Here is a 108,202-nt window from a genome sequence, read left to right as displayed (position 1 = left end):
TTTGGTACGTCGGTTAGAACCTTGATGGATCGAGTGGCGGAGTGTGTTTACATCCATCAGCACCAGGTGGTGAGGGCTCAACACCTCATAGTATGAGGCACAGATATAATTAGCTCAGGAACACTGGTACACCACCGCCCCTAACAATGACTTCCCTCATTATGATCCCCACACACGACCCCCCCCCCACACCACGACCCCCCCTCCACACCACGACCCCCCTCCACACCACGACCCCCTCCACACACACACTACGACCCCCACACACACACCACGACCCCCCACACACACACTACGACCCCCACACACACACCACGACCCCCCCCCCACACACACCACGACCCCCCCCCTCCACACCACGATCCCCCCTCCACACCACGACCACCCCCCCACACACACATACACCCACATGCTGGTGTAGGCTGGTGAAGATGGCACTCATTTACGAGGTCTGGGGCCCGGATGTCCACACCTCTTGTGCCCCTTTGCTCCAGACCCTTGCCCCCCCCCCCACGCCCACGGCCAGCCCATGATGACGTCTCTCGTGGGCGGCGAGGGACGGGGGAGAAGAGGCGGTTGTGAGGGCGGGGGGGGGAGAGAGAGAGAAAGAGGGAGAGAATGTGAGGGAGAGAGAGACACGGGGGGCCAAACATGCTCATCTCACCTCCCATGTCCCGGCCTCCCACACTAATTACCCTTCCGTAATTGTTCCTCCGCCCCATGCCACCCATTATTCCCCCCCCCCCCCCACACACGCCACCATGAGGAGATGATGAGGACATGAGAATAGCTTGAGGCACCTCATCACTCTGAATACCTCAATAAACTTATTTCAATTTCAATTCAATTCAAGGCGCTCGGTAGGTGGTGAGTGTGTCCCTGTCTGTGACTGATGGGTGAGAGAGAGAGAGAGAGAGAGAGAGAGAGAGAGAGAGAGAGAGAGAGAGAGAGAGAGAGAGAGAGAGAGAGAGAGAGAGAGAGAGAGAGAGAGAGAGAGAGAAATGCCAAAATTCGAGTTTCAACATCTGACGCTGTGTACATTATACGAACACCGGGCCATTTGACCTATTGACCTATTGACAGAGGCTGATAGGCCTATTGAGGTCTCCCTAGCCATGGGTAAAGCTGTTAGCCATGCAGCTATACACAGCCCAAACACCTATGGTACCCAACAAGAGTGACGCACTCATCCCAGAAAATGTGTCTTTGCTACAAAAAAATAAAAGTCTACGGGGCCTGACGGCTGAGTGGACAGCGCTCGGTATTCGTAATACTAAGCTTCCGGGTTCTAGCCCCGGTGGAGCTGAAAACAAATGGGCAAAGTTTCTTTTTAACCTGATGCGCCTGTTCACCTAGCAGTAAATAGGTACCTGGGAGTTAGACAGCTGCTACGGGCTGCTTCCTGGGGTATGTGTAACAGAAAGAAGGCCCTGGTCGAGGACCCGGCCGCGGGGACGCTAAGCCCCGAAATCATCTCAAGATAACCTCAAAATGCTACCCAGTTATGATAACCACACACACGTATGATAGCCAACTACGCCAAGAACATGTAAATTACACCAACTCCTTCTACTGATCACATGCAAATTACCCCGAATTTGGGCAAACAACTCGAGGCAAATAACTACTGGTCTTCCCAACCACCCAATTACCCAAGGGTAATCACTGCGGATATAAAGGGCACACAGGGGTGGCCATTAGGGCTTCAAACTACACAGCCATCTGCCCCGGAGGTAATATCAACTACCTAAGGGTAATATCTGGCCAATACCGGCTATTTCCCCCTCGAATGAGTGAAGCTAATTCGCCCCCATGACGACATATTATTCGCGAGATGAATAATTATCATAAGAAAAGCAGAGTTGCTAGAAAAGGCGTCTTGTGGACTGTCTACGATGACTTGGGGGGGAGGGTGTGGGCAGTGCCTTGAAGGAAGTGAAACATGTTGTGCCCATTTGTTTCTGCCTCGGAAGGGAATTGAACCCGGGCCCTTTTGACTACGGCTCCCGGGTGTGTGTGTGTGTGTGTGTGTGTGTGTGTGTGTGTGTGTGTGTGTGTGTGTGTGTGTGTGTGTGTGCGTGTGTGTGTGTGTGTGTGTGTGTGTGTGTGTGTGTGTGTGTGTGTGTGTGTGTGTGTGTGTGTGCGTGCGTGTGTGTGTGTGTGTGTGTGTGTGTGTGTGCGTGTGTGTGTGTGTGTGTGTGTGTGTGTGTGTGTGTGTGTGTGTGTGTGTGTGCGTGCGTGCGTGTGTGTGTGTGTGTGTGTGTGTGTGTGTGTGTGTGTGTGTGTGTGCGTGCGTGTGTGTGTGTGTGTGTGTGTGTGTGTGTGTGTGTGTGTGTGTGGGAAGGGGAAGCACATTTGTATTAAATGTCTTCCAAGATTAATTTATCAGTTTTGTGAACTGTGAGTAAGAAGTCGACAATCCACTTGAGGAGCAAGGAGACCGACTCCTTGAAAGAGAAGAATGTCGTCTACGACTTCTCATGCCCACCTGGGGATTCTCATCCCCAATGATATCAATGTATAGACAAGACAACAACATCTCTTTCAAGGTGCCAGACAATGCACAAACAACAAGGCACCATATAAACATATAATCACCACCAGAGATACCCCCTAACAACATCGAAATTGTCAACATTGGTAAAGAAAATAGAATACTGCTGATTAGACATCAGCAAAGCGCTACATATCAAACACTCTGACTCATCTCATCTCCAGGCACAGTCTACTATCTCCAAGACCATCTTATCTTGAGGTTATCTTGAGATGATTTCGGGGCTTTTTTAGTATCCCCGTGGCCCGATCCTCGACCAGGCCTCCACCCCCAGGAAACAGCCCGTGACAGCTGACTAACACCCAGGTACCTACTTTACTGCTAGGTAACAGGGGCATAGGGTGAAAGAAACTCTGCCCATTGTTTCTCGCCGGCGCCTGGGATCGAACCTAGGACCACAGGATCACAAAAGTCCCGCGTGCTGTCCGCTCGGCCGACCGGCTCCCATGGCAGAATTTCCGCCACACAATTCCTCCACCCACAAAAGAACATAAGAAGATAACAGAAAGCCTACTGGCCATTATAATGTTGTTATATATAATGTTGCCATCGTATATTACGGGCTCGCCATAGCCCGTGCTACTGGAACTTCTTGTTCTGAGTAGCTGAATCTAAAACAACAACAATAGCAATGTAAAATGAATTTTGGAGAGTTCATTTTTGAACTTCCTACTCAAGTGAAGAAGAAATATAGAGAAGATTCGTGCTAGGACCATTGTTCTCACCCTTTGTGTCATATGAACTTTGAGTGTGTTAGCCCACCAGCATGAAAATAAACACACACGTGCTTTCTTCAAGTGTGTGTGTGTGTGTGTGTGTGTGTGTGTGTGTGTGTGTGTGTGTGTGTGTGTGTGTGTGTGTGTGTGTGTGTGTGTGTGTATTCACCTAGTTGTGTTTGCGGGGGTTGAGCTTTGCTCTTTCGGCCCGCCTCTCAACTGTCAATTAACTGTTTGCTAACTACTTTTTTTTCCACACCACACACACACATACCCCAGGAAGCAGCCCGTGACAGCTGACTAACTCCCAGGTACCTATTTACTGCTAGGTAACAGGGGAATTCAGGGTGAAAGAAACTTTGTCCATTTGTTTCTGCCGGGTGCGGGAATCGAACCCGCGCCACAGAATTATGAGTCCTGCGCGCTATCCACCAGGCTACCTGGCCCCCTGTGTGTGGGTGTGTGTGTGTGTGTGTGTGTGTGTGTGTGTGTGTGTGTGTGTGTGTGTGTGTGTGTGTGTGTGTGTGTGTTCATGTTTGTCTATCAATTTATCTGTCTATCCGAGCCTATCTCTGTCTAGCAATAGGCATCGGAGCCTATCGAAGCTCCCTCCCAACCCCCCTCTTCCTGACGGCCAATCATCACATATAATGCCAGCTTGTCCATAAGCCCAACCACTTGAGCTGGACGGTAGAGCAACGGTCCCGCTTCATGCAGGTCGGCGTTCAATCCCCGACCGTCCACCAAGTGATTGGTCACCATTCCTTCCCCGCGTCCCGTCCCATCCAAATCCTAATCCTGACCCCTTCCCAGTGCAAAATAATCGTAACGGCTTGGCGCTTTCCCCTTCGCCCCTAATCATAACCACCCCTAATCATAACTTATCATAGGAGCGTTATAATACGCCGCGATGCGTAGCTCCAGCCCACGACTCCCAGCTCAAATGTCTCGCAAGTCCCGTTGTTCAAATCAGTAATTTGCCGTTATTACGCGTAAGTGCAACTGATTATTTGAAAAGATTAGGGCTGTGGGGTCTCTTAAGGTATGATTACCTCGGGTGAATTACATTATTGGGTGTGATTCATGGGGGTTATCTGTGACATTATTTCATGGGGGGGGATGAGGAGTGTCTTGAGCGAGCATCTTAGATCCCGGCGGCTCTGGTCCAGATGAAGATGCCACCTTCCCTCTCTGGGTAAACATCTCCTTCTCCAGCTCCCCTTTCTCTTGATATACACAATATAAGCAATATAAGATATACACAATATAAGCTATAAAGAATGTATGAACATACAGCGAGATATATATATATATATGACAGTGTCAGACCACGGAGGAAAATTGAAGCAGGAATTTCCTTAAGTACTTTCGTATATTAATACATCTTCAGAAGGAGTGACTCCTGAAGATTTATTTATATACGAAAGTACTTAAGGAAATTCCTGTTTCAATTTTCCTCCGTGGTCTGACACTGTCATATATATATATATATATATATATATATATATATATATATATATATATATATATATATATATATATATATATATATATATATATATATACCATCAATCCGTTTCCTTTTTTTGCTCCTTCTTTAATTGAATTAAATATTGATATATATAGGTTTCGAATTTAGTACCACAATTTAAACCAAATTAAAGGTTTGCAAATGTCCTCTGGCTGCCAGAGAGCGTTGCAATAAAATAAAAAATATAAAAGCAAAGACAATTAACAACGCATTCCTTCACTGGCCTCCTATGTAACAGGAAGCTGACTGCTCTTGGGTCCCAAATTGCTTCCCTCACCCTAGAACCCAAAATTATTAAAAGTTGCAATGAATATATATATTTTTTTGAGGATAAGGGTAATGACAGGTGAGCTAGTCCCATAAGGTTGTTAATCTTATATAAATATTCCTTGCTGGTTAACCAAGAGGTTGCTGAGGTGGGGAGGGGGGGGGGGTATAATCAAGTACTTTCCTTCCTAGCTCCTTAGCAGTTAAGTAGGAACACGACAATTATTTAAAACAAACTAACGTAATTAAAAAAAATAGTTTAAAATTTAATTAAAACAAATGAATAAATGTAATAAAACTTAATATTTAGTTAATGCAAATGAAGTTAATTTTTAATTACAAAATAAATTCATTTGTTATTTCAATTAAAAATTATGGATAACCAGATATTATTAAAGATATTATTAGGTACCTCACCACCTGGAGTACCTCACCACCCAGAGTACCTCACCACCAGGAGTACCTCACCACCTGGAGTACCTCACCACCCAGAGTACCTCACCACCAGGAGTACCTCACCACCTGGAGTACCTCACCACCCAGAGTACCTCACCACCAGGAGTACCTCACCACCAGGAGTACCTCACCACCTGGAGTACCTCACCACCCAGAGTACCTCACCACCAGGAGTACCTCACCTCCAGGAGTACCTCACCACCAGGAGTACCTCACCACCAGGAGTACCTCACCACCAGGAGTACCTCACCACCAGGAGTACCTCACCACCAGGAGTACCTCACCACCAGGAGTACCTCACCACCAGGAGTACCTCACCACCAGGAGTACCTCACCACCCAGAGTACCTCACCACCCAGAGTACCGGGACCAACATCCCACGGTACCGCTATAAAACACCAATCTTCTAAATTGTAATTAATTTTGTCAATAAAGATGTTAATAATAATAAATCTTCCTTCTCCTGCGGCCCTCCGCAAGGAAATCAATTACACCGGCTAACAAGTATCATAAATTCTGAAATCTCGTTAAATTTCGAAATGAAATTAATTTAGAAATAGGAGCGGAGGCACGAGGCTTGTGCCCTTTGGACACGAGACCTCCCTTTCCTCCCTACCCTATCCCCTATTCTACAAAACCACCCACGACGAGCTATCCCCCCAAATCAACCTACTACTCGTCCTCTATCCCGTCTCTCCTCCACCATACGGCCTAGGGTAAGACAATACGTGCCGCCCACTATATTACAAGCCGCCCATCGCCGCCCACCACAATACGTGCCGCCCACTATATTACAAGCCGCCCATCGCCGCCCACCACAATACGTGCCGCCCACTATGTGCCACCAACGCCAAATTACAAGCGAGTGAAACAAGGCTGTCTATCAGGGCGTTGGATCACGTAGGGGCCGACGCTGACGAAGTTCAAGTATGTTTATTGAGACAAGAAAGAAATACATCTCAAAGGGATAGAGTAGCTTAGGCTATTTCTACCCCCTCTCAAATGCTCTCAGCTCTCGCTTACGGGCTATTCATGCCCGTGCCACCTCTTGGGTGGTTTAATCTTTATCGTCTCAGCCCTCAGGTGATGATCGTAGATGTAGAAAGTAGATGTAGGTGATCTTGTGTTCCGCGTCTTAGGGTAGTGCCTACACCGGCCTCGTCTCGACGCTGTTTATGTCGCCTGAGCCAACTTATCACCCTTGAAACCTTTGGCAATTCCCCCGTAATTCACTTAAAAGTAATTTGGTAGTCAAAATGACATATTGTTAAGGAGCAAAAAGCGATGGTGGTGATGATTATTAGCGGGTCAGAGCGATGCGGTAGGTCGGTCACCTGCCGTTCTAAGGTGAGTACACCCCCCCCACCCCCCCTACCCCCTCTTTCACCTGATCCCTCCCTGCCCCTCCATCCCTCACCCCCACCACACACACACTTTCCACTGTGACCACATACTATCAGGCTGGTATGCTAGACGTGCTTATTAAAGTCTCAGCCTCTACCTGTTCCTCCCTCCCTCTCTCTATCTCTCTCTCCTTCTCGTCCCTCCATCTCCCCCTCCCCCTCCATCTCTCCCTCTCCCTCCATCTCCCCCTCCCTCCATCTCCCCCTCCCACCCTCCACCTCTCTCCACCCCTCCATACCTCTCTCCCCCTCACTAAACACCACAAGCCAACATTCTTAACTGAAAATAAACTAGGTGAGTACATCTAGGTGAGCTCCACTAGGTACTCACCTAGTTGTGCTTGCGGGGGTTGAGCTTTGGCACTTCGGTCCCGCCTCTCAACTGTCAATCAACTGGTGTACAGGTTCCCGAGTACATCTAGGTGGCCACCACTAGGTGAGCACATGTAGGTGAGTACGGTGAGTACAGTAAGCAACTAGGTTCACCCACTCTGGACTAGCCGAAAAAACCTATATGTGAAAGGGTGGTATTGTTTCACTAATGCCCAATAGTTTCCAATAACTTCACCCCATGTAGGCAGGTAGGTGAATAGGCCTTAATAGCCCTCCAGAGGTAGATAGGCCTTATGTACCCGACACCATATTTGCTCACTAACCCCCCCCCCCACCACACACACAAACACACCCACCCACCTACCCACCCACACACACACACACAGGAAGTGATGTGGTGGAGGCTGACTCCATACACAGTTTCAAGTGTAGATATGACAGAGCCCGATAGGCTCAGGAATCTGTACACCTGTTGATTGACGGTTGAGAGGCGGGACCAAAGAGCCAGAGCTCAACCCCCGCAAACACAACTAGGTGAGTACAACTAGGTGAGTACACCTACCCACCCACACACACACACACACACACACACACACACACACACAAACACACCCACCCACACACACTTTCGCAAACAGAGTGGTAGACGGTTGGAACAAGTTAGGTGAGAAGGTGGTGGAGGCCAAGACCGTCAGTAGTTTCAAAGTGTTATATGACAAAGAGTGCTGGGAAGACGGGACACCACGAGCGTAGCTTGAGCACATCCTGTAACTACACTTAGGTAGTTACACTTAGGTAATTACACACACTTCACCTCTGTGTGACTCACCATCATTGTGTTATAGTTTATAGGTACGGATACAAGATAATAAAAAAAAACACATGCCTAGACCCTATAGACCTAAATCCCAGGGGGAAACTCTATGCCTACGCTTTTAACTTCGCTTCTAGGCCCTCAGGGGAGCACCTCCCCCCCCCCGCCCCCTTGTCCTAGGAGAACAATGGAGAGCCCCTTAAGTGGGCGGTAAGATGCAAGTGGATGTTTCAGACTTTTTTTTTTTGAGTTGATGTGGAGTGAATCATGCCCCCCCCCCCCCAATGCCCACTCGTCCTGCCCCACCCCCTTTTTATTTTTTTTTTTTTTTGGGGGGGGGGGTGAGTAAAGAGGATGAAGCGGCATAGATAAAGGGAAGTTTTGAAGCGTGTGATTCATCAATCATCGTGAACACTGACGCTGTGATTCATCAATCATCGTGAACACTGACGCTGTGATTCATCAATCATCGTGAACACTGACGCTGTGATTCATCAATCATCGTGAACACTGACGCTGTGATTCATCAATCATCGTGAACACTGCCGCTGTGATTCATCAATCATCGTGAACTCTGGCGCTGTGATTCATCAATCATCGTGGACACTGACGCTGTGATTCATCAATCATCGTGAACACTGACGCTGTGATTCATCAATCATCGTGAACACTGACGCTGTGATTCATCAATCATCATGACCAATGAGCATCTCCGTCAGACTGTCGTTGTTGTTATAGATTCAGCTACTTGGAACAAAAAAATCCAAGTAGCACGGGCTATGGTGAGCCCGTAGTGGACGTACCTGGCACAGGAGTGGGAAGGGGGGGGGGTGCAACCTCAAACATTGTTGTTGTTGTTTTAGATTTAGATACTCAGAACCAAATGTCCATGTAGCACGGGCTATGGTGAGCCCGTAATTGAGTTCGGTTATTCGCGATAACCTTGTTACTCTGATATTTGGGTCAAAATTTTAAATGGAGGTGGGGTTTCCTCCTTTTTCCCTGTTTCTTTTTCGCTTGCACTACTTACAAGGAATGTTATTACACTACTTACTAGAATGTGAAGCTACTTAAGCCCTGCGCATCAAACTCAACATTAATCCAACGACAGCAGCTGCATTAGAAGCACATTCCCCAGCCACTACAATGATTAGAAAAGCAACATTGAAGAATGGGACTCACTAGTGAACATTCTTCTCCTACATCCACTACCAAGATAATGTTATTAAAACAAGACTAAAACCAGTGCACTGAAACCTCAGACGCGAGACGTATCCTATAACCTTCCCGCCAAACTGTGATGCCAGAAGCCGCAACACCTGACCGCTGGCGGGCGTAGTATACAGCGGGGGAGTTGCTAATTCAGTGTTCAGGGTAAAACACAGGCAATACCTGACAAACTCATCTTCCTAACATTTCTGCACCCCTGCCCCACGCCCCAGCGCGGGTGAAGGTGAACTCGACGGCCAAGCAGCCTCATACGAGCCAAGCCTTCAAGCCTATTTGCATATCAAAAGCCTATGTCCACGGGTGGATGACCACGGAAGCTAGAGTCCAGAGAAAAACTGACGAAATGCAAGATAAAGAACGGCCAACACATGATGCAAGATAAAGAACGGCCAACACATGATGCAAGATAAAGAACGGCCAACACATGATGCAAAGAACGGCCAACACATGATGCAAAGAACGGCCAACACATGATGCAAAGAACGGCCAACACATGATGCAAAGAACGGCCAACACATGATGCAAAGAACGGCCAACACATGATGCAAAGAACGGCCAACACATGATGCAAAGAACGGCCAACACATGATGCAAAGAACGGCCAACACATGATGCAAAGAGCGGCTATAAAAACACAAAGTCTATAAAAATCTAAAGTTGTGGGGTGCCGCGGGAGCTTCTGTCGCGCAAAGCAGTTCACTGCGCAGTTTAAGAATCACTTGCATGGGTCTTATTTACTCCTGCCACAGGATCCTCGGGCATATTTACGAAAAGTTGCTCTCGCAATTTTTTAATTTTCTCTACCGACAAAGGGAAGGCAAAGGGGGTGTTTTCCTCCATCGGTCACACTTGAGAATATCATCAGAATTTTAGAACTTTTGTGACGGTTTCAGAAGCCCCCATTACCTCGACATACTAATATTCAGCTCATGGCAGAACAGAGTATAAAATATAACTGATGGAGATGTAGGCTAACATAAAAAAAAAAATAATAGGCAAACCCGTCTTAAAATTCACAAACGTGTAAAAAAAAAAAGAATCATGAAATCTAGGTAAAAATTACGAACTGGAAAATCTCAAATATAATCAGGAACACCCAAAACGTGAAATTATAGATAACGTGAAAATATTTACATGGCTCGAATAACGAAAACCTACATTTCTCATTATTTTCCAGACGAGATTCCTTGTTTTACTGTCCACACACATTGCACAGTCATCCTCATATATGTTTGAACCCTTTTGTCAGCCTCATGTGTTATGCCAGACCTTCATGTCAAAAACTCATTGAATTTCTGCGCAGATAGGGAGCCGGTCGGCCGAGCGGAAAGCACGCTGGACTTGTGATCCTGTGGTCCCGGGTTCGATCCCAGGCGCCGGCGAGAAACAATGGGCAGAGTTTCTTTCACCCTATGCCCCTGTTACCTAGCAGTAAAATAGGTATCTGGGTGTTAGTCAGCTGTCACGGGCTGCTTCCTGGGGGTGGAGGCCTGGTCGAGGACCGGGCCGCGGGGACACTAAAGCCCCGAAATCATCTCAAGATAACCAGAAGATACGCTTACCTGGAGCTAACTTGAAGTAGATACCGAGAATTTTACTCCACCAAAGCCTGGTGTCCAGATTTCTCTTGTGAGAACTTGATCGACAAAGCTATTACTTGCCGCGGCCGCTAGTTTAAGAAATAATCTCTTTACCTTTAACTAGTAACATAAATAGTCGCACCGCATGTTTAAAATAATTAATACACGAATTTTGGTGTATATCATCCAATCTATTTTAATGACACATGAAAACTGCATTGTTGTTTACCTCAGTTTACCAGGTGTAGCCATAATCGGTTTCCAGAGTTCTCCTGGAAGTCCAATCTGGGACCAGGCTTGTCGGGTGATAAGGGGATTGGTAAGACTTGTGGTTACTAATCTTAGGCTGATTGATCTGGCGCTTCCTGTGAGTCAGGAATATTACCTGTGCTGACTAATGGTGTAAGTACAGTTTATATAATTAGTTGTCTTCAACCAAATTAACATTTGAAGTTTATGCACGTTTCAAAGTGTTTTTTGAGATGTTCTTTGCGGAGAAGGATCAAAATGTAATTAAAATTAGGCTAGGATAGGCTAGGTTAAACTAAGTTAGGTTATTTTAGCTTATGTTCAGTATGGCTAGTTTTGTTCTTCTTAAAAACACTGATAAAATGAATCTCCTTGATGAAACTGCAGTTTTGCTAAAAAAAAAATGTAACTTTGTACTTAATACTAAAAAAATGATAAATGTCTTTAGCAGCCTCACAATTATATAATAGTAACAAATTGAGATTTCGTAAATATATTTCTCAGCGAAACCTGACAGAAAAATAAATTACTTCTTTTATCTTTTATTTAAAAACACAATAATACAGTTTACGAATACTTGCATCAACTACAAAATAATGTCGAAACATTCCCATGAAAATGACCACTAAAGAAGCGGTTTCTAAATAGAGATTTCAGTATAACATAGCTGTTTCCAAGCGTCCAGTCCATTCACCCGTGAGCCGGCCATGGCAGCCATATCCTTCCATGAATAAATTTTCCAGTCATTTCAGACTTAAGAACAATTATATTTTACCTGTCAGCAGTGAACAATGCGAGTCATCCATAATGACAACATGCACATTAGACGGGCTTAAGGTCTAAACCTGTCATTTGTACTCAACACACTACAGTTTGGACGCTATTCAACCCAATGTAAAAAATTGTGGTGACTTAGGGAAAGTAAAAATACGCTTTCTGGGCCTTCAGAAAGGTCCTCTAAACGGCTTCAGCCCGTTCTCGGGAGCGTTCCCAACGTCAAGAAACTAAAGTGCCCTAACCCAACCAACCAGAGGAACGCACGAACGAGAAACGGGACTTTATGTCAATTTCGCGAGCCGTTATCATTTTCTAGTACGACAGTTTTTGGTCGTACGTCAAAATGTAACGTGCTATAAAGAGAACAAATAGAATGACTATCGACTCCTTAATATACTGACAATTTCCTTTCGGTTAAAACTATGTTCAGGCTTGCCTGGTTGATATCTGCTTGATGGGGTTCTGGGAGTTCTTCTACTGCCCCAAGCCCGGCCCGAGGCCAGGCTTGACTTGTGAGAGCTTGGTCCACCAGGCTAATGCATACTTGTGAGAGCTTGGTCCACCAGGCTAATGCATACTTGTGAGAGCTTGGTCCACCAAGCTAATGCATACTTCCTGGCTAATTTACTAAGCCATGATGGTGGCCTTAATAACTCAACAGAGATGTGTACACCAAAAGCAAAAATAAAAAATAAATAAAAATATTGGAACAATGTATTCTGCTCGGAGTTTGGGACCATCAGCATTCACTGGGGACTTGCCTATCACCTGCAAGCTATCATAAACATAGTCGCCAACAGTAACAGTGTAAAAAAAAATTACAAAAAACTTTAATTCATTGTTCTACATCCCCCACCCCCGCCTACAGCTCCTCTGGCGTACGATTGGCTATTATACATAACTAGGCAACCGTGACATCAGTAATTGGCTCTTACAAGCTAAGTATAGGTAGCGACTATTACAATCAGACTATTTTTTAATAGACATTGACCAACAAATTTGATGTAATTGGCATGTGTCTAAGTGGAGAATGTAACAGCTTGCCAAATTTTGCGGTGACGGGAGGGGGGGGGACATGTTGAAGACGTCTTGTGGCCTTGTGGGTGAAGGGTAAGGCTCCCTGGACGAGCCTGCACTCCCTAGCTAGGCTCCCTGGACGAGCCTGCACTCCCTAGCTAGGCTCCCTGGACGAGCCTGCACTCCCTAGCTAGGCTCCCTGGACGAGCCTGCACTCCCTAGCTAGGCTCCCTGGACGAGCCTGCACTCCCTAGCTAGGCTCCCTGGACGAGCCTGCACTCCCTAGCTAGGCTCCCTGGACGAGCCTGCACTCCCTAGCTAGGCTCCCTGGACGAGCCTGCACTCCCTAGCTAGGCTCCCTGGACGAGCCTGCACTCCCTAGCTAGGCTCCCTGGACGAGCCTGCACTCCCTAGCTAGGCTCCCTGGACGAGCCTGCACTCCCTAGCTAGGCTCCCTGGACGAGCCTGCACTCCCTAGCTAGGCTCCCTGGACGAGCCTGCACTCCCTAGCTAGGCTCCCTGGACGAGCCTGCACTCCCTAGCTAGGCTCGCTGGACGAGCCTGCACTCCCTAGCTAGGCTCCCTGGACGAGCCTACACTCCCTCCCACTAGCTAGGCTCGGTGGACGAGGCTGCACTCCCTCCCACTAGCTAGGCTTGGTGGACTAGCCTGCACTCCCTCCCACTAGCTAGGCTTATTAGACAAAGCTACACTCCCTCCCACCAAATAGGCTTATTAGACAAAGCTACACTCCCTCCCAGCAAATAGGCTTGCGAGGCAGGATCAAGTACAACATTTGGTGTTTACAGCTCATGCTCGGTGATGATATGGACAATTGCTTTACTGAGAATTATATAAAATATATATAAATGTGGTACTATTTTCACTTGTAAATATATGTAAATATGATCTTTATATTGTATATTATTTGATAAGGAACAAAAAAATTGGACGAAACTGCCGCCAGACTTTTCTAGTGATTGTCCAGTCTGTGGCCAGTCTTCTCTGGTGATTGTCCAGTCTGTGGCCAGTCTTCTCTGGTGATTGTCCAGTCTGTGGCCAGTCTTCTCTGGTGATTGTCCAGTCTGTGACCAGCCTTGTCTGGTGATTGTCCAGTCTGTGGCCAGTCTTCTCTGGTGATTGTCCAGTCTGTGGCCAGCCTTCTCTGGTGATTGTCCAGTCTGTGGCCAGCCTTCTCTGGTGATTGTCCAGTCTGTGGCCAGCCTTCTCTGGTGATTGTCCAGTCTGTGGCCAGTCTTGTCTGGTGATTGTCCAGTCTGTGGCCAGTCTTGTCTGGTGATTGTCCAGTCTGTGGCCAGTCTTCTCTGGTGAGTGTCCAGTCTGTGGCCAGTCTTGTCTGGTGATTGTCCAGTCTGTGGCCAGTCTTGTCTGGTGATTGTCCAGTCTGTGGCCAGTCTTCTCTGGTGATTGTCCAGTCTGTGGCCAGCCTTCTCTGGTGATTGTCCAGTCTGTGGCCAGTCTTCTCTGGTGATTGTCCAGTCTGTGGCCAGCCTTCTCTGGTGATTGTCCAGTCTGTGGCCAGTCTTCTCTGGTGATTGTCCAGTCTGTGGCCAGTCTTCTCTAGTGATTGTCCAGTCTGTGGCCAGTCTTCTCTGGTGATTGTCCAGTCTGTGGCCAGCCTTCTCTGGTGATTGTCCAGTCTGTGGCCAGTCTTCTCTGGTGATTGTCCAGTCTGTGGCCAGTCTTCTCTAGTGATTGTCCAGTCTGTGGCCAGTCTTCTCTGGTGATTGTCCAGTCTGTGGCCAGTCTTCTCTGGTGATTGTCCAGACTGTGGCCAGTCTTCTCTGGTGATTGTCCAGTCTGTGGCCAGTCTTCTCTAGTGATTTTCCAGTCTGTGGCCAGTCTTCTCTGGTGATTGTCCAGTCTGTGGCCAGTCTTCTCTGGTGATTGTCCAGACTGTGGCCAGTCTTCTCTGGTGATTGTCCAGTCTGTGGCCAGCCTTCTCTGGTGATTGTCCAGTCTGTGGCCAGTCTTCTCTGGTGATTGTCCAGTCTGTGGCCAGTCTTCTCTAGTGATTGTCCAGTCTGTGGCCAGTCTTCTCTGGTGATTGTCCAGTCTGTGGCCAGTCTTCTCTGGTGATATATTTCCCTTCAAGAATTTCTTGGAGGGAAAGAGATGGCGCTATATGGAGATATTGGCTACATATATGAAACTTGTTTAATTGAAGGTATATATATATATATATATATATATATATATATATATATATATATATATATATATATATATATATATATATATATATATATATATATATATATTTGTGACGATAATCTCTTTCAAGAGAGATTGAGCCTGCTCTTCCCTACATCTTTACGTCGTTCAAGTACAAGATACTATATAGAAGATACGTCCACCAGTATCGCCAAACGTTTTGCCCAGGAAGCAAAGCGTGCCATGCACACCCCGACACACCAGCTATAGCCCTCCGTAACCAGCAAACTGCTCATACTCCGCCTGCCTGTTGCTGATTGGCTGGTGTCTCGCCGCACCTGCACTCACGCCACCACCAAGAGTCGATGTCTGGGCAGCAGCACGCCGTACTCCTCAGAATATCTCTGTGCTCCATGGAGTTGACATCTCTCGCTAGTAGACTAAGCCTTGGCTTTCGTGTACTAAGGGAGGTGGCAGCTTGAAGCCAGTATTCCAGCACCTCACTTATTTGATTTATATTGCTATCACTATAACTTGCATTCTTGTCTTAGAGTAACTTTTCATTACCAGTAATTATTTATGTTGTTTTGTTTGTTGACCTGTTCTGAATTTTATGAGATTGTCTTTATTCATGTCTTGTTTTCTAGAGTAATTAAAATTTCATTGTTTATATACCTTGTGTTTTGTGTGTCTTCCCATTACCTTACCACAGACGAAAGGACAAACTTCTTTTTTTTTTTTGTTATGTGACGAGGCCCTGCCCCCAGCTTTTGAAACAGCCGAACACCAACGCTTTACCGTCACAATATACATAAAAACAAACTGAAAAAATAGGCTACATATACAATAATTATCCTAATGTAGGTCAAAATCTATTTCACACAAATATCTGTATAAGAAGTTTGGAACTCAAAAATAGTAAGGAAGATGAGAATTTGCCTTACGATAATTACTCGCCTCAGAACCAGAAATTAGTCTAAGCTACCATTAAGATTTATAACTTCCGGGACGTAGCGAAGCATTTTAATACATACGCACGGGGGGAAGAGAGAGAGAGAGAGAGAGAGAGAGAGAGAGAGAGAGAGAGAGAGAGAGAGAGAGAGAGAGAGAGAGAGAGAGAGAATTTACTACTGAATCTGTAAATACTATTTATGCCTGCAGGATCTACAATCAGCTTTTGGATCCCGACCTTCTAACCGTCGGTTCATTATCATGAAAATAGAGCAGGACAGAGAAGGTGGGGCAGACTGCACATTTCTGGACTGCCAAAAAGCCATTGATACAGTACCCCACAACTACACAAACTCGAAAGGCAGTAAGGAGTAAGCGGAAAAGCATTAACATGGGTAAAGAATTACATAATAAACAGGAATCGGACAGTAACAGTGAGTGCCAAGAAGTTGGACTTTTAACTTTCTATAGGGTAACGAGCGGAGTACCTCAAGGATCGAGGCTGGGACCCATACTATTATTCATATAAATTACCTATCTACATTAGTTGAGTCTTATATATCAACGTATGCTGATGACGCAATGATAAGAGTCGTGACAGATGAGAATTATAAGATTCTCCAAGATGACTTTAACAAGCCTCAGAGTTGGTCCGAGAAATGACAGCTGGAGTTCAACACCAGCAAATGTAAGGTGATGAAAATGGGAACAGGTCTCAGGAGACCACAATGAAGGGAAAATACCTCCATATAAGAACTAGAGTAAATTGAAATTGGTACAACGTTCGAACAAGTTTTAACACCTAAATAGGTATAACAACCAATATAGCAAGTTGTAACAACGTTCTAATACGTCATAAACACGTTAAGTCAAGATGTAACAACTTTATTACAAGTTGTAACAAGCGGAAAATAGAGACAGTTACGGTTTGTGTTTCCAGGGTAAAGACCTGTAAGTGGATATAACATCAAACCTAGCTCTGGAGAACAAATCCACAAGGGCCGTGATGAGGTTTCGAACCTACGTCTGAGAGGATCCCAGTCGCGCCTTAATCGACGTCTAATCCACAGACATAGGCTCGAACCCTCATCACGGCCATTTTGGATTTGCTCATTTGATGCATCACGCTATTGTGATTTCTGAGTGTATAGCTCTAAAGGTTCATAAATAGAATAACGATACAGCATACTCTACACTCGCAAAGATTAGAATATCATTCAGAAACCTAAATAAGGAGGCATTAAGATCACTGTATAGGGCGTACAGTGATCTTAATGCCTCCTTATTTAGGTTTCTGAATGATATTCTAATCTTTATGATATTCTGAATGATATTCTATCCTATGTGAGACCAATTTCAGAGTATGCTACCCCATCATGGAGACCCATCTAAAAACAAAACACCAGGAACATCGAAAAGGGTTAGAAATTTGCAAGAAGGTCCGTCCCAAAATTGCGAGGGATGAGGTATGAAGAAAGACTGAAGGAACTAATCCTGATGACGCTAGAGAAAAGAGTAGAGAGATGGTAGACATGATTGAGATGTAAAAATATTTAGAGGGACTGACAGGGTGGAAAAAAGAGGAAATGTCCACAATACAATAAAAATAGATGGCATGGATGAAAGCTTGAGACTCAGATGAGTTACAGAGATGTTAAAATGTTTTCTTTTATCGTAATAGAGGGAAAATGGGATGAACAAGTTGGGGAAGCAAACTCCACTCATAATTTTAAAAATAGATATGATAGAAGTAGGTAAGGAGTCATTACCTTAAGTCAACCGGCGGCTAGAAAAGCGGGGTCCAGGAGCTAATGTTCGATCCTGCAAGCACAAATAGATGAGTGCGTGTGCACACACACACACACACACATTGATAGGGTAGATAAAGACAGTCTATTTAACACAAGGGGACACAGGTGGAAACTGAGTGCCCAAATGAGCCACAGAGATGTTTGAAAGAACTTTTTTAGTGTCAGAGTGGTTGACAAATGGAATGCATTAGGAAGTGATGTGGTGGAGGCTGACTCCATACACAGTTTCAAGTGTAGATATGATAGAGCCCGATAGGCTCAGGAATCTGTACACCTGTTGATTGACGGTTGAGAGGCGGGACCAAAGAGCCAGAGCTCAACCCCCGCAAACACAACTAGGTGAGTACACACACACAGGAACCTGTTCAGGAACCGGTACACCAGTTGATTGACGGTTGAGAGGCGGGACCAAAGAGCCAGAGCTCAACCCCCGCAAGCACAACTAGGTGAGTACATACACACACACACACACACACACACACACACACACACACACAGACTGTGGGCAGTAGAGAAAACATCGGAGAAACTGCTACTGAGCTCCAAACCAAATAAATACATACCCTATCACCGGAGGCACACATCAACATAATAACACCAGCAACATATGCAAGGCTGGCCAACATGACGGGGGCCTTTACCGACCCTAGCAAGGATTCACCAAGTATTTATGTATTGCCTCACGAAACCTGTATATCATTCCTCCATCATGACGACTGTCTTATGAAACAGTTCCAAGATATCTGAACCACTACGTGGTTGTTTGCAATAATAAGAACATTTAATTTAGAATATTCGAAAGCTGTTTAATAAATGTAAACAAAGCCGCCATGATTGTTAACAGATCTACAGGTTTCGTAGCTGGATACGTAAATTCATTGCTGAATCTTGCCCCAGGAAAATTTGACTTAGAGAGCATTGTACAACCCTTGTATGAATCAAGCCCTAGAGTATGCAGACCCGGCACGGAACCTCTTACCAAAGCACAACCAAAGATTACTAGACACGATAATCATCAGGAGAAAGTGCTAAGCCAGTATGACTATCTAGCACATGGAAGGGATATGATAGGATAAGAACTGAAAGATGAGGAAGGAGAGACGGAATATTCTCAATCCTTTGGATCGTCTGGGATCGAACACCGACCTGCAAGAAGCGAGGTCGCCGCTGTACCGACCAGTCCAAGAGACTTGTGGCTAGAATCATTCGTCTTGACCCCTGTCATTCCTTTCCCTTCCCTGTTCCTGGATAATGATATAATGTTCACCTCTTTCCTTATAGTTAATCCTCCTCGTATCTGGGACCAGTGCCAGGAGTCACAAAGCCTCGACTTACGCCATATACACCTTAGCTCGTTCACGGCAGCAAACTCTGCATTTAATAAGCAGTTTTACGAGGTCTGAAGGGCTAAGAGATCGTCCTCAACCAAAGGTTTTCATTGTTATCATCGAACTCACACAGCCCGTCCTCTCAAGCGTTGTCAACATCACTAAGATTTTATTTATTTATTTACATACTAGAAGGTACATTGGGTTTATGAGGATACATAGCATGGTATTTACAATCTTGTAAAGCCACTATTACGCGCAGCATTTCGAGCAGTCATAAGCAAGTCATTATCAAAAGAAGGCGCCACTATCCAGTCACTAAACTGATGTCCGAACCTATCCTAACTTAACCAAGAACCCAAACAGAAAACGGGATATCGCGTCAATTTTGCGAGTTGCAATGATTTTCAATACATACTTTTTTGACCGTAGGGGATGTCAATATGTGATGTACTATTCCAGAGGACGAGTTGACATAAACCGTTCAGTAAATACCGATAAAGCGGCCATATATATTGGCCAAAATTTTGATATGATTAATGCAAGAGGATCAAGAGTTAATAAGATTACCTTGAATGGATTTTGGGATTTCCTCTACTTCCCAAACCTGGTATCAGGCGTGACCAGTGATCATTAGTAGTTTTATTTACTACCTACCTGTCTACCAGCTGTTGGTTCCGGGGATCAATGTCCCCGTGGCCCGGTCACCACCTGGATTGTGGTCTGGGGCCAGATTCACGAAAGCACTTACGAACCTGTACATCTTTTCTCAATCTTTGGCGGCTTATTTCCAATTACTAAACAGCTAATGAGCTCCGAAGCACCAAAAGGCTGTTTATAACAATAACAACTGTTGATTGGCAAGTTTTCATGCTTGTAAACTGTTTAATAAAAGTAACCAAAGCCGTCAAAGATTGAGAAAAGATGTACACGTACGTAAGTGCTTGCGTAAATTCTTTCATGAATCTAGCCCCTAGTCAACCAGGCTGTTGAACCTAGCTGCTCGCAGCCTGGCATATGAATCACAGCCTGATTACTCAAGTAGCCTTTGGAGGTGTTTATCAAGTTCTCTCTTGAGCACCTTGAGAGATGGGTTCGTTATACACCGTATGTATAGAGGAAGTGTGTTGAAAATTCTTGGGCCCTTCATGTTGATACAATTATCTTTCAGCTTCCCGATTGCACCTCTACTTTTCAACGGAGCAATTTTGCACTTTTTGCCACGACTCTTGGTCTCATGAGGAGTTATTTCCGTGTTCAAATATGGAACAAGTCCCTCTAATAATTTCCAAATTTAAATTATTGTGTATTTCTTGCTTTCCCTCTTGTATATATATATATATATATATATATATATATATATATATATATATATATATATATATATATATATATATATATATGTACATGTATGTATGAGAATGTGTACATGTATATATAACATTAATAATTTTGTGTCAAATTTTTTTTATTTGCTTAGCTAAACGAACTAGAGGGTTTAGTTCCTGAACTGATTATGTGCCTCTGTAATCCTTTACACCACCGCCCACGGGATGGGTATGGGGTGTATAATAAAGAAATTAAATCTCTAGAGAATACAGGTTTCAAATTTTACGCGGTCTCAATAACTTACGACTTTTATTGAGTGGATTCGAGCTGTAGAAGACATTTACATATTCTCCTGGTCAGCAATTTCTCCAGCTTTGAATGGGGTTGTTATCATGCAACACTATCTCACCCCATCTTGAGGTTATCTTGAGATGATTTCGGGGCTCAGCATTCCCGCGGCCCGGTCCTCGATCAGGCCTCCTTTTTCTTACACACCGCCAGGAAGCAGCCCGTAGCAGCTGTCTAACTCTCGGGTACCTGTTTACTGCTAGGTAAATAGGAGCATCAGAGTGAAAGAAACTCTGCCCATTTGTTTCCGCCTCCACCGGGGATCGAACCCGGAACCTCAGGACTACGAATCCGAAGCGCTGTCCACTCAGCTGACAGACCCTTACAGAGCACTTGCTCCTTAAGAGTTATGATTGTTCCGGCACTTCTTGCTGGAAAGTGTCAACTTTTCTCTTGAAAGCTTCATTAAGAAAGGCGGGGCTTAGGAGTCGAACAAGGATCATATATAGCCTATTTACATAAATACAGTTAAGATACGTACCCCCCCCCCCCACACACACACAAACTGTTATGAAGAAGTTCCGTCAAGAACTCCTCATAAAACCAGTCAACGGAGAAGAATTACAACAAGTATAAATATGACACCCATATCGGATGGCAGTCACAAGCCCGTTCTCTCAAGTCGTTACTGTGTAATACAACTACCAAGAAAATTACAAGCCCAAGCAACCCACTTAGCCTATCGAGGCCGAGAAAAACCTCATTACCAAGCTTTACTTTTAGTAATTAGTAATACGTTACATAATTAACGAACAGGTCGATTCCATTAAAAATACGGAATATCACGTGAGAGGAAAGGTTGATTTCGTTAAACAACGACCAAATTCGTTACTCAAAGATCGCTGCGTTGTTGAAGCGTACATAGCTGCGCTGAATGATACAACTGATAACGTAAACACAAAATAAGATTGGAACCTTCAGAGAGAAGCCTAACATGTTTTTAATTGGTTTAGGGTGGTGTGGGAAGGATTAAAATGGTGTGGCTGGGACGTGGATGGTGTAGCTGGGACGTGGATGGTGTAGCTGGGACGTGGATGCTGAGGCAAGGGCTAGGGGAGGTGTGACAGGCAAGCACGTGCAGTACTGTCCAACTGTGGCAAGAAAATAGGTGACTGACAGCAAGGCCACCACTAAGTTTACACTAAGAAAACAGCCCCAAAGGCAACCATAACACAAGACTCGACCCCAATTGAAATTCACCAATTCATCCCCAATCTCATTGGGGTAAAACAATTGGTATTTCGGGTCCTGATCGACATAAGTGACTTCCTTTAAGATATGTAAGATAAGTACAACCAGAACAACCATATATATATATATATATATATATATATATATATATATATATATATATATATATATATATATATATATATATATATATATATATATATATGTATATATATATATGTCGTACCTAGTAGCCAGAACGCACTTCTCAGCCTACTATGCAAGGCCCGATTTGCCTAATAAGCCTAGTTTTTATGAATTAATGTTTTTTCGACTACCTAACCTACCTAACCTAACCTAACCTAACGTTTTCGGCTACCTAACCTAACCTAACCTATAAAGATAGGTTAGGTTAGGTTAGGTAGGGTTGGTTAGGTTTGGTCATATATCTACGTTAATTTTAACTCCAATAAAAAAAATTGACCACATACATAATGAAATGGGTAGCTTTATCATTACATAAGAAAAAAAATAGAGAAAATATATTAATTCAGTAAAACTTGGCTTATTAGGCAAATCGGGCCATGCATAGTAGGCTGAGAAGTGCGTTCTGGCTACTAGGTACGACATATATATATATATATATATATATATATATATATATATATATATATATATATATATATATATATATATATATATATATATATATATAAAGTTTGCCAAGCAAGGAAGTATCAACAACCTAAATTGAAATTGAAATCAGTTTATTGAGGTAAAATACACACACAAAGGGATGAGGTAGCTCAAGCAATTCTCACCCCGTTCAGTACAACGTGTTCATACATATATAGACACACATCACAAACAATAAAAATATTTCCGAACATTCTAAACAACCTAAAGGGAACTTGATAAACAGCATTCAAGGCTACCTGATCAAGCGGGCTGTAATTCTTGCATCAGACTGCAAGCAGCGGCGTCTATAACAGCCTGGTTGACGAATTGGCTGTTGTGGTTTTTAGATTGAGTTACTCTGAACAAAAAGATCCAAGTAGCACGGGCTATGGTGAGCCCGTAGTGGACTCGGATGAGTTGGCATTGTATGTTATAACCCGTTCTCTTGATTTGCCACTTCCTATAAAATCTAACCCTTTACCCTAACCAAAAACGTATGAACCTAAGCAACCCACCTAACCCATCGAATCCGATGGATAGGCTTATCTTGAGGTTATCTTGAACAATATTATAATTGGCGTGAATATTTGTGAGCAGTTACAGTTAATAGGTTGTATTTCAAACGTTGGTTAAGATAACATAAAGTTGAGAGGACGGGTTAAATAATGTTCATCCCATATCTTCGTTATCATACCTGAGTCACGCGCTCTCGACATCGGGAGACAATTGGAGATATCGAGAGATAACAAGCGCGATAAGAGCGTGGGAGTAGGCGTGATGGTCAGAGACACACTGAGGCAAATCAGTTAATTATGTTAGCGACGTTGGAAGCCGGTGATTGGTGGAGTTTTAAAGGTTGGGCCCCCGTGATTGGTGGACTTTTAAAGGTTGGACTCCGTTGATTGGTGATCCCTGCTAGCTCAGGTTCGAATCATGGTCGAATCAAATATATATATATATATATATATATATATATATATATATATATATATATATATATATATATATATATATATATATATATTTGTAACAAAGTTCAAATAAAGTAAATATATATGTGTACATACAAAAGAATGGGGGTGGTAGGAGAAGATAATATTAGTGTTCAGTGAGAAACCACAAGGTCTCCTCTGAATACTTTTTATTTTCTTCTCCGAGGCTATGGGTCCCCACATTGGCACCAGAGGTGGTACCCTCACAAAATATATATATATATATATATATATATATATATATATATATATATATATATATATATATATATATATATGCACTCATACCCATCCAATGGGTGCCGGTGGAAAGTTTACTCTTGTGTACGCATTACCTAAGTAAGCAAACTTAAGATTTTTAGTTCAGATTTACGTAGTACGTAAGGATGAATTCAATTCTTACACATTTCTTGATTATCTGTAATAGAATTCTCTTTGAATTTTGAAATTGTTCTCACATTAAAGTACACAGTGACGTAAGGTATGTGAGTACTCCTGACAGAGTTTACATTTGGTCACATCTACTTGAGCAGGTGATACCAGAAGTGCTTGTAGCCAAGCCTAAACCCTAGTAGTAGTTATGTCTTAAAGTCTGTTGACTTTATCAGATGACTCCATAGATATGCGGTTCTTCCTGCAGTTATGATGCAGGAAGATGGATGGAATTTATGATTCCATCCTGTTTGATGACTGATGGAATAACTAACGTGAAATTCACTTCGTCTGCGGTCTACTACATTTTATTTCAATCCTCGGCACATTACTGCCCTCAGGCCGCTCGAAGGCTATCCAAAATGGTAATCAACTCCTTCTTTAAGGGTACATTTCTTGATAGGTGAATGGATTTAACAGGTGGACTTATGGATGATTTCCAACCGTTATTGTGGTCTTTATATGGCATGTTTATGCTAGTGAGTTTACCTAGTTTAAGTGTAAGTGTTCTCAGAGATTTACTCCCCGTGCCCGGCCAGGAAATAGGCTTGTGTTGGCATAACTTGATCTAAAACGCTGTTGCATCGAACGACCCGGCAAGTCCGTTTATCACTAGGATTGTGGTATTGTTGCAACTGTTTCGGTACGGTCTAAAGTCTGTACCAGTATGTACATTATGACGTCATAGGGACCTTATATACCTTCGTATCATATGTAAAACACTCAGTAGTATCTTTTATTTTCGTTAGATTACTTAGATTTTTTTATCTTTATTAAATAATATACAGTATAAAGATCATTTATACATAAATTTACAAGGGGAATACTAAATTACACATAGTTTAAGTAATTCTCAGTAAATCAATGTTTCATATCATAAAAGAGCATGAGCCTTAAACCCCAAATGTTATACTTGGTTAATCTAGGCTATGATGGGTTAGGCTAGTATAAGCTATGACAGGAGTCAGGCTAGGCAATGATAAATTAGATTAAGTTTGGTTAGGAATCGGATAGGATAGGATAGATTTGGTTTATCTATAGAGTAGCAATGATATAGGGATACATACTTTTTCAGGCCTCAAACATTACTCTCTCTGCCAGCAAACAATGACCCTTACCTATCCTAATCACTCACTATCAAAACACGTGTTCCATTGTCCGCATGCGTCACTATTCTCAAGCCCTTGTGATACCAGAGTGGAAAGAATAATGGGATTTATGTGCTTGCCCAAATGCTGACAGCCTTCATCGTTGAGACGTCTAATACCGTTCCAACAAACATACCAACGCCAATCACACATAAACTAGCCTAACTCAGTCAATCTACTACACTTGGGGATCAGCCCCTATGAGGCAGGCAGAGCCCAGGAGATAGAGCCTCACATGTGATGCATCATGGGGGAAGGATGATAAACTTAAAAAGTTAAAATTTCAAACTTCACATAAATACAAATAATTCAAAACAAGGCTATTTGTATCATATTGCCTGAAGTTACAAATATATAATAATCTTTCACAATAATCCGCTACAGTTAACAGGGTTAAAACCTGCATTTCTTGGACTCACTAGGCACATGCACTTCCTACTCAACTATGATGAGCTGAAAAGTATATGAATAAGAAATACTACCAGACTTACTTGGTGCCTTCCAAACACCAAGTGATTCTGGTAATGCTTTTGGTTGAGATACTCATATATATATATATACATACATATATATATATATATATATATATATATATATATATATATATATATATATATATATATATATATATATATATATATATATATAACTGAAAACTCACACCCCAGAAGTGACTCGAACCCATACTCCCACAACTGGTATGTACAGGGACGCCTTAATCCGCTTGACCATCACGACCGGACAAAAGGAAGTGATAGCCGAGGCTATATGAACCACTTCCCCGCCGGCACTCGGATGGTAATCTTGGGCATAGCATTTTATCAAATCACCTCATTCTTTGGGGCACACGTGAGGAACACAAATGCAAACAAGCCTGAATATTCAGGCTTGTTTGCATTTGTGTTCCTCACGTGTGCCCCAAAGAATGAGGTGATTTGATAAAATGCTATGCCCAAGATTACCATCCGAGTGCCGGCGGGGAAGTGGTTCATATAGCCTCGGCTATCACTTCCTTTTGTCCGGTCGTGATGGTCAAGCGGATTAAGGCGTCCCTGTACATACCAGTTGTGGGAGTATGGGTTCGAGTCACTTCTGGGGTGTGAGTTTTCAGTTGTATATAGTCCTGGGGACCATTCAGGCTTGTTTGCATATATATATATATATATATATATATATATATATATATATATATATATATATATATATATATAAACAAGGAACAGCGTCCGGAACCCAAGCGGTGAAAGTTGAATATGAGGTAGCCTAACCGATCGACATTTGAATATTGGCAAATATTTTCTAAATCATCATTGCTCATGCAAATTATAATTGTGTTAGCTGCATATTCTACTATCCGCAAACTTGAGCCAAATTAGATGCTTAGCATGAATAAATAGTGTGGCTTATGCTCATGTATTACAATGGTTGAGAGGGTCAAGAATTTATCCACCCCAAGCCTGTTAACTCTAATTTATCATGATATTGAAACTGAACATTTGAGTTTATATAGGTAATGTTTAAATAACGCTAAACAGTGTAATGTTTATGATGAAATTACCAGGTAGAAACATGCTTAAACATGTTTTCAATGCTTAAACAACTTAAAGCACAGAAAATATATGCAGCTGAATAAATATACAATTGTAAAGCGAATATTTACCAAAGACACAGGAAGAAATAGAATACAATTAAGTGTTTTTGTATTATTATCAATTAAGTGGTGAAAGGAGTAGAAGGTAGCCGCCATTGTACAATTTTCAGTGGTAGTAGCTGACAACTTAGTTGCAGTAGAATAGATAGTAACAGTCATTAGTAGTTCAGATAACTTATTTCCAAAATGTGCAAGAACGAGCCTAGTATAATTATAATCTAAATGGTTTAAATAAGCAACTTTACATACAAAAATAGGCTACGTATTTATTCTTGATTAATGTTAAAACTAAGAATTTTCTCGATCGTCGCCACTGACATGTTTTACTGAGCTATCAACGCATTCAACATCATTACCAGTGTTGAAGACGATCATTGCAGCGTCAACAGCATTCATCATGAAAGGAGCACCTGCCGGGGGTGAGCCAGCTGGTGACGCCACCACACCTGTTGAATGGTGGACCCATTGACAACACCGAACCTGTGGTGTAGGGCCCATTGACAACACTGTAGGGCCCATTGACAACACCGAACCTGTGGTGTAGAGCCCATTGACAACACTGTAGGGCCCATTGACAACACCGAACCTGTGGTGTAGAGCCCATTGACAACACTGTAGGGCCCATTGACAACACCGAACCTGTGGTGTAGAGCCCATTGAGAACACCGAACCTGTGGTGCAGAGCCCATTGAGAACACCGAACCTGTGGTGTAGAGCCCATTGACAACACCGAACCTGTGGTGTAGAGCCCATTGACAACACTGAACCTGTGGTGTAGAGCCCCTTGACAACACTGAACCTGTGGTGTAGAGCCCATTGACAACACTGAACCTGTGGTGTAGAGCCCATTGACAACACCGAATCTGTGGTGTAGGGCCCATTGACAACACCGAACCTGTGGTGTAGAGCCCATTGACAACACTGAACCTGTGGTGTAGAGCCCATTGACAACACTGAACCTGTGGTGTAGAGCCCATTGACAACACCGAATCTGTGGTGTAGGGCCCATTGACAACACCGAACCTATGGTGTAGGGCCCATTGACAACACCGAACCTGTGGTGTAGGGCCCAATGACAACACCGAACCTGTGGTGTAGGGCCCAATGACAACACCGAACCTGTGGTGTAGGGCCCATTGACAACACCGAACCTGTGGTGTAGGGCCCATTGACAACACCGAACCTGTGGTGTAGGGCCCAATGACAACACCGAACCTGTGGTGTAGGGCCCAATGACAACACCGAACCTGTTGTGTAGGGCCTATTGACAACACCGAACCTGTGGTGTAGGGCCCAATGAAAACACCGAACCTGTGGTGTAGGGCCTATTGACAACACCGAACCTGTGGTGTAGGGCCCAATGAAAACACCGAACCTGTGGTGTAGGGCCCAATGACAACACCAAACCTAATGAATGGTGGACCCATTGTCAGCACCAACCTGATGGATGGTGGGCCCATTAATGGGCCCATACCTGCTGGTTAGTGAGCCCATTAACAACAAACCTGCTGCATGGTGGTCCCGCCGACATCCCCATACCCACCCCTGAGATATTATATTGTATTTTCTTAAATAAAGATAAAAAACTGTGGCCCCATTCGTTAAGACCAAAGTACGTAGCAAATGATCTTCCACTGCCAGCTATGATTAAAGCCCCACGTGTCTCCCAAGGCGGTGTGGAGAGCTGACAAGTGCACCACCTCTAGCGTGGTTCAACACCCCGCCAATGATGCCTGCTGGGAAGACCACTTAGAAGCCACGTAATATCCTCTTAACAGCTTACTGGAAGCTGCAGACCCCAAGCGTCTCCAGTCACTACCTTCCCAAGTTACCCCCAGCGGCCACCACACGCTGTTATATACATTAAGGCTTCTCAATTCTTTGGATTCCGGAGATAAACGCGACCGTGATTGTTATAACATCCATAGTCTGTTGGACCAAGTTCTCACAAGTCAAGCCTGGTCTCAGGCCGGGCTTGGGGAGAAGAACTCCCAGAACCCCATCAAAGTGGCCATCAACTTGCGGAAATGTATTCGTGTATAGTATTCAAAGTCTATATATGTGTTGTTAGATGCCATTGCGAACGCTGTGTGTGTGTGAAACTTAAGCTGTATTTAGTGTATCCGTGCATGCGGGATTGACCTCCAGCTCCCGGGCCCCGCCACACGAACTAATCATCCAGTGTGATCCCCATAGATCCTAACTACTTCGACCCAATGGGGGTTCTAATTACTTCATTCCCTAATCCATGCACAAGAAATTCTCCCTTGACGACTTCAACCACACTATATTTTCCCTTGTATTTATATCAGTGATCATGAGTGAATTTCACATTTTTCCACAGCTCTTGTGATGTAGGACAGAATGAATTAAAATGAGGTGTCACTTACCGTCAATATGTCCACAGGAACAATGTTGAATGAAATGTTGGTGAGAGGTGAGGGAGGGGCGTCCCTGCTCCCTCACAGCTAGGGAGGAGCGCCCCTGTTCCCCTCACATCCAGGGAGGGGCGTCCCTGCTCTCACACAGCCAAGGAGGGGCGTCCCTGCCCCTTCACAGTCAGGCAGGAAGGTCCCTGCCCCTTCTCAGCCAGGCAGGAGCGTCCTTGCCCCTTCGCACCCAGGGAGGGGCGTCCCTGTTCCCCTCACATCCAGGGAGGGGCGTCCCTGCCTCTTCACAGCCCGGGAGGAACGTCCCTTCACCCCTCACAGCCAGGGAGGGGCGTCCCTGCTCTCACACAGCCAGGGAGGGGCGTCCCTGCACACCCTCACAGCCAGGGAGGGGCGTCCCTGCTCTCACGCAGCCAGGGAGGGGCGTCCCTGCACACCCTCACAGCCAGGGAGGGGCGTCCCTGCTCTCACGCAGCCAGGGAGGAGCGTCCCTGCACACCCTCACAGCCAGGGAGGGGCGTCCCTGCACACCCGTCACAGCCAGGGAGGAGCGTCCCTACACACCCAGGGAGGAGCGTCCCTACACACCCAGGGAGGGGCGTCCCTGCACAGCCAGGGAGGATTGTCCCTACACACCCAGGAAGGAGCGTCCCTGCACCTCACAGCCAGGGAGAGGCGTCCCTGCACACCCTCACAGCCAGGGAGGGGCGTCCCTGCACCCTTCACAGCCTCCAGGGACCACCTCCCATACACCAACACTAAACACTCCTCGGGGCGTCCTCCCTCCACACTTTTTGCCACAGTCGGTCTCGATTCAGCACTTCTCAATCGGCGTGCCATGCCATGCTAACGGGACGCGACAGGTAATGGATCAGATTTAATGCATTGGTGATCCGAATGTATTTATTCAGATGTTGGCTACGGGATACTCTTGTTGAAGGAGTCAACCCTCAACACTTTGAATGGTTCATTACCATATTTCCTAGTTGTTTTCCCAAGATGATAAGGGCTACGCAAAGTTCTCGCGACTAATGAGGGGTAAAGCGCGTTGATATTTGGGTTCTGGGGACCCTGATCAATGTGACAGAAGAAATTGTATTCAAGAGTTGGAGCGATAAGAGCAGCGTGCTCCCGCGACGACGGATATTGGTAAACTTCTAACATCACCGAGAAATATTCAGCATGTCTGGTGCTGACAATAGATCGTACAGGTGCCAATGTAAATAAACAACCTGTGCAGGCTGAGGTATGATATAATCATTTTATTATTACTGGCAATGCATACTCGTCAAATCAAAGTTTAAACCGTTGCATTAATATTAAAGCAGCAAACGGTTGAATGAGTTTATGAAGAGAGAGGAGAACGTTGAGTCGTACGCCCGGCAGTGGCATCTTGATAGACCTGGCGGCACCAAGTCTGCGCAAGAAAGATGCGCTCTTCTCACACACTCTTGTGAGACAGGACCCCAGGTCGGAGTTTCTTTATTCACTATCTTATCGATTACAATCTAAATTACATGCTCGTATTCACCATAGAAATCTCTTTCGAACACGAGCGTAGCTAACGTAAATGCTGTGGATAGGCTTGCATTTTCCCAATCCGATAGAGAAATGGTAAACTATTATATGTTAAGGATCATCTTAAAATGTCATTTGGAGGAAGGAAGCGGGGAAAAAAAGGAATGCAGAGATTGTAAACTATCTTGGCCACAGTGAACGTGATCTCAGCTCCCTCTTGTCAATACAAGATGCTTCGCCAAACACATGATAATTTCTGCATTTGATTTGAATAATTATGCCCGAATTTTGAATAATCTGTGTGTAATTATCGTCTTTATAAAGTAGACAAATACTGTACCTAAGTAACCTCTGTAATCTGATTATCTGTATTTTATTACTATTATTATTATTATCATTATTATTATTATTATTATTATTATTATTATTATTATTATTACTGTAGTATTAAGACAATAGGCTGTATGCAGATCAAAGTCCATATTCTCTTCTTTTTTTTTAATTTGAAAAGTTTAATTGAAAAGCTTACACATCGTAGTCATAGCAGTTACACACACACACACACACACACACACACACACACACACACACACACACACACACACACACACACACACACACACACACACACACACACACACACACATGGAGACCTCGCGGCTGAGTGGAGAGCGTTTGGGGGTCATAGTCCAAATGACCATGGTTCTATTCGGGGCGGAGGTAGATTGATTGACAATTGAGAGAATACAACTAGGTGAATACACAGAGAGAGAGAGAGAGAGAGAGAGAGAGAGAGAGAGAGACATACACAATGCACTAGGCAGTGATGTGTATGGAGGCGGATCCAATACACAGTTTCAAAAGCATAAATGATAGAGCCCAATAGCCTCAGTACACCAGTTGATTGACGGTTGAGAGGTGGGACCAAAGAGCCGAAGCTCAACCCCCGCAAGCACAATTAGGTGAGTACAGACACACGCAAACACATAGCAGCAGACGCAAAAAAAAGATTCATTGGATTACGTGAGATGTGAACAAATAAGCACTAGGAGCCCATGTTTGCCGGGTCCAGTGTAGTGCAATCCAGTGCCTCTCTTTCAATCGTTTTTCTCCTCATATCTATCTTGAGGTTATCTTGAGGTTATCTTGAGATGATTTCGGGGCTTTTAGTGTCCCCGCGGCCTGGTCCTCGACCAGGCCTCCACCCCCAGGAAGCAGCCCGTGACAGCTGACTAACACCCAGGTACCTATTTTACTCCTAGGTAACAGGGGCATAGGGTGAAAGAAACGCTGCCCCATTGTTTCTCGCCGGCGCCTGGGATCGATCCCAGGACCACAGGATCACAAGTCCAGCGTGCTGTCCGCTCGGCCGACCGGCTCCCTTAATACTTAATAATGCGAATTGCCCTAGACAGCTTCTTCTTTATCTAATCCATTCTATTAGAGGCGGAAGAACTTCTACTTGACATCTATGTGACTCATTTGAATCCAGCGTCCATTTATGCGGCCGTGTTCAAGTGATCTATTGGTGAGGTCCTACGGCCCGGTCTATTAACCTTTCTTCATAGCTCAGCCCCCTTTCCTCAGGAAGAAAACCTTTATGTATATATTTGAACCTTTCCTTCTTGTGTTTTACATACCTCGGGAACCATGAAAATAGGGGCCTCGCGGCTGAGTCGACAGCACTCTGTGTTCCTAGTCCTAAGGACCGGTTCGATCCCCGGCGGAGGCGGAAACAAATAGGCAGAGTTTCTTTCACCCTGATGGCTCTGTTCGCCTAGTAGTAAATAGGTACCTGGGAATTAGACAGCTGCTACGGGCTGCTTTCTGGGGATGTGCGCGCGCATTTGTTAGAAATATATGTAGTAGACATAATAGAGGAATATTAATATACGAAAGTACTTAAGGAAATTCCTGTTTCAATTTTCCTCCGTGGTCTGACACTGTCACATTTTTAAACACGTGTTTATTTTCGTGATATACACACATAATAGAGGAAAAATAGATTGGCTAGAGAGGTGGGGTCCAAGAGCTAACAGCTCGGTTCTGCAGGTACAAATAGTAAATACACACACACACACACACACACACACACACACACACACACACACACACACACACACACACACACACACACACACACACACACACAACACACACACACACACACACACACACACACACACACACACACACACACACACACACACACACACACACACACACACGCACACACACACACACACACACACACACATCATTCACAAGAGGCTAACTTACCAGCCATGTTAATTCCCACAAGACCCTTGTGTTAATTTTCCTCTGAACTTGCCCTCTTGTTTGTTCTGGGGGAGCGGAAGGGGTTGGGTGTCAGGGGTGGGGGTTGGAGTTGGGGGGTGGCCTGGTGTGGGGGGTGGCCAGGGGTGGTGTGGGGGCTGGCCAGGGGTGGTGTGTGGGCCGCTCCTCACAACACATAACGTGAACCACAGCACCTACACCCTCCCCGGTCGGGGAGCCGGTCGGCCGAGCGGACAGCACGCTGGACTTGTGATCCTGTGGTCCTGGGTTCGATCCTAGGCGCCGGCGAGAAACAATGGGCAAAGTTTCTTTCACCCTATGCCTTTGTTACCTAGCAGTAAAATAGGTACCTGGGTGTTAGTCAGCTGTCACGGGCTGCTTCCTGGGGGTGGAGCACTAGGTGGAGCGACCAAACACTAGCCTGGTCGAGGACCGGGCCGCGGGGACACTAAAGCCCCGAAATCATCTCAAGATAACCTCAAGATCTCAAGATAACCTCCCCCCCCAAACACTAGCCTGTGTACACACCCTAACATCATTCACATCATTCTCTTTATAGTACATAATATTCAGGACGCCACCAGACTCTTGACTCTTGTGAGAAGTGATTCTCATCATCAGTGACCCTTTGACATCACTGATGTCAAAGGGGTTCGATTCCCTTTATAAATAAATAAATAAATAAATAAATGTTTATTCAGGTAAGGTACATACATACAAGAGATTTTACAAAAATTGATAGATTTATAGATAGAGCTAGTACATACAATGCCTAAAGCCACTATTACGCAAAGCGTTTCGGGCAGATGTTTAGAATTTAGGAATAGGCAGATGACTCAAACATCTGGCCAATGAGCCTTCTGAACAAGCACCGACAAGAGTTTTTTTCACCCTATGCCCCTGTTACCTAGCAGTAAAATAGGTACCTGGGTGTTAGTCAGCTGTCACGGGCTGCTTCCTGGGGGTGGAGGCCTGGTCGAGGACCGGGCCGCGGGGACACTAAAGCCCCGAAATCATCTCAAGATAACCTCAAGATAACCGGAGGAATGGTGTCGTAATCTACCTTCTGCAATTGACCGTCTTTCCTTTGCAATGATGGGTAAGAGGTAGTGAAGGGTAAGGGAAGGAAGATGGAGACTTACCCCACGGTACAAGTAGCAAAGACAGGTTGACCAGACCACACACTAGAAGGTGAAGGGACGACGACGTTTCGGTCCGTCCTGGGGCCAGATTCACGAAAGCACTTACGCAAGCACTTACGAACGTGTACACGTTTCTCCAATCTTTGACGGCTTTGGTTACATTTATTAAACAGTTTACAAGCATGAAAACTTTCCATTCAACTGTTGTTATTGTTATAAACAGCCTCCTGGTGCTTCGGCGCTCATTAACTGTTTAATAATTGTAAACAAAGCCGCCAAAGATTGAGAAAAGATGTACAGGTTCGTAAGTGTTTGCGTAACTGCTTTCGTGAATCTGGCCCCTGGACCATTCTCAAGTCGGTTGAGCCACGTTATTGTGACTCATCGCCTGCAAGCAAAGACAGGTTCCGATGGTAGTGAAGAAGACAAAGGAAGAAAACTAGCAGCCACAGAAGAAAATGTATATATGCTCGTTAGCATTGCAAATGTCTGGCCACGTCTATGGTAGAAAATAATAATAATAATAATAAAAAGCCACAGTGTTTAGCTTGGCTATATAGTACTTGTAATTTCTCCAGCTTTGAATGGGGCTGTTATCATGCAACACTATCTCACCCCATCTTGAGGTTATCTTGAGATAATTTCGGGGCTTAGTGTCCCCGCGGCCCGGTCCTCGACCAGGCCTCCACCCCCAGGAAGCAGCCCGTAGCAGCTGTCCAACTCCCAGGTACCTATTAATTGCTACGTGAACAGGAGCAACAGGGGGAAAGAAACATTTTGCCCATTTGTCTCCGCCATTACCGGGGATCGAACCCGGAACCTCAGGACTACAAATCCGAAGCGCTGTCCACCCAGCTGTCAGGCGCCAGAGATAGAAAGAGGCTGTATAATGCCTAAATTAGTTTCAGTAACAGCCAACATACTCTACTTTCTACTTACTCTACTTTCTACTTACTCTACTTTCCTCAACAACAGAACGAAGATTGAGCGCTGTTAAGTGATTATTTCCTACAATGTATCGGAAATGTAATAGATTCTTTGTGAACTTCACGTAGCGTTAAACATTCGTGTTGGCTCATTGGGGCTCGAACTCTGCAATGGAAGTGAAGGTATCTATATGGCCTGATAGGGCCTGACAGCTGAGTGGACAGCGCTGCGGATTCGTAGTCCTGAGGTTCCGGGTTCGATCCCCGGTGGAGGCGGAGACAAATGGGCAAAATGTTTCTTTCACCCTTGTTGCTCCTGTTACCTAGCAGTAAATAGCTACCTGGGAGTTAGACAGCTGCTACGGGCTGTTTCCTGGGGATGTGTAACAAAAACAAGGCCTGGTCGAGGACCGGGCCGCGGGGACGCTAAGCCCCGAAATCATCTCAAGATAACCTCAAGATATGGCTCTCTGATGTTTACATTAACCGATGTGAGGCTATATGTCTTGATGATCCATCTGTCTGTCTCTCTCTCTGTCTTTCTTTCTCTCTCTCTATCTCTCTCTCTATCTCTCTCTCTATCTGTGTCTTTCTCACTCTCTCTGTCTGTCTGTCTCTCTCTCTCTCTCTCTCTCTCTCTCTCTCTCTCTCTCTCTCTCTCTCTCTCTCTCTCTCTCTCTCCCTGCACTTCCTTTCCGCCCGACAGCCACTATTCCTTCCTTCCTCCGCGTCACTACCAACAGCTTCCAATAATATGGGGTGTGGCTCACGCCGTGGAGGTGAACACACAGTGGAAGGCGGTGTTGATCCTCTGCTCATCCCTCACCCTAATGTGTGTGTTGTGTCAACAGGATAAACACGTGGGTGTGTGTGTGAGGGGGGCGTGGCTGTGGGGGGCGTGGCTGTGGGGAGGCGTGGCTGTGTGGGGCGTGGCTGTGGGGGGCGTGGCTCTGGGTGCTCCTTGTGGGGGGTGCAGTATGGGGGAGGCTACTCTCATGTTCTCAAGGCAGCATCCTCCATGGCAGCATCAATGTGCGCGCGTCATTTTCATCTCCCGCTGGTAAACAAACCCCCCACCTGCTGCAGCCCCCCCCAAAAGAGGGGGTGAGGTTCATCATTGCAGCTGTTGCCATGTTGCACACGACGACACATGGAACAGTGAGTGCAGACTTATCTTTAAGGAGGGTAGAAATAGCCTTGAACTTGACTTCACTTTCAAAGCATATTTTAGAAGCATCTTATCAGTTCTGTCACGCTTTTAGAGTGCAATATGAGATGGAATTCACAAGAAATTGTTGGCATTTCAAACTTATACATTACCTGACTAGGGGGCCTCATAGCTGAGTGGACAGCGCTTCAGATTTGTAGTCTTGAGGTTCCGGGTTCGATCCCGGAGGCGGAAACAAATGGGTAGTTTCTTTCACCATGATGCCCCCTGTTACCTAGCAGTAAATAGGTACCTGGGAGTTAGACAGCTGCTACGGGCTGCTTCCTGGGGGTGTGTAACAAAAAGGAAGCCTGGTTGAGGACCGGGCAGCTTCACGAAGCTGAAGCACAAGGCCTGTGGGACATCTCTTGTTCAATGGATACCGGAGGTCCCAAGCTGGGAGGGGTTAAGGTGGGTGGGAAGGGGGGGCAAGGAAGGCATTAGATACGATCAGCTACCCGGCCTAATGGGAAGCAGAACCCCCAAGACATTCCTGGCAGTGGCGGTGGAGTGTTTCAGGCTGTGTCCTGCGTATTTGTGTGCGGTAGAGGAAGGCACAGCAGACGAAGGTACAGCAGAGGAATGCACAGCAGAGAAACTCACAGCAGCGTATGTTTTTAAAGACAAGTTCGGCGATTACATAAAAATGATGAAAGCCAAATCTTGTTGATAATATGAGCCACAGCCTCATATTGTCTATAGGCGTGCCCAAGCCTCAGAATCTGTCTGAGGCCCTCGGAAGCGCTTGAAAGCTCTCAGAAGCCCTCGGAAGCTCTCGGAAGCCCTCGGAAACTTTTAGAAGGAATCGAAAGCGTTACGAAGCCCTTGGAAGCTCTTAGAAGGCCTCAGAATCTTCCAGAAGCCCTCTGGAACTGTGTGAAAAAAGTGTGAAGCTCTTATAAGCTCTTGGAAGCTCTTAGAAGTTCTCAGAAGCTCTTAGAAGTCCTTGGAAGCCCTCAAAAGCTCTAAGAAACCCTGAGAAGCTCTTAAAAGCCCTAGGTAGCTCTCGGAAACCTTCGAAACCTCTTTTGATGGCTCTTAGAAGCCATCGGAAGCCCTCAGAAGCTCTTAGAATTCCTCGGAAGACCTGCGAAGCCCATTGACCATTTACCAAGACACTCATAGGGAGGCGGGAGATCTGCAGCGGTAACGAGGACATTATTACCCATAACCTTCCCTCGGTTACCCTAACTAGGCTTCCCTCCCTCGGTCATTCTCCCCTTGCAGTTACCTTCCCTAAGGCTCCCTCTGTCAGTCGCTGTCCCTCAGACCCAGTATTCCAGTCTCCATGCCAGTCAGCCCCGGTCACCAATCTTTGAGTCCTACACACTCACCATTTCCTTCGTGTCTACATATTATGTTACATATATGTGTGGGCCCCATACGTGGATTGATGTTATAGCCTGGTTCTTTGCGTCGTATGTGAGGCTTCCGTGTATACGGAAGCATAGAGACATACTTATTGTACGAGTATGATGTATGCTGCCCATGTTAGGTCGGGGAGGGAGGGAGGGAGGTTATCTCTCGAGAGAGGAAGAGATAGATAACCTCCCTAGGTAGATAGATAAGGGAGGGAGGAAGGCAGGGAGGATGAAAATTGAGAGAGAGAGGTAGAGATAAGGGAAGGAGGGTAGGTAAAGATAGTGAAGAAAGTAGACAGGTGATGGCTCGAGTAGTGAGATATTGGAAGTAGGAGAAGGAAGGGATTGCTGGGTAGGAAAATGGAATAGAATCATGGGAAGGAGAGAAGGGAGAGGAGTGAGTTAAGAAACAGGGAGGGGAAAAAAACAGAGGATGGGGACAGGGGGCAAGAAGGAACTACGAGAGAAAAGTAACAGTAAATGAAGCTGTCATTCAGTCAACCTTATGACTGAGTCAACACCGTCAACAGTTAAGGCAGGGCCCAGGAACTAGAGCCTGTAAGAGGGGCATCAACATAAACCCGAGGCGAGGAAAAAATAATAACTGTAGGAGACCATTGTTACAAACAGTAAGTAATTAAAGGTAAAAAATCAATAAAATGCGAACAAATAAAATAATAATAATAATAATAATAATAATAATAATAATAATAATAATAAAACTGCAAAACTGTACAAAATTATGTCAATGAAAAAAATAGCCTAAAAACATGTATTTAGACAAAAGCCTAATTATCCACGAAACAAAAATAATATATACAATTATTGGTTATGAAAACACGTGTTTTTACGATATCTTTTTGTATTCTTTTATATTTTACTCTTGCTTATGTTTTTATTATGATATACTGTTGTTTGTGCATTTTTATATCTTACTGTTGTTTGTGCTATCTTACTTTTCTCCGTTATCATGTTTGATGACCGTCATCCTGGTGACTCTTTACTCTACTGTTGTGTCATCTTGATGACTCTCCAGCTTCATGACTCATCTTTTTAGTGAATCTTCAGTATGATAATTCCTCATCTTAGTGATTCTTTGGATTGCTTAGTCATCTATCAATCACTTGTTCAGTTTGCTAAGTCATCGTTGTGTCAGTTGTATAACTTAGACGCTGTTGGGGGAGTGAGAGCTGGCAGGCTGAGGAGTAACATTATTTGGATAAATATGGTGAGTATTGACGCTGATATGTTTGTGATCTCACACACCCAAACCCACCCACAGACTGTGTACAAAGGCGGGGTCCAAGAGCTAATAGCGCGATTCTACAGACACAAATAATAAATACACACACACACACGCAAAATAAAAGTTGAGGAACTATCGTATGCTAATGCTAATGGATACATATGACTGGGACTCTGGCAGCAGATGGGAAAAATATAGTGGTTCTGGTACCATGCAAACAACAGAAGACCCTGACAGGAATACGAAGATACGCATAAAGCATGCATGGGCGAACAACGGTAATACCAGAGCACAGAATGAGCGCAAAATTACTTGTTATGGGGGACCTAAATCACAGAGCTAGATTAGGAAGCGAGAGGCGCTTGTGGTGAGGAGGAAACGTAGAGGTCCAAAATTAGTGGAAGTTATGGAAAAGTAATTTTTTGTTGTGGTTACAGTGAAAAGAAGACACAAGAGAAAAAGGAGGTGATGTGCAAGTCTTGTTCTTTCACAAAACACTCATAATGCCACACCCTTTCTCCCATATTTCTACCCTCCCCGGCCCCATTTTTATGTCCCCCCTCCCTCAACCCCTCCTCTATGTCTCCCCCCCCCTTCCTCAACCCCCCACACTAGATAACATAATGTGCGGGATCTCACCCCCCATGTTCGTGTACCCAGAACATAAAAAAAATTACCATACGCCATAAATTCCATCAGATTAATCTTACTTATGTTTTATTCTAAGCGTTGGCCATGCAAATGTGCGGGAGATTTACGCTTGGAGTTGAAGGAAGCAAGTTTATTTCTATGCAAATATTCTCTCCTTCGGCACGTTATCACAACTTTACAGCCCAACACTCGTGCAAATGTGTCCTAGTTCGAGGAGTGAGCCCCATGAGGAGACCGCCAACCATCCATAAATATTCCAGTATCGTGCCTTGGATGATTTAATGTCAGTAGGCTGCTCGCAAGACCCCCACCGAGGACCGCTAGGAGCCGTCACCAGGATCGCCGAGGACTACGAGAGAAACTAACTACCCAGGATCGCCGAGGACTACGAGAGAAACTAACTACCCAGGATCGCCGAGGACTAGCAGCTCCCCTATGACTCTGTAATATCTCCATTGGTCAAACTATTATGTATTAGCGATATGACCTACAATTAATGTATAATGACTTACTGTAAACATATAGCTCCTGAAATAGAACATTCTCTGTAATTAGCTGACATGTAACTATAAGGTGTGAAGGATAGATGAAATTGTTTATGTAATAATCTAAGATGAGTTTTGTGCCTTCTGTAATGCTTTTTGCGCTACCGCTCACAGGATGAGTATGGGGTGCACAATAAACTAGCCGCCTCCGGTGGCAACAATAAAAAATCTACGAGGGACCATCACCACCCAGGATCGTTACAAAAATCATTCCAGAACTATCTCGACTCTCATACCAGAAACGTTGAGGGCCACAGAACTAACAACACGCCAAACCAGACATGGCAGGGCAGATCTCATCGAGACCTTTAAAACAGTGAACAATTATATTGATCCAGACCAATTCTATAAGAGGTCAGATGTAACACCAACAAGGAGCAGCGGTTTCAATTTACTGAACATATTTCTTTGGTTTACAGTAGCTAAGAAAGTGTGTAGAGGTTCTGGCGTTCAGGTTCACTCCCGCAGACGCACATAAACAGGTGTTAAATGAATGTACACAGAAACCCGTAAGGAAAGACGAAACCGAATTTAAAGTGACCTCCGCTAACACAGCCAGATTTGTTGTGCTCACTTTATATACTGAACGCCAAAAGCAAGAGCATGCATGATAGTGCACCACTCAACATCATAATCCCACTTTATGGTCCACTTAAATGGTGTGTTGCAGACTTTACGGCCGGCTACTTTGGCTGGCAGGTGCTGCTTACGGCCACCTCGCTTAACTGGCACTCTCCTATAACGATACCCGGACTAAACGGTTACTAAGTGCATGAACAAGAGATCTGGAACCCCGGCGGTGCTGTGTTATCGTTCAGATTTGAGTTATACTTCCACGCACCCCGCCCTCAGCGTGCGTTTTCTTTGGTTATACTGTTTACGTGGGGGTCACCACCGGCCTGTAGAGCTGCAGGTTGAATTCCAATTGTGTGCGTGAGCTCCGGCCAGCACTCCCGAGCCGTCCACTCGGCATAAATCATAGTTAACAACCCCATCCTGCTTGGTCCGCCCCCGCCCTCGCTCTTTCACTGCCGCCACACACATCTTTACTGACCGAATCGTGTGGACTCTTCAAGACTCAGTTTTAACGCGCGTAGTGACCCGGCCGCCTTGCAATCTGTGCAAGTCCCGCTGATGAGAGCTTCATGTCTGCTGGCGCTGCTGGTGGAGGCCCCGTGAACCATTTTTGTCTATTGACTAGAGTCCCGAGAACTCTCTTCCTCTCATGGTATTACCACCAGGCACCAAGCTCATTTTTCTCACTTGCTCTAAATCAGAGTAACCCCGGCCAAGTAGATAATGGTTTGGGCCATGATGATGGCTGGTCCACAAGCCACGCCCCGCTGATCTACTGTTTGTATTAGCCACACCAACAGTCATGGAGGTGAAATGCCTTTTGACACGACTTGTGGACGCGTCAAAATACCTGAGGAAACAATGACAAATATCTGTGGAAAGAATGACACTTGGGCAGAACCTGAGGCATCTGGAACCTGCACGAACCTGTCCACTTGGCCAGCTAAGTTATTCCTTTTGTTATCCTGCACACACATATATGTGTGTGTGTGTGTGTACTCACATATAGCTGTACCCGCCTAGTTGGGCTTGGTCATACATCTGAAACTGTGGGGAATCTGGCTCCGCTCTGCGCCTTTCATTACACTCCAACACTAAGTGATATATATTTCCTGGAATATTTCAAATTCAAATGTTTTATTCGTATTTGTACATTTATAGTTGGGTTTGTTTACACAAATTTACAGTAAACTATTTACCTGAGAAAGTCATAATAATAACATGTAATATCTGTAATTATAAACTATTTATCAAGATTTAGATTTAGATGCAACATTTATCAGTGGTTTAAATGTCTTTACAGCTTTCAAATTCAGAATTAGAAACAATATTCCCAGTAACTCACAAAATATCATTCCGAGACATTACTTAGTTACCACCTGTGTCCCCGTGTTTGTGAACCACCTACCCCAAATAATCATCCCATTCTCCTAAAATGAAAGTACTTGTAGTGCCCATATGGTCGACAGTACAAACATGTGAAGAACCACCAGAAAGAAAGTACACTTCTGTTGTACTGAATTTCTACCAACCGAATTTTTTATTTGTATTCATGGTGCTAATAAAACCCTAGCCTAACCTAACCGTCCTAGGATTAATACACGTTATCTGAGGCCTAATATAGTACATATGCGTGTGTGCTATTCTAGGCCTAGGTATATTATAAGGGTTTTTTTATTATTTTTTTCCGGAGCCTATAAATAGTACATAAAGTGGCTTACTGGGGTTCCATTAACTACATATTGGAACAATCGACCACTTAGTTAAAAAAATGTATTGTCAAAACAAGAGGATGGGTTGCAAATAGTATATACTTGTTTGTTGAGTCAATTACTCTGAGAATGTTGAACGTGGTAATCATGTCTCCCCTAACTCGTCTAACTTCCAGTTATATGATGTTTAATTCCATTAGTCTTTTCTCTCAGCTAATACATATTTCTAGGACTAATCTAGTGGCATACCTTTGGACTTTTTCCAACTTAGTTTCGTGATTGACTAAATAAAAGGCTTTATGCTTGCTCCGCATATTTCAAGATTGGTCTGACGTCCGTGTGTGTTACACTAGACCAGTCCTAATATATGCAAAAGCAGCACGCAGCCCACATTTGGTAAAGCACAAGCAGAAACGATAGAAACACACAATAAAACAAGTGCCAGAGATTAAAGACACGAGCCGCGACGACACGCTTAAGTCTACAGTCTTAAGCGGGATGTCAAACATGCAGCCCGAGGCCACATGTACCTCAACACCCACTATATTGATGAATGTAAAACCGTAAAGGACTTTAGACCTCCTGGCCTCTTGTACCACCAACTGTGTAACTATTTTATTAACTCAGGTGTTCTGGACGACATCCTAACAATTTACCCCAAATTTGCTTGTCCATTTTAAAGAATGAAGAACAATTTTTATTTATATTACTTCTAAGCTGCATCACTTATGAACCCATCCCGGCCCTTGTGTGGCAGTGCACAATAGAAAGTTGTTTTCACATATCCATACATTAAAACATTGATTGTAACCATGATATATATGTGCTTCAGCCTACAGTTTAGACCTATTGTCTTATGTATGACCCTCTGTCCTGCGTGACAGTGAATACCAGCATTATCCTCACTTTAATAAGACTCTCAAAATCCTCAGATTAGGCAAAATTGTAATTAATTTTGTCAATAAAGATGTTAATAATAATAATAACACCCTTCTATATGTAGCCTGCAGGCCATACGAGGGCCCGTGTGGCCCACTGGAGCCTTCAACCGTACCTTGAGCTCACAACTAACACAGTTTATGTTATGTTAATAACCCCCAACTCACCCGACCACAAACCCCCACCTCCCCATTATACATTGTGTCATCTCTTGAGTTTCTTAACACTCCTCCACACACTCTTCACCAAATTCTTCTGTTTGGTTTCAATGTAAAATAAGCAATAAACAAGATACAATTTAATTTAATGAACGTGCAGTTACTGTAAACAGAACAATTCTGGCGGTGAGCAGGCCACAGAACATCTATATAACTTGAATTTTTAAAGAAAATGACTGCATATATATATATATTTATTTTGCCAGTCGGAGCCAAGGAAACTTTTAAAACTGCACTTTTGAGCCGGCCAACACCGACATATAGGTGACGTAACCCATCTTTGTCAGTAGTGATTCTGGTTTTTACAGTCTCCACCCTGGCGTGTGTGTGTGTGTGTGCCGAGGGTGGGTGTCGGCCACACAAACACCCACTCAAAGACGCAGGAATCCAATCTTACAAAAAAATATTATTGAGAAAATCAGTAGGAGTCATGATAAGAATTCGAACCTGCTCACTTGGTACAAGCCTACTGGTTTTCTCAGTGATGCATCACGTGAATGTGATTTCATTGTGCATTTATTGTTATTATTATTCACTGCGCACATTTTGTGTGGAATAATACATGATTTGATTAAGGTTCATTGTGGGGTATTTGTAGGGATTTTTTGCTGAATGATACATGAATAAGTATTAATGAATAAATGAAAAAACTATACTCTGTACTTATTAGAGCTCTAAACATTGTCTCATATATCACATACAGCTGTTACCTGAGATCTTTACATCTATAATCATCCCTAAAACTCTTCCAACGACTCGTAACATAATGAAGACCTCTTTCCATAGCCTACTGTTCACTCCAGGGATTTAAAATTGATTCAAAAGTCTTTTTTTTTTTACAATAGTGACTAAAATTCCAGCCTCTCGCCCACAACCAGAGCTAAGCCACACTGACAAAAAATCTTGCCCTGAATCAAATCAATGGACGCCAGCACACAATACAGAGACTTCATCCATTCAGACATGTAAATATAGATAATAGCAGAAAATATTAATATATATATGTGGCAAGACCCATTTTGCTGCAGATAGCGGAGCTGCGGAATTACTAGTGTAAGTAGCCGTCCTCCTTTGGATTTCCAATGTCAAGAAACTGTCGTACTGTATACTGGGTTGGACAGGGTTGGACGGTAGAGCAACGGTCTCGTTTCATGCAGGTCGGCGTTCAATCCCCGACTATCCAAGTGGTTGGGTACCATTCCTTCCCCCCCCCCATCCCAAATCCTTATCCTGATCCCTTCCCAGTGCTATATAGTCGTAATGGCTTGGCGCTTTCCCTTGATAATGCTCTCTGAAGGGGATATGTTTAGAAGACCCCCGTGGCTCACCTGGGGTAAGCCAGAAACAGTTCCCCCGCGGCTAATGGCCGCACTCTGGTATTAATTACCACTTAGTGGACCACAAGCCCCAGCGAACAGCGGGCGTCCTATGGGCCAACAATCCACGCGGCGGACTGATTGTTTGAGTTCGTCTCCTGTGTCATTAGGTCTATTGTCGCAACACATAGGCCTAATCATTTACAAAATAAATTAAATATAATTCAAATAATTACATTTTACGCATAAAAAGATCTATGGTGATATCAATATAAGGTGGTGGAAGACGTGACAAGTGAACTCCAGAAGTAATAAATACAATTTTGTTTTCCAATTTTAGTATATGTACTGGCGAAGCTAATATATTATTAAATACAAATAATTGCCAACAGAGCCTTAACACCTACCCAAACTTATGCTTAAATATACACAATATGCTAATTTATTTGTATTTATTTGAGAAAATTTGCATTTTTGAATGAAAAAAGTTAAAATTGATGAATGCGTCATTAGGGTCGACTGCTGGATGGAATGGACTTGGTCCGAGGACGGGTTGTGTGCAAACCGTTTTTCATTCCTAAAATGCGCATTTGTCGGCTGGATTAACGAGCATTTGACCTTCATTGACGAGGACGTGCTCCCTGGTGGGTACAGTCATGGGCTCGCTGTACCCGAAGCTCCAAATACCTGGGCATCGTCCCTTCACTCCTTCCAAATACCCCAGTTAATTATCTTCAGCCCGTTCACATACCCCTCTAAATTGTATATGGTCACACTGGCTTATCACTTTCTCCTGATAATGTCCATACCGTTACCAGGGGGAGTAATGTCCCATAAGGTGAGGTACGTACCACTAGGTGCCATCACCACCTCACCCGTCCGTCCGTCCGAGCGCCCGTCCGTCGTCTCTCTCTGCCCTTAGAAGTGAGGTAGTCGAGTTCTTCCACCTCATTTACCAGTGTTAATAAGTTCTTTGATATTCTCAATAAAATGGCCATTACAGCATAAAATAGGTACATCGAAAACTGATCATTTTGAACATAAAAGTTGCCTTAACGGTCACCTGTCGTCGCATCACCCAACGGTCACACTCACCAGTCACCCGCCACTCCCTTCTAAAGCTGATGGTGAAGGATACCTTATCTAGTCAAAGTTTTTCGCATAACATTATATGGTATTGGTTACACCTCGCGCCTTGTGTAATGATCACTACAGAGGCTTCCCGTTCTGCTGCTCTTTAGGGGGGGGGGGGAGGGGAGAGGAAGGAGGGAGAGAAAAGAAGGGAAGGAAGCGTAGAGGAGGACGCAGGATTTTAATGTAATACTAAAATATATTTTATGTAGCAGATAAAAAGGGGTCCATAATACGGATACAAGCCACATCGTATAAAAAACGGTTCGCCAGCGGATGTTTAAAACTTACCTAACCCAATAGACGTAGGTAAAGCACGTAGGTGAATCATTTACAGAGTTGCGATTCAAACAGAGGTCGTCAGCGAAGCACTGTTCGAGAAATGTTCGAAAGTCATCAGTTGCGAGTCATCTGTAAACCAGCTCGTCCTATAAACAAAGGCCAAAGTCCATTCCATGCACACGCCAAACCCCCTGTTTGTGCAACCCGTCCTCATAAATAAAGGCCAAAAGTGATTCCATGCACCCGCCAAACCCCCTGATTATGAATGAAAAACGGTTTACACATGATTCACAACTGATGACGTTCGAACACTTCCGGAACAAGTGCTTCGCTGACAATTTTTGTTCGAACCACAACGCTGTAAATGCTTCACCCACGTACTACAAATACCAATAATCACCGACAGAACCTAAACACCTAACCTAACCTAGTGAAGTGAATGTCTAGTGAAGCCATTCATTATTAATTTATGTATTTCAATGTGTAAACGTAGGGTTAAATGCACTTGCATGTTAACATAACCTACTAAGACAGCATCAAGAGACGAAGGTTACTCTCATCTAATTAACCGTTAAAAAAAGATACAAGGCAAAAATTACGGTAATATTTAGGTTTACTATGCAATCGATCTCAGTGTAAATATTGCGGTGATTTATGGAAATTAAAAACACCTCAATATTGACGCTCCATGCTAATGATGAGTAAAAGTTCCGTTCTAGGTTCTGGCGTTTCTGGTTAGGCTAAACCACTGCATTTCTTACGGATGGGAAATCGATATTTGTATTATGAACATTCGGTGCTCGTGTAAGGACCTGCCACGGCCGTGTCTTGGTAGAATAGTTGGGTTCGTTCTCGACTCACAATCGGGAATCCCGGGTTCGACAAAAATGGTTAATGCTTCTGTTCAACTAGATGTAACTAGGTACCCGGGAGTTAATCAACTGTGCCAGGTAAGTCCACTACGGGCTCACCATAGCCCGTGCTACTTACCCCCGCTCCTGTGCCAGGTAATTCACGGGCTCACCATAGCCCGTGCTACTTGGAACTTGTTCCGAGTAGCTGAATCTATAACAATAACAATGTGGGATTGCATCCTGAGGCAGGTCAGTAGTTCCACCTAGTGCAGAAAGGGGCCTCAATATGCCTAAGCACACATTTCTTATCCCGACAACTGGAATTTACATAAATAATCCTAGGCCTAACAAATTACATTTCCGTGCTGTACTAGGCCTAGGAACAATTAAATTTCGGTTTTGGCCTTTTTTCAGTACCCTCCACGAAATTAATAACATACAACGTGAACTTTGTTCGTTGCAAGAGTTCATTTTTGTAAGTTCTGCTAAAATGGTAGCTGCAAGTTCTATTGTATTAGGAGAATGGGCTGTAGGGGTCACTTGTCTAGTGTGTGTTCAACCATCCCATCAGACGCGGTGCTGACCGCTGAACACACAACATTCATTGACCTGAATAACCAAACCGGTTATTCAGCAACCGATAATTTAGTTAATTTACGTGTTGTGTGGAGCGAGGGGTGGTGCAGGTGCGGAGCGAGGGGTGGTGCAGGTGTGGAGCGAGGGGTGGTGCAGGTGTGGAGCGAGGGGTGGTGCAGGTGTGAAGCGAGGGGTGGTGCAGGCGTGGAGCGAGGGGTGGTGCAGGTGTGGAGCGAGGGGTGGTGCAGGTGGTGTGGAGCGAGGGGTGGTGCAGGTGGTGTGGAGCGAGGGGTGGTGCAGGTGTGGAGCGAGGGGTGGTGCAGGTGGTGTGGAGCGAGGGGTGGTGCAGGTGGTGTGGAGCGAGGGGTGGTGCAGGTGGTGTGGAGCGAGGGGTGGTGCAGGTGGTGTGGAGCGAGGGGTGGTGCAGGTGTGGAGCGAGGGGTGGTGCAGGCGTGGAGCGAGGGGTGGAGCAGGTGGTGTGGAGCAGGTGGTGTGGAGCGAGGGGTGGTGCAGGTGGTGTGGAGCGAGGGGTGGTGCAGGTGGTGTGGAGCGAGGGGTGGTGCAGGTGGTGTGAAGCGAGGGGTGGTGCAGGTGGTGTGAAGCGAGGGGTGGTGCAGGTGGTGTGGAGCGAGGGGTGGAGCAGGTGGTGTGGAGCGAGGGGTGGAGCAGGTGGTGTGGAGCGAGGGGTGGTGCAGGTGGTGTGGAGCGAGGGGTGGTGCAGGCGGTGTGGAGCGAGGGGTGGTGCAGGCGGTGTGGAGCGAGGGGTGGTGCAGGCGGTGTGGAGCGAGGGGTGGTGCAGGCGGTGTGGAGCGAGGGGTGGTGCAGGTGGTGTGGAGCGAGGGGTGGAGCGTGAGGTGGCGCAGGTGGTGTGGAGCGAGGGGTGGAGCAGGTGGTGTGGAGCGAGGGGTGGAACAGGTGGTGTGGAGCGTGAGGTGGCGCAGGTGGTGTGGAGCGAGGGGTGGCGAAGGTGGTGTGGAGCGAGGGGTGGTGCAGGTATAGTAAGCGATCACTATCCCTGGGGCTTCACTCCTCAGGTTACTCTGGTGGTTGTAGTGATGCTCGCGACCACAGCGCTAATCTCAGGGCGAGGGAGGGGTGAAGGGCCACTCCTGCTGGACTCCTGCTGGATGGGGTTCTGAGAGTTCTTCTACTCCCCAAGCCCGGCCCGAGGCCAGGCTTGACTTGTGAGAGCTTGGTTATCTTGAGATGATTTCGGGGCTTTTAGTGTCCCCGCGGCCCGGTCCTCGACCAGGCCTCCACCCCCAGGAAACAGCCCGTGACAGCTGACTAACACCCAGGTACCTATTTTACTGCTAGGTAACAGGGGCATAGGGTGAAAGAAACTCTGCCCATTGTTTCTCGCCGGCGCCTGGGATCGAACTCAGGACCACAGGATCACAAGTCCAGCGTGCTGTCCGCTCGGCTCCCTTGGTCCACCAGGCTGTTGCTTGGAGCGGCCCTCAGGCCCACATATCCACCACAGCCCGGTTGGTCCGGCACTTCTTGAACTTGAAAACTATCCAGTTTTCTAGTGAAGATGTCCACGGTTATTCCGGCAATATTTCTTATACTCGTTGCTTCCAATATTTACATCAGTGGGAAAAAACATAGGGTAATTAATGCGCCTGTATAAACAACACAAACCGGTTCACATTCGATGTGGGATCCGGGGTTCAGTCCTCGTGCAAGATAGACAACCTGTCCTCTTAAAAAGAACGTCGCTTTTGGCCGTTTGCCCGTATGGCCGAATTTGGACGTAATTTGGAAATGAAAAAAAAAATGAAAATAAATTTGGGATTTTTTTTTTCAACAACAGTAAGTTAAGGGTCCTCTGATAGGTTAGGTGGGCAGGAAATTCTTATAAAGTTTCAAAACGTTATGAAAAACGTTAATTTAAAGTGTCCTCTTATAACCTCTGCGCGTAAGCCGGACGACTCAAACAGAAAACGGAACAGAACGTCACTTTTGTGAGTAGATTTCATTTCAAATTACGTCCAAATTTAGCCATATCGCGCATACGAGCCAAAAGTGACGTTATTTTTAAGAGGACGGGTTGAGATAGAAACGGTTGGGTATGTTTGCTTTAGCCTCATGCCTCTGTTCACCTAGCAGTTACCTAGGAGTTAGGTAACTGTTGTGGGTTGCATCCTGGAGGGCAAGCTGGATTAAGGGGACCATGATAATCCTATGTATACGCTTCCTGTCTCCGATAATTAATTTAATTATAGGAATTAGAATTAATTGAAGAGGCTAGGCCTGGATTCTGATTAATAAACAAAATACAAATGAAGCACGTTCTTTGCATTACAGAAGGCAAAGCATTTCTAACATCCAATTTGCTGATGTTAGAAATGCAAAACAGTGTAAGATATACACTGAATTATTTAATACAAATTATTCAAGCACACAGCGAAGCCTATGCATGTAAGACAGTTGCAGCACCCACCAGTTGAGACTACATTTCGGAAAAGCAATATTGTATTTACCAAGAAATACCCCACCCTCTCCCACACCATTTTTTAAAGGTAAAAGGATATTGATGCATTGCATCACAACCTACATGAACTCCATGGTTAGAAGACTTGCAAATACTAGTTTGAAATACAAAATTAAAGCATGTAAGACCTTGCATGTGCAGCACAACAAACCCCACTATACCCACTACGTCAACATGACTCTCTAACAGAGTGCACAGTTACAAACCCATTAAGATTTCAACTTAGATTCAACAGAGCAGAAGAAGTTGTTAAACACATGATAAAATTTTACTGAAGGGACCATACGAGTCATAAATACTCATACTCCGCCCAAGTAAACCAGAAACAAGCAACACTTAGTGGGCCAGCCAGAGGCCTAGGGCCCGCGCAGGAATATCCCTGAAAAAAAATAAAAAAAAGTCAACATGACCAAACAACAGATCGAAAAATCCAAGTATCATAAGCGTTATGATCAACTATAGTCATTTTAAAGTTGCACAGAAAATATGATCAACTATAGTCATTTTAAAGTTGCACAGCAAATAAGAACTACAGTCAAAATACTCAACCAAACCCTAGGAATGATCAAACGAACTTTTGACTGCAAGTAAAATAAAGTGGTTATTCTGGACTACTATAAATGTTTTGTATCCACAAATAAAATGGAGAAGATTGTGCGAAAAAAGCTAGCAGAACATCAGGAGCGAATGAACTTTTAACACATCAGCATCATGGGTTCAGGAATGGTAAATTATGCCTCACAAAATTAATTGAATTCTACGACCAGGTAACAAAAATCAGGCAAGAAAGACTGCACCCTAAAAGGGCATAAGCTGCCCTGGAAAAGATTCAGTGTAGTGACAAAAAGTATTCTAGAACTTAGGTTTAGCTCTCATACTACAGTCGAAGTACCAAAGTTTAATCCCGGGGGTAGGAGAAAATGGTTGGGCACATTTTCTTTCACTTGGTACCTCTGTTTACCCAGCAGCAAATAGGTCTGCAGGAGCAAGCCAATTGTTGTGTGGTGCATCCTGAGGAAGGTCAATATATGAATTGGGAGGGGGGGGGGGGACCTATATAAACCTAAGTACACGCATCTACTCCCCAATAACATGAATTAAGCCAGACATGACATGGCTGATTTCATCAAGGCCTTTAAAAATACATAACTGAGCAAATTGTAATCTATTAATCCAAACCAGTTCTTTGAAAGGGCCATGTAATTCACACAAGGGGTTTTGGCTTTAAGTCACAATGTAGGACACACTACATGTTTTTTTAATCCACAGGGGTACTAAACTCATAGAATTACCTAACCGTCGAAGCCACAAATACTAAGACAGTACTGTTCTGTACTCCAGTTCCAAATTCACATGGAAAAAATTATCAGGAATGATAGCAGGGACGTTTGAGAAGTCACCATAGGTTCATATTCCCATTGAGGGGACTAAAGATAGCAATTCTTAGGGAAAGTAATTGCAAAAGGCATGATCATCCTGCTTTAAATCCACCGTTCATAAGTAATTCTCAAAAGTTTCCAAGCCGGGACGACTATATAATGCCCACCATTTATAAGGCCTGGAATATTTTTGTGTTGCTTCAATTGTCCTAATTTGATTAACCCCACTCCCGACCATAATTATATTACCAGCTTTTTTATATAGATGTTTTACAGAAATTAACTAATTTAAGTCAACATCACATTTAAGAAGTATTGTAATTAGGTAAAGAATTGAGCCCGAATAATTATTACACTATTCACCCGGCACGAAAGGTTCAGACACTGCAAGTGTAGTGTGGCTGTATTTTCCAGTAACAGCTAAAAGCACCACTCCAGTGTTGTCATTATGCTCAACATTCCTAATAACATGTAGGTTCATTGCTTTATTTGATGTGTTGTGATGCAAAAAATGTGGTTTCTTTGGGATCTGTGCCCCAAGAAACACATTTTGACATTTTTGGAGATAAAAAAAAATTGATTGGATGCTGACCAAGCTCCGTCCATTATTCTTGCAGTGTCGAGGTTCCAGGACCTCGCTACTACATGCATCATACATAGATATACCAACAAATTTGGAACACTTCAATCTCCTGCTCCTTATCCAGAGAGCTTCACAAGCCACACTCAACTGCCTTCCAAATAACAGTTAACAGATTGGATAACAGGATCTTGCAAGCCCTCTTACCTCAAGAAATAGTCCAAAAGGTAATGAGACAGTCATTAGGAGTCATGGGGGATTCGAACCTGTACACCGGTACTCCTGAACACTCGGCTTAGATCCTTTTACCCCGACCAATGATCTAAGGTATGTGCAGGTTCGACTCCTACTGAACCCTGATACATCACATTAATGTGACTTCTTTGTGCTCCAGCAGGTAATGTTCTACATCAAATGAAATTAAAGTATATAAATGTAGCTATCTTAAAATGACTTGATAACTTCGTCAAAATCATCTCGCTAAAATGACAAATTTCAGCCCAAACCATTTAAATGAGCCTCGCATTTTTTGGGTCATGTTTTAACGATTTGTACATAACATTACTACATCTACACTTGTGCTAAAAGTCCCCTTTCACATATAAGCAATACATTTTCAGATATACTTTTTGCATTCTTCAGAACTTACTCATTGTACCAGTCATGCTAAGTTATTTGCAGGAAAATATTAAATTAGGAAAATAATGAAAGGCATTCCTCCCTAGACAAAAGGTATAATGTCTAATCATAGTTAAATAGAAAAAAATACATTTTAACAAAACCCAGCATGAGCCCGTGAAACTTTACATCACACAAGCCTGTATATGAGAGAAGAAAAAAATAGATTTAGTTTTTAACATAATACTAGAGCAATGTGTGAGGCGACCAGTTGAATCACTCATGAAGATGCTGTTGCAGTTACACAAGTACAATCATGTACACGCAGGTGTAGAGCTGTACACGCGGGTGTAGCAACGCACATGCAGGTGTAGCACTACACACAGGTGTAGCACTATACACACACTGGTTTGGAAAAAGAACAATGACTGACAGTAATCACCAAACATGTGTACAGATAAAACCACTCTTGACACATTGCATATATATATACTGAAAACAATACTATAAACTTTTATGCAAATTATTCCAATTGCTGATAATAGTTTTTCTACGTTAAAATCCTACAAAACAGTCTCAGTGGAGTTGTAAAAATCTACTCTGCGCATCTCACCAATATGATGGTGTGATAACATTGTATTTCTATTTGGCCGACTATTAATTAGTCAAGACAAGAGTAAAATACAGTACTTGTTTTTATTTTAACAAGGAGGAAAATGCCCATGCCAATATCTGGTATCTTATACAATACTAATTCAGGAGATAAGTTACTTTTAAATACACTAGCTATATAAAAATTTGATGGCATTAAGAAATGAAACATGAGGTCAAATATGCTATGTAAAAATATAATATTTGAATTTACCTTTCAATACAAAACCTATAGTCAGCTTAAGAGGTAAACAGGATATACAGTACACAGTAAGTTATCAAATGGCCTAAACATTTTCATCACAGAAATGCCAATGAAATGCCCAAGTGATCACTGGAGCACAAAGTCCTGGCCATAGCTGCAGCTTTCTGAACGGCCTAAAGAACAGTTACACTTAAGTATATTATTATGTTTCAGTAAATCAGATTGTATTTTAATAAAACTTCCTGCCCTGACAAATGCAGTTAAGCTGACAACTCTCTTTTTCAGTGCTGGCAATATTTTATTAAGCGTGAAAAAAAATTAATTGGCACCAACAACCTGGTTGACCAGATGACCATCTGCATGCGGCCTGGTCGGAGACCGGGCCGCGGAACCATCACTCCCCGGAACCTCCACAAGGTAGACCATGTCTCTTATATACCAAATGGTCCTTGTGTACTGCATTCATCTTCATTCTTTCATGGCTGCCTAAAATTTCAAACTACTGTATTGACAAATTTTTCTTTACTGCATTATGCTTCCATACATCATTTACAACCACAACAATGCAATTGATGCAAGCCCTGACCTATTATAATAATAAATAAAAAAATTATTTTGTACACTAACAACATTATCATTCACCTCCCTTTTTCTTATACAAGCTGTACATTTTTGTTGTAGCACATGTGCTTATACACATCCCCCTGCAGCCTAACAGTGACAATGAATGACAACACCCATATACCAGCTCATCCTTTGGCAAATCTTACTCTACATTATAACTGTACTCGAGCAGTTATACTACACTTAATATGAAACAAATTACATCTATGATTATTAGTCCTGGGTCTTGGACCAGTGGTTAATTCTCATTGGAGGCACAACCACTTTGACTGGACTGTAGACCAATGGTCTTGCCTCTTTTAAGTTGGCATTCAGTCCCCGACTGTCCAAGTGGTTGGGCACCATTCCTTTCCTCCGCCCTTTTCTAAATCCTTATCCTTTCCAAGTGCCATATAATCATAATAGCTAGTACTTTCTCCTGATAATTACTTTACCTCTCATTGGAGCCTTACCTGATGTTTGTTAAGTGAAATTCACTTCATTATATTCTGACAAACACATGAAAGGTAGTACAATTATGCACAAAAGGAGTCACGTTAACATGATGAATCAAGATAATTAGCAGAAGCCATGAAGAGGATTGGAACCCACACACTGGGTACTATGTGCAGGTTTCATTCCTCTCATGACTTCTAATATAATACAATTATATTTGCCTGCAGGCTATGTGTGAAGTCTACATTGAAATTTTTATAAAAGAAAAGGAGGTATGTAGAGAAAGAATAGCAAGATAAAATAAATTTAGGCAAACCCAGCAATACTGTGTAACCCAGACAGGTTATTTAGTGTTTAGATAGAAAGAGAACAACATAAAATGGAGGGGGAGGAAGAGGCAAGTAAGAAAAATGTTATAGTCAGAAACGGTATAAATCTTGCTCATAATAAAGCCCCAGGTCTAGAAATTAGACGAGCCTACCAAGAACATTATATGGTAGATACAAGTATAATACCTAAACATATTTCCTCAGAGACCTGCACCAATATCACATGTTCCCTTGTACCACAGTATTTGAGTCCTGGTATATGAATGCTGGAGATTCCCATGTTCTTATTTTCCCCGAGTCAAACATGCCGTAGCAGCATGGCTGTGTGCTGCTTTAACACCAAAACATAAAAGGCTAGCGGTCTTTAAACTAAGCTTTACCAAGAAATATTGTTTAAGTATTTAGTCATTTCCTTACCAAGAAATAGTGAAAGCATGAACTGCTACAGCATAATTTCCCACTTCAGAATTGTCAAGTCATATCATTTATGCATTTTGTTTAAAATTTATGTACCACATTTTTCCTAGAAGCCATCATAAATGAAATTTATATTTAAAATGGCAAAATATTTTTAACTTTACTTAGTTCAAACAATATCTCCATGAATACAAAATGTAGACATAATCAAGTACAGTAATAATTATCAGTTATAATAAATCTTTAACGTAAATTGTTGTATGTAAAATGGATAAATGTCCAGTGAAATTTATTATTTGTACATGGATTTTTATATTTTGAAACTAATTGTTTGTAGATTACTCATACAATTGAAAATCTTTGATGATTTTAATGGATTCTCAACAAATCTCATATTGCCGTGAATTAGCGACGTTACATTGTTTAATAACACGATTAACCAAATTCAATAATAATAATATATTGTATGCAAATGTTCCTCCTCCATTCTGATACGCTTTAGCACCCAGTGAAACAAAAATATCACCTCTGTAGCGTCACACACTAGGTTCACACAAGCAACAATCGAGACCTTTTTTAGTCTTTTATTCTCGAGACCTTTTTTAAACAGTCTTTTATTCACATTGCAGAGTGGTTCAGTGTTTACAATATTGATAGAGAAAGCATTACACAAAACAGAAGCCGTTGTAAAATATCTAGATTTACACATCTGGCCATATTCCTAATTTGTTGATTTGCATTAGGAAAATGCTGCCGTATTTTAGTAAAGCATTTGCAAAATTGTTCTTTAATGCTTCCAGTAACTATGTTCCCTAAGATTACTATATATAGAGTACTAGGGGGATACCCGGCATTGCCCGGGTCTGTTTGTCTGTCAGCAATCTAACTATTCATCTATCCATCCATATACCTATTTATTCATCTATATATCCAGCTATATCTATCCACCTATCCAATCCAACTACTCATCTATCCATCCACTTTTCCATCTATCTACTGTCTCATAAAAAATATAATTGTCTAATGCGTGGGTGTCTGCCAGTGATGATTTTAGTTGTGTGAAATGCTATATTAAAAAAAAAAATCTTACTCTGTTAAAGGGCTGTGGCTTGAGAAACCTTTGAAGCTGTGGAAGAATCATCTGTTTTATGCAAGTATGGGCAAATTATTCACAGCAGAATATGTATGTTAGTACTGTATTGTGAATAATATTAGCTTCACAAAATTTTCAAACCGATATCGGTGAATAATGGTGCATATTATGAAAAGAAAATAATATTGTTTTGGCAAATTTGTGTTGAAAACATTTAGCCGTGCAGCTGGCAGGTAATGCCAAAAATTGATTGTGGGATTCTGAATATGACCCTGGTCCATTGTTCCCTTTTGAATTCTAGCAACCCTGTCCAGCCTATGTTCCTCCTATACCCCAGACCATTCCCTCTGCTAATTTGGGGAAGGCTAACCCCAACCGTGTAGCCTCCAACTTTGAACAGACAAAGACTGAAAGACACATTCATAGATTACAGATTAGGCCACTGAAGGATTTCAATAATACACACGAATGTAGCAAAACATTCAATGAGGTATTCTATGCCAGTTCAAAGTACTGTCACAACAACACATGACTTATCCACAATATTGTTATCTCACGAGTCATACTAGTGATAACCAACAATTTTGTCATTTGTTTAATACATAATAAGTCTCGTTTCAACTGAAATTTGTATCATACATCTCACAGCATTTCAGGTAAATTTTGAGCAATAAAAGAATATGTTAAAGTGCATATTAGTTATGTTATGGTCACTGCATACTTACTGTAAAGTAATTCAATCTTTAGGTGATCTTTTTGCTAGTTATTCAATATGGGTTTGCATGTTGTGTACATTATACAACAAAGTACCTCAAGCCATGGTATAAAGCACATAACAGAAATTAGATTAAGGCTTCAGTACAATAAGCTTTTCTCCATTTGCACAAAAAGGGTTGACAATTTTTAGACATTATTGATGCCAAAGTTGGTGCCAGTGTTGGCACCAGTATCTCAAATACAGTCAGGCCTCTCACTTTCAGTTTCTGCATATTTAAAATGATTTTTCAAACAGCACAACATTCACAAAAATATTTTGAAATTAAAGGCACCCTTCCATTTTCAATCAGTTCCTGGTATGTACAGCACAGTCATATTTCAAGAGAACTTCAAAAGGCATCCACCTCGCAAAAGGGTTAGTACGAGGTCTTGATACGGTAACGATCAGCTTTTTCCACATCAAACTGAACAACATTGTATAGTACTGTACCTGTAAACTGAGCCTTGCTCCAAGATGCAAGGTGGTTCAAAAATCTACCGAGTAGCTATCATTGTTTCTGCACAAGCGACAATAACAAAAAATTACAAATACTCAACCCAAATCTTGTCAAACTTTTCAACATTTTTAAACATGAATATAAAAGTAGAGATGCATATTATTTAACCCACATATGACTGCTATAATTAAAAGCCTTTTCAGTACATTTTTATTTACTCAAAATACACCGATAGGCAACTGACTCTTTCTTAGTTACCCGTGTCATTAAAACACATCCAGCCAAAAGAACTGCACTAAGCAAACGTCTTGCCTAATGACGTTCTAAGTGATGAAAGAGATCCTCATAATGGCAGGTTATGCCGTTCAACTAATGGGGAAATACTGTACAAATATATATTTGACTTTTGCTTCCATTTCAGGCAAAATTGTTAGAGCCAGTTATTACGTTCATTAACACTCCATTTACTTTCTCTTAGAATACCAGAGTGCATAATAAAATTCTGAAAAGATTCTCCAACTGATAGTTAACAACTGAAATGATTTAATAAATAAAACCAACAGCAAATATGAACCAGCTTTAAAGATATGAGCCATAACGAAAAATTAATGTGTAATGGAAAGCCTTTTCACATAACGGAGGAAAGAATTATTTTTAAAAAGGGTTTTTAAAAATGTAACGTGCTACATACACAAAGTACTTTGTGAACTTTTACCAATCAAAAATAGAATGTCTTATTATACAATAATGTACACAATTTTAAAGAATGGCTTTATATTCGTTCCTAAATACTGTTCTCTAGAAAAGAAAATGGGGCTCAGGAGATACGGAATGAAAAAGTATTTATAACAGGATGAATACTTCCTTTATTCTGTCACTTCAATATAATGCTTTAACATGACCTTCCACTTTCTTTTCTGAATATTAAGTATTCAAGATCTGCAACATTTGCAAGCTCGGCAGATTTTGTTCAAGTGCAACCTAAGAAATGAAGGCTATGCATCAACACCAAGGGGACACAGGTGGAAACTTAGTACCCAGAGACGTTAGAAAGAATTTTTTCAGTGTCAGAGTAGTTAATAAATGGAATGCACTAGGAAGTGATGTGGTGGAGGCTGACTCCATACACAGTTTCAAATGTAGATATGATAGAGCCCAGTAGGCTCAGGAATCTGTACACCAGTTGATTGACAGTTGAGAGGCGGGACCAAAGAGCCAAAGCTCAACCCCCGCAAGCACAATTAGGCGAGTACATACCAATACATACCGATGTGAAAATATATGTTTATACCTCGCAAGGAATCTCCCCTCTACATTATGCTTTAATAATAAAAAAAAAGTCAGATTACTTAAACTTTAAGTAAATAATTGTAAGGACCGAATTACCCTTCAAAACACCTGACGAACTTTACTTCATCTCCTACATGAATTATGCTACTAATAAAGTCTATTGCAAGACTTTCATTCGATCCTTACAATTGTCTTCACATTAAGGCTTACTTATTGTTGAAAGAAAAAGGTCTGACTGTATTACAGTATCAATAAAATATTCAATGAAATGAGTGTATTATCCTGCAGACTTTTATCATAATATATTATTTTCTGTTATTACCAGTTATACAATTTAATTATTTCAGTTGCAAACATTTGTATTAACACTTAATAACTAGATAAAATTATATAAATATATATGTATGATAATTGTGTAGCATATATGGACACCTAATGTTATCATCAATTACAAAACTCCAATAATAATGAAATACACCCATCAATGGTATTGAATGGGTGTGAGAATAGCTTGAGCTACCTCATCCCTTTGTGTGTATTTTACCTCAATAAACTTATTTCAATTTCAATTTCAACACCCATCAAAATCCACTAAATGACAATCAACAACTTGAAAATGGAGCTATATTTAAGCAATTCCTTCTCTTGGACTGACGGTAGCGCGACTGTCTCGCTTCTTGCAGGTTTGGGTTCAATCCCCGACCATCCAGGTGGTTGGGCACCATTCCTCTCCTTCGTCCTATTCTAAATCCTTATCCTCATATCCCTTTCAAGAGCTATATAGTCGTAATGGTTTAGTGCTTTCTCCCGATAATTACCTTACCTCCTGAATTTATAGTACTATACTCTCTGTCCTGCATATTGATTTGTATTAAACTCTACTTTTAACAGTTTCTAGATATTACGTTGTTTTCAGAGTACAGAGACTTTTAAACAGGAATTTTGCTCAAAGGAGAAACAAAAATGTAATAATTTTAATTAGCATAAACTTAGGCCGTAAAGGTATGTATATATGTATATATGTATATATATATGTATATATATATATATATATATATATATATATATATATATATATATATATATATATATATATATATATATATACAGTAATTCCCAAGATATGACATATGGCCTTCTCACGCTACAGATATGAACAACTGACAATGCACCACACAAGAATGATGCACACACACTCGTCGACATGACTGTCTAATCAATGATTACTAATATGCAAACTAAATAAAAATGAAAAACTTTCTCATCAGATACAGAAAGTGACATGCATTCCATCAATACAAAATGAGAGAAAAAAATATATAACAGGGTCAACATGGTCAATTACAGATACCCCATACAGACAAAAGTAATACAGGAACAGGAATCTTCTGGGGCTACTATATACGACTGGCGTGGTCTTAGCTTTGGGGATCTAGCCGGGCCAGCAGCCTCTCCACTGCAGCGTTGACATCACCAAAAGTGGCAATAAGTGCTGCAAATGAAAGTAAGTTAGCGTACACAGCTTGGCCTTATTTCGGCTTTTAAAAGATTAAGTTACATTTCATTATAACCAGAATCAAATATTGTATGCAAATGACAGGTTTTTGAATGGATACAATAATTATGCTACCCTGAGAAGAGTAAAGTTCACATTTTTTCACATTGACAAATTTTAAGAAACAGTAAGCCTATTCTCATATCTTGCAGGTCTTAACATACTACAGTATTTAGTTGTTATACAATGTATACATCAAAATCCAGATCATACAATTTCAGACCCAGAGTTGGGTTTGTTAATAACTGCCCATTTGAGCCATTTAACCACCAAATTTTTCACATTTTCAATAGTAAGCTAAATATGAGCAATGAAATTTTTTAAATATGCTCAATGGCTTTCCCAAGGAACAAACTGCTTCTCTTACAGTTATGTTCATCTACGAACATTTATAAAGGTGCCATCAAAGCCACATTAAAGAATTATTAAAAGAAGGCACCATGCTGGGAAGACTACGTAGCACCGACTGTACAGCCGAATATTCAAATAGCGCTAAACGTCACTCGGGATCGTACTGCGAGAACGAAAGGACATATGGCAAGTGATATCAAAGATATCAGATTCACCAAGGATTCTATCCAGGGAGAAATGACCCTGAGACACATTAGGAAAGCAAGATACACAATCATCCTGAAAAATTGGGACATTCTACAAAGGAGGTGCAGATTAGGAGGGACAATGCAGGAAAGGTTAATCTGCCTCAAACCACAACAGTGTACAAAAGGATAATGGATAAGCAGTGAAATCATACAGGAATTAATTTTTTAAGAGGTAATATTTAACTCAGGGAGCATAGGTGTGTTTGCACAAATCGACCAAGGCCTGAAGGCCGTAAGCCAATCACAAATACGAGCAGTGACATCAGTGATGACATCAACCATTGAGCAGTATGGATGAAGATGAAGGGGCCAGTTATTCAGAAGCCAAGGTGAACAGAGGTGTCCCTGGGTTCAGAATCGGAGATCGCCATGCCGAAGCTGGTACATTACATATTGCCGTGATCAGAAGCCATTAAAAGCAGCTTGTTTATGGAGCATAACCAAGCAAACATTGCGCCAGCCAGAAAAATGACAGGATGGATTACGAGAATTTTCAAATCCAGGTATCCCATTACAATGGCTGTACTAATCAAATCACTTGTGCTGTCCTGTATTGAGTACTGCTCAGTACTCACTTTCCCCCTTAGAGCAGGAGAGATTGCTGAAATACAGGGAGTACAGAGGACAGATATATCAAATACACGTGGAAAATACTGGAGGGCCAGGTCCTAAATCTACACAGTAAAATAACATACTGGAGTGAACGCTATGGAAGAAAATGCAGAACAGAACCAGCGAAGAGCAGGGGTCCACGGTTGTTCAATATTCTCCCAGCAAGTATAAGTAGTATTGCCGGAACAACCATGGATCTCTAAGAGAAAAACTAGATATAGTATGTAGTTTTCTTCAAGAAGTGCTGGACCAACAGGGGTGGATGTGTGGGCCTGCGAGCTGCTCCAAACAACAGCCTGTTGAACCAAGCTCTCACAAGTCAGGCCTGGCCCCGGGCAGGACTTAGGGAGAAGAACAACTCCCAGGACCCCATCAAGCCGGTATCAAGCAGGCAGCTCAAATTGTGACTGAAGAATTCTTATCTTTTTGACGTCACAGGAGAGACAACCTGTGGATGAGGAACCTCAGTACAGGGTGTTTTGATCCAGAGGAGCAGCACTCCAAGAGTCGAGAAGTTGCTTGGAGGAAACAGCGTGACTGGCTTTGGAAGAAGTAAGACAGGTGTAGCGCCCTTGGCTTCTATTCATCAATGTGGGCTGACCAGCAACTACTGTATTGTTTAAAATCAAATTGCGAGAAGACCCAATTACAGTACTGTACTATACTGTGAACTTTGGGAAATTGGTTAACAATGGATGTAACCTCATTTGGTGTGCTTGAATATTTACAGTGAATACCACTCAATTAGGGTAGTAATAGTAATTAGTGTGTAGGGGTAACTATAATGAACAATGGTGAATAATACAGAAACAGTGCCTATTAGTGTTGCTGCTACACTGACTTACAAGGTATAGTATAGTAAACACAGGCATAGTTGACAAAGCCACTGAACAGTGCGGGATGCATGTGTTATTCGCATTGGAAAATTTATTACAGAACACATGGCACACTAGTTTTGTTGACAATGATTGACAGTAATGTATAAAACACAAAATATAAAATAGTAGTTTTATTAAAATAGGCCAGTGCTCTACATTCCCATATCTACCATAAACCTATCCAAAGGTCTAGGTTAGGCAAGGTTTCATTATACAACACTCAATTTACTCTATAGAAAGCATTGTGCAATTCCTTCATATAGCCGCTCTCTGAAGACGTACAAAACTAAATACAGTAACTGTAATTCTCGTTGTTAGGAACAGGAAGCCTGTACAGTACTTAGGATTATTGAGGTCTCCATCTTCTAATTACTGACCTTCCTCAAGATGCTGCCAATGATAGTTACCAAATGCCCAGATTTTCTTCTACTGCAGTAATTGTAAACAGGATCCACTGTTCTGAACCAGTCACACTGAACACTCCTCTAAAAAGAGCCCTAACACAACAGTAGAACTTGAACCCTCTCCTTCACTAATTCAGACCCATTATTTTTTTCTCTTGTTTCCCTTAATAGTTAAGCAACTGCTATCAATACACACTCAGCAACTCCAAATAAGGAAAATATTTATATAACCCTTCAAGAAGCTGCAGGAATAATGACCTAAGTGCATGAATTTATAAGATGAACGCATGTAAAACTGGTGCCATTAATCAACTTACGAGTTCCAAACTACAGCCAAGGAAAGCCATAAAATTGTAACTTTTGGACCGTCTTGTAGAAAACAATTTTATACATTATCTCACTTCTTAACTTACTGGTTAGACCTAACACATTATGCCAAAATAAAATAAATATTACAATTAACAAGACAAAAGATAGAATTTTGCAAAGCATTTTGATAAGCAGTTACGATAAATATAAAAAAATATTAAAAGAATTAGAACTGCATTGTTGGGAGATACAGAGCTGGAAAAGCACGTACAGTTGTTATCCTGAGATGATTTCGGGCTTAGCGTCCCTGCGGCCCGGTCCTCGACCAGGCCTCCTTTTTGTTACACATCCCCAGGAAGCAGCCTGTAGCAGCTGTCTAACTCCCAGGTACCTATTTACTGCTAGTTGAACAGGAGCATCCGGATGAAGAACTGCCCATTTGTTTCTGCCTCCACCGGGGATCGAACCCGGAACCTCAGGGCTACTAATCCTAAGCACTGTCCACTCAGCCGTTAGGCCCCTTAGTGCCTCGGTGTATGAAATAAATCTATTCCATACAATCAAGAGAGAATTCAAGAGCTAACTAGGATACAAGCGTAAACTGATCTTGCCAACCGAGACAAAAAAATTAACAAGCGGTTTGTACTTTGGCACAAATGTCGTACACCAGGGCATTTTTTCAGACAGAAGTTTTGTCATACACCAAGAAATTTGTATTCAGGTGCAATTGTACATCGAGCTACCGCTGTACTTCCTTGGCACCCTTCAACATTTTGTACATGTGTTGCCACTATCTGTAAGTGGGTTACAGAATATTACTATATACAAAGCACTTACCTTGTAGATTTGCCTCACGATTAATGAAACCCATTGCAGATAGTTGTTCCAGCTGTGACGCATACTGTTGCTCTGGGTTCCCGACATTACTTCCACCACCACCCCCGCCGCCACCACCAGTTAGAGCCTGCGACTGTCAACAAACAATGTGACTTATTAGATCACTGAAAATCCCATGCTCAAGACAAAATTATTGTTGCTACAAAGGCTCTAAACATTTGAGAAACCTTGATGCCATAATAAATATAGACCAGACTGAAACACTGAATATATATAAGATATAAAAATACCACATGCTGACCAAAATGTTATGGTACCTCCAAAACCAATATAGAGTTTCTCTATAGATGCCTAATTGTCTGAAATGGCTAATGTATTTGAACATATATACATCAATTGGAATTTTTCCAGTTGCCATTGCCGACTGAACAACTATTTTGAATGGGGCCCCCATCTTGTGCATCCAAACTTCTGTTGCATCTTACTTTTTCTTAATTTTACCAATTTATAAAAAATGCTTACCAGAAATAACAATATTCATGTATATTTCTTAATATTTATTGTTTTACAATAAAATTAATATATAGCAGTATAGTATATAAAACCTATATTTTGATCATGTTTGCAGTGAAAATACACTTGTTACCTTTAAGCACCAAATGTACAACTCTACAGTTGAACAAATGTACAGTCTGTACAATTAAATAAACTTCCACTCACTATGTACAATATTATTTGTAGTCGTGTGCTAATAGTACTTATGGACCAATCATATTTTAGCCTATTTTATTAACATTTTCCAATTGCTATTTGATATCCTAGAATATTAGCCCCATTTGAACTGTTTTAAAGAACTTAATAATAGTTGACAACAATAACAGATATTATTAACTATTATTGTCTTTCAAGTTGCATAAACTATCCAAAGATGTCAACGCAATAATGGCAAGTGGCAGGAGAGTATTTTTGCTATTAAACCTAAAACAGATTAATTATATACAAATCATAGGATCATATATACAAACGAATTTAACATATTCGAGAGGCGGGACCAACGAGCCAAAGCTCATTCCCTGCATGCACAACTAGGTGAGTACAAAGCTATAAAGTTAAAATATACATTGTGGAGGATTTGTGATTTATACTCAAGTTAAAAAGCTCAAAAACTAAAATTTGGGAGAATAAACATCTCTGCAAGCTCTGTAATTATGAAACAGCATATTTTGAAGAATGTTTTTATAAACGAGATATTTTTGGAGGGGAATTTTTGTTATTATTAGAAAACAAATTAAAAATGTATGTTTTCAGTTACAGAACTTTGTTCTTTCCCATGACACCAAACACCTACCTATGCAGTAACATGTATAAAACCTTTTGGCACTTTTAAAGACAATTTTTTTTTAAAGTTACCTTAAGGTTTCAGTAACCTTATATTACAGTAATATTGCAATACTATAAAAATAATAATGAGTACTGCAATATAAAAATTTACAAATCTGAAAAAACCATGTTCAAGAATGAACTTCATTTAGACCCCTTAAAGATGTGAGTATTCAGCTGTCTGGTTCCACTTGAGGTTATCTTGAGATGATTTCGGGGCTTTTTTAGTGTCCCCACGGCCTGGTCCTCGACCAGGCCTCCACCCCCAGGAAGCAGCCCGTGACAGCTGACTAACACCCAGGTACCTATTTTACTGCTAGGTAACAGGGGCATAGGGTGAAAGAAACTCTGCCCAATGTTTCTCGCCGGCGCCTGGGATCGAACCCAGGATCACAAGTCCAGCGTGCTGTCCGCTCGGCCAACCGGCTCCCCGAGCCTAAGAGCCCCGACTTCTAAGCCTTCAACAGACTAGCATAAAGTATCCAGTTTTATTTGGCTGTCAGATCTACAGTTAAAGCTGCATACAGAGTCCATCTCAACTACTTTATTTCTTGGGTTACATTATCTGTTTCAGCCACGTTATTGTGATGTATTCACCAAGTAACAACACTACGACTTTAGTCATATACAACATTTGTGTTACTCTTACCATAGTAGACATTAGGTTTGCAAAAGCATCAGTACCAGGAACAAGTCCTGGTAGAACAATTGGTGTCGACGTAGTGGATGTGCTGCCTGTAGTTGACGAGGTGGTGGTAGTGGTTGGGTTACTGGTAGAGGAGGTGGTTATTGACTGGCCTGTGCCACCTGCTGATGGGATGACTGGTGGCACACTTAATCCCATAGTATTGAAGAGGCCCGGAGAGGTTTGTCTCAGTTGCTCTAAGCCACTTTGTATCTGAGCAACTGCAGACAAGGCCTGCAAAATAACAATTTAAAAATGTGTTTTTAGTGCTAACTACCTCAGTAAGTTTTTATTAATCAAAAATTCTTGAGAAATTATAAATTTCTAATGATCATAGACATTGGTACAGTTGATGCCACAGTAAAACCTAAGCCAATGCCAGTGTCCAAACTTTGATGCCAGATCTAGTTGTTTGTTTTATTAATCCTGGCTTGAAACTCCATTTGCAATAAATGCATTACTCATATATGCATTATATTGTTATATATCATGGATAAACATGCAACAACAGTAACAGCCTTCTACAGCATCACTCCACTCCTTTAGACTAGCCGTTTTGTGGTCATTATTAATCGACATGTGCAATACACATACATTCTTGGCCCGTTTTCTGTACAAATCGCTTCCACGCAGTTCTGTATTTCGGCGCTCAATATGCGTTGTTCATACTTAATTTCCACGCTCGCTATGTTCTGCCATCATCATTCCAACCTTCCTTGCCATCTCCCACCCTCAGATTTGAGCACACCAGTCTACTATCATCCATTTGTTTAACATGCTCAGACCCTCTCAATCATCCTGCTTATTGGCTTTTGCACTACACATCTCTCCTTTAAAGTCTGAACTAGAAATGCAAAATTCTATGCTCACTTGTGGATTGGTCATAAAGCTCTGAACTTCCGGATTTTGCATTTGATTAAGGAAAGTAGGCAGCATAGTTCGCATCTGCTCCTGGAGAACTTGGTTGCCAGCAAATAATGGATTTGAGCCAATAATTTGTTGAGCTAATTCTGGGTTGGCTGACAGACTCTGAAAGATAAATAAATAAATAAACCAGTTAGAACAATTATTTTAAATACCGTACACTTCTTTATCACATAATATATATTAAAGTAAATTTTACGGTGAAGTCAATAACTGGTGCACCCAAAACAAAATAAAAAAGGCCACCAACCTGAAACATGGTCTGCGTATATGGAGCATTAATCATAGAAGACATAAGCTGTGGATTTTCCATCATCTGTTGCATCAGCGACTGCATTCCAGGACTTTGCAACATCCCTGACAACCCAAGTCCACCCAAGCCTGGGGTAGCTGAAGTGGATGAGGCAGAGGTAGTATTTGGAGTCGAGCTCGTGTTGGAGGTGCTTGTGCTTGACGAAGGTGCGGATGTGGTCGGGGCACCAGGTGTTGAACCACGTGGTGCCCAGGGGTTTGGTAGAGGGTCACTGTTCTCATGACCAGCTTGGGCAGCATCAACTAAAATGAAAAAAACGATAAAATAATTTGATATAAAAGCAAAACTTAGCCTATACTGACCAAACCACACACTAGAAATTGAAGAGACGAAGACGACGTTTCGGTCAGTCCTGGACCATTATCAAGTCGAATGTGATTTTTCAGCCATGTTATTGTGACTTTTTATCTGCAAAACTAGCTTACATTTGTTACACACTGACAATGGGGGTCTATTAACATATTCTGCATCTTAATTAGTACATGGCTTCTTTAACTATTATTCATCACACATACACATGTGCACAGTTTATGTGCAAATGAACCACATAGAAAAATGGGAAGCTTGATTGAGCACTTTCTATTATTTACATAACCATTGTCAAAGTTCAGTCGATCTTCCCATTTTCAATGTGGTTCATTTGCATTTGCTTAGATCAGTGTTACTGATCTTTGTTTGCTCGTGTCTGTGAGAGATACTTTGTGCATTATGTGAATACGGAAAAAATTACTTGAATCTTCAGAAAACAAAATACTCCATGGAAAGAATAAATAGCAATAGGGGGATAGCGAGGGAAGTAAATGGAAATGTTGGCAACAGGCATGGAAAAATGTTAAGTGGTGAAATGATTTAGAAGTACTGTATAAAAAATACTTCAAAATTTCTGATGGGCAGAAGTAAGGAAAATGACATTGATGTTAATATGAATGAATTTCATGGCATGAGAAGAGTGCAAGATACTCACCAGATGACATGTCAACAGGTAAAGAAGTTCAGAAGTGAGAAAATAGCAGATATTGAGTTATATGCAAAAATTATTAAAAATAGGATACGTAAGTAAGTAATTATCAAAAAGAAGGCACCAAACCGGGAAGGTTATGTAAAGAGGATATGTAGAAACAATTAAATGTAGAGTAGGGAAGGAAGAAGATTTGACATGGAGAATTTGTTAGTAAAGGGTCTGCAGGTTCATCCATGCAAGGATTGTCTGAGCATGCACGAGGGGCTCATTTGGCCAAATGCACGGCGGCATGAGCTCCTGACCTATTGTTTTGTTGTGGAAAACTTCTCGGCACTTATGTCTTCCATATTTATACCTCATCTCCCAGTTGGTTCATGCACTCAAACACTTTTAATCTTGTGAGCTAGCAAACTTGACTTTTTACAAACTATTGCTAGAAGGATATAAGTATGAGAATCAGAATATGAAGTAACTTGGCATGCTAAAAGATTTTCCAGAAATGCATATATACCTCACACTGATCAAGAGCCACCTGTATTGAACACAATTTCTCATTTCCTAAAAATTGCCTATATTTGACCAGTTCTAACAACAGCAAAAATATATTTAGTTTGTTTTTACTACAGTATGTACAGTACTGTCTATTCTTTAGATGTCAAGCAGTTTCAGGATTAAGTGAACCTTGACACTGTTTACAAAACTTACTAGCAGCACTGTTGCCTACAAGAGAAGCAAATGGATTTGGACCAAACTGCTCTTGTGCTGCATTCAGCATGGGTTCCTGAATATCTCTGTACATTCTCTGAAGGGCACTATATCCACCTGTAGAAAGAATTGTAATATATTATTAAAATTAATATATTAATAAAATATTTACATTTTTAGTAAATTATATCTTCTCCCACTCTAGTAAATGAACACAATTCCATTTCCCAGGACTAAACTTCGACTTTTCTAAGTTTCTACATCTATAAATTCTATTTTTTTCTGGTCTTTTCTTACTATTTTACGGTGCAATTTCCTCTCCTACAATTACGTTTCAATGTCTTAGACAACAATACTCCCACAATAGTGCTGAATGCTTTCTTCCTTTCACAATCACACTGTGTCGAGAGGCGGGACCAAACAACCAAAGCTCAACCCCCGCAAGTACAACTAGGCAAGTACACGTTAAAGATATCACGAGTCACGCCACACCCACCGGTCCATCTCCTTTCTTCGAATTTCAAGAAAATGAAGCAAAGAGAGATAACGTATCACCACAGAAATCTTGGTAAAGTAGCTATTTAAATAACTTTCTGTCTATATGAAGAAAACCTAGACCCCCCAAGAGTAGTCTCATTCTGACAACATACCTTGGATAGTCCACCCAATAAATTCTTGTCATGTGACCAATTGCACCTCATTGGCTAAGTCCCTTGACACCACCAATGAAGCTCCTAGCAAGATCTCTGATCTGCCATTTAAACAAAAACATCATGAATAGTGCAACAAAATGCCCTAAAACAGGCATGTCAAACTGAGGGTCCCCCTTCGAGGGCCATATGGGCCACATTTATGTTATCATGAGGGCCACACACGACAACTAATTGAAGTCATTTAATAAAAATTATGGCAGAATATTTTTTCTATTACTGTACTGTATATTATATTCTATAATAATTACAGTATCCTTTGTGCGGGCTGCAGGTGTGCTTGTAAAAGGCTGCATGCAGCCCAAAGGCAACATGCCCGCCCTAAAATTTCCTAATGCTAACCCAATATGACCGATTATGCCATTATTGTACTAGAATCTAGATGATACAAGCATCATGGGATTTGGCTGAGGTAAATGGAAATAAGCACAAAAAAAGGCTTTGCAAGAAAATCCAAGAAGAATGATTAACTAACTCCCATTAGAAAGTGGTTTTCCAGGACCAATTACTTTAGACTTAACACTTATCTATGAATATAATACCCTACTTGACAAATTCAACTTTATTTCTTGAATGCTGAAGTAGTTCATGGATAAATTCAGTAGGAAAAAGCTGTATGTCGATAAAGTGAGCAAATGACAAACCTGAAAAAACTGCACACATACACTACAAAAACAAAGAACAGTTAGCTTGGTCCATGCTCATGAAGCCAGAGTGCATCGTAACATTATATCAAAGATGGAGAGCAAATGTTAAAACTGATTTCTTTGGACTGCACTGTGCATGTTACTGACCTGGAATTGATTCAAGGTTAGAGAGCGCTCTATCATGAGACCTCATCAATTCTTGCAACATGGCAGGATTTCGTGCTAATTCCATTGTCTGTCTCAGCATCTCTGGGTTGTTAAGCATGTGGGAAATTTCAGGGTTGCGCTGTGGATTGGAGAAAAATTATTTTACTTCTCAGAAGCTAGCTCAGTTGAATGACTGATATGACAAGCAGCTTGCAATCCTTGCAATTGTATGACAATGAAAGGCACATGTAAAGATTAAGAAAAACTTGATATTAGGAGAGGTATGAAAAGATTTGTTAATAAAGCATATGTTGGATGAGAGAGAGTACAAGAGGACAAGTGATAAATGATAAACAATAAAAATATACTAGCAACAGAGAAGACACGAAGAATAAGATGTGGCTCAACAGCACAAGGGCAAATAAGAATGGAACTACCATAACACATCAAGATACAAACAGTGTGGTTTATTAATAAAAGGAAGAAATAATTATATTCAGTGTAACACGTACATGCTGGCATAAAGAGCATAGTACAGGTTGGGTATAAGTACAGCACAGGTTGGTGGACAGAGCACACAGGCTTGTGGCAAGGGCAGAAGGGAGGAGATAAGGAAAAAAAAGGAGAAAAGTGATACATGGGGTTATGTGGTGGTGGCCAAAGATGGTGCTTGCTTACCACTGACTCGGGGGAAGTTAGGAAATGTATTATTTGTGATGCCCTGCCTACCAGCCTTCCTGTATCTGGTGCAATTTATTTACATTCTGCCAACATTGACATTTTTGGTAATATGTATCTGGCTTTGAAGCTGTGCATGAAGGCATCTTCTTCCTTGACAACTTTTGTCATGGAAGACATTCAACTTGTCAATGCTTACCTCCATCAGCTGTTGCATCTGTGGGTTGGATGTAATGATGGCACGCATATATTCGGGGTTATTCATCAACTGCTGGACGAATGGATTATCCATTATCTGTCTCATCATCTCTGGGTTACCGAGCATTTCCCTTTGCATACGCTGTTGCAACTCTTGAAAATTTGGGTTACCCATCCCCATGCTTCCCAATCCACTTAGACCTCCAATACCAAGTCCACCTAATCCACTCAATCCAGCAAATGGGTTAGCTGCATTGGCCTGATTATTTGATGCTGTATTTGGAGTTGTGGTCGACGAGCTCGAGTTATTAGTAGCAGTAGTCGAAGGGCGATTGTTAGGCTGCTGCGTCCCTGCACTTCCACCGCCCTTGATTACTAAATGTACCGTCAGACCATCTTTAATATTGTGCTGATCCAGTTTTTCACCTGTTGAAAAATATTAGGCATTCAGACAAAACACACAACATGAAACAAATTAATAACCACTTACAAGTAATATAAAACTTGGCTTAGAATTTTATGAATGTTATATATTCTTAAATGAGGACAATATGCTTTTTTAATTTCAATTCCAAAAAACATAGAAAGTAACCATCACAGTAGAGCTGGCAAAATACAAGACAAACAAGCAGGATGATAACTATAATACAAAATTTACACATCCAAGATGTAGTGCCCAAATTAATAAAAATTATGACTGACGTCCATCTATTTATTCTAACATTTTGTTTACTCAGCTTGTCAATATATCCCCAACAATTCTTATTGCCCAATTGTAATTCCCACAATATGAAGCTGTTTTATTTAGAAGAGTGCTCTACTTTAAAATACATTAAAGCAGTTGTATGTGGAACTGCTTAAAGCCTAGGAAATGTAAATGATGAGCACATGAAATGGCAAACCTTTGATCGTGTAGTTATTTCTTTTAATTAAAGCAATTTTGTCATAATTCAAGTGGCTATCTTATAAATAATTATCTAACTTGAGAAAATATTTTGCAGTTCGTAGTGAATGTGACAAAGTTCATCAGACAGAGGTTTAATCACACAGTTAAACCAGACAGGAAAAAGAATGTATGTTATGAAAACATATATAAAACAAACTATTTATTCAGGCACCATTTTAAAAACGGAAAACCAGTTTCAAGAAAAAAAAAAACAATAAATGGAATCGAGATTTAAGTTTACAAAATAAAAACTTACCATCTTTCAATATTTTACCGGCAAATATAAGGCAGACTTGCTCCAGGGCTGCATTAAACTTTTCACTGACCACTTCACGTAACTGAAACGTAAACAGTGTTACAGATTAAACACCGACACTAGCCACTCGTAACAAAGTTTAATGAAACTTTTTCGTCCGATATTCAGGAATCTGTAATGATGTACATAGGAAACTTGGCATTTAAATCTACCATGTAAAATGACTTCCTTGAAAAGTTCTATGGAAAAACAGCATAGTAATGAATCATTTCAATAAGAATTTATTTATAAATTAAAAGCTCATTCAATGCTCAGATGGTGAGTAGATATGGAGCATCACCTGCCTCCAATTTTAGTCAGTTATAAAATGAGTTTATTTTGGAGTAAAGTTATGTTTTTTCACATTCAACTTTCAGGACAAACTTTGAAGTAAACAAATGTATTTTTCCTTTATTCACATAATTCCAAGAGGCATTGGGCAGTCTTGGCTCTGGGTAATTACGAACCACAAGAAACCCTCATTAAAATAACAAATATCTTTGTTGTCTGATAAGTTATAGTCTCTCTTATCGATTCACAAAAACTCTTATACAGTAACAGACTTCCTGATGGTATAAAAACTTTAGGCATTATTCGTGAATCTGTTTATTGTAGAATTTATTGAAGCATGTGTAAACAGAAGGTGTAGAGCCCACTCAAAGCAACAGCTTACTAGACCAAGTGAACAAATCCACAGGGCCGTGACGAGGGTTTGAACCTACGTCCGAGAGGATCCCAGACGCTGCCCTAATTGACTGCTACGACTTGGTAGCTCAAATCCACAAGCCCTTGTGGATTTGTTCTTTTGATGCATCACACTATTGTAATTTCTGTGTGTAGTGTAAAGTTACTAGACCAAGTTATACACTGAGCCTGGCCCCCCAAGCTGGGCTCGGAGTAGAACTCTCAACACCTTCTCCAGGAACATGTATTGTTTAGAAATACTGTACTGTACATATGTTCACTTAAACCATGAGATATTTTAGTATTAAATGATTTATAATGCAGCATGTCTTTCAATCTTTCTTGAAATGTAAAACCATTTACATTTTTACATGTGTAGGACAAAAATTTAATTTCAAATACAGTACAATACCCCATACTATAAATTTCATGATTATGGATCAAGCTTTACAATTTATGAAGTGGCTTATACAATATAAGAACTTTTGTACCCACCAATAAACTGTAAATTGTATTATACAGTATAAATAACTACATTGTATTACTATTACAGTACTGTATTTTATCAGTACTGTATCATCCTTATTCAATTAATAATTTATGCTTCCCAAAATTTATACTGTTGAGGTATATTATTGGTAACTGCAATTTACAAAACATTAAAATTCACATTGTATGCCAATATATTGCCCTAAGAGAGGTTAGGTAAGGCATAAGTCATTATTTTACATTTTTAATCATCTTGCATGGCTAAACAAATTTTGAATTACAGTACAGTACTTAAAACGGAAAATATTTTAAAACTTGGGTTACACTATTTTTCTGAATTAGAATTCGTTGGCTTAGTCTTCAATATTTAATTTGCCATGACTTATTTATTATGTAGGCCTAACATATCTAAAATAATTGGGAACTTTAATTACTGTACATTACAAAATTGTTCTTGGATAAAATAGTGTTACTGTATTTACACACAGAAACCACAATAGCGAGTTGCATCAAATGAACAAATCCACAAGGGCCGTGACGAGGGTTTAAACCTACATCCGAGAGGATCCCAGATGTTACCTTAATCGACTGAGCAACGACAGCCCAGTTGATTAAGGCAGCATCTGGGATCCTCTCGGACGTAGGTTCGAACCCTCCTCACGGCCCTTGTGGATTTGTTCAGTAGTGTTATTTCTTAATTGCTTATGCCTAAAAAGTGCTAAAAACAAAACTGCATTTACCACCAAACTGTTTTGGTGACCAGGATAATTATATTTTGAAATTTACTTATTTCCAATGGGAAACTGGTAAATTCACATCTTTTCACTCACAAAGTCAGAAAAACAAAAATGAATAAAAATTAACATGTATTTATTTTAAAGTTATACAAAAACAGCCACAATAGATTTAGAAAGTGGTATTTTTGAGATTTACAATTACAGTATACTGTAAATCACTTCCATGAATCAGCCCTCAAATGAGGTCTTGCATCATATCATTATTATACTGTTCTTGGTAGCAGTATTTGGACTACAGTACATCCTGGTTGAAGCACTTGCCTTGTTCTTCCAAGTATGCTCCAAAGTTCTCCTTGAGTTTATCATGATGAGCAAGTAAAAATTTGGTATGGAAGTGACTCAATTGGTTTCTCTTAGCTTAAATGAACAGCAGTTAATAAAGTAATTATATAAAAACAATAACTTGATATGGTGACTTTTGCCTTCATAAAATATATATTTATTAAGTTAAGACGGGCCTGACAGCTGAGTGGACAGCGCTCGGGATTCGTAGTACTAAGGTTCCGGGTTCGATCCCTGGTGGAGGCGAAAACAAATGGGCAGAGTTTTTTCACCCTGATACGCCTGTTCACCTAGCAGTAAATTGGTACCTGGGAGTTAGACAGCTGCCATGGGCTGCTTCCTGGGGGGGGGGGGGGGGGGGGTGTAACAAAAAGGAGGCCTGGTCAAGGACCGGGCAGCAGGGATGCTAAGCCCCAAAATCATCTCAAGATGACCTCAAGATGGTCACACACGAGGATTTATATTCAACAATATTCAACCTGCAGTATTTATAGAAACTTATTGTGTAGGAGAAAGTATGACTTGAATATGGTTTTAAGCCAAGAGTCGTCAAGGTGTTGTGATACAGGCATGTTTTAGGGTTCAAGTTTGTAGATGATCTGTTGAATCATGACGTAAATGCCAAGGAGGAGATAGGATGAAAAAGTTCCCTGAAAACTTGCGAACTGCTTCATTCCCCAAAGCTTTTTATCCCATTATATCCCATGTAAATAGCACAGCATTCTATGGAACTGTATCCAACATATCCAGAATCCTCAAGTCAAGTGGCCGTACACTATTCAACTGATTTTTCAATCAACAGAGAAATTTTTTCACAGACATGGTCCACTCATACATCATACTCCAAATACAGCCGACTTAAATTGGAACAGCCGCCAATTTAAACTCTACTCTTCCAATTTGCTAATCTCTTCGAGATTTTCTAGATGCAATAGGTTAAAGCTGATACAAGTCACATTGTGCCCAAGATAGTTCGCCAATAGATTTTAAAACCTAAGCCAACCCAAAGTAACCCAACCAAAGCTAACAGTGTAACCTAACAATATTTATCTTTTGAAAAAATGAAAAAAAGATTTGTTCAAACATTGGTGAATAATTTGACCTTACCCCAGCGGGGCTAGGCCAGGCCTTACCCCAGCGGGGCTAGGCCAGGCCTTACCCCAGCGGGGCTAGGCCAGGCCTTACCCCAGCGGGGCTAGGCAAGGCCTTACCCCAGCGGGGCTAGGCAAGGCCTTATCCCAGCGGGGCTAGGCCAGGCCTTACCCCAGCGGGGCTAGGCAAGGCCTTATCCCAGCGGGGCTAGGCCAGGCCTTACCCCGCCGGGGCTAGGCCAAGCCTTACCCCGCCGAGGCTAGGCCAGGCTTACCCACCAAGACTAAAGCCTAAGCCTAGTTAGGTTTAGAAACCAGCCATCAAAGGAGCCCCATAGGACACTTTGTACACAACTTCAAAAACCTCCCCTAGGCCTAACCCAACCCCATTAAAACGAACGAGTGAATAAAACAGTACCACAGACTTAACAAAAACAAATAAAATATGAATAAAAAGCCGAATAAATCGATAATTTAGACAAAATATCAGCGAGTAACGCCAGTGTACGAAATGACAAGTCACGTGTACCAAACGCCCACCACCACCACCACTCCTCCGGCTCGCCTTTCACAAACTCCAAGCTCATGTTTAAACCCTTTAACCTCTTACAACCCCGTCTAATGGAGCTTAAAGGTCAGGCCTAGAGGCCTAAGGAGGCCATAGGCCAAGTCCAAAAGGCATAGAAAGCTAAGGGTTGAAGAAGGAAACTTCTAGACTGGAGAGACAACAAGCTGGCATGCCTTGGCCCTCCTTGAGGGTAACGTGGCGATACTTACCTCTTTTACCGTCGCATCTCCCAAGATCTCCACCGTCTGCTTGTCCTTGGCGGTCTTTACCGTCAGGCTGATGGTTTTGCTGCCCTCGCTACCTTCAGCCATTGTTATACAAGGTTAAATTCGACGATTACTCTCCACAATTGTCATCAATCTGAATGACGAAACATGATGAGTCACATCAGATACTGTGGACAAACTCCTCTCCTGATGAATACAATGTGACAAAATCAATACTATGATTATAGGTCGGTATTTAGTCATATTTGGATGCTGCTCTATCAAAATGTGTTATATTGGTATGTTTATTTGGAGTATATCATAGACTTTTATTTGGAGAGCGAGTATGATGTCGGGCGAGTGGCGGGAAAATGTGACGTCGTCTGCTGGGGTTTAAACATTAAATAAGGTCACGAATACTTTATAATGAATGCATTATGAAAATGTTAGTTTTCTCACGTGAAATCGTTTTAAATTATTAAAACGTTTATGATATAATCGAAATGGATCCATGATTGAACAGTCGCTATACATAATATACTCCATATTATATATACACATATAAATATATACGTGATTTAAACAGGTCAAACAACGGTCCAGTTATAACCTTTCATATATGAAGGTTAAATTTTTTCATCGATACTAAGTACACGAATAAATAATTAGGAAGGCTATTTTCGCCTGCCCCTCAAGGTTGTCATATTATATAGGTCAATACGAAGCTCAACCTTAACTTTGCTTAATGGCATTGCACTACTCCCCAGGGATATATATTTCTCTATCCTTAAAGCAGGAGAGACTTTCCTGATTGCTTGTTTGACTTTGACAAATACATACACACATAAATATGTATCTTTCCATATGTATATTCATAGAAGCTGGTCAAGCAAGATTCCTGCATAGCATTAAATTTGGATACAAACATACTATCAGGTATAAACAGTGGATAATTAATTTAAATACAATATATAAGGATATATCTATACATATACATACTCAGTAATTAGGTTGTATAATTTAGAAAAACACTAAAATAATTCATATAATTTGCCCTACAAATCAGCTGTAGTTGGTTCCCATCCCTGAGGAGCAGCAGCAGACGAATCCTCTTGCAATCATGACTGGCGAGAAACTGTCCCAAAATATCCTTCAAAACTATTGAAAGTCTCTTAAACCAACATTTAAATTGATCTTATTTTACAAAAAGAGTAATTTTGTCAATCAGCGCTGACATAAATAGCGTTAAATGGCAATAATTGCAAGAGTTGCGTGCGACTGCACTCGCTGGCGGATGGGAAGGAGAGAGAGGTAGCTCCCAGTGGATCAAGGCTGACTACAGTCGCTCTTCTGCCCCAATTATCAACTCATTATCCATCTCCGGCCATGTTGAGGCGGAGTTTAACGCGTTTAGCTTCCTCTACCCTCGGGAGAACGCTCGAGACCCCCGGCACTTGGTCATGTAGCTGTCCACGAGGGCTGAGAACCGGGCCAGTCGTCCAAGCTCTCTTCAACGTGCAAGACGAAGCAGATTTCACAGACAGAGTTCTCAAGTCGTCGACTCCTGTCGTCGTGGCTTTCCACGCCCAGTAAGATAAGACGGTGGTGTGTCCGTGTAAGGTGCTCACCTATTTGTATATCACCTATTTGTGCTTGCGTGGGTTGAGCTCTGGCTCTTTGCTCCCGCCTCTCAACCGTCAATCAACTGGTGTACAGATTCCTGAGCCTATTGGGCTCTATCATATCTACACTTGAAACTGTGTATGGAGTCAGCCTCCACCACATCACTGCCTAATGCATTCCATTTATCAACCACTCTGACACTAAAAAAGTTCTTTCTGACTCTATGACTCACTTTGGGCACTCAATTTCTGGGTAGGACAGAAATGGTTGGGCATGTTTCATTTCACATAATAATTAATAATAATTCATTGGGTCGAGGGACAGGCAGCCAGTTTATTCAGATGTTAGGCTTATATCAAGGTTCCCCCCCCCCCACCGGGTCAAATTACTGACCCAGGGGGGAAGTAATTAAAAATTACTGATGCAACCCCCATAATAAGCTGACTAACTCCCGGGTACCAATTTACTGCTAGGTGGGCAGGGGTCATTAGTGGGGAAAGGAAACTCGCCCAACCATTTTTGTCTCGTCTGGGATACAAACCTGGAATTCTCGGTTGTGAGTTGAGAACAACCCTGACTACTACCTTAATAGTCTCTCTGAATATAATGCTTCTGAACATAAATAAGTAATGAATATTAATAATATAATTAAATTAATGAACATTAATAATTAATGAACATTAATAATGAATAATAATCAAATTAATGAACATTAATAATTAATGAACGTAATGTTTCTGTTCACCTATCAGTAAATAGGTACCCAGGAATTAAGTAACTGTTGTGGACCGCATTCTGGAAGTAGTCATATTTTTCGACCTTAGGAGTACTGGTACAGGTACCTCAAAAATGCTTAATGTATATACATACATAGGCTTCCTGTCTGACAAAACTGGTTATTAATTAGTTCTTGTTACATATAAATGCAGTAACCCACACGCCTGTATCCTAGTATTGTAGTGTAACACAAACAATTCCAGACCATATTCTTATAACATTTTGACCAGGATGTTTCTTGCGTGCCTCACACAAGTGTGTTTCTTGGGGGCATCACGGCTGAGTATACAACACTCTGGGGTTCGCAGTCCTAAGGGGCGGGGTTCGATCCCCGGCAGAGGCAGAACCAAATGGGCACAGTTTTTCATCCTGGTGCACCTGTTTACCTAGCAGTAAATAGGTATCTGGGAGTTAGATGGCTGCTACGGGCTGCTTTCTGGGAATGTGTGTGTATTAGAAATATGTGAACTAGACATAATAGAGGAAAAATAAATTGGTTAGAAATTTGGGGTCCATGAGCTAATAGCTCGATTCTGCAAACGCACAAATAGTTAATACAAAATTTGCAGATACAAATAGTAAATACACACACAGTTGTACCTTAGTCTTTAGTGGGGGTTTACACCCTAATTTTTTTCCTTTACCTATTGATAATTTTAATTTATTAAACTTTTTGCTATATCCTTATGAACTGTTAACTAATTTTCACCAAATGGGAACTGTATATATGCATTGTACATTGTTCAAATTCAAATGTTTATTCAGGTAAAGTACATACATACAAGGGGTGATACAAATATTGATGAGTTTATAGAGCTAGTACATACAATGCCTAAAGCCACTATTACCTAAAGCGTTTCGGGCAGAAACGTTGTTGTGTTCATACTGTTGCTAGCTACTGGTAACAAAATTTTCTGATTTACAAGAATACACAGTAGCCAATTATTGCTTTCTTTCATTTAAGGATTTGTATTTGCCCTTCCCGAACAGGCTTGACTAATAAATAAGATTTTTTTAGATTTGTTTGCAAGAGCTTGATATGCATATCCTCCATAGGTATTTTTAGTAATACAATTCAATACTGAATTTGTGTTTCTATATACTGTATATTGATTTAATTTTAATTTGTCTGTATCATTAGGAATACCATTTCCCTTTAAATTTGCTTGTCTCTTAATCAAACTGGACGTTTTTCACTGTAAATTATTAATGTAGTAATCGATCCTTTACAGATGGTGTGGACCTTGTAAGCTTCTTGGCCCACGTCTAGAGACCATTATTGGAGGAAGGGGAGATAAAGTTCACCTGGCTAAAGTTGATATCGATGATGTTTCAGATATCGCACTCGATTATGGGGTGAGTTATCATACAGTACTGTTATATGGGGTGAGTTTAATACAGTACTACTGCGTTTAGGATTTTTGTTATTTTTTTTTTTGTTCTGTATTAGCTAAGAAGTAATGAAATAGAGGAAATTAGAGAAAACAGTTGTTATACAAAATCTACCCTCATCACCACATCTTTCACACTAAATACTGCACCATCAGACTCCAGCAGTAAATCCACTAGCAGCACTCCACTACTTCATACAACTGGTGAAAAGTGTTTCCCATAAATTATTACAAAAAAATCGAACATTCAGTCTCTTAAATGATTGAATTTAGTTATTACCATTTCTCATGTGCTGTTCATATAGAATTCGTGTGTTTTCACACTGACCATCTGTCCATCTTATTGGGCTTCATCTCCTACCTTTAGTTTTACTCACTTTCACACTTAAATACTACCCATGTCCATTCATTCAGTATGACCAGCTCTTCTCGATGAACTCTCCTCACTCTTACACTGACATTTTCAGTCGTTGATCTTTCCTAGCACCACAAATACATTTCAAATTGTCCATTTCTACAAGAAAAACTGCCGAGTTTATTCTTTCACAGGAAAAAGTTTGTAGGGAAATATAGCATCATAGGATTTAGAAAGCTGATAGGTGGAAAGGTAAATACAAGTTGAGAATAAATTTTCAGTTTTTGTGTTAAAGTTTTGTTTTGAAAATGAGGTGGAAGCTAAAGTTGATATTGATTTTACAAATGCTAAACCTTTGTAAATTTGTGTTCCTAATATTTTGTAATCTTTAATTTTGTAGGTCTCTGCTGTTCCTTCTGTTCTTGCGGTAAAAGATGGTAAAGTTGTTGATAAGTTTGTGGGTCTGCAAGAGGAATCCAGGATTGAGGCGTTTGTTAACCGCTTGATTGGAGAATAAAAACCTCAATCTAAATACAGTTTAGAAAATCTGGAGGAACTTGTTCATTTAGTTGAATATCCAACAACAATGAGCATAATAAGTTTGCCACGATGTTCGTTTTCCATTTTCTTCGGGGTTCTTTTTCCATTTTCTAAGTAGTTACTGAATTTCTATTTTAAGACATGGAGGAACATCGATTCTTAACCTATATTACTCCTCTTGTGCACATGTACCTGTGAACAAAGCAAAACTGCAGGGAAGACATGGACATGCTATGGAACCTGTGACTGAATATTAATCTCGACTATTCTGCCTCGGATAAAATAAATGATGCACATACACTGTGCTGTATTACGGTGCTTTTTCAGCAGTTGCGTCTTTGTTACAGTGGTTGCATTATGCATGTAAACAGTCTATACAGGTATATATACATTTTCTCCATGAAATAATAAAGTAGTGAGCCTTCCTCACTTCACTCATTTAGAAGGTGCATGATGCTGTGCAGAATATTTTACTTAATATTTTGTTTTAGTCTGCATCTAATACCTTCGTCTGTATATGAGGTGTAATTATTGTAGTCTTAGTGTATAATAAAGGATTGTTCTTTGTAAGGAAAATATTATTTATTTTAATGCCATGTATGCGTGTGTGTGTACATTGTCACACACACACATATACAGATGCATATACACATAAGTGTACAGTTCACACACAGTTATGTGCACATACCAGTGCTGCAAGCACATAAAGATGCACATGAACACTAGCATGCCCACTCCAAGAGCTAGAGCTTGTTTCTTACAAATGCTTAGATAAGTGCATTTACCATACTAACTGACCAATGATTAAATGTTATGCATAATAATAATTTAAACTTTTAATAACTTTCAAATATATACACGTCTCTAACCAAGAGAACTTGGGCTTTCATTCTTGTCTCTTTGTCATATGAAAACACTGCTATAGTGAATAACTTCCTTGCCTTCATGACATATACTGACATATATTGCCTCTTAGGCAATGGTTAATGCCCCAAGTTTATGCACCTTTTTTTTATTAAATATAAATTGTATGTGTTACCCACAGGCAGAATTTTTGCAAGTGAGGAAAAGTGATGTAATTGATCTTGTTACCTGCACTAGATAAATGTATATAGATTAAATGGGTCTTTCAGTATTCATTATTTTGTAGTTTGAATTATTTAAAATTGTGTGCTGTGCTGTAGGATTATGTATATGCAATACTGTAAATGAAAGTTTAAGATTTAGTTAGGTAATTATTGCACAATACTATATGTAAATACAAATAAATGTACGAGATTTGGCAGCTTGATCGTGTAGGCAGATATAATAAACACAAATGGTAAATAAACACACATTGTTTACATAAATGATCTACCAGAAGGATTACAGAATTACAGTATATGAACATGTTTACTGATGATGATAAGCTACTAAGGAAGATAAGAGACAGATGATCGTCATGCCCCTCAAAATAGCCATGAGAAGATAAATGTATGGAGCACCACATGGCAAATGGAATTCAATGAGAATAAATGCCATGTTATGGAAAGTGGGATAGGAGAGAATAGGCCTCACACAACCTAAAAATTATATGAAAAGGAATTTAAGAACTCTAACAAGGAATGAGATCTTGGAATACTTCTGGGTAGTAGATATGCTTTAGAGGAGCACATGCTGCACTTTACAACTTCAGAATTGCTTTTAAATACATGGATGGTAAAATATTAAAAAAACTGTTCATGACTTGTGAGACCAAAATTGGAATATGCAGCGGTTGTATGGTGCCCTTTAATTTTCACTGCATTTCATCTGTGCCTTAGTTTTTTTCATTAACCCAAGGCACAATCAATACTAATAAATTTACTTCAATAAAGTGTTGGTACAATACCAGTGATCCGAGACCTGGTTTCAGAAACAGCCTCTTCCTGATACGATTATATTATAATATCAATATACTGTATATATTTTTGAGGAGGGGAGGGGGGTGTGAGAGCTGGAGGGAGACATCATCTATATGTAAATGAGGTGTGGGTGGCGTTGTTTGATGTTAGGGGCGCCGCACGTTGTTTACCCTCATTGGTGTGCTGCCCGGGTCTCGTACCAGTTCACTCCTCGTATCATAAGTGGTTGAGTAAAAATGTCTACACTCTTATCAAAGTGGATATATGTTTTTAAGTGAAATCTCTATCTGTACTCCACTATTCAAGTATATATACACACCCCATCACCATGAAGCCATCCTATATATATATATATATATTGGTATATACTGGCAGCAGGTTTCTATTTACATGTTTCATTGAATATGACTGCATATTCTGTATTGATTATTTTCTTGTACTGTAACACCATGACAAGAGAAATGTTGAATACAATTTTTGTATAATGGATAAAACCCTAGATGTAAGAAGATTATAAATTCTTGAAGCAATCCACATAAGAGTAGAACAGCCCACCATAAATAACCCAAATAATGGAACTATTCACTCCACCCACCATGAGAGTAAGAACAAGACCAAAATGTGAAGATGTCAACAAACTGCTCAAAATGTCACGCCCACTACACCTGATTAATCTTTGAATGTGCTCTCCTCCCCCTTATCCCTTTTTTTGCCTTATTCTTCACCTTTTTACACCTTACTCTTCAGCCCTATACGTGCCTTCTTTGATAATTACTTACCTCAGCCCTATACATCTTATTCTTCACCTATTTGTATGTACTTGACCTCCCTAATGGTATAAATCCAATACGCCCCGCACTGTCCCATTCACTTGAGAATGAACCATGTAGGTTCGAAACGTTGTGTACATTTATAATAAGTGTAATACATTCTACAGTTACTTATTTCTTTTAGTTTACCTTGAACAAATATGGCATTTGGAGAAATCCTTTTCCAATTTTAAACCAAGATGCAAGAGTCAGAGGAATAGAAGCCCTAAACAAGACAATAATCAACACTGAATATGCAGTTATATTCAATGAAATATTTATATAAATATAACAATTTCGAATTCAAAATTATTTAGAAAAAATGCAGTATAATTACCTTTACTTATCATTTTGAACTCCTATAGTTACGATCTTCTTCCCCAACTCTGTCTATGACTTGGAGAAAAATCCAAATCGTCAAAAAAAAAATTCCAAATCCACCAACAAAGAAAATGTAAAATCCGCCATGAAAAAAAATCTAATTGGAATGAACTTTGCAGGATGACTAGTCTGTGTTTGGGGCCGATCATGAGCGGGTGGGGATTATCCCCTCCCTCTAACTCTTGCATGCATGCCGTTGCGTAAAATGACAAAAGATACTAAATTAGAAATTTTGCTAAACAAAAGACTCAAACTACACTAAGATTACACGGATGACAGGAAAGTGAAAAGTAGATAAGGTGATTAATGGAACCTTCCCTGTCGTTGGTGAAGGATAGGGAAGATGGTGAGGAAGGTTATGATTAGTAAGAAAGAGATGAGATGCAACTTAACTTAATCAAGATAGGCTGATTAATTATTAGTTAAAACTTTCTAATATAAATAAAATTATTAGAAATAACTTTTTTTCAGTGTTATATGTTAATATTATTAGGAATTAGCAAATTTCGAAAAATATATCTTAAAAAAGCTCAGTCACTCTTGTAGGCACAACGGACCCTGCTTACTAGGCCAAGTTGTGCAATACTGGCTGTTAGGTATTGATATATACGCACACACGAACATACTGCTGAAGAATTATTCATACATTCATCGCTTGAAGAATTATTCATCACAAGTGTTGGCCAAATACGACAATGAATATATTCTGCTGTTGTGGCAGTAGACTTCAATGAGGCCGATAATCGATGCTGATTGGATCTGTGGAGAGCAGCTGCTTCTTTACAACTGACCTCTGACCCCTGCATACACATGACCTCAGGGACCTCACACACACGTGACCTCAAAACCTGCACACACGTGACCTCTAACCCTGCACACACGTGACCTCTAACCCTGCACAAACGTGACTTCTAACCCTGCAGCCCGTCCTCCCAAGGTTTCCCAACGTCAAGAAAAGTAAATTCCTAACCTACCAGAGGACCCAAAACAGAAAACGGGACAGTACGTCACTTCCGCGAGCCCCTTCCGTTATCTAGTACGACAATTTGTGGCTTTAGGTAACACATACGAGCGAAAAGCGACGTTCTTTGTAGGAGGTCAAGTTGAACCTTGCACACACCTGACCTCTGACCCGCTCTCTCTCCTCCTACCACGGAGGCTGCATCTCGAGCTGCTCCCTGGAGGCTGGACGTGATGCTATGAGATGCTGGGTGATGTAGGGGGGTGTAGGGGTGATGCTGGGTGGTGTAGGGTGATGCTGGGTGGTGTAGGGTGATGCTGGGTGGTGTAGGGGTGATGCTGGGTGGTGTAGGGTGATGCTGGGTGGTGTAGGGGTGATGCTGGGTGGTGTAGGGGTGATGCTGGGTGGTGTAGGGTGATGCTGGGTGGTGTAGGGTGATGCTGGGTGGTGTAGGGTGATGCTGGGTGGTGTAGGGGTGATGCTGGGTGGTGTAGGGTGATGCTGGGTGGTGTAGGGGTGATGCTGGGTGGTGTAGGGGTGATGCTGGGTGGTGTAGGGTGATGCTGGGTGGTGTAGGGGTGATGCTGGGTGGTGTAGGGTGATGCTGGGTGGTGTAGGGGTGATGCTGGGTGGTGTAGGGTGATGCTGGGTGGTGTAGGGGTGATGCTGGGTGGTGTAGGGTGATGCTGGGTGGTGTAGGGGTGATGCTGGGTGGTGTAGGGTGATGCTGGGTGGTGTAGGGTGATGCTGGGTGGTGTAGGGTGATGCTGGGTGGTGTAGGGGTGATGCTGGGTGGTGTAGGGTGATGCTGGGTGGTGTAGGGGTGATGCTGGGTGGTGTAGGGTGATGCTGGGTGGTGTAGGGGTGATGCTGGGTGGTGTAGGGGTGATGCTGGGTGATGTTGGGTGATGCTGGGTGGTGTAGGGGTGATGCTGGGTGATGTTGGGTGGTGTAGGGTGATGCCATGAGATGCTGGGTGGTGTAGGGTGATGCCATGAGATGCTGGGTGGTGTAGGGTGATGCCATGAGATGCTGGGTGGTGTAGGGTGATGCTATGAGATGCTGGGTGGTGTAGGGTGATGCCATGAGATGCTGGGTGGTGTAGGGTGATGCCATGAGATGCTGGGTGGTGTAGGGTGATGCCATGAGATGCTGGGTGGTGTAGGGTGATGCCATGAGATGCTGGGTGGTGTAGGGTGATGCTATGAGATGCTGGGTGGTGTAGGGTGATGCCATGAGATGCTGGGTGGTGTAGGGTGATGCTATGAGATGCTGGGTGGTGTAGGGTGATGCTATGAGATGCTGGGTGGTGTAGGGTGATGCTATGAGATGCTGGGTGGCGTAGGGTGATGCTATGAGATGCTGGGTGGTGTAGGGTGATGCTATGAGATGCTGGGTGGTGTAGGGTGATGTTGGGTGGTGTAGGGTGATGCTGGGTGGTGTAGGGTGATGTTGGGTGGTGTAGGGTGATGCTGGGTGGTGTAGGGTGATGCTGAGTGGTGTAGGGTGATGCTGGGTGGTGTAGGGTGATGCTGGGTAGTGTAGGGTGATGATGGGTGGTGTAGGGTGATGCTGGGTGGTGTAGGGTGATGCTGGGTGATGCTGGGTGATGTAGGGTGATGCTGGGTGGTGTAGGGTGATGATGGGTGGTGTAGGGTGATGCTGGGTGGTGTAGGGTGATGCTGGGTGATGTAGGGTGATGCTGGGTGGTGTAGGGTGAGGCTGGGTGGTGTAGGGTGATGCTGGGTGGTGTAGGGTGATGCTGGGTGGTGTAGGGTGAGGCTGGGTGGAGAGGCGTGGGCGTGAGAGATGTCAGTGAGGGTGACATCATGTCCACTAGGGTGCAGTTGCATGGACGGAGCGTCGAGGTGGGATGTATTTACTATTTGTGTCTGCACAATCGAGTTATTAGCTCTTGGACCCCGCCTTTCAAACCAATCTATTTTTCCTCTATTATATCTACTACATAAATTTCTCTCTTAACACACACACACCCACATATCACCAGGAAGCAGCTCGTAGCAGCCATCTAACTCCCAAATACCTATTTACTACTAGGTGAACAGATGCATCAGGGTGTGAAAAAAAACTGCCCGTTTGTTTCCGCCTCCGCCGGGGATCGAACCCGGAACCTACGAATCCGAAGCGCTGTCAACTCAGCTGTCAGGCCCCATGTGTGTTTGTTCGCGCACGCGCGTGTGTGTGTGCGTGGGAAGGGGGGGGGGGGGGGGGTTGGAGTAACAGTGCCTTGTGACATGGTCCGGGGTTATTGGCTCTCGTTAGCTTCGGGTGTCTGGAAGGGTAAGATAAAGGGAACTCCACAAACTCCATAATACCTCGTTCTTGGGGAAAATAATTACTTATAGCCTGGTCGCCAGGCTTTTGGATGTGTGGGGACTTGGAGGGTGAAGTGTGGGGGCCCTGGTGGGTGAAGTGTGGGGGCCCTGGTGGGTGAAGTGTGGGGGCCCTGGTGGGTGAAGTGTGGGGCCCTGGTGGGTGAAGTATGGGGGCCCTGGTGGGTGAAGTGTGGGGGCCCTGGTGGGTGAAGTGTGGGGGCCCTGGTGGGTGAAGTGTGGGGCCCTGGTGGGTGAAGTGTGGGGGCCCTGGTGGGTGAAGTGTGGGGGCCCTGGTGGGTGAAGTGTGGGGCCCTGGTGGGTGAAGTGTGGGGGCCCTGGTGGGTGAAGTGTGGGGGCCCTGGTGGGTGAAGTGTGGGGGCCCTGGTGGGTGAAGTGTGGGGGCCCTGGTGGGTGAAGTGTGGGGGCCCTGGTGGGTGAAGTGTGGGGGCCCTGGTGGGTGAAGTGTGGGGGCCCTGGTGGGTGAAGTGTGGGGGCCCTGGTGGGTGAAGTGTGGGGGCCCTGGTGGGTGAAGTGTGGGGGCCCTGGTGGGTGAAGTGTGGGGGCCCTGGTGGGTGAAGTGTGGGGCCCTGGTGGGTGTGGTGTGGGGGCCCTGGTGGGTGTGGTGTGGGAGCCCTGGTGGGTGAAGTGTGGGGGCCCTGGTGGGTGTGGTGTGGGGGCCCTGGTGGGTGAAGTGTGGGGGCCCTGGTGGGTGAAGTCTTGTTCTTTCACCCACTGTACCTCATAATAAGACTCCCTCACCCACCCACTGTACCTCACAGCACGGCTCCCTCACTCACTCTACCTCACAAATACAATTCCGCTCCAGATAGACAATATTAACAGCCACAAAAATGATGTAAAGTGCCTTGGCCTAGACTCAACTTCAGCACCCACATGCAACACATAACCAAGAAAGTCTCTTATCAGAACAATAACAAACTCTGCTTTCAGACAACACCCAGTCCCCCTTGTTTAAATCCCTAAACATGCTAAACATAACTCACTCCACACATTTTCTAGTGTCATTTACATTTACAAAACCCTGTTCTTAAATGCAAAAAACCCTGTTCTGAAATTCTTCCTGAACAGATGTAATAGAACTTATAATCACCACACCGGAAATAAATATATCTTTGATATCCTCAGAGTCAAACGTAATCTGTGTAAACACTCTATGCAAATAAAGGGACCTAGTCTATGGAACTCACTCCCTAACGAATTGAAAAGCTGTCCAACTTTAGACTTATTCACAAATAAACCCAAAAAGTATCTAATTTCATCTTCATAGTTTCCTACCTAGTGCTTTAAACTCACACTGTATCTAGTGCTACCCACTCCTCCATTATATGTACCTAAACTATACAACTTCACCATTGTAATCATTGTTGTCATCTTATATCATGGCTGTTATACTGAATGCATATTTTACTACCCTTGAAATAATCCTCAAATTATACTATAATATACCTGTTGATAATCCTCAAATTTTACTGAAATGTACCTACTAATCATTGTTAAATTTCCCTACAATGTACCTGTAAAAATTGTTTCAATTTTGCTAGAATAATTGAAGGCACTACGGGCTCACCATAGCCCGTGCTACTTGGAACTTTGTTCCAGGTAGCGAATCTTTAACAACAAACAACAACCTACTTAATATTATCTGTTAGATTAAGGATCTGCCCGAAACTCTATGCGTGCTAGTGGCTTTACAAGAATGTAAAAACATCAACGCTAAGTATATACTCTCATAAACCCTAATGTACCTTCTTGTATATATATATATATATATATATATATATATATATATATATATATATATATATATATATATATATATATATATATATTGTGAGGATCCACAAGGTCTTCTCTGAGTACTCATTATTTTCTTCTCCGAGGCTATGGGTCCCTACACTTGCACCAGACGTGGTACCCCTTTTAGGTTTGATAAAAAACAAAAATATATATATATAACTAAAAAAATAATAATAAAAAAGGCAAGTGGAGAACAAAGTGATAGTCTACGGACATCACTACCCACGTTTAGATAGTAAATATAAAGACAAACCCTGCAACCCACCTTACCCACAAGCCCCAAGCATAGACAATCCATTTGTAATGGATTGGTCTATTCCGTAATGCATTATGTCAAGAACAAGGACAAATTGCTGAGTTAGCACTAGTGGGAGAGTACTATAGACACAATTAAATAGTATTATAAGAATAGTTATTAGTATTATTATCTCTTATTTTTATTTAATTATTAAGATTCGTTCTGGACTGTGTACCAATGCTGACTACCGTCTCCAGTTCGCTCATAAACTCGGGGCTACGAGAGACCCAGCATGTCATTAGCAAGCTAACGATATAGCCATCTATGTGAGGGGGAGGCAGTAGAGAGCGGGATTGTAAATAGCAGCCCGCCATATCTGTCGTGAGATGGGACGCTGGCCGCCCCTGAGGGGAGAGGGCGGCGTGGGCGGGAAATTTGAATTATTGCTTCGTCTTTCCACAATTATCGGATTTTATTATTATTATTTTTTTTGAAGTATTCTTCGATAATCATTTAAAATACATTCAGTTTTGAGATATATGTATGAGTTGGGTCATGTGAAAAATGTGTGTTGTTGTGATTATTTGGTGATATAGTTGTATTATTAATTAGGTGTGTTAACGGTTTTGGCACGTGGCGATGCTTGGCAACTCCGTCTAAAATAAATAAAAGGGGAGCCTGCGGAGATAGTGGTCCCATTCTCGGTGTTCCCTCCGTCAGTGTCACTCCTGCAGGCAGGTCCTCCTCCTCCTCCTCCTCCCAGCCTTCGACCCGCGCAAGTCCTCCTATACCGCCAGCAGGTAGGTGCTATACTTCTACTTCCAGCAGATGGATTCTACTCTACTTCCAGCTGGTAGATTCTACTCTACTTCCAGCTGGTAGATTCTACTCTACCTCCAGCAGGTAGGTTCTACTCTACCTCCAGCAGGTAGGTACTATACTTCTACTTCCAGCAGATGGATTCTACTCTACTTCCAGCTGGTAGATTCTACTCTACCTCCAGCAGGTTAGGTCCTACTCAACCAAGGGTAGATATAGGTCCTCCTCTACTAGGTAGTTCCAACTCGACTTGAGGGTCAGCCACACGGCCCACAGCCTACAAGCAACACACCAATATATAAACTAAAGATTATATATATTTAATCTTGCGACATCAAGCAACACAAATGATCTACGGTGATAATTCAGTATTGAATAACTTTGTGCCAACGTTGCTATATTAAATACCCATTACTGTATCAGCGTCTCATTGTTATTCTCTTCTCATGGCATCCTTTATTATTTTTATATTTTATTATTTTTATTTATCAAGTTCCTCAGGCTCCTTAGATAGCGCGACAGGAAACAAGAATTTAGATTTTTGCCCCCTCTGTATTGCCGGACTTGAGCACTGGAAAAGAAATCTGGCAGCTCTTGAGTCTTGTGTTGTCTTGATGAGCCTAGAGCCCAGATCAGCGAGAGAACTCGTGGCACTTTTATTCCAAACATGACTGAAGCAATGGGGGGAAATTGTACTGATGATCCAGCTTTGTCTACGTGGCTGATTTCCTGTGGGTTACCTTACCTTGAGGTGCTTCCGGGGCTTAGCGTCCCCGCGGCCCGGTCGTCGACCAGGCCTCCTGGTTGCTGGACTGATCAACCAGTCTGTTGGACGCGGCTGCTCGCAGCCTGACGTATGAGTAGATTCTACTCTACTTCCTACTTCCTACCTGCTACTGGGTAGCAGCATCATTTGGATATGCAACACTGAACTCATTGTAGGTGTCAGGCAAGGTTGATGCACATCAACATAATTAGTGCCAGAGCTAAGAGGGCTAAGCTACGAAAATAGGCTGATAGAGCTAGATCTCACAACCCCTAGAGAGAAGGAAGAGAGGGGGGGATATGATCTTGACTTACAAGATACTCTGGGGAATAGATAAGGTGGTCAAGGAAATCCTCTTCAGATTGAGAGAAAGCAGGACAAGAGGACGCAGGTGGAAGCTGGAAACGCAAATGAGCCGAAGAGATGCAAGGAAGTACATGTACGCTGTACGGGTAGTTAACAGGTGGAATGTTGTACCAGAGAAAGTTGTGGAAGCCACCTCCACCCACAACTTTAAGGCCCAATTCTACAAAGAATCTTAGTCAGAGTAGTTAGGTTGAAACGCAACAGGTACAAGGTTAGTAGTCGGGGCATACAGAGCAAGATCTCACTCCCCCATAAGCACTAATAGGCAAGTACTAATAAGTAAGTACGTATAGTCTCACACCAACCGCCTATCGTTATTCCAAAGGTGCACTGTGATCCTATCTGAACAACCAGCAGGACTGGCAGAGTTGCGGGATGAAAGGTAACAGGGGTTTCTCTCTGCTGGACACTCAGCTTGGGCAGCCCCATAGTAGAGAAGCTACAATATGTTGATACTGCCCCAACTGAACGTGATAGTGCTTGCCTTTCAGCAGTGATGGCTTCTCATCCAGGTAGTTTTCTTTTAGCAACCTTAAGTCCGCAAAGTGGCACGTGTCAAGCTATAAATCGATTACGATGGCCAGCCTCCTCCTCCTTGCTTCGCCATTTCACACCGAATATAACAAATAACAAATAACATTTTATTTAGGAAAAGTACATACATGGATGCAGAGTTATAAACATACTGTTGGATTTACAGAAAGAGCTAGGACATACAATACCTAAAGCCACTAATACGCCTAGCGTTTCGGGCAAGGTATAGACTTATTTGCGATGAGAGAGGACGATACGATCAACATGGCTTGCCCAGCTAAAGAATAAAGGATTGTCTTAGTGGCCAATAACATCATCAAGAGGAGTCTTACCACGGCTGAATGCCCAGCAGAGAGAGATCCTACGTTACTAATGTCCCACAACTCTCTTAATCTTACTGTTTCCCCCCCCCCTAGATGAACTTTACTAATTTTAGAATATCATTTCCGGGCGGAACTGCAATGACTGGGCGCGTTTCCTATCACCTAATGCCCCTGTCTACCCTAATGCCCCTGTAAATAAATGCCAAGGAGTTAGTCACCTTGTTATGGGGTTGCACCCTGTGGAGGGTCAGTAATTCGACCCTGGGGGGGGGGGGAGACACGATATAAGCCTAATATGTACTTTTTGTATTAACTGGCTACCTGTCCCCTGACACAATGAATTAATAATTAATTTCAGCTTTGAGTGCTGTTCTTGGTATAAAAATATGACCATGCATGCCACAGTTCCAATATATGCATTTTATCCTACGTGTTTAATTCGTAATTAAATATATATTCATGGTGTTGACCAGACCACACACTAGAAAATGAAGGGACGACGACGTTTCGGTCCGTCCTGGACCATTCTCAAGTCGACCATTCTCACAATCAACTTGAGAATGGTCCAGGACGGACCGAAACGTCGTCGTCCCTTCACCTTCTAGTGTGTGGTCTGGTTAGCATACTTCAGCCACGTTATTGTGACTCATCGCCTGCATATATTCATGGTATTACAGCATGAGTATGGCCCCCGGGGTATCCTTGGTGGTGGTGGTGGTGGTGGTAGGCCTAGCCACCAGCCTCGTCACGCCTGACACTGACCACCAATACAGTAGGCCTACACTCCACCTCCTCACACCTGACAGTGGCCACGACTACAGTAGGCCTACAGTCCTGCGTGAGCGTGAGTACTGAGCAAGTACAGGTATTTGGGCTGTAGTTAGCTCTCGAGTACAGGTATTTGGGATGTAGTTGGAGGCTACTCATGGAGGCTTTGTTTACATTTATTAAACAGTTTATGAGATCCAAAGCACTACAAGATTGCTTATAACAATAATAACTCTGGTTTATGAATTTTGAAGCACATAAACTGTTTAAAATTATAAACAAAAAGCCGTCATAATCAAGGAAAGATGTACAGGTTTCGTAAATGTTTTATTCTTTGGCCGCGCCAGATTGTCTAAGTCTCCGTGAGCTATCGGGGGGTTTTCTTTGATACGCACCGTATTGAAGGGGGGACTGAAGGAACCACAAGTATTTCCCAGATCCGAGCCGTCATACCTCCGTCCATATTATAAAATAAAATAATAAAATGTTTATTCAGGTAAGGTACATACATACAAGAGATTTTACATAAATTGAACGATTTATAGATGAAGCTAGTACATACAATGCCTAAAGCCCCTATTACGCAAAGCGTTTCGGGCAGGAAAAACATTAATGACTAAAACTTAATATTAATTGAGTAAAAAGAATAAAATGAGTTGAGAACAAATAAAAATAAAGATAAAAAAGGGGGGGATATGGCTGAAAAAGCAGCACAAACACAATTAGGTCGACAAACAGCGTTGTTTAAGAAAACAGACATGGGTTGACAATAGAGGGGTAAGGTAGGTTACAGGGAATTTATTAGGTAGTGCTTAGATTATCTAGGTAGTGCACTAACGCGTACATAATGATTACTACCTCCTAAGATTGTTGACGATGGAAGCACTCATGATTTGCGCAACGTACACTCAATGTTTATTTACAACTGACAGTGTATCATTACTGCGGAATGAAAATGGTGGCTTTGTTCCTCTACAATTGTTTTGATATCATACTGATAGTCCACTAAAGCTGTTTCTAATTGAATCCGAGCGGGAAATAATGCATGAATAACGTTACTCAACGTTGATTTATTGTAAGATCAAGGACTATAACGTTAGTATCAACTGATTTGAGTAATTCAATATGGAGTTTGAGGTGGTAGAGACTCAACCTGAGGGCCACTGTAATAAAATAACCCACAGTACCTTCCTGTATACAAATTAATAAATAAATAAATATTATAAATTTTAGGTGAACTACTGACACTTCCTAGGATATAACACCACAACAATTATGTTGTGGTGTTATACAAATACCAATCTTATGTAATATCTCACAACTTATTATACCCTCTTGTGAGTAAATTATTATTATTATCTAACTGCGTCCGGTTATCCATTTAATGCTAGATGAACAGGTATTATTTGGTGAAAGGAAATGTGCTTAACCTTTTCTGCCCCGTCTGGGAATCGAACCCGTGATTTCAGACTGTGAATCGAGAACGAAGGTTAAATGTACTACGAGTTTGCTGAGGTGACGATTTTGATTATAGAAACTAAGAATTTACATTTAGTAAAATATACCCTTTAAATTAAACTTTAAACTTATATTTACATTTTCTTTCTTTACATGACATGATACAGTGACTTACATGATAAACTAAACTAAATTATTTGTTCCAGATTTAAATATTTAAATATTAGAACGTTTTATCTTCATTTCAGCGTTGGTATATGATCCAAATAAGTTATAATTAACGACTTATTGTGAATAATAACAAGGTGCTTCACTCTCTTATGTACTTTCCGCCTTGTGCTACTAACTCACACTGTATCTTGTGCTTCATAATCACCCAATTTAGTACTTAACACAATTTCACCAGTATAATATCACTTTATAATGTAGTTATTATGTTGAATTCAAATTCTGTTTTAATGTACCTGTTATTTATTTAGTGTTAGCTTAAGGACCTGCCCAAAACGCTGTGTGTGTGTGTGTGTGTGTACTCACCTAGTTGTACTCACCTAGTTGTGTTTGCGGGGGTTGAGTGTGGTTGTGTGTGTGTGTGTGTGTGTGTGTGTGTGTGTGTGTGTGTGTGTGTGTGTGTGTGTGTGTGTGTGTGTGTGTGTGTGTGTGTTAATGGCTTTACATAATTATAACAATAACAAATGTGTGTACTCTCACAACCCGATGTACTTTCTTCTATAGAAATAAATAAAATACAATAAACATTATTTATTTTAAATATTTTCAGGAAAGTGCAAAGGGATGGGAAGGGAAAGTTTTATATTATTATCATAATATTATTATTATTTATATTATTATTATTATTACTATCTTCGATTCATTTTTATTTCAGACAGTCCGGGAGATACAGGCTTATTCCTTCATATTCTCTTCACTAGCAATTAAGGTTATAGATTAGAATTACTAGCTTACGTCTAAATAAAAAAGGGTTCTTTGGTCTAATAATCTGACCTTTGACAAGCCGGTGGATTGTCAAAGGTCTCCCTATTTGGCCTCATGATCTTTTCCAGTTGGATTTTAAAATTGCTAACACAGTTTTGGCATTTACGGCTTCGTCGGGTAGGCGGTTCCATGTGTTAATCGCCCTGTGGGTGAAAAAGCATCCCCCTGTTCTCAGTTCCACACCGTGGCTCCCAGAAGTCCCTGGTCTTAAAACCCACTAAGGTAGGTGGTAGACCAATGTAAGTTTTGGGTCTACAATATTTACATAATAGCCCGTAAGGGTTGTAAACACCGAGAAGTGGACCCTATATTTCTCGGTGTAAATATCCTTGAGAGTTTAGCTGTAGTATTGGAATACGTTTAGGATTAAAGTTTACTTTCTGGTTGGTTAGTTAGTTACTGTGTTACTTAACAACCCTCCCGAGGTTCACATCACTTTAAGTCCACAGGACTACGACAATGTAAACCAGACATCACTAGGCTAACCTCACCGTGACCGTTAAACCCGTGGTGTTGTGATAAGACACTCGCCTGGCGTTTAGCGAGCGATTTATCCTGGGTTCGTATCCTGGCCGGGGAGGATTTACTGGGCATCAATCCTAAACAGTAGCCTCTGTTTACCTAACAATAAAATGGGTATACCTGTTTCTTAAACGATTTGGCGGGTCGTATTCCGGGAAACATAGGATTAAGGACCCGTCCGAAACGCTACGCATGCTAGTGGCTGTACAAGAATATAAGAACTCATGTATACACAAATAAATAAAAATAAAATACATAAATAAAATACCGAACAAGTTGGAGAATATTAATTCAAGAGTAATTACTGGAACAGTTAAAATTTAAATATAACGCATGCGCAGAACAACAGATTCAAGCTCAAAAATCTGCAAGAGGACAGAAAACGGGTCTTTTTCCACCCATGGGGGAATTACAAACCCATGGAACCGCCTACCCGCTGAAGCAGTAAATGTCAAGACATTAATTTAGTTTAAAATTCAGAAAGAAAAAAATCCTCAGCAACAATGGTGACTCCTTTGACAAGCCGCCAGTTTCCTGTCCCCGTCAAGGCCACAGTAGTGATACCGACCTTCAGGTAAATTCAGATAAATTTACATAATTCAGCTTAAGATATCATTGAGTATTTACATAATAGCCATGAGTTTAAGATATCATTGAGTATTTACATAATAGCCACCAGTTTAAGATATCATCACCAGATTGTATTCACAACATTCACAACACCAGCATCTTGTGATGACAAACTCATCATACGCCGTGTTCTCATTTTCACAACCTTCAATCATCGCTGCCTGGGGGGAATCTTTCTTGATTGCTGTCATGCAATTGCAACACATTCTGATCGCTTAGTTCTTTGTATACAGCATCTGGTGCACATGTTCTGATTAGCAGCCCAAATCTTATCACGCGAAGAGGGAAGTCATATGATTATGTGGAGATAGATAGGCATTCAGTGTGAATACGTGATATCCTAACTTGACCTCTTCCAGCGCCTTAGGAGATAGTGCCAGAGGCTGCTGACACTGTCTCCTACAGTGGAGCAGCTGCTGATGTTTCTGTCTCCCACAGTGGACCAGCTGCTGATGTTTCTGTCTCCCACAGTGGACCAGCTGCTGATGTTTCTGTCTCCCACAGTGGACCAGCTGGTGATGTTTCTGTCTCCTACAGTGGACCAGCTGCTGATGTTTCTGTCTCCCACAGTGGAGGAGCTGCTGATGTTTCTGTCTTCCACAGTGGACCAGCTGGTGATGTTTCTGTCTTCCACAGTGGACCAGCTGCTGATGTTTCTGTCTCCCACAGTGGACCAGCTGCTGATGTTTCTGTCTCCCACAGTGGACCAGCTGCTGATGTTTCTGTCTCCCACAGTGGACCAGCTGCTGATGTTTCTGTCTCCCACAGTGGACCAGCTGCTGATGTTTCTGTCTCCCACAGTGGACCAGCTGCTGATGTTTCTGTCTCCCACAGTGGACCAGCTGGTGATCCCTCTGTCTACTCTGGTGGGAGCACCTTCCACGGTTCGCCCAGGCAACGAAAAGAGAGCTGTTCGCAGGTTCCGAACCACTTCCAGGTAGGCATCAGGTCCTAGGATCAAATACAACACCCTGCTGTAGGATCTAATACAATACCCTGCTGTAGGATCTAATACAATACCCTGCTGTAGGATCTAATACAATACCCTGCTGTAGGATCTAATACAATACCCTGCTGAAGGATCTAATACAATACCCTGCTGTAGGATCTAATACAATACCCTGCTGAAGGATCTAATACAATACCCTGCTGTAGGATCTAATACAATACCCTGCTGAAGGATCTAATACAATACCCTGCTGTAGGATCTAATACAATACCCTGCTGAAGGATCTAATACAATACCCTGCTGTAGGATCTAATACAATACCCTGCTGTAGGATCTAATACAACACCCTGCTGTAGGATCTAATACAATACCCTGCTGTAGGATCTAATACAATACCCTGCTGAAGGATCTAATACAATACCCTGCTGTAGGATCTAATACAATACCCTGCTGAAGGATCTAATACAATACCCTGCTGTAGGATCTAATACAATACCCTGCTGAAGGATCTAATACAATACCCTGCTGTAGGATCTAATACAATACCCTGCTGAAGGATCTAATACAATACCCTGCTGTAGGATCTAATACAATACCCTGCTGTAGGATCTAATACAATACCCTGCTGAAGGATCTAATACAATACCCTGCTGTAGGATCTAATACAATACCCTGCTGTAGGATCTAATACAATACCCTGCTGAAGGATCTAATACAATACCCTGCTGTAGGATCTAATACAATACCCTGCTGAAGGATCTAATACAATACCTGCTGTAGGATCTAATACAATACCCTGCTGTAGGATCTAATACAATACCCTGCTGTAGGATCTAATACAATACCCTGCTGAAGGATCTAATACAATACCTGCTGTAGGATCTAATACAATACCCTGCTGTAGGATCTAATACAATACCCTGCTGTAGGATCTAATACAATACCCTGCTGAAGGATCTAATACAATACCCTGCTGTAGGATCTAATACAATACCCTGCTGTAGGATCTAATACAATACCCTGCCATAGGATCTAATACAATACCCTGCCGTAGATATAGGATCTAATACAATACCCTGCTGTATATATAGGATCTAATACCTAATATAGGATCTCAGTCTGTTTATATATGTCTAACGAGAGTAAGGATGGTTGGTAGAGCATTTGGGATGTGTAACTGGTGCTGATGATGAACAAGAGGAGCTGACTGGCGCTGTTTATGAAGTGGAGGCCTGGTCGGCTTATCGGGGGTCTCCCTAGGCCTATCACTAACCTTTCCCTGAATGCTGCCCACAACAGCTGAACAAAATGTTGGAGCCAAGGAGGGAGGACAAAGCTGGAGAAGGAAGTGAAGGTTGGGACGTATTGGTAAGAATACCAATGTTGCAGTCTCCGTGGTGTAGTGGTAAGACACTCGCCTGGCGTTCCGCGAGCGCTATGTCATGGGTTCGTATCCTGGCCGGGGAGGATTTACTGGGCGCAATTCCTTAACTGTAGCCTCTGTTTAACGCAACAGTAAAATGTGTACTTGGATGAAAAAACGATTCTTCGCGGCGGGGATCGTATTCCAGGGACCATAGGATTAAGGACTTGCCCGAAACGCTACGCGTACTAGTGGCTGTACAAGAATGTAACAACTCTTGTATATATCTCAAAAAAAAAAAAAAATCAAAGGTGTTGATCCCGCCACACACACACACACACACACACACACCGGCAGCATGAGGAAGAGAGGCAGCAGGGAGGCCACGCAGCAGAGGGGTGGAGAGGCTACCAGCATGCAATATAACCTACCAGGAAGAGACGGAGCTGCAATGTCAAGTTTGACGGGGATTATTAACCTTATGGTCCACCTTCAGAGCCTGCCCATACTGATCATATCTTTCAGCCAGCAAACGTCCACCCATTGTCTTCCTTTTATCAACCGCCTGCCACTGTTCCAAATAGTTCTTTTTACCGAATTTTACCTGAAGGCCACTGTCTCTAGTGGCCTCGAACGGCACAGGAAGCTGGAGGCTTGTTGAAGGTCCTCCTACCCCCATTGTTCTTTATGATTTGTTCCATCTTATTTTTAAACTTTTTCTAAATCCATCTTATTTCTTGTCTTGGTATATATGACTTTGGCTGTTGTTGTTTTATATTCAGCTACTCGGAACCAAACGTTCCAAGTAGCACGGGCTATGGTGAGCCCGTAGTGGACTTACCTGGCACATGAGCGGGGGCTGTATTTCACGGCTTTGGCGGTAAGGCAATTCAACGGGTCTATACCCTATGGGTGAAAAGCAGCTCTTGTTTACAGCCCAACATTGTGGCTTACTGACCTTGAAGCTATTGCCCCTTGTGTGGGTAACATTGGTCCTTGTCAAGAAGTCGTCTGGGTACTTCCCTGTTGCCTCGTACGCCCCCACCCTACCTCTTCCTATATCTGAATTCAACCAGTACCTTACCCCCTAGAGTTTCCCAACAGACGACAGAACTATCTTCTTGAGTTTATCTTGAGATGATTTCGGGGCTTTTTAGTGTCCCCGCGGCCCGGTCCTCGACCAGGCCTCCACCCCCAGGAAGCAGCCCGTGACAGCTGACTAACACCCAGGTACCTATTTTACTGCTAGGTAACAGGGACATAGGGTGGAAGAAACTCTGCCCATTGTTTCTCGCCGGCGCCTGGGATCGAACCCAGGACCACAGGATCACAAGTCCAGCGTGCTGTCCGCTCGGCAACTAGTCTAAAGATCTGTTACATTCCATACACCTGAGCTGTATGAGTCTCGAACCCTGGACCCCACTCGTGTGAGGCCGACACTATCGACTGGACTATGAGTAGTCTTAGAAATGATCTTATTTATCAGTTACATCAATGCAGATAGTCTGTCGAATAAAGCAGACGAAGGATAGAAAACGTAACCCGACGTAATAGCAGTAGCGAAGACTAAAACAAATGATCAGAAATGCAACCTCCCTCAGTAATTATCAGATAAAGTGCAGAGAACTGGTCAAGGAGAGGAGGAGGAGGTGGGGGTGATTATGCTGATCACAAGAAACAGCATTTATAAAGATATCATTATTAAATATATAAACAGTTATATGAACTATACAGTGAGAGTCTTTTTTAATATATGGAGAGAAAGTGGTGGTGGCGTTTACCTACAACCCCCCCCCCCCCCAGAGAACCACAGAAGACCAAGCCAAGAACATAAAAAACATGAACAGACATCAAACCCACAAATCTAAGAAAGGAATTAACGACGTTTCGGTCCGTCGTCGACCATTATCAATGGTCCGAGACAATCCGAAACGTCGTCACTTCCTATGTTTTCGGATATATGGGCTAACTTTCTAACTTTCAATCACTTGATTAACTTGAGTCTAACTTTCAATCACTTGATTAACTTGAGTCTAACTTTCAATCACTTGATTAACTTGAGTCTAACTTTCAATCACTTGATTAACTTGAGTCTAACTTTCAATCACTTGATTAACTTGAGTCTAACTTTCAATCACTTGATTAACTTGAGTCTAACTTTCAATCACGTTATTGTGACTTACTGTCTGCAACACACACAGAGTCTGTATATAAAGTGTCCAAGGAGTTACTGGCCACAGACTGAGATGACAGCTAATAGTGAAGAAACACTTCAATCATGACCAAAATAAGTTGGGAAACAAAGTAACGAAGAGAGAAGAAGAAACATGGAAAGTAATGCTAATAAATGCAAAAGAAAGGAGGGAGATAATTATCAGGGAAAAGCGCCAAGCCATTGCGACTATATAGCACTTGGAAGGTATCAGGATAAGGATTTGAGATGGGAGGGAGGGTAGGAATAGTGCCCAACCACTTGGACGGTCGGGGATTGAACGCTGACCTGCATGAAGCGAGACCGTCGCTCTACCGTCCAGCCCAAGTGACTGGACGCAGAAGAAAGGAACTCCCTGACATATGTCAAAAAATAAATATGGAGAAGGGAGGAAGATCTGGCAGCAGAGCTAAACCTCGTCATCACATAGAATGAGCTGGATTAAGAGCATCGAACAAGAGTTACACATGAAAGCCAGGCGACAACTGTGCTTTAATCAATAAATATGTAGTGGCAATGTAGGCAGTAGGACAACTGGGAAGAGCACTTAAAAAAATATATAAATAAATACATTCAAAGACGCTGAAAAAAAGATATATACCGCCTCTTAGAAAGCAAGGAACCAAGAAGAGCATTTTCCCCAAAAATATACAAAACCAGGAGGTAAAAAAAGTAATAAAGCATGAAAAAAATACATAGCCTTCGAAAAAACCAGGGTTAGGACCACGCCATATACAAGAGTACGGATCGATTACATATGGATCAGGTAAGTGGTGGAGATACATGATGTGAATGACACATGATGTGATTCACATCATGTGACACATGATGTGAATCCTTATGTCTGTGAATAACCACATGGTCAAACTCTACAGATGAGAGGAGAGACACACCGAGAATAATAAGGAAGTATGCGAAGTACTTAAAGCAAAAAAAAAAAAAATGTCAGAAGTTTTTCAAGTCGAAACCTGACACGCTACATGATGTAAACACCCGCGCTGAAAATAGTAACCGAAATGCAACTATCATCACATGAAATTACAAAAATATCTAAAGGAACTGGATGTGATCAAAGCCACAGGCCAAGCCAGCAGCTCACCCTGGATGTCAGGCATAACCCAGCAAAGTCCTAAACAAATGAAATGGGTTAAAGCTAGAGACCAGAGATATTGCAGGAAGGCGGGTCTTGGGAGCTCACATTCAACTCTGCAACAAACACCTAGGTGAGCCTAGAGAGTCTAGACACACACACATTTAGTATGCTGTTTCTGTCTAGGTTAATATCCAGTATGATTCAGTTACAGGTTGCGTGGTGAACCACTAGCTGTCAGTTCTGACCAATCAAAGCGCTCAGCTGAATTACCGGTCTTCAGTAGGCGGAAATTTTGTACATTTTTTCTTCTCGTTATGGAAGTCATATTTCACTTTATTTGTAATATCGTGTTTATTTATTTTACTCTTTTTATTAATGCTATATTCCAGACCGTAACCTCAATATAACTACGAGGCTAGGCTAGGAATAGGCTACTAGGCTAGGCTACTTGTTTTTTATAATAGGCTTACGTAATTTACCTTTTGCCTACTGTTTCCCTTGCAAGTTGTAATCCACAGGAAAGTAAAAATCCAACCAATATTTGCAATGAATATAACATACAAGACTCATATGAACCATGTGTATTTTTTCTTATTTCTCAAAAAATAGCCAAATAATTCTAACACCAACCTGCGTCCTTACTACCAAAAACTGTGGCTTCCTGCATGTTGGTTTCACTCTGGTTTCACTCCATTCAGAGCTAAATCATCTCTGTATCGCAGGTTACCTTGACACACATCATCACGAAACATTTGTGCTATACAGTATGAAACAAAGCAAACTGCGATGTACTTGACGTCAAAGGCCGGTAATGTTTTCACCAAGAGGCTATCAACATCCTGGACTCTACTGTAGTATCTCCTGGAAGCTTTTAAGCTACGGGGGAAAAAATCGAAAGATGCCGGGGTGTTCCCCCGAGCCTGGCAGCGCTGTAGCCATGCGTGGTCAGGGGGTTGGCCAGCCAGTTTTTGTCAGGTGGGGTGGGTACAGCCGGCCGCAAGCTTGGCACGGCTAGACATTGCTCGCAAGGGCACGCAGGGACACGTGCACCCACGCACTGCAGCACTGTACGAGAACACAGCATAACTATGTACTCAAACTAGCTTTTCAGAGCTTCATCCTGGATTGTTCATCCTGTTATATGAACCCATATGCAGGTGGGTTGTTCATCCTCTCGCTTGTACTCAGACGCAAATGGGTTGTTCATTGTAACTTGTACCCAAGCGCAATTGGGTTGTTCATTCTGACGCTTGTACCCAGACGCAACTGGGCTGTTCATCTTGTCAGTTGTACCTAAACGCAACTGGGTTGTTCATCTTGTCAACCTCTATCACTTTTACCTAGACACACCTGGGACTCGATGAACTGTCTCAAATGAGCATATTGCCAAACAATAATGCAAACATTTACAAATATATACTGAAGGAACCAAAACTATTTACGATTCAACTCATTTATGGCGTTAAAGTCGATGTCCGAGGGATACAGGACAGAGAGGTATCCTTCATTTTGGCTGGTAATGTGTCAACCATATGAGTTTTTTACTATGAGGAAATTATTATACTTCTGCAACTAACGTACATTGAAACAAATAATTCATTATACTCCTGCAACTAACGTACATTGAAACAAATAATTCATTATACTCCTGCAACTAACGTACATTGAAACAAATAATTCATTATACTCCGGCAACTAACGTACATAGAAACAAATAATTCATTATACTCCTGCAACTAACGTACATTGAAACAAATAATTCATTATACTCCTGCAACTAACGTACATTGAAACAAATAATTCACATACGATTGCCTCCTCAGGGGTCAAACTTGAGGCTTGGCTAACTAAATGTGCTTCCCAAAAACGGGACCAGCACAATTCCGCCACTCTTACCCCGACAATAGCCGTGATGAAGTCATAATTGGCACGAGATGACCCCTCTGGATGATGTACTGGACGAAGTAGTTCATCCTCCCGTACTGGATGAAGTTAACATACGCGACGATGCTGTGCCAGAGCGAATGCAGCAATTTTTATTAAAGAGAAACAAAAATGCAACTTCACTGCTCTTCACCTTCTCTGTCATCTTCATTGTCTCGATACTATTTTCATATTATAGCTCTGATTTGTACAAGTCATGAGGGATATAATATTCAATATGGTCTATCCTTACACCTTCAGCTGCTGGCAACTCTCCTTTCTACACATTCCTATACACGTGGGGGTTTACAGGAACCTGATCACCCTTCACATTCAAGGCTGACTATAGTTTTCACAACTCTCCTGATTTCATCAACTACCCTTCGGTTTTCAGCTTGACATTCATCTAGGAGCTGAAGGGCATTGTTGAGTGTGTGATGATTGCTAGGCTGCTTTCCATGAATCTTCAACTCGTCATTATCATCACAATTGGTTAAACTTGGGTAGATTAGTCATGGTTTTCAACTCGTGGTTTACTCTCATTTGTTATCTGAAAGGAATGTTACTAATTATAGTGAAGGCGTCGCCAGCCTCTCATTATCTCATTACAGGGATCAACACGGCTCTTAACAAAAACTGGTGCCATCCTGTGACGCATTTCTGGCTCCTTGTTCTAGGAGGAGAATAGTTTGATTGTTTCCTTGCTCAATGTGCTCTTAGAATTGTGAATATGAGCATCCCTATTAAGTCATCAATGATTGTTTAAGAGTTTATAAGTTTGGCTGCTATCACTGACTCCCGATTGATGGAATTGGTGTCTACTCAATTAGACTCCATTTGCATTTTTTGTTATCTCTGGCCGGTATTACTGCACCATCTCTTGCAGCTGAGATCATTGACCCACGTGCTTGTCACAATGTATCTGGTTAGGAAGACTGTAGTGCAAAGGGTTGTTTAGCCACATGTCTGTTTGAGCGTTCTAAGAGGCATACGTTATTTAGATGACCAGTTATGGTGGATAGTTAACTATCTGGAAGACTATCCAAATGGTTTAAAGTCTTCTTCTTTAGTGGGTAATGGACCATATACTAGGTGAGGTTAGGCTAGCTTACTTTAGGTTAAATTTGGTAAAATTATGTTCGGTTTGATTAGGCTAGGTTAGATAAAGTTAGGTTAGGTTAAATTATGCTAGGTTAGGCTAGATTAGTCTCTAATACCACACGACCTGCAGACGGATCAAACTGATTAATGGCTGATTCGGTAAATGTACAACAAACCAGTATAATAGCCCCTCACTCATAGTTAAGTGTCTTCCCCCCTCTCTCTACACACCAGTAATGACTTGTTTCACTCATTGATAACCCTTCTAGTACCTAAGCACGTTTATCACCTGATCGTGGTTTCACCGATATCTGTAGATTATATAGTTAACTCTCACGGTAATAAACTCATTCTAACACGAAGTTTCCATCTGTAATTCTAATAAACAGCTTCCTTTAGTGTTAAGGTGTGTACTACTTCCCTTATGTCAATGTTCAGCAGGTGTGTACTTCCCTTAGTGTTCAGGCGTAACGGACAAATACTCACACATCAATACATATATACACAGCTCGGAGGTGTACCAAGTGTGTACACCTAGTCGTCACGAGGTAATTCTCCTGCTGGTGGCGCTGCACGAGGCTCGCCAGGGGCGCAATATGAACAAGATCATAAGACTCTGCAATAGACAGACCAACGCTGCGGACATCGATACCAACATCAGATTCCTGGGATAAAAGAATGCCCCGGGACCTCAGGACACCAACACCACATTCCTGGGATAAAAGAATGCCCCGGGACATCAGGACATCTACACCAACATCGCATTCCTGGGATAAAAGAATACCCCGAGACATCAGGACATCAACACCACATTCCTGGGATAAAAGAATACCCCGAGACATCAGGACATCAACACCACATTCCTGGGATAAAAGAATACCCCGAGACATCAGGACATCAACACCACATTCCTGGGATAAAAGAATGTCCCGAGACATCAGGACATCAACACCACATTCCTGGGATAAAAGAATACCCCGAGACATCAGGACATCAACACCACATTCCTGAGATAAAAGAATATCCCGGGACATCAGGACATCAACACCACATTCCTGGGATAAAAGGATATCCCGGGACATCTAAACCAAAAGACAACATATTTTTTCGGTTGTTGGACTTTTTTGCTGTAAATAAATAAAAAAAAATATCAATAAAATTTATGAGATCGTGTGTGTAAGCTTTTGATAAACCTGATTATGAAAGTGATTCAAATTCTGCATTGCTGAATGTATTACTTCAGTGAATTACGATACAGTTAACGTCAGCATTAAACCGAGCTATTGTCTAAGCAGCCAAAAATCTATTATGGCAAATGTTTGTTTTATTTAAATTCCCGAAAATGATAACTTCATGAAAATATACCAATCTTGTGTGGCAAATAAAAGTATTACCAGCTCCACTCACACCAAAAATACCTATATATTGTTCACCCAAGAAATATATAAATAATAAATTCGTACAATCAACTATTTTTCATTCACCGTAAAGGTTTTAGTGAAGGTTAGTCATATGACAGTCAAGTGGTAGGCTGCTTCCTGCATACACTTGCTGGACCCTTATAGCCTTTGCACTCTCATTCTTAAATTGTAACATTATCTTAATACAAGTGGATCTTACGCTGTTATTTACATTTCTAACGATTAATCAGAGTAACATAAGCATAGGAGCATCACAAATGTATTAATAAGAAAATGCAATGTACATACAAATATAAAAATAACTTACAAATATGAATAAGGAAATGTGATATGGATAGCAATACGAAAGAAAGAATGATTGATGACTGATGAAGATTAAGCCACCCAAGATCTGGCACGGGCATGAATAACCCGTAGGAAGAGAAGGTGAAGGGACGTCAATAAATAGAGTAGCCTTGACTGGGGTGAACCCCGGATGTCTCCTCACTGGCTCCTGAGGGCACCACTCCAACGGCACTTAAATTCATTATGCCTTATTTAGGCTATAACGGTTGCCAGCCTAACTTATCCCTACCCAGTAAATCCTGACCTATCTTATAATAATATTATGATTATGTCATACAAAAATGAATCTGATATGCTCTTTTATACAATCGAATAAATGTCAATATAATCAAACGAGGCAAGAGCTAATGCACTGTGAAAATACCTTATAAACGAGTATTTTACTTCGGCATGTGGCGCAGTTCACGTCACGGAGCAGCATGACGGGATGAAGACAAAAAAACT

The 108,202-nt window shown here is 42.0% G+C and overlaps 2 protein-coding genes and 1 long non-coding RNA gene across 3 annotated transcripts; 2 read left to right on the top strand and 1 right to left on the bottom strand.

Annotated features, from left to right (window-relative positions):
* Window positions 1-60,434: 60,434 nt before the first annotated feature.
* Ubqn (ubiquilin) lies at window positions 60,435-77,247 on the bottom strand. The gene is made up of 10 exons (XM_045764046.2): window positions 77,064-77,247; window positions 72,905-72,986; window positions 71,704-72,128; window positions 70,827-70,965; window positions 69,323-69,439; window positions 67,594-67,898; window positions 67,290-67,448; window positions 66,384-66,653; window positions 64,355-64,487; window positions 60,435-60,652 (listed from the first exon to the last, which is right to left on the bottom strand). Exons 1-10 carry the CDS (start codon window positions 77,163-77,165, stop codon window positions 60,579-60,581), a joined length of 1,806 nt encoding a protein of 601 aa, XP_045620002.2. The 5' UTR covers window positions 77,166-77,247; the 3' UTR covers window positions 60,435-60,578.
* Window positions 77,248-78,343: 1,096 nt separating this feature from the next.
* Window positions 78,344-84,569, top strand: LOC123771488 (thioredoxin, mitochondrial). The gene is made up of 3 exons (XM_045764047.2): window positions 78,344-78,649; window positions 80,693-80,816; window positions 81,607-84,569. The coding sequence occupies exons 1-3, from the start codon at window positions 78,447-78,449 to the stop codon at window positions 81,721-81,723; spliced, it is 444 nt and encodes a 147-aa protein (XP_045620003.2). The 5' UTR covers window positions 78,344-78,446; the 3' UTR covers window positions 81,724-84,569.
* Window positions 84,570-90,824: 6,255 nt separating this feature from the next.
* Window positions 90,825-107,165, top strand: LOC123771592 (uncharacterized). The gene is made up of 4 exons (XR_011224817.1): window positions 90,825-90,972; window positions 93,658-93,824; window positions 98,186-98,288; window positions 106,501-107,165. It is a non-coding gene; the product is annotated as an uncharacterized lncRNA (long non-coding RNA).
* The last annotated feature ends 1,037 nt before the right edge of the window (window positions 107,166-108,202 follow it).

The sequence above is a fragment of the Procambarus clarkii genome, chromosome 76 (genome assembly GCF_040958095.1).
Source record: "Procambarus clarkii isolate CNS0578487 chromosome 76, FALCON_Pclarkii_2.0, whole genome shotgun sequence".
Lineage (NCBI taxonomy): Eukaryota > Metazoa > Arthropoda > Malacostraca > Decapoda > Cambaridae > Procambarus > Procambarus clarkii.
This window is presented reverse-complemented; position numbering and strand designations above follow the sequence as displayed.

Coding starts and splice junctions, on each gene's coding strand:
- LOC123771488 (XM_045764047.2), top strand. CDS start 78,447: ATGTTGAGGCGGAGTTTAACGCGTTTAGCTTCCTCTACCCTCGGGAGA. Junction 78,650..80,692: donor GTCGTGGCTTTCCACGCCCA/GTAAGATAAGAC, acceptor GATCCTTTACAG/ATGGTGTGGACCTTGTAAGC. Junction 80,817..81,606: donor ATATCGCACTCGATTATGGG/GTGAGTTATCAT, acceptor TTAATTTTGTAG/GTCTCTGCTGTTCCTTCTGT.
- Ubqn (XM_045764046.2), bottom strand. CDS start 77,165: ATGGCTGAAGGTAGCGAGGGCAGCAAAACCATCAGCCTGACGGTAAAG. Junction 72,129..72,904: donor CGGTAAAATATTGAAAGATG/GTAAGTTTTTAT, acceptor ATTTTTCAACAG/GTGAAAAACTGGATCAGCAC. Junction 66,654..67,289: donor GCTTTATGACCAATCCACAA/GTGAGCATAGAA, acceptor GTTATTTTGCAG/GCCTTGTCTGCAGTTGCTCA.